We start from the raw sequence: 144,179 nt of genomic DNA on the forward strand, positions 1-144,179 counted from the left end.
CCGCCACGGGCTAGGTTTTTAATGTTAATTATGATAACTTCATCATAGCTCTTGTCAGATTCACAGGGTAATTTCTGGTATATGTTTTCCTCTGTAGATTATAAACTCTTTGAGGACAGGGACTGTATTTTTCCCTTTGGGCTTTCCCAGCCTAGAACAGTGTCTGACATTCAAACATTTGTGGTATAAAATTCAGAGGCCCCCAAACTGAAGAGTGGAAGTCCAGGAAGACTTGTAAGAGCCTTGAGAGAGATGAAGGAGTGGGGAGGGAAGAAAGAAGAAATGTAATCACCACCAGGGAGGGATGAACTGTGTACGCAGAGTAGTATCCCCAGGGGACTGGATGCCAGGCTCAGTAAATATAGACTGAATGAGGGGGAAATCGAGGGTATAAGATCAGGAGTGGAGCGCAAGAAATTTTTTTTTCCTTTTTAAACATCCAAATGTAAAAATTATAGAAGGGATATCATATGCCATTTATGGTATATATACTGCTCAAATTTAGAGAAAGCTCAAGCTTGCAAACCAAGATGTCCAAGCAATCTCTTCATGATGGAAACCAAATTTTCCCACTTAAAGATTGAGGAATATTAAGGTGTGTTATTTTATCTATCGGTCCTAAGAAATATTTCATTGTTAGTATATGCAGGTTTAAAGTGTGGGAAATTATTTGTTTTTATATGAAATGTAATTACATTAAGAAATTTTACTAAATTCCACTTTTCTTACCCTTTTACTCATGTATTCCATATCTGAGTCACACAGACACAGAGCATATTTGAAACAGGAGCTCAGAATGCCAAGTACTTACTCTGAAAATATTAGTTCCTAAAAAAGGATCAAAATCAAGCCCTGTCAATGTTTAGGATGCGAGGTTAGGATAATGTTATGAAAGAGGTTTGTGTTTTCCTTAAATGACTCCTAAGAAACTCAAATTTCTAAGGAAAAAAAATACATTTTCACATCTGTAAAACTTGTTCCCCATTTTATTTTTTGTTGTGATTCAGAAATACAAGATATGAAAATCAGGTTACAATTTTGCCACAAAAGCTTCTAAAGTAGCAAACACAAGTTCTAATATATATCAAAATAGCCATGTGCATTCTTACAGTTTAAAAATGTCTTTAGAGTTGTCCCATCAAACATGTAAAATATAATAGCTATTATCTCCTCTTCAAAATCTCAAATCTGCCGTCACCGCGCTGAACTAAACAAGACTGAGTCCAGAATATGGAAGGTTATGGTTAGGAGGTACTTTTTAAAGCTAAGTTACTAAGAACTAAGGACATGAGAAAGATACAAAGCATCGTATGTCAAAAACTATGAATATTTAAAAAGTGTCCTCATTGAGTGAGACATGTTTAAATTAGAACATGGGGTAATAGAATTAAATCTGTTGATGATATAACTCAGTAAAAATTATGGTATTGCCTTCTTCTAGAAAGACAAAGACATACAATTCTTTGAATTGAAGCAACTATTCCCAAAATGCTTTTGTCATCTAAATATTAGAAACGCTCTCCCAATGTTCACTTCCAAGAATCAATGATATATGGTTTAACCAACAGATTTATAACTGGACATGTATAAGTATTAATGCAGAGGCCAATATTAACAGCATTTTTCATTTTTTTCTTTTCAGCTGTGAAAATTAAATTTTAAAAAATAACAGAGAAGAACAATTCCCTTGATTTGGTTTTTGTAAAAAGAAATGGGGATTGTTTCTTATACCTTTTTCAATTATGAAGGGTCCTTGAACATATTCTGGAATTTCTATGGATGAACGACATTCAGCATTTTTTGAATAAATATATACTCACAAATACGCTATACTAAAACAGTAAAACCAAACCCAGCGGAGGCAAGCACTTCGGAACCGATACTCAATCAAGAAATTGTTGGTCACAAACAGAAAGCCAACATTTCAACAGAACTGTAATTAAACTCCTTCTGCCATAGGTAAGACATACCCACTTCTGGGTACAGTACAAAGTGTTGAATGAATGACCCCTTAAAAAAAAAAAAAAAAGCCAACAGTTTCCTGAACAATCTGACTCAGGGTTTTTTTGTGTTTTTTTTTTTTCCTTCCCCTGAGCAAAAAAAAAAAAAAAAAAAAAGGCAAAGTCAGTGTAAAAAATGTACAAAAACTGAGCCAAGAAAAGATAAAAAATAGAATTTGCCTTTGTATATTTTCATGTTTTGGATGAAGTTGGAGCTTTGTGTGGTGCTGCTGAATGTCTATGATCCCTTATCTAAACCATTCAGGCCAGACGTGTTTCAGAATTCTAATTTTTTAGATTTGGAAAAAAGTGATATGGGGCATGTACTGGATATTACAAAACATCGCCATAGAATCTGGGGCAATACCTATAATCAAACCCATTGGTGTTTCTTGGGGAAAAATTAATGAAGAGTCGATGAAATGGACAAATCAAAACTATAATACATCAGTTCAAGTCAGGTTTTGCTGTCAAATGAATAATGGCACCAAATTTAGGAAGAGAGGGGGGAAAAAAACACAACAACTTAGTTTTCAAAGCTTTTTGGATACGGAGCTTTGGCCCTTTAACATGTCTGACAAAGACGCCCATTCCCTAATGATATGATCTCCACAAAATCTGTCTCATGCCCGAGCTGCAACTGGGTTGGGGAAAGTATCTCCCACCACAGAACGGGGGCTCTTAAATTTGTTCAGGTAGCAGATTACCTGGGGGTAACAGTACAATCTATGAGGAAACCGTGAAAAATGTTGAAATAACTGGTGAAATAGTTAATTGGCCTAAACAAGACACCATCTTGGGCTAGACTCTTCATCTAGACCAGCAATTGGAGGTGCCAACATTCAAGGAACATTCATGAGAAAAAAATAAAAAATAAAAGTGAGAAACATCCAGATATTAATGTGTAACTGTCTTCTGCGAATTAGGGAAATAGAGCCATTACTCTATCTTAAGAGGCTGTGAGATGTGACCTAATGTAGTTTGCAAACGATGGCTATAGAAGATGGAGATATTCATGAAACTATTATGGCATCAACCCACCCCCATAAACTGCAATGAAGTCATTCCAAGCAACTTATATATTAAACAATTTCTTCTTTGTCAGTGTTAAAATATGCCATTCTCAGATCCTCATTAAAAGGACGCCAAAGATAAAAGCCATTAAATATCTTACTTCAAAAAAATTAAGTCATTTTAAAGTCAAGAGGTTCCAAAACTCAAGAGCAAAAAAAGGTTTGCTACAGTTTTCAGGTCTTTAATCTTTTGTAGGCATGGTATATGCATACTGTGTGTGCAAGAAGGAGGGGCATAGCATTACTATGACGGGGACTGTCCCTAAGTCGGGAGCACATATAGTGACAAAATGAAGCAGGGAACACTGGCCAAAACCCATCAGAGGCACTTAAATTGTGGAAATCCACTAACTGAGCCACAGAGCCTGTGATGTGAAAACAACATTCACGGGGCCAAGAGGCTTCGAGGGCTTGTTTTGTGGGAGTGATGACTGGGCTTCCTTAACATGTGGCACGGAGAGAAGGTTCACCGGTTAAGTGGGAGTCACAGAGAGAATGGGTGACCATTTTCTTTCAGAAATGAGTATCTTCAAAATCGGCCTTGTCCTATCTTCTTTTTCTTAATGAGGAAAATGTAAATATATGATCATCGGCCTTTCTTAAAAGCTACATATATGCTACCAGAAGAATGTTACACTTCTTAATTTTTTTTCACCTGTTTTAATTAATTCATGAGTTAGTTTAAAAAGTCAAGTCAAAAAATTTTAACTGGTCTTTTTTTTTGTAATATAAAAATATTATAGCAGTATCAGCAAAATAGGAGGGAGACATGAGAAGAATGACAAGACACTCATGGGGGGGTGAGCTCCGCGTCATCATGGCTGTTGAAGAAATTGTAAACTTTTCAGCTTCTAAGATTTTATTTCTCTTCAGAAAACATTTTAGGAGGCTGCCTCTCCTCAGGAATGAATAACAAAAAAGTGCTCTATGCATTCGAGTCTAAACAAGACAAGAAAGCATTATTTCTCCTACTGGAGAATCTCTCTCTCCTGCCCTTCCCCTGCACTGCTCTCTCTCATCCCCCTGTATTTTTATGGGATCAAAGAGAGAGAGAAGCTGCGAGGGTCCACCAGAAGCACAGTGAGTTATCATGCATTCAGACTCCAGCAATGTGTAAAACTCTTGAATAAAATACACCATGTTAAAAAGAAAAAAGAAAAAAAAAAAAAAGGCCCCAGAAACCCATACACTGCCTTTCGTGGAAGGTTAAAAAAAGTCCCCAAGGCTGCGTCTTATGTATCATAAGGTACATTTCTGGACTTAATAAAGAAGAAAAAAAAAAAAGAATAAATAGAAAAATGTAAATGATCATTCTGGAATGATGTTCTTTACTCTGCTCACATGCTATTTGTTCCCATAGGGTCCTCACCTCTCAGCCCCAGAGAATCAAAGGTCTCCTGTTCCGTATTTGCATAGTATTAATAACATCACCTGGAGGTGAACGTCTATCCCCTCGCCCTGCAGCCAGGTTTCTGAGGAGCACTGGTCCAATCTCACATAGTCAAAAGCAATACATACGTGTCTGTAGGCCAAAAACTGGGTCCCTTTTAGCAGCAAGCTGTTCAGATTATTCAGAAACAGTCTTTTCCCAAGGGGTAAGGATTAGGCAGTTTTGTCTGCAATTTCCGATTTTGCTCTCTGCATCATGCAGCGACGCACTATGCTGTCGAAACTTCCGAGGTAAAACAGCGCGATGGTGCGGAACAGGCCCATGGTGACCACCTGCGAGACACAGACAGACCCCTGAGCTCGTCCAACAGCACGACACCATAGCTCACTTCAAGGGCTTTTAAGATACTCTCTAATAAAGGGTTTCTAAGGCACATCTTCTAATCTGCTCCAAGGATAGACACGATGAAAAACTCCGTAAGCGGGGCCCTGGGTGGCTCAGTTGGTTAGGTGTCTGCCTTCAGCTCAGGTCATGATCCCGGGGTCCTGGGATCGAGTCCCATGTCCCCCGAGTCGGGCTCCCTGCTCAGTGGGGAGTCTGCTTCTCCCCCTCCCGCTGCCCCTCCTCCCTGCTCGTGCTCTCTTTCTTCTTTCTCTTTCAAATTAAATCTTTAAAATAAAATTTAAAAACTCCGTAAGCATCAGGAGAGCACCAAGGATAGAAGCTGTCCGCTCTGCACCCCTGGACGGCATGCGCCTGTCAGAGCCGCAACAGCAGAATATTTGCCCAATTAGTAAATTCAAATTATACAAAGGACAAAATAGGTATTCTTGGTAGTCCTCGGATTCTAATAGCTAGAGAAGATCCACTCCAGCATCCCAAATATCCAAACTCCCATCAAGGTTTTTTGGTTTAAGACTTATGTTCTGATCAGAAAAGTCGGACCCTATGCTAGATGCCAGCACCATGGTGAGAAAGACACAGTGCCTGCCCGCCACGAGCTTCTTTGATAATTAGAAAGACAACCAACCGGAGGAAGGCAATTACTGTGTCAGGTTGAGACAGTGGATGTCCATTAACTGTCAGGATTCCTGCCAACACGCTCTCAATGCAACACCTCTGAGTGGAATTGGTTTTTCACAGCACAGAACTACAAAGAAAAGCATTTTCAAATATACTATTTCTCAAATGTTGCCTCCCATGGGCCCTTTTTCAGAAGAGCACTAGAAGAAAGGCCACACTAAGAGGTCAACGAAGAAAGGCAATGTCATGTGACACAGGAGACAGGGGTCCCAAAGCAGATGAGAGGCAGAGGGGACCCGGACGTGGGACAATCAGTCCTGATGGGTGGCTCGGAAGGCTCCAGAAGGATTGCTTCCAGAAGGGGAAACTGATAGAGTGATATTTCTGAGAGGAAATGAAGACTGTCATTAATAATAATACAGAGAAAAAAGCCAATAACCGTTTCAGGGAAAACAAAAGGTTGTACAAGAAAGGAAAATTAATTATGTATAATACAGAGTTCAGCTGTGAAGAGCATTTACATAGCCCTAATAATGATGATCTCAAATACAGATCTAACCAAAATCACAATATAAGTAAAAAGGGAGGGCAGGACCGGAGGAGAGGTGGCCGTAAGCAGAAAGGGGAGGGTGTGAGGAAGAGCTAAATCCTCCTCTTTCTTGGTGGAAGCCCATGCCTGACCCCAAGCTGAGAAATCTGTGGAGGCAGCCACGTAAGTCTACACTCTGGATACACTCTAGATGGAGGTGTGGCAGTGCCCACATAAGTCTGCCTTCTGGATGCACTCTAGATAGAGGCGTGGAGGTGCCCACGTAAGTCTACACTCCGGACACACTCTAGATGGAGGCATGGAGGTGCCCACGTAAGTCTACACTGCGGACGCGCTCTAGATGGAGACGTGGAGGTGCCCACGGAAGTCTACACTCCGGACGCGCTCTGGATGGAGGCGTGGAGGTGCCCACGTAAGTCTACACTCCAGACACACTCTAGATGGAGGCGTGGAGGTGCCCACGTAAGTCTACACTCCAGACGCGCTCTAGATGGAGATGTGGAGGTGCCCACGTAAGTCTACACTCTGGATGCACTCTAGATGGAGGCGTGGAGGTGCCCACGTAAGTCTACACTCCGGACACGCTCTAGATGGAGGTGTGGAGGCCCAGCCCACAGAACGGTGCGGCCACATCTGAGAAGGGCGAAGGGGGGGGGCAAGTGGCATTGGGGCCGCTGTTGTTCCCACAGAGCCTTGAAAACACTGGTTCTCTGGGGGGCACGCAAGGATAACTTTGAAAAACGAAAGAACCAAAGGGAAGCTGGAATAAGGCAAAACGACAGGGACAGCGAAGAGATCAGTGGTTGCCAGGGGTGCGGGAGAAGGAGGGAGGGACAAGCAGAGGAGCACAGGTGGATGTTCGGGCTGGGGAATGACTCCGTGTGACAACGTCACAGTGGACATGTGTCAGCAGACATACATGTCAGCATACACTTGTCAAAACCCATGGGAAAGATGTGTGACACCAAGAGTCAACCCCAATGTAAACCATGGACTTCAGTTAATAATGGCGTCTGCATACTGGCTCACAACTGTGCCAACGTACCATGCTAATGCAAGATGCTGGTAACGGGGGAGTCTGGTGGGGACCAGAAGAGAGGGTGTAATGGGAACTCTGTAATTTCAACTCACATTTTCTATCAACATAAAACTGCCTTAAAAAATAAAGTCTATTATTTAAGAAAAAAAATCAAGAAAAAGCAATTAGAACACAGCCTACCAAAATGCTAAAATAGTTAGGTCTAAGCAATTTAACAGTCTTGGAGTTTTCTGGAAAAAGCAACACTTAAGGTGAGACCTGAAGGAAGACTGGAAGTTGGTCAGACAGAGGAAGGCTGGGGACGGAGGGACAGAGACAAAGTCATGGAAAGAGGATGAGGGGCAGGAAGGTGAGTGAGGTCGAAGGTCAGAGGGTTATATCACGTGATGAAGTGGAAGCCTTACCTCAGTGGTACTGGGGAGGCACTGAGGGTTGCCCTGAAAGGTGGACTTGCAGTTCAGAAAGCCCGCATGCAAATGTGATAGCAGTCTGCTGTACCCGGGCCTGGGGCAGGGTGCTGTGAGCCCCCTGGGATGGGGGGCCGTGGCCCATAGAACAGAGTGGCTGCCAGCTACCCCAGCTGATTACTGCCACTGAGAATGCAGACCCTGTACTGTCAGGTCTCTGATTTCCCACGCAAAGTCCGAAATCTGGACTTTTTGCAGAAAATCTAATTTTAAAACCATTTTATTTCAACACACACACTCATATACCAGATGAACCAAACAAAACATTTTATAGGCCCACGGGCCCCCAGGTGACCTCCTCTGACTCACAGAGCGTGAGACGCAGGCAGGGAGCTGACTGCAGTGTCCCAGGCCTGAATGGGGGGAGCAGCAGTGGGGCTGGGAAAGGAGGGGAGCCAGGACTGGATGGAGGAGAGATGAACCTGACCCCTCACATGAGGGGCAGGAGGGGGTCCAGGATGACACCCTCTTCCTCGTTGGGCTCTTGAGTGAACATGAACATGGATCCCGATCACGGAGACAATAGACTCGGTGATGGGGAGGTCGGAACGGGATGCTAAGCATTATTGCAGGCATGTGGAACTGGAGATGTGAGGTCACAGCCCCGGGAAAACACCTTAGAGAAATTTATACAGAACTGGAGTGGAGGAAATAGCTACGGGCTGAAGTTTTATGTCGGGTATCACTCATGTGGAAACGGGAGAAGGGACAAGATGGCCACACAGAATGCGTGGACTTAATGCATTTGCTCTACTCGGGCACCTGAGGTTCCCACTATGTGCCAGCTACTGGCTGTGAGGGGCCGTCCTCAGACAGCTTACATGGAATACAGCATCTACCTCTAAGAGAGCGTCAACAAAGTCATGGAAGAGAAGAGTGAAGAAAGTCCACACACAAGTCATTCGGGTTTTTAGTCAGGACACGGTCTACTGCACATCGCTTAGTACTTGGTTATAAACTACCCACTAGGGTAGACAGCCCCTTTTCAGGCAGCCTCCCAGCCCTCCCTCTACACTCCACCATCCAGCATCAGGTCTGTGCAGAGCCAGCCCTCTATTATAACTTGTTCCATTACACTGCATTAGTACCACCTCTCTGTCCATCTCTCCCACTAGACTGTGAGCCCCTGAGGAGCTGGAGAGGTTGCTCCCCCTCTGATTCTCCAGTAGCAAACACAGCACCCAGCGCATCAACCAGCAGTTAACTTCTGTGTGGCCTGGATGAACCAGAGCTCACCTAAGAGTAGGGTCTGCATTGAATCCTTGACTTGTACCTCCCTAAGCATAGTTGCCTGTGACCTGACTCACCTAGAAGAGGGGTTCTGGTCTGATGCCCGGTACCCTACATCACTCTACTGCAAATCCTCAGACCAGTGGCCCTCACATGAGAACCTGAGTGAACACCCCGAGAGCAGAGACAGCATTCCCCCTCTATATCCCCGGTGCCCAGAGCACAGAAGACTACTTCCCTTGCTGAACCCCTCAGGTGGTGTCTTTCACCTATGTCCTAGTTTCTTATCGCTGCCACAGCAAGAGAAACAAGTGATACTGCAGTAGAAATCCTTCACATCCCCAGATAAAGTTAACCAAGTCTTCTGTTAACCTTTTCTCATTGGGTTTTAATGAGAGGCACTGTCTGTCAGTCCGTCTGTCTGGTGGTGTAAGCATAGCTCACCTGCTGGAGCCCTTCAGTAATAGAAGTTACAGGAGCCATTCCACAGGTCAGGGATGACAGCATGTACCCGTCTGAGCCAATGGAACTGTTAAAATTCCCTTGCTAAAATAGGAGGAGAAAAGAGGCAACAGTAGTAACCAGAAAAGGAATCAACACATCAGAAACAATGAAGTGTGCGGGGCACCTGGGTGGCTCAGTCAGTTAAGTGTCCAACTTTTGACGTGAGATCAGGTCATGATCTCAGGGTCCTGAGATCGAGCCCCATGTGGGGCTACACAATGGGCGAGAAGCCTGCTTAAGGTTCTCTCTCACTTCCTCTCCCTCTGCCCCTCACCTGCTTGCTTGCACGCTCTCTCTCTCTAATAAAGAAATAAAGAAACAATGAAGTGCATCCACTTTAGGTGGCATACGAGCGTAACAGCTTATGTCGAAGCTGAGCCAACAAACGTGGCCTTGGGAGATGGGCCGGAATGGCTACACAGGAGGTTCTCACAATGTGGCTCCATGAACACTGGGGCTCCTGAGACCCTTTCAGAGGATCCAGGAGGACAAAATGATTGTCATAATAATACTAAGACCTTAACTGCCTTTTCACTGACATTTGCATTGATGGGCAAAACTGCTGGCTCATTAGCACAAATCACAGTAGCGATGTCTCGCCACGGCCATACATACTTGCAGCAATAAGTAAACGGAAATTTTAAAATCTTTCAAAGATTTTAAAAGGTCAGTTTTACTTTAAAATGCCCTTGATAAAGCTGTAAAATTAATCACTTTATTAAATCTCAACCCTTACAGGCAAGTCGTCTTAATACTCTAGGTGACAAAAAGAGAATATACACCCAGTGCCTTCTGCTGTGTTCTGTACCCAAGGGGGACAGCTGCCCTGCAGAAAGGCCCTCCTCCAACTGTTTAAGTCATGAAACTTAATCTATGTTATTCAGACTTGGGTATTTGGAAGACATTTTGTGGAAAATGAATAAAATGAGCCTGTCACTTCAAGGAGAATTGGCAGCTTTTATGGTCAATGTTAAAATCTGAGCTTTCAAGGAAAAGTTAAGATTTGTGAAAACCTATCTGCCATTGTGAGACTGTCAGCTTCCCAATATGTAGACTTTTATGATCAGACCAGCAGTGATATGAATGGATGTAATTTTTCTGATAACTCAGTGAACCCATATTTTCCAAATGACTAATGCATAATGTTACAAAATCACGAATGGGTACAAAACATGCGAAGTGCAAAGACCAACGGAATTTAATGTAACAGAGAACAAAAAGTTCATTAATGTAGTTTCCAACCCCATGCTGTAATTAACTTTTAAGAAACCACTATTCATCCAGTTTGGGTTTAATATCAAAAAAGAATGTCCACAATTATCTGAAAAGTCCATTAAATATTCCTCCCTTTCCTAACTACATTATCTAAGGGCAGATTTTCTTTATACCCTTCACTCCAAAAAACATATTACAGCAGAGTGAATATGGAAGCAGCCGTGAGAATCCAGCTGTCTTCTATCAACACCAACATTAAAGAGATTAGTGAAACATAAAACAAAGGCACTCTTCGCACTAATGTTTTATTTTGGAAAATTATTATGGTAGAAAGATTCCATCAAAATGTAATGGGTTTACTGTGGCTACTTTAAATGGATTAACAAATAAATATTTTTTAGATTATGCAGTTTTGGAGCACCTGGGAGGCTCAGCTGGTTGAACGTTTGCCCTCGGCTCAGGTCATGATCCCAGGGTCCTGGGATCGAGTCCCGCATGGGGCTCCCGGCTCAGCGCAGCGGGGAGCCTGCTTCTCCCTCTGCCTCTGCCGCTCCCCTGCTTGTGCTCCCTCTCTCTCTTTCTCAAATAAATAAATAAAATCTTTAAAAAAAAAAAAGATTATGCGATTTTAATTTCTAATATGGCAACTATGGATAAATACAAACATGTAAAGAAGTCTCTGGGACTGTCAACAGTTTCGTGTGCAAAGTGGTCAAGAAAGGAAGTTTGAAAACTACCAGACTAAATGAATCCTACCGAAACACAAAGAGCTATTTCGGATCATTGAAAACACCGAGTATGTTTGCTGTGATTTGAGGGGAGCAGGAAACACCATCCTAAGGACCATCTTTCTAGGCCTCCAAACACAGTCAGGGCACCGCTTCCAACGTCTGTGTGGATCTTCAGAGAGCTGGGTGATTGGGTGCTTCTTGTATTCTGCTGAGTCCGGGCTCGTGCTCACAGCGCATGCGGACCTCAGGGCGGCTGCATGGCTCGCTGACACCTCATTCCGAGGGTCCTCAAATTTCCTACATGCGGTGGAGGCCTAAAGCTTATTGACACCCCTCATTAGTGCATGTTGTTCTACGTGTGGGTCACAAGTCTATGGGGCACGTATGTGGGTTCTACAAAATGGCAGGCACATGGTTTCCACTTTTGACTCCAAATAAACTCAGTAGCCTGGACACACATTCTTATTAGTGAACATTTGGGAAAATGATATTGGGAAGCAAGAAGGTGAAAGAAAAAAATCCTTAATCAACGAGTCCGGCATTTAATAAAGTACCTAAACTCATCTACAATGGCAAGTACTGTGGGAAAGCAGCAAGAAGGGCAGCGGGCCGAGAGGATCTAGGACACACCATTTTACACACAACAGGGAAGTCTCGTGTTCTTCTGAAAGAACCAAAGTTCCCAGGCATCCTTACTCATCAGTCTGTTCCTAAGGTTAAGATATGTAATTAGTTTCCAGGAGCCTATGAATTAACATGGAATCAATAAAGTATCTCAGGGGAAAAGAACAGTCCAATATTAGATATGAATCTGACCAAAAAGACACAGTAAGTTATGTTTTGAAATAAGCCCTGGGACAAATATAGTATTTCTTTTCAGAATCTAGTACTAAAACTATTAAGAAAGAAAATAAGTATTGTACTTACTATGGCATCTTTAACAATTTGTTTGGCCACTTGCTCTGGTTTGCAAACAGATACGGTCTCTGAAATCAGACGAGTCTCCAAAGGCTAACGGTGGGAAAAAACAGACATATCAATACCATTATCAGCCACTAAATTCAAGAACAAATAATTCTCACAATCCTCTCTCCCCTACTTTATAAAGAATTCCAGCTTTCTACCTTTGAGCAGATTCCTACTTTTAGGAATCAGGTCTGTCCAGATTCTAAATCAGTTTCTCCCTGGTCACTGTATAAAATTCAATCCCGTGGCTACAGTGAGACAAGGAGGCCCCTGCTGCTCTCCGTGGGACAATATGTGACCACCAAAGCTAGAATGAGACCGCATCATGGGTCCAAGTCTGGGGGAATCCTCATTGCGGGCCACCTGACCAGCAGTGTCCATGCAGAGCCTGGACCATGCGCCCTGAGCAAGTTTGCCTTACGACCAGCATCTCCTTTCTGACCAAATATTCCCAGGCCAGCAAGGGACTGACACATGGACAGAGCTGAGGCCCTGGGCAGAGAGAGCCCCAGCCCAGCCCCTGTTCAACAACACGGCTGTTTCTTAGAAAACCCGCAGAGGAGGCAACAAGGAGGACAGAAAACACTGAGGGGCCCTGGGCATGACTGGGTGCTCATTATCGGGCTGGGGCATCAGAACCCCAAATCCGAGGTGGCTAAAGGTCCCTCTCAATGGCCACTTAGTTCAAAAAGCCTTTCCTGAATTCTCACCTAGCAGTACTTTCTCTTCTCATATCTGCATATTTCTGCCTTAACAGATATTATAGCTACGTGTGTATTTGCATTTTACCTCCTACGTTCCTTGTGGGCCGGGTCTTCTTTTTTTTTTTTTTTTTTAATCTTCTGTTTACAGTGACATGAACAAGTGCTCAGAAATTCTTTAAGAGGGGGGTGTTTCAATTAGAAGTTCTAAAACTAAAGCCTTAAACTGCATGAAACTGTAAATTTTATTTACCATGTAGGCTTGAGAATATTAAAATAAAAACACAGAATGTATTTTCTTAAATTAGAAAAGCATAGCACTTCATAAAAGTCAAATATTTTTTGATGAACCTGAATTAAGAGCAAGGCTCTTCTGAAGGGGCCGTTCCTTCTTCCAGACCACCAGGCAGGCACAACCCGGCCAGACACACATTAGATTTAAAAGCATCATGGCGCTCCCTAAAGAGCTTACACACCAACACAGAATTTGATTTATCCAAAGAAGTCGGGTCAACACTGTACTACTGGAGGGAAAAAACCCAACTTAACATCAAAATCAAATCTTCACAGGGAAATCACCACTCTTTGTCAGCTTTGGCTTCCAAGGAAAAGACTGTTACCAAATGTTGCAAATCTGCTTAGCAGACCCCTGCTTATTCTAAGGCAGGGCATTTGGCTTAAATTTACTTCTTTGCAATAGTGGTAATCTTAAGAGGCAGAGCCAAATAGAGATGAATGGGGGGAAAAAAAACTTCTAAATCATAACATCTTTTTGCAAATATACAGTCCATGGGCATAAGTGCCAATTTTTATGCTGCAGAGCCTCACACTTACTATAAAGGAGAAGAAAACCAATCAACACCCATTCAAGGTAGTAAGTTCTGATCGATTCCTTTCTTCTCCACTTGATTCATTTGCTCGCAGGGTGCCCCACTACACATCAAGGCAAAGAAGAAGCTCCTTGGAACAAAGTGCAAAGCTTGCATTCAGCTCAGCATGACTGTCATTGTATATAATGTAAATGTCCAGTGGTGATAAGCATTATAAAGAAAAATAAAGCCAGAGGAAAAGATGGTGAATATTCCAAGGGAGTGATGTATGAGATACAGAGGGTCAGGGAAGGCCTCTCAGGGTGAAGTCTGTCCAGAGACAAAGAAGCAAGGGGGGACGCCTGGGTGGCTCAGTCAGTTAAGCGTCTGCCTTCGGCTCAGGTCATGATCCCAGGGTCAAGGGATTGAGCCCTGCATTGGGCTCCTTGCTCAGCGGGGAGCCTGCTTCTCCCTCTGCCTGCCACTCCCCCTGCTTGTGCACTCTCTCTGACAAATAAATAAATAAATAAAATCTATAAAAAAAGAAAAAGAAGAAGAAGCAGCAAAGAATTAAGCCACTTGAACATCCAGAGAGAGAGGAAAGCAAGAGCAAAGCAAGACCAAAGGCTGGGCAAGCTCAAGGAACAGACGGGGCTCTGGTATGGCTGAGGCCGAGAAGGGGAGACAACGCTGTGGACCGGTGGCCAAGGTCCAGACAGTGCAGGACCCAATAAGCCTCAAGACCTCTGATTCTACTCTAGGCATGATGGGAACCAGCAGAGCCACACTCACCAATACATAACATATTCCAACATGTCCTTTGTAATGCTAATTTTAAATGAATCAAATTAAATAAAATTACATTAAAAATTCAGTTTTATGATGGGGAGTCCCACTAACCACATTTCAAGTGTTCAACAGCCACAAAGTGACTACCATATTGCAGAGTGCAGACACAGAACACTTCCATTCTAGAGAATTCTATTAGACTGTGCTGCACAGGAAGGGTCTTTTTGGGTTTGTTTTTGGCTTTTTTCTGCAGCAGAGGGATTTTGAACAGGGGAGTGACAAGACTGACTTATGCTTTAAAAGGACTACTGGCCCCTGTGTGAAGAACCAACGGGGATGGGGAGAAGGGGGCAGAAGCGAGCAGACCAGTTTGAAGACTATTAAGAGCAGTTCAGGCAAAAATACCAGCAGCTACTATTACTAGGATAATACTGATACTTGTGGTTTTTTGATTTTTTTTTTAAGATTTTATTTATTTATTTGACAGAGAGAGAGACAGCGAGAGAGGGAACACAAGCAGGGGGAGTGGGAGAGGGAGAAGCAGGCTTCCCGCCGAGCAGGGAGCCCGATGCGGGGCTCGATCCCAGGACCCCGGGATCACGACCTGAGCCGAAGGCAGACGCCCAAACGACTGAGCCACCCAGGCGCCCCTTTATTCAGGAAAAGTTCTGAGAGGAGAAACAGGAGGATGCGCAGTCAAGCGGATGCGTGGTGTGGGAGAAGACCTAAGGCTGGCTTCTCAGGTGCCGGCCTGAGCACTGGGTGGATGCTGGGCCTGCGGCAACGAGATGAAAAGTTAATGAGCAGGGAATGAGCGAATCCTAAGATCCATTTTTGAAATGGTAAGTCAGGATCAGCAACCAAGAGTGTAAGTTCAGAGGAGAGAATATTATTATTAAAGAGTATCATCTCATTAGTTAAAAATACAGGCCATATGCAACATCACAAAGAAAATACCTTATTAATTAAGTAAGCCTTTGAAGATTATTAGCAGAAATCATGGCCTTGGAAAACACAGGCTGCATTCTCTAAGACCCCACATGAAAGTTCCAGAAAGTCCAGAGGCCTCTACCTAGCACGTCAACTGAAAAGAACTCAATTTTCTGACTGATGAAAATGACTCCAGGCCGACGGGTGGAAAGTCAGAAAATTGGAAAAGGGGTTTACAATGTTAAAGGCTCAAAATAGACACAGGCCAACACTTACCTTGGTTTTGTTTTCTTCTGCAAACCCAGGGGTATCTGTGTCTGGTGGGTAGGCAACTGTGACGTAGACGTTGTATGGCTTCACCTGCATTTCAGAAACAACACGTGCCCCTTCAGTAAACAAGGTACAGTTCCGCTTCTTCCCTTATTTTCCTGCCTTGGCTGCCAGGCACACGCAGTGAATACTGTCTTAATTCTCTCAGAAGCTGGCAAGACCAACACGGTGATTCTGCAAGTGGAGAACCAGCCCTGATGGGGTCAGGAAACTCCTCTCCATGAAGATCATTTAGAAAGAAGGGCAAAAAGCCCACCCCAACAACTTCTACTTCAGAAGGCAGCTGGCCCTGAGGTACAGAGATTCACCTCCTTCTAAGTTTTGCCCACCCCCTGGCCAGGTGAGGCCCTGGGAGCAGTCCGCGAGGAAGGTGGGCAGCTAAAGGGAAGTCAACTTGTCCCCCCACCCCTACCCTGACACCACCTGGGCCCTGCATGCGAGCCGGTGGGACAGGTCCACTCCTCTGCCATCAGACTGCAAATCCGGCTTCCTCAATGGCTGCCTCTGAAATTCTTATTGATTTCATCTACAAAATACATGAAGATCATTCAAAACCCTTTCCCTAGGCCCTTCTTGGGCCACCCCAGACCCTGGCCTACAACCATATGGATCCCCTGAGAAGTCTGCCTGATCAAGATCTCCCCATGCAAACCAGCCTCTGCTCATTAGGGAGTCAAGAGTCACTCTGCCCTCCGCCACAGAACCAACCAACATGGCTGAGCCCCGGGTCAGACCAGCCGAGCACCTCCCTGAAGACAACCTCATCCTTACTTAGATACAGAAACTCCTTCCCAGCTTGACACGGGCTCTTAGGCTTGTTTACCTCACCACCAGGTCCCCACACTGAAATTTGCTACTCATAAACACAGCCCCAACAGATTCCAGAAGATTCTCCTGCTAGTCAGCCAGGACACACCCTTCCCAAAGACCCTGCTCCTCAGCGGCCCTGCTCCACACGCTCATCTGGCCCTGATTCTTAGTGGCTCTGAGGGCGATAGTTCATACCATCGAAACTGCTGCCCTATTTTATTTGCTACTGGCTCACTGTTTAGCCCCAGGACAGCACCTAGGGGAGTGAGAGTGGACAGGCAGCTGGTGGCAGAGAGGCCACCATGTATCTCAAGGAGGCTGACGAGTGACAAGACCGCTTCCCTCACGCAACAGCCTCTGAGAGCATCCCAGGGCCCCATCTTGTCACAGAGGCCTTTTCCTCCCTGGGTCCCTCCATGAGGCAGAGTTCTAAGCCTGTGGGGGGAGCTGCCAAGGGTTGGGAGAAGCACAGAGGCAGAAGATCCTGGCCAGCCACCCTGAAAAGTCCAAGAGCCGAGGGTGATGTCTTTGCTGGTCCAGCTCCAGCGCACTCAGGCCTGAGAGAGCCCATTCAGTCAGCACGAAGGTCAGCTATGCTCATAAATAGCTCTGCATTCAGGCCAGGCAGTGAGGTTGATGAGCAAGCAATTTTTCCTCCACTTGTTTTTGAGAGAGTGACTTTAAAAACTGTCTCCCACGGCCTTGCCCTCTGTGGTCCACAGACCAGACAAAAACACCACCGAAAACGCCGAGAAGCGGTAACTGGCCCACAGGAAGCCTGAAGCCGACTCTGCTCGGACATGGTCGTTTCTCTGCTGCTTCTGTGCCCCCCCTGCCTCCTGCGACACATCAGGGCTGTGGCCTCAGCTGATAGCAGACGTTCCGTCAAAGCCACGGTTCTCGTATTCAAGGTTATGGCTGAGCTGCCGAATGGCTGAAAGAACCTTTCAGAACAGCTCTCTCTTGGGTTGGGCACAGACCGTCAGGGCTGGGAGAAACCAGTCCCGCCCCCTTTCCAGGGGCTGGTGTCATCCCTACAGTCATGAATCCAAATGATTCTCTCCACCTAGGGCTGGAGACCTCCAGTGGCTAATCACCTAATCTTTTTATTTCTTCATCCAACACACACACCTATTGAGGGGCTACTGTGTGCTGATATTGGTCTATGAATGAAGATCTGATGTCAGCAATTCAGAGTCTCTGCCCTCGTGGAGCTTACAGTCTCCTGAAACTCTGGGTCAAATAATTGGTAAAATCGAAATACACCAAAGTATATCTTCACTCTCTTTTAATCAACTAATCCCATAACCCCAGCGGAAAAGGAAAGGCAGTTAACTTGGCTTCGTGCGTTCCTGCTAAGACAATGCTGACTCCCAGGGATCACCACTTTGTCTGAGAATTAACGGGCTGGGACTTCACTAGCGGATTCCCCCGCTGACCTTACCACTGTGTGTTTGCCCTCCTCCCTGCTGACAGACCGATCCCCGTCCTCCCACTCTGCCCACTACCCTCCTTCTGTCAGTCTCTTCCTTCTCCCTGGTCTCCATTTCAATCAGAAAGCCAACCCTCTGCTCGAGAACCAATTTGTCATCAAAATAATCCCACCCAAAATGTGTAGTTCCTAATTCCATCAAAACAAAGGTGGGGGGGGGGCGGTGCTGGAGAATGAAGCAGAGCTGTGGAGGGGAAGCTCCAGAAGGTAAGCTTTAGCTTCCTTTTCACCACCTTCGAGGGAGGGCACAAAGACTATTTTGCTTTTCCTTGGTCTCTGCTACCACATCTTTGGCTATAACCCATGTCAGAAGTCTGCTTTCCAGGGGCTCTGGGAGGCTCAGTCGGTTAAGCATCTGCCTTTGGCTCAGGTCATGATCTCAGCGTCCTGGGATCGAGCCCCGTGTGGGACTCCCTGCTCAGTGGAGAGTCTGCTTCTACCCCTCTCTCTCTCTCCCTCTCTCTCAAATAAATAAAATCTTAAAAAAGAAAAAGAAATCTGCTTTCCAAAAAAATTAACTTTTAGAATCTTTAAATCATATATTTATGCCTAAAAGACTGAGTTAAAGAAAAAAAAAGACCAAAAAATGCAACGAAGCATTCTTTCAAACGTATTCATTGTACACAAAACATTTCTAGGGTCCTACTTTAGTTTGTAGGGCAAAGGGCAGGGTGGACAGGAAGGCTTAAGAGTTAATTAAACCAAAAAGGATTATCAAAAAGTACTTAAGAGCCTGAGCAATTCTGTAAGATCTGTTTCATGCACGGAAAAAACCTTGGCAAAGCCAATGGAATTATCCAGGTTTCTAAACACAGCACCATACGTTTGTAGGGAAACAATGGTTTTGATGCAAGTCTGCTACGAACAAAGCTAGATTTTGATTAATGAATTTATTTCCTTCGTGGTACATGTTAATTTCATTTTGTGTTTACGAGGGGGACACTTTTCATGGGGTCTAAATATCGACCGAAGTCAGCAGACTTCAAGTCCAGACCAGCTACAAGTTGCGGGTGAATCATGCTTGTCACAAAGAGGCTTCGGGGACTCTGTCCGTACTAGCAACTCACTTCCTTTTTCCCTCTTCTTTAGTAATGTCTCTGTTCTACCTGAAGTGAAACCAGGCCACCCAGATTACGCACTTTGCCCTCAATTAGTGAATCCTGAAGTAGTTCTGCAAGACAAGACTTAGGAACAAAAAGCCCTAATAGGCAGATTTTTCACTTCCAAAATAGTCCTTCCCTTAGCAGGTGTCTGAGACCAAAGTGGAGGGCTGAGACAACTAGCCAGATGAATCTGGCAACTTCTGACCTGAATTATAGACACATCAGCTGCTGCTGAAGATAGGCAGAGGGAGCCAGGAGGCAAGGACTTTGTTACTATTTTTATTGCAAAATGACGATCTGGCTTTGAGCAGAATGAATTACTGAAAACTCAGCGTCCTATCTGTTAAGGTGGCATAACAACATCTGCCACAACATACCTCATAAAACTGTTATAAAAGTCAAGTGGTTATTCACAAAGGGGCTTTCAAAGTAAACACTGCAAAAGAAATACTGGTATTCTTGTTCTGAAATTTCACAGGCCATATGTGCCTCATTGGCTAAACGTATCATAATGACCCATTATTAAGAGTATTAAGCAAGTTGATAAAAAGGAAATTTGGGGCTGGTTCCTTTTTAATGAGCATGGCACAGTCGACCAGTCCCTAAGTGGCACATCAGGATTGTGTCACTGACCGGACAGGTCATCTGTACTGCAATGTTTGTCTAATAGCTGGGCGGTGAGGCACTCTGTCACACACCATCGACGGCTCTTCTGGGGATTTCTAAATCAGGGGTCAGCAAACTATGGCCTGTGGGACAAATCTGGCCCCTCCGACCTGTTTTTTATAAATAAAGTTTTACTGGAACACAGCCATACTCGTTCATTCACCTATCACTAACGGCTGCTTTCCTGATCTCAGGAGGCTGGAGGAGCTGCAACAGACACCATTCTCCCCCTCAAAGGCTAGAATACTTACAAGCTGGCCCTGACGCAAAAAAAAATTTGCTAACCCCTAATCTAAATCAGTAAACAGAATCCCAAATCACACTCTTACTAGGAGAAGGTGGGTCACAATGAATTCTCTTCTGGGCTTTTAACATCATGATGTGGCGTTATATTTCAGTCTATATCACTATAGGAAGAAATTTCACTTTGCCTTTTCGTGTGTGATTTGGGGATAGAAATGTGTGGTGCTCTCTAAGCATCCCCACTTGACAACAGTGCAGAAGTCTGCTTCACACAATTGAGGTTGTGTGAAGGTTGTCACATCATGACAAACACTTATTTTGATGCTAATCCTCCTTCACAACATGCTCTATTAACTGGGAAAATAAAAAGTGTTCGCTCTCATCAATATTTCTTTAAGATATTAAAATGTAAGTATCAGGAGAGCCAAATGATATTTTTAGTCCAACCGTCTTGTTTTTCAGAAAAGGAAACAGACCAAGTTAAATGATTTGTCTAAAAGCTGAGAGCTAGACAGTAGGTGATTTAAGCTTTTCCTCAAACACACGCTAAGTTTATTATCCAGTCATAAAGGACACATCTTCTTGTTATAGGAACACCTCTAGAGAATAAAATATCTGGTTAACCTGATACATACTCACATAGTATTAGGCCAAAAATACCATGTAAATATTAGTAGTACCTTGTGTATTAAATTAAGCAAAACAACCTCACACCCATTTTGGCTTCTATCCCAATCTTTATGCAACGAAAAATGTTAACTGCAAAATGCAAGGGTTGAGCCGATTCTCTTTCACTGACGTCAAGTTTACAAATGTCTAATTCACTGCAACAACATGTGTAAAGTGGCCACAAACTAAAGGTGAACACACATTGCTGAGTTAGAAGATATAAATATAAAATTGAACACAGCGTTTACCTCCATCTGCAAGGCTTCAGCCAATCCCCTGATGGCAAACTTGGATGAAGAGTAGGCCGTAAAAACCGAATAATCCCAACTGTCCTGCCTGGGAGGAGACAAAGACGATCCTGCCCACCCGGCGCTCCTTCATGGTGGTGATTACTGCTCGCTGGGGTACAACGCTGCCTAGGTAGTTGACGCTCATTAGTCTCTGCAGGAACAAAGAGCCACACAAGAGGTGAGCAAGATCAAAGCCTCGAGGCTGTGCTTCACAGGAGTTCTGTCTGCTCTCCAGATTTGAGTCCTCAGTGGAGCCCAAGTGACTGGGACCCCAGTGATGTGTTGAAGGAATGAATGATGAGATGAGCCTGTAAATGAGCCATGATGCTCAGGATCTCCCATCTGAAGCCTCTTTCTTTCAATCTAGTCTTGTATTCTCACCATGACCACAGTGATGTCTTTGCTGAAAACTGGCCAGGATTAGTTTTCTCCTTACCAAAAGTACACTGTGTCTTGCAGGTAATACTTCCAGACAGTTTTAGGAAAAAGCCCCCAAATATTTCTAACCCTACTAGTTCTAAGCTACAGAAAGATCATAAAGAGGCTAAGACAGTGGTTAATAGCATGGACTGTGGGTTGAAGCCTTGGCTTGACCATTTACTACCTACTTGATGATGAAGAAAGTCAGACACTCTTATTTCTGCAGCTGAACCCAGGGCTCATGCTGGTACTATCTCAGAGGGCTGTTGGAAGAACTGAAAGATGAAACACAAGTCAAGAGACAGCACAGCCTCTGACCCGCAGTAAGTGCCTGACCAACGTTGGCTCTTAGATTATAATGGGGTAAGAGCTTACATAGGTACCAAGAGTCTATTTTCTCTTCATCCTGGGAACTCTTAAAAACCTTACATTTTAACTTGGAAACCTAAAAGTACTTGCATCAAAATGACTCTATATTAAAAGTCTTGGAAAAATACTAGATCTATCAGCATGTGAAACCAAACACTTCATTGAGGAACTTTGAGTCAACCATGGAATGTTAACTCTACAGAATGTTATGTAGCTTTTAGAGATGGTGACCAGAAACACCAGGAGGATGGAGGAAACTGTTGTTCTGCAAGTTTAAAAAAGCAGAGGACATACAATACTATATTTACACTATGACTGTAACTAATTCAAATAGTAAATGAAAGTACGTGGGCACAGGTGCTAAACGTAGTATAGAAAACTGTAAGTGGTAGTGGGGCACCTGGGTGGTGCAGTCGGTTGAGAGTCTGACTCTTGATTTTGGCTCAGGTCGTGATCTCATGGGTCAGGAGTTCAAGGCCCATGACAGGCTCCATGCTCAGCAGGGAGTCAGCTGGAGATTCTCTCTCCCTTTCCATCTCCCTCCCCCCCTCCCACATGCTCTTCCCCCACCAACCAAATAAAAAAATAAATAAATTTGTAAGTGATGGTGTTAGGATGCTGGGATTCCCACTTTCCCCAAAATGTCTTTTAATATCACTACATTACTTTGATAACAAAAATGCTCTAAAAAAGTACTGAAAAAAGATAGCACGCTAAACCCAAGTGTTAAATTCAGCTCCCTTCAGAGACCCCACTAAAAACTCAGTAAAAAGATAATATTTTTTTAAAGGCCAACAGCCTACAGGAACATAGACAATAGGAAACAAAGTAACAGCAAGAACATTCTGGAAGCTGAAAAACAGAATGGTGACCGATAACGAACTTAGCAGAGAGCTGAATGCTAAGCAAGGAGCAGAGAAACTGAAAAGCAGGACTGCACCACAGAACCCCCAAAGGCTCAAACAGCACCAAAAGCACCTCCGGGGGCAGGAGGCTAAGCATGGGCCTAAAAGACAGGCGTATCAGCTAAGTCTGTCTATCTATCTATCTATCTATCTATCTATCTATCTATTTATTTATATTATTTCCTTTTTAGAGAGAGCATGCGGGTGTGCATGAGTGGAGCAGGGGAGGGGCAGAGGCAGAGGGAGAGAGAGAATTTCAAGCAGACTCCATACCCAGCGCAGAGCCCAACACAGGGCTCGATCTCAGAATCTTGACATCATGACCTGAGCTGACATCAAGAGTTGGATGCTTAACTGACTGAGCCACCCAGACGCTCCTAAAAGTCTGTTTAAAACCTAGTCAGACAGATCCACAACTATAATTCGAGATTTCAATACCCCTTTTTCAGTCACTGATTGAACAAGGGCACACAAAATCAGTCAGGACATAGAAGGCTTGAACAACATTTCAGCCAACTGGGCCTGACAGAACACTCTACCCAAAAGAGCAGAATACATGTTCTTTCCAGCACACATGGAACGGCCACAGGAGAGGCTGTATGTTGGGCCAAAAGCAAGTCTCAACAAATTTTAAAGGTTTCAAGTCATACAAAGTATGTCTGCTGGCCACAATGGAATTAAATCGGAAATCGATACAGAAATTATTTCTGAAAAATCTCCGAAATATTCAGAAACTAAGTAACACACTTTTAGATAATCCAAGAGTCAAAGCAGAAATGAAAAGAGCAATTATAAAATATCTCTAACGGAACTGAAGTGAAAACACAACATATCAGAATGGGTAGGCTGCTGCTTTCAGCATCACTTAGCTGGAAACTCATGGCACAACCATCTGCATTTGAAGAGGAAGACTCTCACATCGATGACCTCAGCTTCCAGCAAGAAAACTACAAAAAGAAGAGCAAGTTAAAACAAAAGTAGGCAGAAGAAAGGAAATAATAAAAATAAGAGACGAAATAAATGAAATAGAAAACAGAAAAACAACAGGAAATTAATAAAACCGAAAACTGGTTCCTGAGACGATCCGTAAAAGTGATAAATCTCTAGTCCCCCTGGTCAGGAAAGATAAAGGACACAAACTCTCAATATCAAGAATGAGAGAGGGGCTATCACTACAAACCCTACAGACATTAAAGGGATGACTAAGAGCCTATGATGAATAACTCCGTGCCAATCAGTTCAATGACTTAAACGAAATGGACAAATTTCTTGAAAGACACAAGCTACCAAAGGTCACTCAAAAAAGAAAGAGTAAGAAGATACAAATGTAGAGGTGCCTGGGTGGCTCAGTCTGTTAAGCGGCTGACTCTTGGTTTTGGCTCAGGTCCTGATCTCATGCATCATAAGATCAAGTCCCGCACTAGGCTCTGCGCTCAGTGGGAGTCTGCTTGGGTATTCTCTCTCTCTGCCCCTTCCCCCACCTCGTCCTCTCTCTCTCTACCTCTCTCTCTCTCTCTCTCAAATAAATAAATAAAATCTTTTAAAAAAAAGATACAAATGTAGCCCTACATCTACTGAAGACATTGAATTAAAGTTAGAAAGCTTCCCACAAAGATAAGCTCAGCCTTCACTGGTAAATTCTAGCAAACATTTAAGGAAGTATCAATTCTACACAAATCCTTCCACAAAAGTGAAGAGGAGGGAATACTCCCCTACTTATGCTAAAAGGCTAGCATTACCTTTACACAAAAATCAGAAAATAACATTACAAGAAAAAAAACTCCAACTAATGTCCCTCAAGAACACAGAAAGGATTAATAGCCAACTGGGGTCTAGCCCAGGAATGCAAGGCTGGTTTAACATTGGAAATTAATTAGTGTAATTCACCATATCAACTAAAAAAGAACTCTGTGATCATCCCAACAGATGCAGAAAAAGCACCTGACAAAATTCAACCTCCATTCCTTATAAAAACTCTCAGCAGGGGGGCCTGGGTGGCTTAGTTGGTTGAGTGTCCAATTCTTGATTTTGGCTCAGGTCATGATCTCAGGGTCGTGGGATCCAGCCTCCTGTTGGGCTCCACACTGGGCATGGAGCATACTTAAGATTCTCTCCCTCTCTCTCTGCCCCTCCCCACCCCCAACTTGTGCATGCTCTCTCTCAAAAAAGCCAAAAACAAACAAAAAACAAAAAATCTCTCAGCAAACTAGGAATAGAAGTTTCTCAACGTGATAAAGGGCATCCACCCAAACACAACAAAAGAGAACAGAACTACAGCAAACATCATACTTAATGGTTAAAAAAAAAAAAAAGTTTTCTCCCAAGATCAGGAACACTACAAGCATGTCTGCTCTCACCACTTCTATTCTGTACTAGATGTTCTCGCCAGTACAATAAAGGTACCCAGATGGGAACAGAAAAATGTAAAACTATTGCAGATGACATGATCTTGAAAATGTAGAAATTCCAGTGAGCACCAGAATTAATAATGGACTTTAGCAAGACGGCAAGATCAACACACAAAAATCAACTGAATTTCTCTACATTAGCAATGAACACTCAGAAACTGACATAAAAAATAGCATTTATACCAGCATCAAAAAATAGGAAATACAGAAAAATGAGGTGCAAGACCCATACACTGAAAACTACAAAACACTGCTGAGAGAAACGAAAGAAAATTTAAATAAATGGAGATATATCCCACATTCAAAGGTTAAAAGACTCGATATTGTCAAGATGTCAGCTCTCTGCATGTGGATCTATAGAGTCAATGTCACCCCAATCAAAAAGTGAAAATAATTATCACTACTAACTACAGGTAGATAAAGCTGGATACAGCTCCAAGAATCCAAAAGAAAAACCATTATACAGGAAAATTAAGAGAGGCGCACTGGCGTTCCCCAACACCACGTCCAGTTTCAGTGATTCCTGGGATGGCCCCACGGACTCTGCACCTTGTCGTACCCGTGACTCAGATTTATGGCAGTGAGAGGGTACAAAGCACAATCAGCAATGGCAAAAGGAACCTGGGGCAGAGCCCAGAGGAACCAGGAACGAGTTTCCAAGAGGCCTCTCCCCGGGGAGTCACGTGGCACGTGCTGAGGTTCCCCCAGCCATGAGCTGAAACCACACATTCAACCACCCTGTGCAGGGAAGCCTTGCGATGTGAACTCTGTGAGCCTCAGTGAAGTTCAAAGGAGACAAACAATCAAAACAAAACAAAACAATCAAATAAAAAAAAGAGAGAATTCACATTACATGGAAATGAACTCTTCTCTTCAGGAAACGCATCAAACCCGGCAGTGTGGGTTCCAGCAGGACTTCCGGACGATGAGCACATCCCAGGCCTTGACCAGAACACGGCAGGGGACCAAGACAGAGAAGGAGGAGAGCAGAGGGGCAAGTACTGGCTGGGAGGGGGACGCGCCCCTGGGTACAGTGGCCCGCTACCTGCGTGCAGGGCAGCCGGGAAGAGGCCCTGTCCCTGGGACAGAGACAACAGGCTTCGGGTTACCAGTCCTTTCTTTTCAGAAGTCTGGTTCTCGCTGGGGCGGGACCGCTTCCGGCAGCCGCTAACAGCCACTCAAGCTGTTCAGTGCTGTGCCCGTCTCCGTCCCCCGGCCCCTCACTCCGAGTTTACCCACAACTGCCCCCGCATCACCACCTCCTGCCCGACGCCCTCTGACACCTCCTACACAGCTCCCTGACACAGCAGGCAGGAAGACCCTCTGAACACCGAAACGCAGGTCACACTGCCGCCCGACTGCGCTCAAGCCCCTTCAGAGGTTTTGTACTAAAAGCCAAATTCCCCATGGTGGCCTTCGAGGCCCCAGGACTTCTGGCCCCTGCTCCGCTCCACATTGCTCCAGAAGCTGATCCCTTACCCCCCAGGCCTCCTAATCCTCCACCTGCCCTGCCCCATACAGGCCTCCTGGTCCATTCCTTGAGTTTGCCCTCCACATTCAGTCAGGGTGAGTCTGAGAAGTCCCCCTCTATTAGCCTCTCTCTCTCTCTCTCTCACATGCACACACACACATACACACACACACAGCACACACTCATTCACACACACACTCCCTCATGCTCACACCCTTCCACACACACTCATGTACACCTGACTCCGCAGGCCACCTCCGAAGTCTCACCTCACGGTGTCACGCCTAGACTGATACAACTATTTTCCCCACTGATCCTTAACTCAGCTGTTGAAATCATCTTCAACATCTCCCTCTGATAACTTACAGTCAAGTGTGCAGGCCAAGACAACCACCTTTTATGCCGAGTTGATAAAGGAGCCTTAAAACACCCGAGTCCCAGAGAAGGCGCCCCTCTGCTTACAGCTGCATCTGGATGCTCCCGACTGGACTTTAAATCAGAGTTTACAGCGCCCTCCCAGGCCGCCAGAAGCAAGGTGCCTTCACTACTCCTCTAGCACCCTCCTCCACAAAAGGGGGATGTAATCGACCTTCGCGGAGTAAAGCATGCAAAATCCACTATTACAACGAAGGCTAACGGAGCATGAAGGAAAAGAGAGTTGATGCCACGTCAACTAAAAAACGGTTTTGTACTTCAGAAGGATTGCAAATCTGATGTCCATTTATTTAGAGCTGACAGAAATTACTAAGAGACGCTCCCTGGCAAACCTGTTTAAAAATATAAAGCAAAATAGGATGCGTTACCTTTTTGTCTTGATTTCAGAACTCCAAAGAGTCTGCTCTTGAGCTTTTCTGGTTTACCACTGTTAAAAGCCCTGACAATTGAGATGAAAATCCAGCATCTCTTGGCTTACAGAGAGCTCTCTTGAAGAGAGGACCTCGGTGAATCGTCACCGTGATGCATGTCCCATTTTACAGCTGGGGAAACCAAGGTCCAGAGACTCGTCTAAGCTCTTAAGGTTGGATGGTCATGGTGCTGGAACCAAAACCTCGTCCAACCTTCCCCTAGCCTTATAAAGCTTCTATAAATCTGAATGTGTTTTATCTGTTTCATTAGCAAAGCCTTCCCCTGTGGCTTTGTTCTACGTGTAGTACATGAGTTGCCCAATGAGCAAAAAAGCAAATGGCTACTTACTTCGAAAGTACTAACTTCAAGATCTTCAAATTTTCCCGAAAGTGACATTCCTGCACAGTTCACAAGCATGTCTACTGGGCCCAGTTTCTCCTGTGCCTGGAAAAATTTATCAGAGCAGGCGTTAAGAAAAAGAAGAGAAGAATCAATTTTGTAGCAAATCAATGCCAATAAATAAAGTCTATACAACTATTAAGGCTACAGAGATGATTTATCAGTTCCAAGGCACACACCAAAATGGGAAGAGCCAACTGAAAGGCAAGCGAATTAATTCCAATTAGCCCAACCTCTTACTTGTTTTATGACATTCTCTACTTGGCTGTAGTCTTGAGATACGTCAACTGATATACAAAGCACCACCTGTTAGGAAGAGAAAAAAAAAAAATGATCAAAGCCACGCAGGTGTCTAAAAGTATTTTTTAAAGAATTTTTTTAATGTAAAGACAATTCTTGCCAAAAGCTAGGAAGTCTGTTTTTGTAGGCACAGACTGCATTGTTGGAAATCTGCTGACAGCGCAATTGTAGAGCCTAATTTTCTTGGCAGTTTTCACAGAAAACTCTCTTGTGCAAATGCAAAAACATGTCTTAAGAAATGTTGGTCAAAGTACACATTTTCAGGCATAAAATAAAAAAGTTCTGGGGGGGTCTCATGTACAGCATGGTGACTACCAATAGGAATACTATATTGCATACTTGAAATCCACTAAGGGAGTAGATCTTAACTGTTCTCAACACACACACACAAAATAACTGTGTGAGGTGATGGGTGTATTAATCAACTTGAGGTGGTGAGCATTTCACGATGGAAATGTGGATCAAATCATCACACTGTGCCCCTTAAACACATTACAATTTTTGTCAGTTATACCTCAGTAAAGCTGGAAATGGAAAGGAAAAGAAATGTAAAAAGCCCCTCTTGGAACGCCTCTAATCCATAGTGACCGAGAGCAGGTCTGAGATCCCGTGCGGCCAGATGTTGGGGGAGGCCTGGACCACAAGGAGGCACGTGGAACTCTAGGAGCAGGGACATGCTCTGTGTCTGGATTTCAGGGCTGCTTTTACACGTGTACGTATGTGTCAAAAGCCATCAAACTGTACTCTTTACATGGATGTGGTTTACCGGACATCAATTATAGCTCTGGGCGTTAAAAAGAATGCATAAATTACATAAGGAATAAATGAAGCATACATAAATTGTATCTCAAGTTGTTAACATCTTAGGTCGTTAAAAATAAAAACAATAAATCTAATAAATAAACTTAAAAAAATACTCCCCTTGGAGCAATCCTAGAGCTCTGACAGCCCTACCGGGACTCCGTAGTGTCAGGTGGAATAGAGAGATAAGCAAACAATACCTACTCACAAAAGCCACCTTAGCTTGAGTCCCTGCTCAGCGCCTGAGCCGGGTGGTCTTTCAAGGCCAAGGGTCGATCGGGGCCTGTGGGAGCTTGAGGTCCCCAACTCTGGACTGACCGGCCACTCACAGGGGTCAGCAAAGCAAGCCACAGAGCCCACCCGGCCCAAACCTGGCCACGCTCAGGGGTTCAGAGCACAGAGGTGGCAGGAAGAGCCCAGCCCGTGCTGGCCACGGGTAACAATTCCTTTCAGTCTTTGGAAAGGAAGAAGGAAGGAAGGGAAGAAGGAAGGAGGAGGGGGGGAAAAGCACATATTTCCGTGCTTACTTTGATAGAAATTTATAAAATAGCAGTTCAGAATACTAACGGGGACTAACAATGAGCTATTGTTTTAATTTCCTTTTTTGGATCATGTTTTCAAATCTAGAGCTTAGCCTCTGACATTGGAATGTTCTATGTGCCAAGGGCGGGGAGGGGTCGCAGAGAGAAGCAGAAAGGCATTTCTCGACTTCTCCATCTTTCCATGAGTTCTTCTGGGTGGAGACTGGCCGCCAAGCTAGGGGGCAGACAGAATGGGTGCGCACAGGAGGGCATGTCCACATCCACACACGCACCCGCGTGTGGCTGCAAGTCGAAGGGGGTGCGGTGTGGTGGAAGGAGTGGGCGCAGGCTTGGCAGGCCTGGCTTCCAACGCTGCCCCTTCATTCACTAGCTGGGCAGAACCCGCTCCAGGAAGGGTGTCAGAAGTGAGTGAGGACAAAGGTCCCTTCCAGCTCTGAGAAGATACGATGTGGGGAATAAAGCCACGCCGTGAGAGGTGATTGCCTTAGAATCTGATGCGGCAGGCAGGAAGTCTTATTTGAGGCAGGAAGGAACCCTATCCGAATGATCTAAATTCCCAAGAAAAGGAAATGGCCCCCTTCACAAATGTAACCTGGAATATTCCAGAGGAGCAGCCCTTGGGTTTTATTCCTGTGACAGGGATTTTTATATGAGTCTTTTTATACAGTATTAGATCATTTACTATAAATAAAAGCTATCCCATAGACAAGTAAAATTAAAAAAAAAAAAAAGGGTTCACAAATCACCAGGAAAAAAGTGTCCATGGGGCACTGCTTGTGCTAAGCTGTGCAGCAAACCCCTTCTGTGCCGGCAGAAGGAGCGAGCTCCGTCTCTGGCCCAGGCCAGGCCTGCCTATCTTCCATTCCCCGATGCAGATGACAGGAACTTGCCGCATGACCTACAGCCTTCTGACGGCAGAGGTGGGGGCAGAAGTCACAGTGAAGAAGTCCAGGGCACAGAGATGGTGCTGACAGCAGGCCTGGCCTTCAGCCAGGAGCATGCGAGCTCCGTGGTTTTACATGATACTTCTTTCTCTGTCAGAACTTACACGAATATGAAAAAAAAAAATGGGGAGATTTGCCAAGCTGGCAGCTTTCCAATGTTCACGGCTTCAGAGAAGGGGGCACAGAAGCCAGGGTACTGGAGAAAACCTCACATGTGTACACAAGGAGACATGGACGAGGACCTCTACCCGCGCACAGAGCGCCAAAGCAGAGGACCCGCCGACAGCCCACGCACGGGGAAAGGACTGCATACACTGTGGGCACCTGAGACTCTGCCACAGCAGTTACAAAAACTCAGGCCGATTTATTTTTCTTGACATGGAAAGATCTCTAACATATTTTGGAGGGGAAAAAGAGGCAATTAAAACTACAGTGAGGGGAACCTGGGTGGCTCAGTCGGTTAGGCGTCTGACTCTTGCTTTCAGCTCAGGATCTTGGGGTGGTGGGATGGAGCCCTGCACTGGGCTCCACGCTCGCTTGGCATGGAGTCTCCTTGAGATTCTTTCCCTTACCCTCCCCCACCACTCCTCCCCCCGTGCTCGGGCACTCTCTTTCTCAAATAAATAAATAAATAAAACCTTTTAAAAAAATAATTAGGGGTGCCTGGGTGGCTCAGTCGTTAAGAGTCTGCCTTCAGCTCGGGTCATGATCCCAGGGTCCTGGGATTGAGCCCCACATCGGGCTCCCTGCTCGGCGGGAAGCCTGCTTCTCCCTCTCCCCCTGCTTGTGTTCCTGCTGTCGCGATTTCTCTCTCTGTCAAATAAATAAATAAAATCTTTAAAAAAAAAAAGTTAAGTTGAAGAACTGAACTGCCTCGTTTAAAAAAAAATTAAAAAATTAAAAGAGAAATTACAGTGAAATATCATTTAAAACCCATCCGAAAAGCAAAAATTAGAAAGCCTGCCAATACCAAGTATTGGCAAGGATGTGGGGCAGTGAGAGGCACCGAGCACTACTGGTGGGCATGTACCCATTCTGGCGTAGCTGAAGATGCGTGTGTGCTGAAACTATACCTCCACACTTCCATTTTCAGACACGTGCGCGCAGAGACATGCGGAAAAACTTTAGTAACAGCAAAAAATAAAATTAACCAAAAAACTGGAAACAAAATTTCCACCAACAGTAGGACTGATGAACAAGAGGTCTTCTATATATATCCAGGAAAATGCTATCCAGCAGTAGAAAAATGAATAAACTATGACTTTACGCAGCAACACAGAGGAATCTCAAAAACAGCATCCAGTGAAGAGATCAAGTTGCACAAAAATACCTAAAGAATGATGTCCTACAAATCTAGAGAGACAGAAAGTAGATTAGTGATTGCCTGGGGCTGTGGGGGTTGGGAGGAAGTGGGGAGTGACAAGCTCCAGACTTTCTTTACAGGATGACGGAAAGGTTCTAAAACCGATTCTGGTGCTGGTTGAGCAACTCTGTGGCTAAGCCAAACGCCACTGAGCTGTACACTTCAAATCGGTGAGTTGAATGGTATGTGAAGTATGCCTCGAGAAGGCTGACAAAAAAAATAAGAATGATACCATAAAGTTCAAAGAGAAGCAGAAATAAACAGTATATTATTTAGGGTCATATGCACCATCTAGTCAAATTATAAAGAAAAGCAAAGGACGAATCAACATGAAAATCAGGTTGAGGGTTGCCTCTAGGAATGAGACCGGAGGATATGGGCAGCTGATATGGGCTCCCAGGGGGGCTTCAGGGGCCCTAGTAAATCTCATTTCTTAAGCTCAGTGATGAGTGTCATAGTAACTTGTTATTATGTTTTATACTGAAATATACATATATGTATACACACACCGTTTTATTCATCCAAAATGCCATAACCCCCCCAAAAAATGTAGTACCCCTTTCCCCTTAAGTGTTTGTATGAAGTTACCTTAAATAAATAACTGAAATAAAATCATCTTCTAGAAAAACATTATTTGATCATTGGTAGGTGGAAGTCAAAGTCTGTACATTTTTGGCAATAACCTGAACTCACAGACAATTTAAATGATTTCGCCTTTTTAAAAAAACAGTCTAATACGTATTTTAATCAGGAAAACCTACAGGTTTTACATGAACTATTCACAGTTGAAATAACCCTTTACTTCCCTTTACACAGCTGTGCTGATTAGTACAGAAAATGTATCATGAAGACTGATCATACCTGTTTATCATTAATAGAGTGTTTTTCAATTTCTTTCTTTGCCTGCAGCAGCTTGTCCTGAAAGCAACGGAGAACAATTAGTTCTGGTGATTGTCTTTTGTCTGCTTGCTTGTTTAAATGGGGGCAAGAAAGCAATTACTTGTGTAAGTATTTATTAAAGTCTAGAAAACACGCAAGACCGCACCTATATTGCATCATTATGGGCCACAGTCTATGAAAGAAAGAAGCTGTGAAGTTATGCTCAGCTATGATTAAGTGATAGCAAGGGTTTTCTGAAAGATAACGGAAAAATAAATGAACTGCAAAATCCCAATTAGCAGTACTCATTGCTGATGGGCACCATCTCACTGCTAATAAATGTTTTGATCTGACATTATTTAGTTGTGACATAAAACAAGAACCACCACATTGCCGTGCAATGCTTCCCAAACTTCAGGGTTCGTGTGATTCCACGTCAAGAGTGCTTTCCTAAGAGCTGTCCAATATTTTCCTCCTCTCCCATAAAAGCAAATATAGTAAAAATCACCTTTTAGATAGATTGAGAAAACCTAATCCTGGCTACTTTCGAGAATAATCTCGAGACAAGCAAAGCCACCCTGTAACTGAGAGATTCTTCCAAGGTCTCAATTTTGTTTGCTTGACTCATTTTTCAAGAAGAGAGATATATCAGTTTACAGTTCTTAATTTGTTCTAAAAGTTGTAATTTAAAAACATCAGGACAGCTAGGGAAGAACAAAAAAGGAAAGGAATCTTTCGGAAAGACACGTGGGTGTTCTGAACGTGGATGTGTCTATAATAAAATAATATTCTATTAATAAAGACACACACAACTTGCCTTTGTCAAAATTGGAATAAACAATTATATTAGAAAATAAAGAATTTCTGGAAGCCAGAAGGCTCGTCTGCTCATTCACGTCTAGCAATGCAAGGACCCACAGAAAGAGCTTCTGAGCACCTGAAACTTGGGACCACCCCTGGTTCCTTTTCATCTATCTTGTATCAAATATCAGCACTGTTTAAATTTCACATAATGCCATTTTATTAAAGTTATGTTTTCTGGATGCCTGGGTGGCTCAGTCACTTAAGTGTCTGCCTTTGGCTCAGGTCATGATCCCAAGGTCAGGGGATTGAGTCCCGTATCGGACTCCCTGCTCGGCAGGGAGTCTACTTCTCCCTCCGCCCCTCTGCCCCACTTGTGCTCTCTCCCGCACAAAAATAAATAAATAAAATCTTTAATCAAACAAAATAAAGTGACGTTTTCCTTCCCGTCAAGTGGCTTTGATGCCAAAGCGAATTCATTGTTAGAGATGTCAGGACACAAATGAGAGGAGGTAGCAATTCTGCCTTTCTTGATTTTAAGAAATCATGAACATCAAAGCCTAATTCTGTACCAATATTTAAACATTTCCCCCCAAGGCCCTCCCTGGCAGCTGTGCACCCCCACCTGAGTGGTTGGTCACGCCACTGTTGCCCTCCTTTGACACATGTGAATCCAAAGTCCCCAAGCAATGATGCCACGCTGGTGTCCGCATCCTTCCATCAACCCTCCCCTCGTGTCTTCATTCCACAACTCTTGTTGTGTTTTGAGCACCTGCTGGGAGTCAAGCATGATGCCAGGCATGGAACAGTGGCAGGCGGCCCATAACACAGGCATGGCGGCTTCCCCCCCCCCCACCACCCCACCTCCCTGGAGCCAGAGGACTCCATAACTGTTCGTGTGAATCCAGCGTCATTGCTTTGGCTGTGGAAACAACTTTGTCAAGAATAACAGACCCTGCAGGGGGAAAAAAAAAAAAAGAAAAACAGACCTTGTGTTGACTTGACACAGAAAAACACTGTTTTGCTATAGTGCTGGGGAGAAGCAAGATTCCCCTGTGGAGTCTGGGTTTCATTAGAGATGTACATCATCTCGATAATAAGCAAATTACAGAGAGACACCCGCACGTCTTTCAGGGCTCGGCTATCAGCTCGGCCATCAGCTCTGCCTTCTGCCGGCAGGTGGACGCCCTCCCTGGCTCCCTGCGGCCTCTCCCATCTCCACGGGCAGTGCCTCTGATGTTGCCTAACAGTTGTCGAAACTAAATAAATATTTGTGGAACTGGCCTGACTTCAACCAAGAAGTCTTTGCCCCGAATATGAGAAATAACCAGTGGTTCAAAAATCACACCTGGAACCTGAGATACGAGCCATTTCTCACACAGGTTCCTGAATCCCAGGACATGCGCACCGCCTCTCTGGCTAATCCAAAGCCGAGTAAGTACATAACAACACACCCAGAAGACTTACCTCATTTCGTGCCACCAGAGTTATAAACGCTCCTTGTTTATAGCACTCGATAGCAATACACTTTCCAATGCCACTGGAGCCTCCCGTAACCTAAAAGCAAAAATAAAATCTTCTTAGCTCTTGAAATTGCCCTGCGGCGGGAAGTTTATTTAAAACAACTACGATGAGCTCTAAAACCCAATCTACAAGAATCAGATTTTTAGCTCTTGTAGTTTCTTCGTCCCAGACTTAATGAAGGAAGTGCAGGCAGGAAAGATGTTACTGTCAGCGGGTCCTGCTGCCGATTGTTTTCGGTACTGAACTATATAAACTGCACACCTATATTTTTCTGCATTCACTGGAAGGAAAGTGCCCTATAAATTGAGCTAATAAATAATACATTAGTCTACCTCTGGTTCCAAATTCAAATGAACTTATTTCCTTACTGCCTATCTCTTACATGACTCTCTGCACAAGAGATGCAAAGAAGAGCTACCTGCATAGGTCTAATATTTTACATGACAGATCCAATATTTTACATGTATTATAAAAGAAATACATGATCACATGGAAATATTAAAAGGCGCAGTTTTCCTTCTTGTACTCTTCTGCCCCTCACAATCAAGCTCAGCCCTACTGGCTGTCTTTGAGGTCCACGCTCCCTCCAAACACAGGGACTTTGCACATTCTATTTCCCTGCCAGCAATGCTCTTCCCCGCTCTTTTCATCCAGCTGGCACCCATTCACCCATTAAATCTCAGCTCAGGGGCACCTGGGTGGCTAGGTCAGTTGAGCACCTGACTCGGTTTCAGCTTAGGTCATGATCTCATGGGTTGCGGGATCCAGCCCTGCTTTGCGAGGCTCCGTGCTCAGCGGGGAGTCTGCTTTGAGATTCTCTCCTTCTGCCTGTCCCCGCCCCCCAAATAAATAAATCTTAAAAAAATAAATAAATCTCAGCTCAAACATCACTTCCTCAGGAAAACCTTCACTGACTGCCCCTTCCCTAACCTCAACCCACTTTCAGCACCGCATCCTTTTTCCTTTACTTTATGGCACTCACATACTCAAACAGCCATGCATTTATTTGTGTGATTACTGGATTCACGACCATCTCTCCTATCACTGCCTCACACATGCCATAAAAATACCAACTCCATTTCTGCTCCCACAACATTCCCAACACTTAGCACAATGCCTGCATATAGGAAGGACTCAACAGATACTTAACTTCGTAAGGCAATATTATCTTTCCAGTCATTTTTCCTATGCAAATTATATAATATGGGGCAAGAGAGTGGGGGCCCAGGGTTAGCAGGTGAAGGAAGTGGGGAAATATCAGAGAGGCATCTGACCTTACACGGTATCATATCCTACTTTAAAAATATATATATCTGGACACCTGGGTGGCTCAGTTGGTTGGGTGTCTGCCTTCAGCTCAGGTCATGATCCCAGGGGCCTGGGATCAAGTCCCACATTGGGCTCCTTGCTCAGTGGGGAGCTTGCTTCTCCCTCTGCCTGCCACTCCCCCTGCTTGTGTGCTCTCTCTCTGACAAATAAATAAATAAAACCTTTAAAAAAAATAGAATAGAATAAAAAATACATATCAAAATATGTCAAAAAACTAAAAGGCTTCACTATATTACATTAAGGAGCTGTATTAAAACCTAGTTGACAATGTCCCTGTAACAGACATTAGGATTATTTCAACTATTTTACTGTTGGATAAATCATGCTGTAGTGAACATCCTTGACCCCATCTCAATGATTTTAAAATTATCATGAAGCCACTCCTATACAATGTACCAATCTCCATGGATGCTTAGGCTCCCCTACTTTTCTTTAGCCCCAAGTCCTCACCATTGAAGAGACTTCCTTGGCAGATAATTAACCAATTATCTCCAGAAGGTTACTGTAAAAATCTACCTGCTGCCCCAGCTAACAGATGCCTCTGAGGAGCTCTTTGCTGCTGAGATATTTCACGGGCGGCCTTGGCTTTTTAATTCTCACCAGACATTCCAATTCCATAGTAATTAACAGGCCCCTGGCCATGACATGATGGTGTTGCTACTGCCTCGATGTCCCTCCACCCAACATCCCCTGCATACCTACCTATCCAAATCCTATCTCGCCTGCAGAGGCCAGCTCGAACGTCCCCTCCTGCTCCAGGAAGCTTTCCTGACTCTGTTACTCACTCCTGTCCTTTGCCTATCACCTTCCACTCTGTGTACACGCCTTTGCTCCCTGACCAGACTGCAAGCTCCTGGAGGACGAGCACCAAGTCCAATTTATCTCCCCCACTCTGAGCACAGAACCTGGCATAAGCAGTTGCTAAGTAAGTACTCAGCCTACATTAATTTGCAGGAATGGTGCATGGTACCATTTCTCCGAAAAATACAATTCCAAAAAAAAAATTGGAAGTAAAGTCTCCCTATTTGTTATCCGATAAGTTAATGGAAGTTGAAGTTACGAGGTTACTGAGAAAATGTACAAGTATTATTGCTGTGATTGCTGTCCTTTTTCTAGACTGTGATAGGTCACCTAGCACAGCCAAGAGACTGCTCAACCTGATCATCACTTCTAAGTTTATTCCATAAGAGCAAGGGTAAGACTTCAATCTTTCGGTTCTAGCTCGTGAGAAACTAACCTTCTAAGGAAGCTAATGCTTAGAAGGTATCTAAGACTATACATCAGCCAAGTCTAGGCTGTGTTATTCTGAATGGTAGAACACCATGGAAGAGATGGCTGAGAAAGTGGGAAATGAGAATGGAGTCGCCTGACAATTGGTAAACTGGGCCCAGATGTGGGACACTAAAGATAACCTAATTTCCTTTCCTTATCACTGCGTCTTAATGATTCAATGCAAAATATTATTTAAATGTTACTATCTCTTTCATCACATCATACACCTCTTATTGAGGGCAAGAGACAGGGCAGTTTGTGGCAAGAACTGTTCCCAGCCATCTCCAAAAAGGAAGGACCTGATTTTCCAGTTCTCCCCAAGTCGACTAAACAGATTTTTAAAGCTAAGTACATATCCTGTAAAACTTGTGCTGCTTTATCACTGTCATTAGGGAGATAACACTAGTGTATGCGAACTGTTCTAAATAGAAAGCAATAAATAATTGTGACCTAAGTCTGTTCATGCTTTCACATAAGCAGACATTCTAAATGTTAGCTCCCTCTCCTACCACCACCTGGTCCGGTCCTAACAAATCTCAAGAAAAAGAATGGTGCTTTCCCTCGTCTTGTGACATTAAAAAAGAAGACAGATGGTGACATCATGTAAATTATTCATGTCATCCTCACATTACTTATAGTGGCATATTAAAATGGGATGGTGAAAATAAGAAATTTTCTTAGTTTACCCCAACAGACTTATTATCTTACTGGTGGCCTGCGGCACAATGAAGCTGGAAGGACTGGAGTCAAGGTTAAGTGAAACTCTCTTATAAAATACCCAATCGAAATGCTCATTCCTGCTTTTGGCTTTATGTTTCCTTCCAAGTTACGCTTTGCAAACGTAACTTCTGCAAGATTCCAACTTTTAAAGCCATGCTTCTGAGGCACAAGTTCTCTTGGAGACGTGACACTTTCAGAATTTGGCCTCATTGTAAAGTTTGGCTTCTCTCGCTCTCTTCTGAAATGAATTTACACTAACCTCATCTACCTTGCACATCAGGAATTGCAGGAGTTGGAGACATACTAATATTTTTACAAAGGGCAAGGTAAAGAAAAATACATTTTCTCATTGCAAATGCTTGTCCAGATTTAAAGCCCACTAAAATAAACGAGCAGCCCAGCCCAGACAGCTCGGTGGGGAGGCTCCATCTCAGCTGAGACACGCATATGTCACCTCTGGCAGGATTTGTGCTGCCAGCTTGGTAGCCAACTCTCCTTATTCAATAACCTCCCACCTCAGTGTGCCTCGGGGTTGTGAGATCCAAATAAGAAAACCGATGAGAAAGCCACAGCAAGTGGCGAAGTGCTGGGCGCAGGTGAGGAGGCATTCTCTCTCAGTGGAAGGAAGGTGCCGCCACCTGCAGAAAAGGGACACTGGCTTCCGGTAAGAAACGCACCAAACCCATCCGCACCTCCTTCATCCCTGATACACTAGCAGGTCGCTGAGTTCGTCCATCTGCCCCTGAAATGATGGCAGAGCTCGGCACTGAAACAGCAATCAGCCGACCCCGGGCTGAACTCCGACAGACCAGCAGCGTAGACCGGACAGAAGCGTCCCCGACACCGCTCAGCCCAGGACCGCCAGCCCCCTGGGTTCGGGGCGGTTCCCCCTCCCCGCCCACCGCCCACCGCCCACCGCCCACCGCCCCAGGTGAGTCACTTCCTGGATTCCTCTGGCAACTGCTTTCTGTCACTCGCACAGGCCGTCGTCCCTTTCCGAGCTGCCTCGGGGGGTCCCGGCGGCTGGGACCCCTTCTCTGCCGCTCGCCTCCCCGCGACCCGGCCGGAACCGTGCGCCTCGCCTTGCGCAGCCACCGACCGCGGTGTCCTTGGCAAACTTTCTCAGCCTCTCCGTTCCTCAGTTGACTCATCGGAAAACCGAGCGCAAAAATATCCACATCCCACGGATGCCCCGGGGATTAACGAGCGGCTCCCGAGGCACCGGGCACCCCGGGACCCCGCTCTCCGGCCCCGCGGAGGGCCAGCTGCGGCGGAGGGCGGGTCCCCGCAGCCCCCCGCAGGGACGGGGCCGGGCCGCGCGGCGGCAGGTGGCCCTCGACGGAGAAAGGGACGCCGGCGGCTGGGCCTCGGTCGCGGGCCGGCGCGCCAGGGGGCGGGCTCGGGGCGGCCGAGCGGGCCGGGCGGCGGCGGCAGCGGCACAGCAACAGGAGGCCACTCACCACCACATGCGCCCCGGGCAGGGCGAGGGGCTTGGGGCTGATGAGCGGTGACACCATGTAGAGCAGCAGCACGAACGCCACGAGGAAGGCGGCCGCCAGCAGCAGCATCGCTCGGCGGGGCCGGGCCGGGCCGGGCCGGGCCGGGCGGGCGGGCGCGCGGGGCTCGGCGGCGCGGCGATCACGCGCGGCCGCGCGCAGCAGGAGCCGCTGTTTGGGTTCGCGGCCGGCGCGGGGCGGGGCGGCGGCCGGAGGGGAAGAGGCGGAGCCGGCCGAGGGCGCGACCGCGGCGGGGCGGTGCTTCCCGGAGGCGGGGGCCTGGGGGCCTGGGGGCCGGGGGCTGGGAGCCGGGGGCCTGTGCCCGAGCTCCGGGACGCAACCCGCGACCTCCCGGGGGACGGGGTGTCCCCGAGCGCCCTCCCGAAGGGCCGGGGGACGCTCCGGGGTGGGGTCGGCGTGCCTCTTAGGCCCGCGGAGGCCGGTTTGCAGGCCTCCCAAAGCTGCGTCTGGGGGTGGGAGCCGCTGGGGCCCGGGTTCCGCCCTCGCGCCGGGCGGCCTCCGGAACCGGGGGGCGCGATCCCGGGCGCTCGGAGCCGCGGCGTGGGGCTCGGCAGCCCCTGTCGCACTGTGCGAGCCCTGAGATCAAGCCGACGTCCCGGCTCCATGTCGGGCCTTCTCGGCGTCCTCAGAACTTGGTCACAGCCCACTGTCGCGTTTCAGAGGACCGGGAAAGCCTTACCGTGGAGTTTAAAAAGCCACTCTGATCGAATTTCCTTGAGCTTAAGAGTTCATCTCCTTTCCCAAGGCTGCGTTCAAAGCAAAACAAAACAAAAACAGCTTTGTTGAGATCTAATTCACATTCCATACAATTCACCGATTTAAGGCGCATAATAAACGGTTTTTAGTATAGTCACAGACTCCGACCACCACCACCGCATTCAATTTTAGGACATTTAGTTACACACACACCCCTAAGATATCTCGCACCCATCAGGAGCCACTCCCCGATTCCTCCGAACACCCCTCCCCCGCCCCCCAGTCCTAGGCTATCACCCCTCTTTCTGTCTCTGTAGATTTGCCTAAGCCGGTTATTTCACATAAATGGAATTCTGCAATATGCAGCCCTTTCTGTCAGGCTTATTTCGTATTGTTTTCGAGGTTCACCCATGTTGTACAATACTACAGTACTTCATTCTTTGTATCACCAACTTGTATTCCCTTGTATGAATATATACCACATTTCATGTACCGACATATAGGCTGTTTTCCATTTGGGGACTATTAGGAATTCTGCTGTGAACATTCGTGTACAAGATTTTGTGTGGACATATGCTTTCCTTTTAGAAGCATTTAGAGTGGCTGGATCTACGGTAACTCTATGTTTAACCAGAGCTGCCAGATGTTTCCCAAAGCAGCCACATCATTTTCCAAACCCTCCCACAATGTATGAGGTTCCGGTTTCTCCACATCCGCACCAACACTTGTTATCATCTGTCTTTTTAATTATAGCCTTTCTAGGGGGTGTGACATTTCACTGTGGTTTTGATTTGCATAAGCTACATAGATTTTTTTTTTCTTAAAGATTTTATTTATTAATTTGACAGAGACAGAGAGAGCAGGAACACAAGCAGCGGGAGTGGGAGAGGGAGAGCAGGCTTCCCGCCGAGGAGGGAGCCCTATGTGGGACTCGATCCCAGGACCCTGGGATCATGACCTGAGCTGAAGGCAGACGCTTAACCACTGAGCCATCCAGGCTTACTTGCTTTTCCTTTCTGTTGTTGTTTTTAGAAATATGAAAGAACTCAGGGGCAAAGGAATTGATCTAATTTTTTCTTCTTTCTTAGTTTATTGCCCAGAGTTAGGCAAATGACAAGGTTTGACGGCACAGTCCCCAAGACTTCTGACACCAATTACAAATTTGGAGGTTCCCCCCAAAATGAAAAAAAAATTAAAAATTAAAAACAAATTTGGGGGATTCCCAAACTACCTTCACTTTTGATAATTCTCTGGGAGGCCTCACAGAACCCACAGAGAGCTGTTACTCTCATGGTTGTGGTTCACAACAAAGTCGGCTAAGGGAAGAAGTACAGAGGGCAAAGTATGGAGGCCTCCACATGCAAAGCTCCAGTTGCTGCCTCCCATGGAGGCAGGACGTGTGACCCTCCCAGCATGGGTGTGTGATAGTAGCATGGAGTATTGCAAACCAGGGAAGCTCATTTGGTGTCCAGAGTGTTTATTGGAGCTTCCATTATGTAGGCATGATTGACTGCACATTTGGCTGAACTCAGTCTTCAGGTCAACTGATGATGCATGATACAACTTTCCACCTAAATCACATGGTTGGTCTTTTTGGCATGATCAGCCCCACCTCAAAGAACTAGGCTGAACCTAGCGTTCCTTCCAGATTGGCCTGCCCTCATCTAAACAAAGGCACTTCTATCAGGTATGGCACAGATTACCTCCAAGAAGCCAAAGACAAAGGCTAGACCTTCTCTTCAGGCAAGCCCAAATTCTTGACTATACAGGCCATTCCCTGGCCTTTATCCAAAGCTCTCCTACAGCAAAACAAATATATGCCCTAACATTTGGAGGAGGCAGGGTAGAGTAGGAAGCTCTTAACTCAATTTCCCAATAGATGTGACCAACAATATCAGTAGTACAATCTTACTGATAAGACGGTGCCAGTGTTATACCACATCACAAGATGGGCAGTAGACATAACCTGAAAAATGAGTCAAAAGATAGTGGCATATCACTGGAATGTCACTCAGTCATCAACAACCGGTCCAGCTCATCATCACATCACATGTCTCCCAAAGCAATCCCACTCAGCTTTGCAGGTTTCCATTCAACTCTATCAGTTTCTAGAAACAGGAGTGCTCTCCATCCCCTAAGACATCTGGTATACCTGAGCTGTCATAGGAGACAATATCATCTCTTGCTCTGAGCCTCCTTCAAGGTGTTAATGTAACACTGGATTTTACTTGTTGCATAGCCCATTTATTTGTTCTTTTACCCTCAGCTACTATTTCTCCTTCTCTCTATTTGTGACTTATTTTTACTCAGACTTTCTCCCGTTGGAAGGAACGCTAGGTTCAGCCTAGTTCTATGCTGTTCCAGATTCCTAGCACTGCTACTAGTTGAGCAAAAGCCTCCCCCTTGGTCCATTCCCATTCACATAGGGTAAGGTGACACAAGTACACAACCTGTGGGCTTTCTCAACCGCCAGGCAACACAACTGCATTCGCTATCAATCCCAATTTCATCAGATGGAGTGAAAGCATAACCGTGCCCCACATCAATGTCTTGGAATTCTAGTATAAAGGTTTAAAAATATAGTTACAGTTTCTTGCTTGGGGATCATCCTTGATTCTAGCACCTGCATTTGAAGCCCCGATCCTTGGAATCACTGAGTCAGGGAGAAAAATAAGTTGAGTCAATGTGGAGAAAAAAAAGCCAAAGATATGGTCATCCCGTCTTCTCTCCATGGGAAGAACTGCACTGTCATACCAGCATTCTCCCTCACCCCTCTCCAGATTCCCCAGAAAGAGAAATCTATCGGAGTGAGCAACACACTCATGAAGACGTAGAAGTCAGCCCTTCATGCCTTTATCTCTCTCTCTCCCCCATTTTATTTTATTTTTTAAAACATTTATTTATTCATTCCAGAAAGAGAGAGAAAGAGCAGGGGTGGGGAGAGGGGCAGAGGAAGAGAGAAACTTAAAAAGATTTGCTCTGAGTGTGGAGCCTGCCGAGGGGCTCAACCTCATCAAACTGAGATCAGGCCCTGAGCTGAAACCAAGACTCAGACGCTTTACTGACTGCGCCACCCAGTCACCCCTCCCTCCCCCATTTCAGACAACAAATGTTTCAATTGCCTGTTCCAATTCTCTGTTAGACCTTTACTCAAGATGATATGCAACATGATTCATCCATCTGTTGTGATATCTCTTTGCCCATTGTTGGACACTGTGGGCTGTAAAGTGTGTTCCTTGGTCTGAAGAAATGGAATTAGTGGTCCAAATTAGTGCAATATCTTCTAGTCCAGTCCTTTTATAGTATTTTGAACATTTGCACCTACCTCTAGGCATGCAAAACCCAGTCCAGAGTGTGTCTCTTCCTGTCAAAACCCATTTGTAACCTTCCAGGGCTACCAGCATCTGTCCAAGCACCAGCTCTGTGTTGGGCCTCTGCCCCACAGCCATCTGCAGCCTCTGTCATTTTTGGTGGTCCATAAAAAGGTTCTTATTGGCACTTTGTGCTCCAGAGGGTACAAAAGGACAACGTTTAGATTCATCCCATCTCTGCATTGCTGCACCCCACCCCCCCATATCCATTCATGTCATGGACTCAGGTGGCCACCTCAAATCTGTACAACAGGATATCCACCTGCTGGTTCCAATCACCTCCCAGTCCTAAAAGGAGGTTCTTCTAATGAACAGTGACATACCCTACTTCAGTGTACCCCTTGAATGCCCATAGTGATTTCCATAGGGCAGTGCCCCCTACAGCATCCCTTTAATAGAGGCAAGTTTTCCATTGCTCTTCTACTTAACCACATGGCTAGGACATTAGCCATTGCCCATGAGTTGGTTCAAAACCCAAACATAAGGATCACACCATGTAATTCAGTGCACTGAACTGATTTGTTTTTGTCTTCTTCTATCAGAGTGGCAGACTCCAAACACCATGTGATCTAATCACCTTGAAACTGACATCTGTAGACCAAGCAGCTCTTTTTTGGTTCATAGAGAGCTGTTCCTAGGGCACTGCCCAGGTGGCTACAGGTCCAGCAATTTCTCTGGTCGTTCCAAAGTCAGCCCTAGGGGAAAAAATTCTACCTGTTTATGAACATGCGTGTACCTCCCTTGTCCCCTGGTACCATGTTCCGCAAAACCAGTTCCATTTTATCATGGAACTCTTCTAGGCATTGCTTTTTCCATGAGAGTGTTTCTTTGACATCACCTGAGACATTATGTTTATTTGAGGTTTCCAGATTATTTTATGTCCTTCAGTCATTGGGCGGTTTCAATTAATGTCCAGTGGCAAGCTAGTAATTGCCTGTGAAATGGAAATCCTCTGTCTAAAATCTCAGCAGTCATTGATAGGTGATGCTAACAGCCTTTTGCCATAAGCACCAGTCTGAGTAAGGATCCTAGGACTTCTTTCTAGTGGCATTAGTAGTAATATTTCCAGATGTGGAATATGCACCCCCAAAATCCAAATAAACCAACCAGACCCTGGTCTTACAGCATGTTTTATCTACCAGGTATCCCATACTGTTTAAAATAAACAACCGGGCCGCCTGGGTGGCTCAGTCGTTAAGCATGTGCCTTTGGCTCAGGTCATGATCCCAGGGTCCTGGGATCGAGCCCCACATCGGGCTCCCTGCTCCGCGGGAAGCCTGCTTCTCCCTCTCTCACTCCCCCTGCTTGTGTTTCCTCTCTTGCTGTGTCTCTCTGTCAAATAAATAAACAAAATCTTAAAATAAATAAAATAAATAAAATAAAATAAACCACCTGTGTGGGCTTGGGCAATGTTGCTGGTTCCCACTTAAGAGGGTCAATCAGTCTTGCCTGAAGGACAGATTTGCCTGCCTTCCATTTTACAAGACTAGGTAGAGGAAACTCTCCCCAGTCAGACACAAAATCCAGCCCCATAGGACATTCACATAAAGGAGATGCCAGCACTTCACATAGAGTCTGTTCAAACGTCCCACATTTCATCCAGACTTTCACCTAATCCCATCAACACCTGCAGCTCCGTATCCTCCCAGCCCAACTGCGGTTCCTGTTAGAACTTCACCAACAGGTTTTAGAACCATCTAAATGTCCATCAGTGGATGAATGAGTAAAGACAATGTGGTAAAAATATATACAATGAAATATTAGTTGGCCTTTAAAAACAAGGAAATCCCGCCATTTGTGATAACATGAATGAACCTGGGAACATTATGCTAAGTGACTATAGAAAGATTTCACAGAAATACAGACAAATATTGCATAATCTTACTTATATGTGGGATCGTTAAAAAAAAAGTGAAACTCACAGGAACAGGGAGCAAAATAGTGGTTACTGGAGACTGGGCATTGATGGGGAGGAGAGAAGAAAAGAAAAAGAAAAGAAAAGAGAAAAAAGAAAGAAAGAAAGAAAGAAAGAAAGAAAGAAAGAAAGAAAGAAAGAAAGAAAGAAAGAAAGAGAAAGAAAGAAAGAAAGAAAAGAGAGAGAGAGAAAGAAAGAAAGAAAGAAAGAGAAAGAAAGAAAGAAAGAAAGAAAGAAGAGAAAGAAAGAAAAAAGAAAGAAAGAAAGAAAGAAAAGAAAGGAAGGAAGGAAGGAAGGAAGGAAAGGAAGGAAGGAAGAAAGAAAAGAAAGAAAGAAAGAGAAAGAAAGAAAGGAAAAAGGAAAATAGAATATCAATTTCCAGAGGCTGGGAGGAAGGGTAGCATGGAGAGTTATTGTTTAATGGGTACAGAGATTCAGTTTTGCAAGATGAAAAGAATTCTGGAGGCCAAGGTCATGATGTTTGCACAACAATATGAGTATACTCAATGCTACTGAGCTGTTGACTTTAAAAAATGATTAAGATAGTAAATTTCATGTCATGTGTATTTTATTATAATTGACATTTCCCGCCACTGGATATACTGTTTAATATGCTTCTATCAAAAGCCCAGCAAGATTTTTTGTAGATATAGGCAAGAGTATTCTAAAATTTATATGTAAAGGTAAAGAAACAAGAATAGCTAAAACTTTTTTGTAAAAAGAATAGATGGGGCATCTGGGTGGCTCAGTCGGTTGACCATTCAACTCTTGACTTTGGCTCAGGTCCTGGACTCAGGGTCCTGGGATCGAGCCCTGTGTTGGGCTCTGCGCTCAGCAAGGAGTGTGCTTATCTCTCTACCTCTGCTCCCCTACCATCACACGTGATCATGCACTCTCTCTCTCTCTCTCTCTCTCTCAAATAAGTAAGTAAGTAAATAAATAAATAAAATCTTTTTAAAAAGAAGAATAGAGTTCAAGGAATCAGTCTACTTGATTTTCAAGACTTATTATATAGCTATAGTAATGAAGGCTGGGTGGAATTGGCAGAAGGACAGATACATAGATCGATGGGACCCAGAAGCAGACCCACACAAATATACCACACTGATTTTTTACAAAGGTGAAAAAGAATTTTTTTTTAAAGATTTTATTTATTTATTTGACAGAGAGAGACACAGCAAGAGAGGGAACACAAGCAGGGGGAGTGGGAGAGGGAGAAGCAGGCTTCCCGCCAAGCAGGGAGCCCGATGCGGGGCTCGATCCCAGGACCCCGGGATCCTGACCCGAGCCGAAGGCAGACGCCTAACGACTGAGCCACCCAGGCACCCCTGAAAAGAAATTTAATGGAGGGAAAGGTAGCCTTTTTAATAAATGGTGCTGGGACAATTGGGCATCTATAGACAAAAAGATGAACCTCAACCTGAACATTCCACCTTCCACAAAAATTAATTCAGATGGCATAATAGTTAATTTTATACATCAATATAACTAGACCATACTGTTTTGTCAAACAGTATTCTGCGTTTTTCTGCAAGAGTGTGTATAGTGAGATAAACATTTAAATCAGTAGACTGAATAAAGCAGATTGGCCTTCCCAGTGTGGGTGGGTCCCAACCAATCTGTTGAAGGCCTACCCAAGGCTGACCCTCCACCACGTAACAGAGAATTATTTCTGCCTGCTGGCCTTTGAACTGGAACATCGGCTTTTTTTCTTGCCTTTGGACTTGAGTTGAAATCTTGGCTCTTTTCCAGGCCTGCAGCTTGCCAACTCACCTGTAGATCTTGGAACTTGACAGCTTCCAGAATCATGTAAGCCAATTCCTTAAAATCAATCAGTCAACCAATCAATTTTCCATTGGTTCTGTTTCTGGAGAGCCCTGACTAATGCAGAAGGAATCATGGACATAAATGTAAAACTATAAAACCGTTAGAAAAAAAACACTGGATTTTCAAAGAATGACAACTTTGGTCAGTCAGGCAAAAAATTCAGGTCACTTATTTATAAAAGAGATCAGGCTAGTTTCAGATTTCTCCATGGTGACAGTCAACACATGAGAACAAAGATACATCTCTAAGATCCTCAAGGAAAGAATGTTGAGCCTAGGTTTTGTACCCAGCTAATCTGTATTTCACCCACTGAACATGTAATAAATAAGGAAATGTTTTTCCCATGAGTGTTTCTTGAGGAAAGTATTAAGGCTCCTAATCCATTTAGGCTGCTATAAAACAATATCACAGATTTGGTGGCTTATCAACAGCAGAGTTTATTTCTCGCGGTTCTGGAGGCTGGGAAGTCCAAAATCAAGGTGCTGGCAGACGCCGTGTTTGGTAAGGTCCCACTTCCTTGTTCATAGACAGTGTCTGTTCACTGTGTCCTCACACGGCAGAAGGGGGAAGGGAGTCTCTTTTAGAAGAGCGCTAATCCCATTCATGAGACCAAACTCACCTGTCAACGGCCCACCTCCACATGCCATCCTGTTGGGCATTGAGATTTCACATATGAATTTTGGGGAACACAAACATTTAGTATGTGGCCAGCTGAAAGATGACTGGAGGGGCACCTGGGTGGCTCAGTAGTTAAGCGTCTGATTTGGCTCAGGTCATGATCCCAGGGTCCTGGGATCGAGCCCCGCATCGGGCTCCCTGTTGGGCGGGAAGCCTGCTTCTCCCTCTCCCAGTCCCCCTGTTTGTGTTCCCTCTCTCGCTGTCTCTCTCTGTCAAATAAATAAATAAAATCTTTAAAAAAAAAAAAGTTGACTGGAAAAGTATGGCACTACCTTTTGAGAATTTCAGAAATGAATATACAGTAGAACAAGGACTAAAACAAATGTAGGGGCTAGGGAACAGAATACTATGTAATTGGTATATACCTTAACAATGGAAAAATAATAAAAGAAACGCATTTTAGGAGGGGAAGGAAGATGCAGAAGGGAGGAGTGACTTTATGAATGGTGTCATTTATAACTGAAATCCAAAGATACTATTTCAAGCTGACAAGTCAAGTCATAGAAGTATAAACATTTAACACCACAAAGGTAAACATGAAGAAGTATTGATTCAAATCAAGTGAGTTGGGAAGAAGAGGAAGTATGTACATTTTATTGTTGTTTATGGGAAAGGGGTAAGACATTATCAAAGGAAGCAGAGGGATATGGAGCCAAAAGAGGAATAATTACAGAGGCAAACAAAACAATACCAACTTTCCTAATGACAGACCTGAAGAAACGAAGAGGGAAGCTAACACTCCTGACTGATGAGGGGTCCACATTGTCTCCTGCTACTACAGCATGTGCTACATCCAGGTCACAAGTGTTCCGCATGCCGCAGGGCCAGTTGGCGCCCCTCAGGCAGCCCTGCCCTTGTCGCTCGGGGCTGAGATCAGGGCGTTCAGCAGTGCTCCTCAAACTGTGTTGAATGTCCAGTTTCCTTTTTTATCTCCTCTCTGTGGCAAACCAATCAGGAAAATAAAATGACACCTAACCAAAGCAAACACGTGCAAAATGCAAGCTTTAATGATTGGCTGTGAGAGTCCACAGACTTAAAAATAATAAATATAGTCATAATATAGAGAAAAAGAATGATGAAACTGTTAGGCTCTTTGTCAAAAGTATGCATAAAAGTGGTTCATCTAGAGAATTATTTTTGTAGTGAACTCTATTTTCCAAAGATGACTGCCACAACATCTCCAATCCCACACACTCTTTTATTTTATTTTTTTAAAAAGATTTTATTTATTTATTTATTTGACAGAGAGATAGCGTGCGCACAAGAAGGCAGAGTGGCAGGCAGAGGGCAGAGGGAGAAGCAGGCTCCCTGCTGAGCAGAGTGCCTGTCGAGGGACTCGATCCCAGGACCCTGGGATCATGACCTGAGCTGAAGGCAGACACTGAACCGATTGGACGACGCAGGCACCCCCATATGCTCTTTTATAATGTGACACTCATTCCATTGAGTGGTGGGATTTATGTCCCCTCCCCTTGAAACCGGGTTGGCCTTTGGCCTGCTTTGACCAATCGACTGTGGCAGAAATGACACTGCAGGACTTACAACAGTAGATTCCAAGAGGCCACATACCTTCTCCCTGGTTTTCTTGGAACATTAAGCCTGAGAACTCATCCATGATCCTCTGAATAAGCTCAAGCAGTCTCTGGAGATGTCCTTGTGAAGAACTGAGGCCTCCAGTGTGCAGCCCCAGTTGAGTTCCCAGCCAATCGTTAACACCAACTTGCCAGCTGAGTGAGTGAGCCATTTTGAAATGTCATTCTCCATCCCCTAGTGACACCTCACCAGCAGAGATGAACCATCCATGCTGAGCCCTACTCAAATTGTAGATTTTGACTTCTTTTTTGCCTAGTTCTACTTCCACCCCCTTCTGTTCATAGGGGATGATCTGTAGTAAACATCTTGCCCCTCAAACTCCTCTTGTTGGCTTCTGGAGAATCCAGCTTGTAACAACACATAACACCCAACCCTTATCTGGCAACTTTCCTTCTTAGGTATTAGAAAACGTAATGTGTACTTTCCTCAAATTCTAGCATTTGAATTATCCAAAAGGTTAAATAAACCTGGTTAGAATTTAGATCCAAGTACAAAAAAGCTTACATTCGGTGTAAGAGTTATTTAGGAAATTCCCCCAATGATACTCTTTGTTGCTACATAAAGTACTAAATGGTGCTTTTCTGCGCATGAGTAGGAACTCTTTTCTCAAAAGCTGTAGTGTAATATATGTGTGACTGTTCATTTGAAAGGTTTAGCAAAAAGAAGTCCTAGTCAACTAAATTTGACATTACTTCTGGTAACTTCAACCATACTTCCAGTCTACAAACATGGCAGGACAAGAGAAGGGGGAAGCAACTGATGCACTTGACTCAGGAACAAAGTTTGGTGGGATTTCAAAATAACCAGTCATCAACATAAACAATGTTTTAAGACAATTGTGAAAAAATTAATGCAAAAGATATCCATGGTGAAAAAATATCAAAACTGTTGTAAAGATCATCTTAACATGACTGACTGATGAGTAGCAGAGGTTTTTGATGGGGTTACATACCTGCAGTCATCATCCCAAATCACCTCATTCTTGGTCCTTAGAAATTGTTGATGACAACATTTTTTTTCTGATTTGAAAAATAACAAATACACTTCACATCCATTAGGATGACTATTAAAAAAAATCGAAACAAAACAAAAATGGACAATAACAAGTGTTGGTAAAGATGTGGCGAAACTGGAACCCTCATGCACTGGTGGTGGGAATGCAAAGTGGTGCCATCACTGTTGTGGTTTCTCAAAAAGTTAAACTTGGAATGACCACATGATGATTCACCATATGATGATTCTATATACCTAGCAATTCCACGCCTAGGTATATACCCAAAAGGGAGTCAAACAGATCCTTGAATACCCATGTCCTTAGCAGCATTACTCACGATAGCCAAAGGTGGAAACAACACAAATGTTCATTAGCAGATAAATGGATAAACAAAATGTGGCATATATGTACATACAATGGCATATTATTCAACTTGAACAAATGAAGTTCTGATAACATGCCACAACATGGATGGGCCTTGAAGGTACTGGGCCAGGTGAAATAAGCCACATACAAAAGAACACATGGTGTATGAGTCCATTTATATGACGTAGTTAAAATAGGCAAATTCATAGAGGAAGAAAGTAGAATAGTGGTCACCAGGGGCTGGGGGAGGTGGGGAAGTTATTATTTAATAGAGAGTTTCTGTTCAGGTTGATGAAAATTCTGGAAATCGGTGGTGATGATGGTCGCACAACAGTGTGAATGTACTTAATGCCACTGAATTGGACACTTAAAAATAGAAAATCTCTCACCTCACAAGGTCTTAGGGTTGGAGCCACCCACACACACCAGTGGCCAAACCTTAGACAGGATGCCACTGAGGCTTCCAGCCTTCTGCAAAGATTCTTCTATTGTGTCCCTGGCATGGAAGGGGATTGCTGAGGAACGTCTCTGGACGTAAGCAGTAAGAATGCCAGTAATAGATTTACTTGGTGCACTAGAGATTTATCTCCTGTCTGAGCACCAGAGAAGCCTCTTGGCCCTTCCTGCAATCCTTTGGGGAGGAGGCCTGATAGAGAATTAACAGCAGATTTAGATTTGATTGAATGATGATGTAGAAAGACGGTATTATATTTGCCTATTGGAATGTGTGAACTGAAATTTAGACTTGGCCTACGTGAGCGCCCGGATTTTCAACATCCCCTAAAGTAATAGAAAAATGTCAAAGGTTTTCCCTTACTTTGTAGTCAAACCTAGAGCAGAAGGAATCTGTGAGAACTAATGTTCTTAGAGGAAAGATGGCGCACACGTGTGCGAGCATGTGTGTATGTGTGTGTGTGTGTGTGTGTGTGTCTGTGTGTGTACTACCCCCTTGGAGAGAGCAGGGGCTGATAGCAGCCTGCTGTTCTGATTGGCCAGTGCTGGGCTCCATACTACACCTGTTAACCATTTTTACACCACCCTATCTACTGTCATGCGGTTGCTACCAATTTCTTCCATTTTCAGTTTTAATGTTTTCATTTAATAATCCAGAGCTCTGTTGCATGTTGATATTTTTTCATGTAATCCCTTTTTCTTTAATACAGAATTTTCAAAGGTTTCTCTAAAATTGCCAGTGGATTTTTAAAGGAATTCTTTATGGCCTAAGACCATCATATGTTGCAATTAAGAATACGGAAGCCTTTTACTATTGCACTGTGTGACGTCTTTGGCCATAAATAATTCTGCTAAGAATCCATTGACAATTTTTTTAGAAGTCTTTGGGAAAACAGGAGAGAAGTCTTGGAGTTCTGGCAACTTTCCAAGACACAACTCTTCCCATATCAAGGACTGCCTACATCCAAATGTCTTGCCATGATATGGCCGGAATAGTGTTCAGTTGTACATAACAAAGGCAGTTCCATGATCTTGTTCATAGACTACCTGTGGGTCTGTGTTAGTGCTTGGGAAATAGTCAGTGATGGATTCTACCGCTATGTGTCTTTCAAACTAGCCCCAAGCTTCACCTCCTTCAGAAATGATCTTTAATCCTTCAGTCTTATTTATTAGTCACATTTGCTCTACATGACTTCAAAGTAAGTTGTAGACTTCAGGGACTTTTCATCTCTCATCCTTATATGTGTATGTTTTGGGACGTGTCATCCAAAAATAATGGTGCAATACACACCAATATAACCACAGTACAATTATCCCACCCAATACAGTAACAATGCCATAATATCTGATATCTAGTTCATATTTGTATTTTTTCAGTTACCTTCTAGTTGGTTTTTACAGCTGTTTTCTCCCCCTGCCCCCAACAAAACCAGGTTCCAGTCAAGCTTCACATATTACATTGGGTTATTGGGTTATGTGTCTTCAGTTTCTTTTAATCTAGAAGAGTCCCCCAACCTTTTATTTTGTTTAATGGTATCCACTTGTTGGAGACCAGGCCAGTTTTCTAGTAGATACCCTATATTCTCTTTTGCCTGATTGGTTCTTCCTGATGTTATTTCTCTGTCCCTTGAATTTTCTGGAACCCAGCAGTTAGGTCTATGGCTTGATTAGATTCAGATGACACATTTTTGGTAGGAACACTTCATATGCCTATTTTGTATTGCATCCTGCCCAGCAGCTCATGTTAGTTTGTCCACTACAAGTGATGCTCAATTTAATTGGACTTCTTGGGTAAGGTGGTGACAAGCATACCTCTCCATTGTAAAGGTCACATTCCCCTCTGTAATCAGCAAGTCATCTGGGAGTAACACCATGAAATGCTGGCAGATTGTCACCAATAATTCCTCCCATTTCTGTTAGCATGCTCTGCTCCTCCCATCAAGAGGTAGAAATCTGGGGCACCTGGGTGGCTCAGTCGTTAGGCGTCTGCCTCCGGCTCAGGTCATGATCCCAGGGTCCTGGGATCGAGCCCCATGTCTGGCTTCCTGCTCAGCGGGGAGCCTGCTTCTCCCTCTTCCTCTGCCCTTCGCCCGGCTTGTGCTCTCTGTGTCAAATAAATAAATAAAATCTTAAAAAAAAAAAAGATAGAAATCTTTTTCATCCCTTGAATCTGGACTGGCCTCGTAAGTCAGTTTAACTAATTAGAGGGTGGTGGAAGTGGTTTATCCTTATTTTGGGGCCTAGGCCTTAAGAGGCCTTGTAGCTTCTCTTTTTGCCCTCTTGGGTTCAAGCTGCCAAGTAAAGAAACTCAGGCTGGACTACTGAACGATAAGAGACCACAAAGCGGAGAGAGGTCCCTCCAGCTCAGCTGGAGGCACTGGAGATAGGAGTGAAGCCATCTTGAATTCTTTAGCCCGGTCAAGCCACCCGAGCCAACACCACATGAAGCAGAGGCAAGCCCTCTCCATGGAGCTCTGCCTAATTTGCAGTCACGAGAAAAAAAATAAATGGTATTTTAAGCTGACATTGATTTTGAGTGGTTTGTCATTGAGGAAACATAGCAAACAAATCCCGTGTAAATATTCTGTGTTTCATGCGATAATTTTAGCATCCATTGATATTTGCCTGGGTCAATTATTTCATTGGGGTTGCCAATGAAAATTGGCTACATTTTGCTGTTCTCTCTACAGCAGAGAGAGAGGGAGGGAGGGAAGAAAGGGGAGACAGGAAGAGGGAGAGAGGAAAAGCACTAGCTTTCTGTCAACTTGGTATAAATTACTGTTCCTCCTAAGAATGAAGGGTGAATGAATGCTTAATCTTTCCCATTATTAGTTTCAGAATAAAAAGTTGAATATTCACCCCCCCAAGGACGGCAGATGAGGTTCTCTGCCCCTCTACTTCTAGCCTTCTTTCAATGCTGGTCCTCCGTATTTGCGTGGTCCCCACGCATGTCTGTCACTGAACTCAAAGCGCTGTGCTCTAATTGCTGATTCATTTGTCTGTTTAGCTGAACTATATGCTTCTTGAGGGCAAGCACATTAGAGGTGAAGCCAAGTATGTATAAATTCTAAGCGAAATGAGACTTCTGTCATACCCCTGCTTTTTTTCTTCATGCATATTATCTTACATGGTTTAGATAATATCTGATATGATTTTTTTAACCATGCAATTGCTTTGTCTTTTGGTGATTTTGATGTTTTTTCATTTCATTTTTTAATCAAAAGAGTAACTGCCCATGGTTATAAAAACAAACAGTAGCGTGGGCCGGTTATGTAAATCAGCAGTTCCTGACCCTCAAACCCTCGGCTCCACCAGGGGTAATTAGGTTTGGTTCTTTTTTTTTTTTTTTTTTGAAAAATGGCCACGATATCTTTCAACTCAAATGCCTTTTTCACTGTGTTCCCTTGTCTCCCGGTGACAGGTGGGATCTATATCCTCTCCCCTTGAAACTGGAGGGCTTTTGTGACTGTTTCAACCAGTAGAGTATGCCAGAGGTGACACACAGTAACTTCTGAGACCACCACTAAAGGGAATATAGTTTCTGCCTCTCTGGGATACTTGGATCTTGAAGCCTTCATCCTGACCGCCCCGGGGCGGCCATGCTGCATGGAAGCCCCCACTAGCCCATGCAGACACCGCTTGGAGAGGCCCTGAGACTTCATGGAGCTCTCCCGCTGTCCCCTGGCTGTGTCAGTGCTCTGCTCTTCCAGCCCCAGCCCCTCTCCGATCGCCACTGTGCACATGGCTCCTAGCTAGACCCCGCGAGCTAGAGATCCACAGATTCTGATCCACAGAAATCAAGGGAGAAAAACAGTGCTTTAAGCCATGATGGTCAAGCTTCTTGGAGGCCAGACTTGGGAGTTTTTTGGTTATACTAATGAAGTAGCATTTACTTCATTTACCTTGGTCCCGAGGACCCCAGCACCACTGAATTACTGCTTATGATCTGAGGCGAAGATCATTCTGTCATGCCAGCTCTATTACCTCATGTGCTGACCCAGTCCACTCGGCTTGTACTGGTTAATTGACATTACCTGGCTTCTGCAACCAAAGGATCTTTCCAGCTCCAATCTTTCAAAGAGCCAGTAAAATAACTGGGAGTGCATTTCTTTCACCTATCAAAGGCTCAGTTAAGGGACTGGGTTATAGATCTTCTCTGGGAACAGTGAAGCCTTGTGAAGGTTCTTACAAGGTGAATCCACGCCAGCATTTCTATTTCCTAAAGATATTGGGTTCTTCCTTTTACATTATATATTAATGGAGTTCCAAGTGGGTCGATTGTCAAATTATTTCTTCAACCAGCCAAACAATTAAAACCACTCGCAGCAGCTCAAACCAAAATACTAAATTCAGAGTCTCTGTTGACTGAACCCACATCAATAAGATTTGATCATTTCTGAAACTAGGTTCTCCTTTTCTTGACTGATCATCAAAATACTCCACTTCCACCCACAGTGCTCCAGGTTATGTCTTGAGACTCAGAATCCTTCAAATCCTCATAAATTTACACATCCCAGAACTATGCACCTTGCTCTTTGCCTCCCAAATTTCCTTACCTTCACAGCAAAAAAACAAAAAAAACCCCACAAAACTGAATCTGAATTCAACTGATTATCACTCGGTAACTGCACAATCAAGTATTGTTTCACTTGACTGTTCTAGTACTGTGAATGCAAGAAATGTTTATAGTCATAGAAGATCCCTGGGCTTCTCTCCCTGCCCTGACCTCAACTAGCAGTCCTTGAAGTTCTCATGCCTTCATTTTGTTCTACAGCAGCTACGAAGCAGTTCCCCAATGTCTTGTCCTCGCTGGGCACTTCATTCCATGGGATCACAGACCATAATGTAATTAGCTGTCTCGCCACAAGCTACCAGATTCCCATCGGGTCAGATGCTACTGATGCTGCTATGACCCTGTTTTTAATGTCCTGACATCCTTGTGGTGCTCAAGATAGAGGGACCTGGATGGCAGCACCTGATTAACCATGGCTAGTCAGGTGCCCCTGTGATGGCTGCCTCGTGCTGAAGAAAAACAGGATGTCCCTACTTTGGTTCTGTAGCAGGAGGCTAGGGGCATTCCCAAAATCAGGAAGGCAGTTTGGATGAATAGCACTCTTCCAAAGTCCATTTGTTTGAAGAATTATCTATGCTGTCTTATTTTTTCACTCTCTTCTTAAAAGCTGTTATTTTTATAGGGCTCCAGAGAGGGAAACAAATTCCTGTGATCAGCTCTCAGCCCAACTGTAATTCTTCCCTAAAAACTTTTGCTTATTTTGGGAAATTAAAATATTTAAAGATGAAAACAAAGGAAAAATTAACAAGCTTCCATACTGCTACCACCCAGATTTAGCCACTGTTAATTTCTTGATGTATTTGTTTTCATTCCTAATTTTCTTCTTTTTAAAGTAAAAGCGTGGGAGAGGGGCAAAAATAATATATGCTTATTGTAAAGTATTCAAACCGAGAAAAACATACAAAGATTCATTCACTCAATAAATATTTATTGAGCACCATCAGGCACCAGGCACTGTTCCAGATACTGAGATACAGCAGAAAGAGAGAGGAGAGAGAGAGAGAGAGAAAAAAAAAAACAAACCAGCAAAGAAAATCCCAGTTCTCACAGAACATACATGTTAGTAGGAAAAATTACAAATAAGAAAAATAGTAAACTATATAGCAGGTTACATGTAAGTGGTGCAGAAGAAAAGAAAGCAGGGATTGGGTATAAGAGCATCAGGAGGGATTGCAATTTTAAATAGGATGACCAGGGAATGTCTCACTGAAAAGGTGACATCTGAAAATATACCTGAAGATAAAAAGAGGTAGAGAAAATTAAAAATAAAAAAAAATCAACCAAAATCTCACTACCCACAAATAACAAAATGAACATAAGGTGAAAATAATTTGTTTCTATGTATATGTACAGGTATCTGGGTGAGTGATTATATAAATGGACAAAAAACATACAGCTAGGAGAAATATACTATTTTAAAAATGGATTCAAACTATAAAATATATTTTTTAATCAATAAATTAAGCATCTATTTTTGTTTTTGGAGATATAGAATACATACATAGATGTACAGAGTGACCTACGTATCACCCAGACCCAGATTCGAGATTACATTAAGTCTAGAATCAACTCAGAATGGATACTTTGCTAAGTCTTCTGACTCATGAACATCTACTTACTCAAGTTTTTCTTTGTAGTGTATCCTAGTTTTTTATGTGAAGGTCTGTGTATCTTTCAGACTTATTTTGAGGTATCTGATGCTTTCTGATACTATTATAATTGGTATTGTTTTCATACTTTCAATTCCTAATTGTTGCTCAGATAACCACCATGATTTTATTAACTTTGCGTCCTGTAATCTTAGTAAATTCAAATTCTAAGTTGTTTATATTAATTTGAATTTGCTACATATAAAATGTTATCTGAGAATAACAATTTTGTTTCTTCCTTTTTAATCCCTAAACTTAGAAATTCCTGTCCAAAGTTGAAAAGTGGTGATAGCCGGGGAGTAGTTTTCCATAATTCACAATTAAGTATGATGCTTGCTATAGTGCAGCTTTTCCTTTTTTTTTTTTTTTTTTGCAGATGCCCTATATTAAGAGGCTCCCTTCTTTTCCTAGTTTGTAAAGTTTTTTTAAAAAAATCATAAATAGGTACTGGATTTTATCAAATGCTTTTTATGACTCTAAAAATGTAACTTCTGTACTTTATTTCTGTAAATGCAATAAATATTAATTTTTCAATTACAAACAGACTTGGTTTTGTGTGGCACCATGCTAACTGCAATTTGATTTCCGTGGCACGACTCTCCCACCGCAGCAGATTTCAAGCTGCCAAAACAAGCTCACGGAACTCACAGGTAGGAAGAGATGGGCACTGGCTCTCCTAAGCCAAGAGGAGCCAGTCCTGGCCTACCTCTGATTTTACTCCCCAGTAACCAAGACGGAAATTGATCATTTCACTAGAGCAGCAAGAGCAAAGTCACTTCAAATGATCTATTTTATAAAAAGCCTCACAGATAATCTAGGAAGCCAAAGGTAGGGGGTAGTTTAGGAATTCTTCCTGGCAGAGATGATACAGGCCATGAGCTAGGTCTTCGTGGAAACAATGGGATTTGGACCAGCAGAGAAGGACATTGTAGTACAGTAACAGAAGGTGGTAAAGGAAGGTATGGAGGCAGGAAAGCACATGACATCTATGAGAGCTCACAAAGGGGAGGTAAAAGCAGTGTCCATGCTGGGCACTTGCTGTTGTTCCATTTGCAACAGCATCAAGCAACATCTACGGCTACGTTACAGAGGCGTGCCTCAATTTCTAACCCATGCCAGTGAAAAGTGGCTGAATGGTACTTCACGTTAATAATCAAATATATATACTCATTCTCTTTTTCTGCATGTTATCAGGAAACTCAAAAGTTAATTTTCTTTTGAAATTCTTTTTATTAAGACTCCTATCGTTTCCAGGCTGGAGGAAAAAAAGTGTTCTTCAACATCTAGGGTACAGCTCATAGAGGTACACCAAGTAGCCTCAGAAACCATCTACCCCAAATTTTGTAATAGTCCAAGCTCAGGCAGAGCCTGAACATTGTGAGTACTTATCTGTCCCTAAAGAACTCACGGGATATGGTCTATGTGCTACCATTTCAGAGTAAGTCTAAAATTGTTTGATTCCAGAAATAGGTTTAGAACCAGAAATGTAAAAAATGTAGATGTAATATAGAAAATGGAGCCATGGCTGGAAGTGACATGGGCACTGAGCTACCCTTCTCTAAGCGCACTCAAGAATGAAGTGTGAGAAAGTACCTATTGGGTCATGTATTTTGTCAAATTAAGTAAAATACCTCCTCAAAATAAATTCTGGATTTACAAAAAATTCTGAATTTCAACTATCATATAATTATGTGAAGTCTCCTAGTGATATAATTAATAGCAATACTATATAATTCTGAGGCTGATAAAGAATATAAATCATTTTATAAGGCAGCCACAAAGAACTGTTAGTCTGCCAACTTAACTCCCAACCCTCACGTTAAAGTTGAAGAACAGAATTTTCATGTGTCCATTCTCAATAATCTCTAATGATATCTTTGTATCTAATCAATTTAGATAATATTTTCTCCTTTACAGATCCCAAAATAAAGCAGCATACACAGAATATAGCCAATAGTAGGTTATATCAATTTACTTCACATAAGAACAGCGTATTTCAGGCCTATGATTTCCATTTAGTATCAACAAAAACAATCCGTACAGAAAATCCAAAGGCAACGACAGAGCATTATACATAAAATGTGCAAATATACTTTAAAATGCAAGTTATTCTATAGTATTTGCAAGGTAGAACTTTATAGTCATTAAGGAACCAACCTCATTCCAGCTAACTTAATCATCCTTTTGCATATATAACCAATGCAAACGCACAAGGCACAACTTAGTGTTGATGCTAAAGTGTGTAACATACACCTTCAGATTTATTTGGAGATATTAAAATAACATAATCATGTTTGTATTTTATTATTTAAGGAGACATTAGCTCATTTCTAAAGCTTCACAAGCGTTACACTTGATAACATATGTGTGGCAAGGACAAACTGTTCCCTGGACTTAAAAGGTAAAAGACAAGACCCTTGGTAGCCTATATTTAAAAAAAAAAAAAAAAAATTTATATATATATATATGTACACACACACCCCCACAAGAAACTTCCCATAATTCAAAGGGAGGCCATTCCTTTTAGCAAAAGTTCCCATTATAGTATTTCATGACAGAATTATTTAAAAAGTATGTATTTATTTGCCATCTGTTTTGGTCAATCTTCCTACAAAAAGATACTGAAATAGACAATTTTCTTCTTCAAGATGAAGACAATACCAATTTAGAAAGTCTTTCGAGACTGCACAGTGAAAGGTATTATTTAATTAAATATAGAAGTTTGTTGCTCTTAAAGAAAATTACTGATATCTACACAAAGAAAAATGTTAGTCTATCAAAAATCAATGAGACTTGGCTAGAACACAATTCAGAATCTTTCAAGCCCAATCACAGTGCTCTTTGCTGTTTTATTGCCCATCCCTGAGAATATTCTATTATTTAAAATTTTTTAATAAAGTAAATAAATTTTACATTGATGAGAATTATGCTTAAGAACTGTTTTTCAAAATATAAAGTAAGCCCTATTTCATTTTGGTAAAAAAGAAAAAAAAAGAAAAAGAAAAAAAGAAATGCTCTTTGCAAATACCACCAATTCTAAATATTGGTATCTCAATCAATGTTCATCCTCTTCCTAACTGGGTAATTCCTATTTTTTGCCATTCATGTAACACTCATTTCCTTATTATCCATTATTTTATAATTTTTGTTAACAGGAGCATTTAACTGGTAATGGAGCAAAAATACATATAAAATTAAAGGAACTCTGGAGTGAAATCTGTATTTCCCTGTGGTAAAAGAGTTTTACTGGAAATAATCTGAATGCCATCCAAGAAAGGCAAAAGGACCTACGAAATAAAGAACACACATGGTAAATGTCTTCCTCGTTGTCTTTGGTTTAGCCTTCTTGGCCAAAATCTTCTGTAAACTTCTTTAATTTCAACAAGTCATGTTCGTTGACTGTGGGTTTTGTGTTAGATAGTGACCGTAACATATCCGACTGTCAGGGAAAAAGAAGGGAGGAGTATTAGTAATAGATTTAATCAAATAAAAATCATTGTATTTATTATTAACTAACTTCCCACCTGAGGTTAAATCTAAGTATTTGCAGTGTAACTAAGTTACTAACAATAAACTCTCTTATTCTTTCCAAAGGATGTCTTTGATCCTGTTCTTCCTTTGCACAGTAACTTTAAGCTGCTTGCCTTGTCCTGACCACAACTTTCAATGGCTCCCATTAGCTATCAGGAGTATAATCCTTTTAGCTTGAAGATCAAGGCCTTCCAAAATATGTCCCTGATCTCTTTTCTGGTCTTATCTGTTTTTTTCTTAAAACAAGAGAGTTCACCAAGTGCACTCCAAAAGGAATTTAGTCATTCACTTATAGAAGTTATTCACTTATACTTATGTGAAACACAACACCATTTAATTAAAACCAACTATACTCAGAATTTTTTAAAAAGGATTTTATTTATTTGAGAGAGAAAGAGAGGGACAAGAGAGTACTGGTGGGAAGGAGGGGAGAGGGAGAGGGGGAAGCAGAGAGCCCAAGATCAGGCCCTGAGCCAAAGGCAGACATGTAACCGACCAAGACACCCAGGCGCCCCTGGAATTTTTAACTATTAATTAAAATTATGATCAAAATGGGAAGAAAATAGGCTAACATCAGGGATTCATTAAAAGATTAACTTCTGGGCTATGTCTCTTATAAAACAGTATGAAAAATGGTCAAAGAACAAAATCTTTATAAAAAATAACCCAAGTGGGGCACCTGAGTGGCTCAGTTGGTTGAGCGTCTGGCTCAGGCCATGATCTCAGGGATCCCCACCATGAAGGGTTCCACATTCAGCAGGGAGTCTGCTTGAGATTCTCTCTCTTTTCCCCCAACCCCCACCCGCACTCACTCTTCTCTTTAAAATAAAGAAGTAAATCTTAAAAAAAATAACATAGCAAGGACTGAAACAAAAAAGGGTTTCTGAATAACTTCTCAGAGAAGCATAATTAACACATAAATATCTATATACATACTATGTACTTATAGAGGTACGTGTATGTCTATAGATCTATGTGTACATATCACATAAATAAGTTTCTCCTCTGGAAGTTACTGTTAATTCCGGCATAAAGCTCTTTGAAAATCTGTAACTGAAGCAGAAGATTTAAAAAACTCAGCATGTACCAATGAGAAAACATAAAAATAATAAATGTAGCTTTTCACAGTAAGCTTCCTATACCTTACAAAATAAGTCTTAAGAATTATAAATCCCTCCAATATAAACTATAGAAATGGGATTTTTTTATCATAAAAATTTGGTTTCAGGACTTTTTCTTTCAAGCACTACATTAAACTTTCTACAAAGCTTGAAGAAGTAAAACAGAAAAACACCGATTATGATTACTATGACAGATGCATTAAGGTTTCTGGATATTTTACAAAATCTTAGATTCAGAAAAGAAATTTCACCAGTTCTACTTTTTTAGTTAAGTCTTGACAATAATTTATGCCATATAAATAAGTATTCTGTTGATAGTATCCCAGCCATAAGACCTATATAAACTTAGAAACCTGTTTTTTGAAAAAGAGCTTTTTCACTTAAAATTTTTCTTAAAGCCCAAGAAACTATTTCAAAGATAATTATTTTTTATATTTTTAAGTTCAATTAACTTTACAACTTTTTGAGTAGTATTACACAAACATGCTTGATCATACTGATATTTTCTAGCTAATCTTATGTAACTGAAAATGTTTATCTTTGTCTCACAAATGACAAACCGTTATGTTTTAAATTTTTTTAAATGTCAAACCATGCAAACAACTGGCTCCAAAAGTTTATCCCCAGGAACCTCCATCCATGTCATTTCAATGGCACCAGGGTCACCGGGAGAACAGGGTGTTAGCAGGTCATCTATTATTTTGTTGGGATCATCTCGTGAGGGTCCTCGCACCTGGAATAAAAAGTAATCTGAAATATTTACTTGAACAAATTAACTAAGTTAAGATTTAGGCAATTATCAAGACATGTGAAAATGTACTACTCTGTATTTTGTTAAAATGTTTACTTCTAAAAATAAATATGAATATACAACAAAATGTAGTTATCTTTGGGTGACAGGATAGATTTTGTTTGGTTTTGATTTTTTTCCTGTTGCTTTCCTGTATTTTGAAATTTCCTACATTACTTACATGATCAAAGGAGAAAAGGAATTAAAATTAAAAAAAAAAAGAAACATCTGTGGTTAAGAGTTCTCTTTTCTCTAATGCCTATTAAATGGTCTTAGAGTCCACAAAAAAGGCATCCTCAATAAGTCTCTTAAGTTTTCTCCATTTTCCAAAACCGAGAAAGTTCTGTGATATTTGGAAGATTTATAAGTGTGAAATCACTGAATCTTTCTTTCTCAACAAAAATTCCTTCTTTAAAAATAAGTACAAAATTAAATGCTAAGTGTAATTTCAGTGCTATTTTGAGATTCCTAACTGATTTAAAATAAAATTTTAATAACACCCAGAGACAAAACTTTGTGACTTAGAGTCACATGCAAGTATTTTTTTTTAACATTTCACCTTTTATTAAGGCAAGTTTGTGAAAATAATACAACCAGATCTCTTCATGAACTTTCAGCTTAAAATGTTTTTTACATAAGAAACATACAAAAAAATTGTTTTATAGAAAGCCACCTCAATACCAGAAAAAGAGTAATGAAGGATTTTGAACCCAGTTTACTTCTTAAAGGATTATCTTCCCTTGTCTTCAATTCCAAGTACCATTCATCATCTTTAGAGCCAGTTTTGCTTAAATGCTTCACCACATCAACCCAGTTCCATCCTCGAGGCAGTTCTCCTTTGTGATCTGTTTTATCGACTGGCTTACGTTTCTGGGTTTTTGAAAGCTGTTCTTTTTTTCTTTTTTTTTACTCCGTGGGGCTGTATTGGGATTTCAACGGAGATGATAACTGCTTATGGGTATTACAGAATTCACGGGCTGGTGATTCTCCATGAAGTGCTCCTTACTGTCCTTGGCATATTCAAACAACGTGTAGGTCATGGCGGTCCCTAGATCGATCTCCACTTCTTCCTGTAACTTGGCTAATATGCTCTGCTTTACAGCCGATGATACCGTGTTGTTAAAAAAAGCGTTCATAGATATAATTGGAGGTGTTTGGGGATATGCTTCTGTCCAGGAAATCTCTATTAAGAAGGCTTTGGGATCACCATTTTCACCTATCCTGTACTGAAATGACACTGGACCTAATTCCTGGAAGCTTTCATCTCCTTCATCAATAGAATGTAGAGCTTCCAGTTCCATCTCTTGGTCCTCGTTGGCACTCACTGCGTCGGTCGTGGGACGCCACCCCAGGAGGGCGTCTGCGACAATGAGAAAGCGAGGGCAGTGGCCCCGGGCGTCCCCCTTCCAAGCCCTGGGCTGCGGGAGGCACACCCCTCACACAGGGGGCGAGAGTCACGCGCGCCCCCAGCCTCCGGGCAGCATGAAGCCGCCTGCAGGGGTCTGTGGGCGGGCAGCCCCAGCACATGCAAGTATTTTATAGGTGGCAACAGATCTATGCTAAATTGGGGGCTGCTTTCACATTTAATATTTGACAATGATCAATCTTAAATATTACGTCAGGATTAGGGCAGATGCAGAAAAATAAACATTCTAGCTTTACTCATTATGTGTATTTTATTGTCTGTCTTTCCCCACAAAAATTTCAGCTGCAGGGATTTTTGTGTTTGATTGTAGTACTTTCTGACTTAACTCTACACTCAGAGTAGTACTTTAGACATTTGATAAATAAACAAACAGGCAATCTTGTTTTTGCTAATTGAAATAATCAGCCTTAAGAATGGGAGTAAAAGATGGAGCACTGAGATATCTACTAGATGGTGATGCAGGAAGCCAGATGTTAACATTCATTTGGCTGCCTCACCTTATCCTCCTAAGAAGGACCCAGCTTCAGGGACACAGAAGCTGTCCCTGGCAGTTACATGGAGAATAGAATGGAAAGTTCTGGGTAGGAAAGGACTGAGTTCCTAACAATCAATAGCTTCTAAATGCAAAGAGAATTTAAAAGAAAATACAATGGCTGGACATAAACTTGACCCTGAGCCTCCTATATTTCCCTCAGTAAAGAAGTGGCTGCAGAAGGAAAGGGCTATTCCCACCCCGCCCCGGGCTACTCAAGTGCTTTATGAGAACCACTTCATTTCTTTCTCACAGTTGTACTTTGAGGCAGTGCTATTGTCTCTACTGTAGAGATGATAAAAACAAGACTTAAATGGGTAATAAAATTTGCTCCAGGAGATATAACAAATTGTGGAGTCAGGCTTTAAATTCAGGTTTTAATTCAAGCTCATCATTTTTTTTAAAACTTATTTCAGTGTGGGACAAGACATATGTATGTAACTTAGTCATGATATATCAGTCTTGTCATATTGCTGGATTAAGTTTGCTAATCGTTTTTCAGGATTTTCACGTCGATGTTTATGGTAATATTGGGTATTGCTGTCCTTAGCAACAGGGTTGGTACAAATTACCTACTCCACCATTACTTAAATATCTTGGGACATCCCAGGACCACAGTCTTTTTACAAAATGCTATATGCTCAACCCATTCATGCAGACAAAACAGTGCATGGGAAGCGGGGACTCCGATTCTGAAGTACACGTGACCTAGAGAAAAATCACGTGTCTGTACCTCTCTGGTCGTACCTTGGCAAACCGTGTTAGCAGCCAAGTCCCAGTTTAATCCTGTTAACATCTGAGTCTGAGATTAATGATCAACAGGTGGCAACAGGCACCTCTTGTAGAATTTTTGTGAGGAACGAATGAAATAGTGAGATATAGAATAGAACACAGTGAATATTTAAATATTAGCTATTGGTATTTTTACTTTGTTAACGAGGTGTAAATGCACCAGATTCGGCTCGAGGATATTCTAGTTACATCAGCAGTAACTATACATTTAAAGTTTCTATACTTATATCAAAATAGTAAGTACTTCAAAAATCACTGCATAAAAAATTTTAAAATACATTAAGACTATTAATAATAGCTATTAATAAACTTTGTGGGAGAACTTATTTTCAAAGAAATGGCAACGTTTATTCTATAAACCCATTATTTATTATATAAAACAGAAACCTTCCTGAAATTCTTTGAAGACAAATCAACGATGGTCTCAAAACTTGACTTTAAAAGTATCTGAAAGGATGGAACAAAGCTCCTTACCTTTTTAAAATGAGTAGCTGACTGCACTTTTCTAACAGGCTGCATAAGCGCATCACGCACAATGACACTTATGTCTGCCCCCGAATAACCGTCTGTTTTCTTCCCAAGTTCTCGGAAGTCTGTTTCTGTGAGACTGTTCTGAGTGGTCCCCAAGTGCAGTTTAAACATCGCTGCTCGGGCATGGGCCTCAGGCAAAGGAATATAAATTCGTTTCTCAAATCTTAAAATGAAAGAAATTTACGTCAAAAATATTACTACATATATTTAATTTCAACTGAAAATTCAGATTCCTCAAGAAACGAGATGCTCAGATATTCTCATTTACATAAAGCTAAGCTGAATAAGTTAAATGGGCCCATTGTGTCAGAGTTAAACATATATATTTACATTAAATAATGGGAAAATATCCAGAACACATTAGCAACTAACAAGTAAAACCAAAATAGCCAGAGAACCAGTTTGGAGTAATTTAATCTTTCTCACATGATTTTTGGGTTATTTTGGCCATAGTGTTTATAATGTCTAGAATTCACAACATGATATGTCCCACAAGATTAGCTTCTCATAGAATCATACTCTGAACTCCTGATCCAGGGATTAATATGGTTAATCATATGAAATAAGAGAGGGCAAAATAATTCTCTAAATTCAAAACGGTAAAGCTACTCAAAATCTTATCTAATAAACCTATGTCTACACAAAATGTCCACTTTATTATAAAAGGTACATTCAGGATAAATAATTCTAGTAGTTCATAAGTAAACACTGTTTTATTAACAGTAACTTTGCTTGCCTTCTCAGAATTTCAGCATTTGGGTAGGGAGGAAGCAACGAGGGAAAATTTAAGTGGCTGTGAAGACTTTTAGTTCTTTAGGTAACTCTCTGTGGCTATGAGAATTTTAAATTTCCATTATTTCTAGAGATGGGTTTAGAATTAGGCCATTTTTCAAAAATAACCAGCAGATCTCCTTTCTTAATACTGGATGGTAACCTAGCATCCTGGCAAACCATCAAGTGAATGGGATAAAAGTGGCAAGAACTGGTGCTAATTTTTACCATGCAAAATTAAATGAATGAAATAGGGAACGGTGTGCATGAAAAGTAACGAGTCGGTATACCTTTCCTGGAGCTCAAGTTCAACATGTAATTTAAAAATTATAGACATAAAGTTTTAATGAAAATATATCTTGGTTGTCTAGCATACTTTAACTTATATGATTGTCATTTTGCTAAAATTTTATGTGAAAGTTTCCCATTGAAATACCAAGCTACATTTGTACATTTCTGAAGCATCAGTGCCTTACACTAAGCTTAATTAGAATTAAAAGCATTAGGTAATATATTTTCCAACGTGAAAGATTCTGTATACGAAAATCTCATATCTCCAATATAGCAAGCAAGTAAGCAAACAAATGCCTGCCTCTCTTCCCCCAACGCAGGGGGCAACAGGGTTAGAGTACATCAAAAAAATTCTGAAAAGTTGTCAGAATGCCTCTTCAATGAACAAAAAGGGAACTGTCACTGACTTATTACATCTGCAGTGAGAAATAAGATCTTCATTGTATCATCATACCTTCTTCTAATGGCAGAATCCAGAACCCAGGGTATATTTGTAGCTCCAGAACCAAAATTCCATCATTGTCTATACCAACGCCTGCATCAAAATACGTAATATTTTAAGTAATTTGTCATTTTAGTGTTCTTTGAACCTCATCTATATGTTAAGAATGTGGTGTTTTAATGTTAAAGTGCCTCATCTTGAGAGTCTCTCTCTGAAAAAACTGTCTTTAATCAAATATCACATTATTCAAATATGATGCAAATATTTCCAAGAATCAAATTTGCTAGACTATGGACAAATACTATTCATATTCTTCTCAAAAGATTTCATTTGAAGTCTACACATTCTTTCACTGATAGTGTTGCTGGTAGGTTATAAGTGAATATGCGCATCTCCTTATTGTTTATGCCAGAATCCCACAGATGATTACAACGGGGTGCAGACTTTGTGTGCATGTGTAGGACAATCAGAATGAAACATGGCACAGTGAGAACACTTAGTCTGCTAAAATGGAGAAATTCGGCTTGAATTTTTTCCATTATTATGATAATAGCAGTTATAAAATAAATAGAAACTATTTTAGAAGTCAGTACCCCTACCTTGCATTTGAACTAGGAACTCCGTCTTAATTCTACGGGCAGCCTCGCTTTCATTTTCACTCCTTGAGCCGCACAGAGAATCAATTTCATCAATGAAGATAATGGAAGGTTTATTCTCTCTAGCAAGTTGGAATAAGTTCTTAACTAGCCTAAAAATAAGTAAAAGCTTTCAGTTTTTTAAAAAAATAGTAAATGACACATGACTTAATAAAAAACACTAAAACAGAATATATACAGTATTATAAGAACTCTAAAGTCCAATCATGTTTTGGGTCCAGAAAATAAGAATCCTACAATTGGATGATTCAGTTTATGATTTACTAAACTATAGTATATGTAACTGTACATATGCTATCTTTTCCCTATGAAATGAATTTCAAACTAGGGACTGATCTGACACAGAAATGAATACTTATGTCACTTCTCTGAACACCTATGAATGATATAAGCCTATTAATTTATAGACTGATGTAACAATTACCAGGCAAAGAGAAACTAAAAAAAAAAAAAAAAATCAACTTACTACTTACTTTTCACTTTCACCTAGCCACTTTGAGACAAGGTCAGAGGAAGATATTGAGAAAAACGTGGAGTTGTTTGCTTCTGTTGCTACAGCTTTGGCTAAATAGGACTTTCCTGTTCCAGGCGGCCCAAATAACAGAATTCCTCTCCAAGGCGTTCTCTTGCCTAAAATTTGCATTAGAAAAATAACATGAGAATCTCAAGACGGTTAATTTGTTACCAGAGACATCATCCATACTGAAGAATACTGTGAAGAGGTTTTCACTCTACAGCTATCAGAAGAAAAAAAAAAACTTTTAAATAAATAAAACAGAAGTAGCTCATTTGCTTTTTCTTTTTTTTAAAAGACTTTATTTATTTGAGGAGAGAGAGAGAGAGAACGAGAGAACACAAGCAGGGGGAGTGGGAGAGGGAGAAGCAAGGAGCTTGATGTGGGACTCAATCCCAGGACCCTGGGATCGTGACCTGAGCCGAAGGCAGACACTTAACCAAATGAGTCACCCAGGCGCCCCTCTTATTTGCTTTTTCTGGAGAACACTTTGTCAAATATGTTTACATAGATACAATCCTTCTAACAGGAAGTTCATTTACTTCACTCATTCATTCAACCACTATGTACTAAAACCACAATGTATAGACCGAGAACCTTGAATACAAAAGGATCTCTGCCCTCCATGGGCTTATAGTCTAGTAAGGGCAGAATCGTTCAGTTAAAAGGTACTTCCTGATTGTCTGCTGTGTGCAATACTCAATATCAGAATACAGTAGGATAAACTAGATCCACAGGGCAAGGGCAGCTGGAAACATTTTCTTTTAAATATTTATATTTCTTATAAAATATTTTGATTCTTTAATATTAAGAATATTAGTCTTTTAAATATTTTGGAGGAATGAAACTAACACAGTCTGACTGATCCCTCACAAAGTTCTATTCAATTCCTGATCCACAAGGAAGAGCAGGTTACTATTACAGAGAGCATATTCAAGGTGGTTGGGTAATGATGAGGAGACTCCCTGAAATCCTAGTTTTGCCAAAATATAACAAGTGAACAAATTAACTCTTTGTATTTCCATTTTCCTAATAAGAAATCACAATACTGCCTGAAATAAAACAGATTGAGTTACATCTGGCAAAAAAATATCAAATATACATTTAAAAAATTCTAGGTTCAAACTATGGATGGGTACATGGTATCTACAGAAGAATGACATGTAGATTACTAATGGCAGAACTAATACTGTTGTATTTATTGTTATGAAACCCTCAACTTTGACTTGAGTTCTATCTTCCTATTTTAAATGTCTGCAGTTGTAAGTCAGTGTTCCCTTAAGTGCGGTATATATGACTGGTGGCATAGGAAGTGCTTTTCAGGTAGTATACAAATACTTTTTATTTAAATCATTCTTAAAATGTGTATTAGAAAAATACAAATTTTTCTATTTAGAGTAGAAACAAAGCAATCTTTTAAAATGGAGTTACTACAGAAAAACAAGAAAGATGATTTATAAGTTCAAATACAGGCAAAACCATCTATGGTGTTAGGGGGAGTCAAGAGAGTGATCACCTTCGCAGAGGAAAGATCTGGCAGAGGGACTTGTGGGTTTCTGGTATCATTTCTTGATCTTTGTGATGATGATTACGTAGATGCACTGACTTTCTGATAATTTGTGAAGCTGAACACTTTTAGGTTCCTGCTGGTCTCTGTATGTTTATGCTGTACTTTAATAAAAATATGCTCTAAAAGTGAGTGATTTAAAGAAAAATATTTAAAAATATTTACATATTTAAAATAATGGTACACGTATATGGAAACAATCATAAGGAAGATACATACATGACTTGTGTTTGGAAAACACTGGTGTAAGTAATAGAAAATGAGCTCACCCATACTTTTGTGCCTTTACAGGATCACGATATCAACTTTTACACTGTTATTTCATATTTCTGAAGTTAGGTTGTAAGTCATACCTTGCTTGGCGGACCCTGAGTGGCTCACAGGGTCTTTGCTCATCACTCCTCTATATGACATCACTTTCTGGACCTGTTCAGGTTGAGGCCAACACCACAGATTTGCTCTCTACATAAAGCAGCTTGTTTCTAAAAGGGACAGCCTGTTTCACGGTTACGCTGTGGGTATAGCCACACACCACAGAGGCAGGCTATCAGTTACAAAAAACAATGGAAGGAATGGTTCACACAGACAAATCGCTGCTGCTAGAGCTGGAACTTCAACTATACCCAGATGGTTGTGTTAGCAATAGTCTCCTCACGGTGAGAACGAGCTGTCCCTAGAGGACAGGTACTTCGTCTGAAAATGTTAAATAATTCTTGCTCCGCTTTGTAAGAAACGGGAAAAACTCTGATCAAACTCGTACGTGGCCACTGTAAAAACTTCGGATGAAAGTTCAAACCCATCATCTTATCTTCTAGGTATAACATTAGCATTTTTGTCAGTCTGTCTACATTTACTTCTCAGCACACACATTTTTTCACAAATGTAGAGTCATACTACACATGTTTATAGCTTGTGTTTTGATCTTTATATATATGTGGACATTCTTTCATGTCAATTATAACATAGATCTAAATTTCTTAATGTAGACGCACCCTCTAACTGAACGAGTGCACAGTATTCTGCTGCATGCTGGTGATTTACCCTTTGCCCTACTGGCTGACATTTAGGTTTTTGGCAATATGTGTATACTACAAATACGTGTATGAAATAAAGACTTTTGTGTAGAGGTATATCACTGCCTTATAACAGAATTTATTAAGGTGCTAACTTATAATATGGTGACAAAAATTCACAATGCTCTACCTCAGTCGTCAATGTTAAATTTAAAACAATCATCAGAAAACCTATGTAACAGTCATCTCACCTGTAAAAAGATGAGGGAATTTAATAGGCAATATCACAGCCTCTTTAAGTGCCTCTTTAGCTCCTTCGAGACCAGCAACATCACTCCATTTCACATTTGGTCGCTCTATAACAATAGCACCTACAAGAGAAGTACGTCATCTTTAAATTAAGTAAGATTATTCCATCACCCATAGAAGACACCATGAAATAATGACATTCAAGAAATACATTGTAAAACTGTCTGAAAAAGTTTTATCTATTTAAAACCTTCTTGAAACTGTGTGATTAGGAAGTAGCTGTTGGGGCGGAGTCAGCGGCTGTCAGAAAGCTGGGCTGGGTGACTGGCTAACCTAGGGTAGGTCACTTAACTTTCCGATTTCCGCTTCCTCACCATGAAATGAAAAGAATACTGTCTGCCCAAACTACTTAAGATGGGTCAGTGGAGGGATCAAATGACATAATGAATATTAGAGTGTTTGATAAAGCACCAAGCATTACATCAAGTGGTTACAATGTTTGAATGAACTGATTCTGAAGTATTAAAAGTACCTGTTCAATGGGGGCTGATCTACTTTTTTCTTAACAAAAATACCCAGTGATCTAATGCTCTCCTTAAGCACCAAAAGGAAAAGATACTTAAGAACTTAGACACACAGACAGACAGACGGATAGATAAATAGTAGAGAAAATGGGAGGGAGGGGATGATGGAGAGAGAGACAATGTGCTCCTGGAGATCTGCAATACTTTCCTGAGATTTGCCAAATTTTCTTTGGAGCCTATAAATAGACCTACTTACAATTTTTGCACATTAAAAAGTTATCTAAATGATTTAGTTTTTCAATACAATATATTCAGAAGCCCCAGCACTTGTTGCAGTGAGTCTATAAAAGGTTTCTTCTAATATAGCTTACTGGCAAAAGTTTTTTGAATCCTCTTTATCAAAAGCTTTTCCAAAAGCTGGTTCTAAGGTGATAAGGAATTGTTTTAAGTACAGCAAAACATCACCACTTACACAATTCACTGATTACCAATGAAGTTAGTTTTATATGGGTATTTCTTCTTGCTACAAAACATCATTTATTATTATAAGAGTAGTTATATTATACAACCTACTTATGAAAATCCTTAGCTACAGATTAAAATTAAATGAAACCAAAAATACTTCCTGCATTCTAAAAGTTCACATTAAGTATAAATTAAAGCCAATTCACTTCTTCTTTTCTATGTTCCATTCAGTTTAGTAACCCTATGTGAGGAGATATTTACATCATCTGATAGGTTAAAAAAAAGTGATAGTTAAAAAAAGAAAAGTAAATTTACTTTCTGCATCAGCAGCATCTAGTAAACTGAAGTTTTTTCTAAGTATGGATTTTCTAATTATGCCAAAACTTATCTTCACATATAACTAATACTTTTTGAAGTTTAAAGGTCACTTTGGAATGTTTAGTGACACAAGATTATTTACCATAAAAGTAATATTAATAAAAGTAGTAATTAAAAAGGGGAGAGGGATTATTGGGAATAAAAGCCAAATGATATGTCTCCAATTATATAAATTTATCCAGTCTTTGATTACACTCACGTTATTAAACCTCAAAAGTCACTGAGCATCAAAAGAGCTAACAAAAAACTCAAATCATAAATTCTTTAATTTTAATAATCAAATACTATACTTAAAGTCATAACTTAAAACAGAAGTAAAAGATTTAAAATATTCTTTCAGAAAAAAAGAGGAAAAATTCAAAAAACGGTATCATACAGTGAAATCCATGAGCAAACTATTAAATGAAAAGATAGAAAAAAGGACTCTGAGATATGAAAGGCTAGGACTCCTTCCATACTCCACTTCATCCTGAAATTCCAAATAAATTTCCTCATTTAAATATTTTCAGCATTTGTATTTTTATACATCTCTGGTTCTTATCATTACTGATTTAAAGAAAAATTCCCTATTAAAAAACGGGCTTGTATCTTTTCCAAGACTAAAGATACACTCCAGTTTTTACTTTCTGGGGGAGAGAGGGAAACAAAACCAAAAGGACAGGAAAAAAACATCTTTTGCCTTACAATCGAATTAAGGCCACCTGGCACAGACCGCTGGGTTTGTCCAGCAAAACGGACTACGAAGTGTGTGCCCACACTGTTCCAGGCGGTGGTGGTGTGGCAGCAGAAACTCAGCTTTTCCTTTTGGACGTCATCCACCTTTGAAGTTCTCATTTATAAATTAACCTCACTAACTGTAGTGCTTTCAAGATATTAACCTTATAGTATTCTCCTATATACCCCAGTGGGGCTGGTAAAACCAAAACTAGAATAAAAATGAAGAGACTAGTTGGTACAGCAAGGTTAAAGGACTGGCCAAGCTAGATATATTCACCATTCACTAACCCAGCTGTGCCTCTATAATGGAAATCCTTCCCAGTTATGCATTCTATTTGGCAAGATTCAAATGAGCAAAATACATAAAATTCAACTCAAAAAGTCATCAGCTAACATATCAAAAAACAATCAATCTCAGTAAAAGCCAGCAATTAAACAGGTGCAATTTTAGATACAGATAGCTACTAATGTTTACTGAGGCCCTAAAATTTGTCAGATATAACATTGGCAGTTTTTACACTGTCATAATCTTCTAACTGCCCAGAAACGAAGGTATTAGTAATTTCCATTTTAGAGCTGGGGTCTCTACTCTGAGAGGTTCGGAACCTGCCCAAGATCAGACCGCTTTTCCGCAGCGGGCCCTGGAGGGGACTCCAGATCTGAATGGAACCAAAATCCATACCTCTCATCATGTCACTATACTACACGCACAGGAGAAAGAAAGACTTCTAGAGTTCTGGAAGGTAAAAACAGAAAGCTGAAGAGATAAATGTAAATGGCGACACTGAAGAGATAAATGTAAATGAAATATTATAAAACATAGATGAGAAAGGTCTGGAAACATGAAATAAACCATCAATGAATCAGCTACAGCAATAGCAATAAAAGCCAAGTATGAGTCCCAATTTATTCTGTTCCTCTGACAATTTGGAAATTTTAATACTGTCAGATTTTATAATGTGGCTAGTAGTGTAAATGCTACCTTTTCTAAAAGGGGGCAAATAAGACAAAATGAAAAAGGGTAAGTTGACTGACAGGTTTTTTAAGGCACATATAAAACCAAACAATGTTTTTACTACATGGGAAAAACCAACTTAGTAGAGACCCTATACAGCAAATCCTATGAAAACTGACAAAGTCAGCATGTGACCACTGGGAACCAAAGCCAGTTCTTGAACCTCATTTGAATAGAGGGGGAAAAAATAATTCAAATAGACAATTCACTATGAGGTTTTTAAAAAATAAGATAGTAAATTAAAAATGAAATCTAAAGCAACCTTGAAGTTGATTCTGTAGTTTCTTTTTTTCAGGATCATCAGATTCTCCTTCCCCATCACTGTCATTCCTAATAAAAAGAATTTAATATATTCAAATGATCACTCATTGCTATCAAATAAGGCAAAAATGAAGGAAAAATTAATCTGAAATCTGTAACTTAAGTGGCAAAATAAGACATTCACATTAAAAGTTATGCTTATTTTATTACTTTTAAGAGTAAATTAAATAAAATAGTAAGCAGGCATATTACCCATCAATACGGAATCATGAACAGGAAAGGGGCAAAAAGACCAGAATGAAGTCAGGAACCAGCTCCAAATTCCCATGACATACCTATGTATGTACAAATTCATAAATGCATGCCCCCCACGCCTCATTCCACAAAAGACTTAAGATGAATTACAGGAGAGCTGTGAACAACATGGAAACACCAAACCAGGCAAACTATGTATCAGAATGAGAAGCCATATCCAGGAAAGAAAAACCGAGAATATTAATTATTTAAGGTATAAAGGTCTATAATCCTTAGTCTGGGAGATCCAGAGAATAGATGAAGCTATTGATGAAAACGAACTGAGACCAAAAGACAATAAATCAACCCAGATATTTCATATCTGAGAATTTATTGTGAAAAAATAATTTAAAAGGAGTTCAAATATTGACTACAAGGATAATCATGCTCACACTATTCCCAAAAGGGAAAAATTAGAAATAAAGTATGTTCAATTATGGGAGAGACTACGTTGCATATGATAGACTACGCTGCAATCTTTAAAAATGATGTAGAAACAGTTTACTGAGATGTTTATAATACAACGTGAATGAAAAAGTGATAAAGTAAAAAATATGGCATTGCATCATTTTTACATAGAACATATAAAGGGAGACTTAAAAGCTTGACAGATTTTCCCCCAAAATGGGATTGGCTTGTTCATCATAGGATAGTGGGCTTATGGGTTGGGCAGAGACTGCCAAGTGATCCACTTGACATTCACTCCAACCTTGTTCTACCAGGCTTTCTTCTACAATAAAGACTGTACTTACAAAAAGTTGCCCTTTCCGGCTTCCCTGCAGCTCGGGCCCCACATGAGACCTAAGTTCCTCCAAGAAGGTGGAGGCAGGAACTGAGGTGGCAGCTGCATGAGAGGAGACCATCCCTTCGAGTGAAAGCCCTGGCGTGCTGAGGGACCTGTGGCAGACGTCCTACTGGCCCCTTCCTGGCATCAGAAGGCCTTGACAGGGGTGTTGGCAGCAGTGGGATCCCTACCAGAACCACCCTGGTGGAGGTGGGCATTTCTCCTAACGATATGGAATCCAAGCTTGATTCCCGGCCCTCACCTCAAATCTGTAACGTCAATACTCTATAATAAGCCCCTTTTTGTTAAAAATTAGCCAAGGTGGCCCTGCTATTCAATACAGAATTGGCACCCACCCACCCTACCCCTCCCCCCCTTAGGTAGCCATCTCAGGAGGGGAGAACACAGGGTCTTCAAGCAAGACCAGAGAAGCCTCAACTCACAGGGAGGAGAGGACATTTCTGCTGGCAAGGGAGTCTCAGGAAGAGTAGGGTTCCAGGCACTTGAGGTTAATGAAATTTTTCAGAAGAGTTTCATTTTAATTTTGGAGACCCAGTCTTCCATTAAATGGCCCAACCTTCACATAAGAAACCCTAACGTTGACTCTATGTTGAAATTCAACAATCCGTAGGATTAGCTGGGGTCTGATTTTTGTAATGTCAATGCTGTAGGTGCAGAAGATAAAAATATTCTTAGGTGTCACAAGAACTCCCTGGTTTCCTGACCATGTCTTGAAGAGAGAATATAAAATCTTGTGCTTGTAATTCCCTTCAAACTCTCCCATGTGGTCAACTCTAGTTTTTTGTTTTTTTTTTTTTTTTAATTTTTTACTTCATTATGTTATGTTAATCACTGTATATTACATCATTAGTTTTTGGTGTAGTGTTCCATGATTCATTGTTTGTGCGTAACACCCAGTGCTCCATGCAGAACGTGCCCTCTTTAATACCCATCACCAGGCTAACCCATCCCCCCACCCACCTCCCCTCTAGAACCCTCAGTTTGTTTCTCAGAGTCCATCGTCTCTCATGGTTCGTCTCCCCCTCCGATATCCCCCCTTCATTTTTCCCTTCCTGCTATCTTCTTCTTCTTCTTTTTTTAAACACATAATGTATTATTTGTTTCAGAGGTACAGGTCTGTGATTCAACAGTCTTACACAATTCACAGCGCTCACCATAGCACATACCCTCCCCAATGTCCATCCCCCAGCCACCCCATCCCTCCCACCCCCCACCACTCCAGCAACCCTCAGTTTGTTTCCTGAGATTAAGAATTCCTCATATCAGTGAGATCATATGATACATGTCTTTCTCTGATTGACTTACTTCGCTCAGCATAACACCCTCCAGTTCCATCCCACATCATTGCAAATGGCAAGATTTCATTCCTTTTGATGGCTGCATAATATTCCATTGTATATATACACACCACATCTTTATCCATTCATCTGTCGATGGACATCTTGGCTCTTTCCATAGTTTGGCTATTGTGGACTCTAGTTCTTACATTCCTATGTCCTTCAAAATGGCCTTTGGTAATAGCCACAGAGGCCCTGAAGTACTGCCTTCAAAAGACACTCCATCCTAGTGACCACAGGAGGTTATCTAAGTACCTTGTGCCACTGCATCCCATGAACTATGAGTATCACATCCTCTAACATGAACCAGAACCTCCTGCCTCAAACTCAACCAGGGCAGATAACTCCATCCCAGAGTTTCATTTTTTAGACATCAGAGGCTATGTTCCAATAAAACTATTTACAAAAACAGGCAGCAGGTCAGATTTGGCCTATGAGTCATGGATTGCCAACACCTTGTTTAAACAAAAGAAACTGATTTCACAAATTAAGTGTCATTTTATCTTTTAATTAGATATAATAAAATCTAACACTCTAAAATACATACCCCTTCTCGTCAGCTGGACTTGGCTGTCCCTCTTTCACTGGCTTCTGTGGATTTTTCTCTTTCTTTTCAGGTACTCCTTTAGTTTTTCTGCTCTATCAAGATATTCTGTACACTTTGCCCTGATACTTTGCTTGGCTTTATCACCCTGCGCTTCATCTATTAAAGGGAAATGAGAGAGATTTTTCCATTAGTATTCTGGGTTTAAACAGACAGGTTTAAACCTAGACACAATTCTGAGACAAGGATAATCTATTTTGGGGGAGGGAGGAAGAGCATCCCTAGCTCATCATAACCAATGATCATCAACTCTTCTCTGCTGCCTCCAGCATGGTTGGAGGCCAAGAGTGGGTCTGAGTCAGAAAAAAGATCTGAGCAAGACACTAGAATATTTTAAGTTAATGTTAAATAATAAGAAACTGTTTAATATTCTTTGGGTTTTATATTCTTCCCATAACATTTTGTGCAGATAGTTGAAAGCTGCTTGTCTCATACAAAACCAATTACAAGACAAACAGAAGTAATATTAACCATTTCCATTAATGTCTACATAAACTTTATTTCATAGCAAAAAAAAATGACAGAATCCCATATATTATATGTACTACTAATATTGTAATTTTACTACATAAAGGTCTCTGTGAAAGCAATTTCAAAAGCAGACTTCAGCAGGACGTGCAGTGCATGGGACTAGCCCCACATATCTTATGTTATGATTCATTCTAGTTTCACTTTTATTTGACAGAAAAACCTCAAAATGAAATGGAGCTCAAAAGAAAATCCTGAGTTATTCAAATACTAAAACTGTTATTTAAAAATAACTTTAAGAGGGGCGCCTGGGTGGCTCAGTCATTAAGCGTCTGCCTTTGGTTCAGGTCATGATCTCAAGGCCCTAGGATCGAGCCCCGCATCGGGCTCCCTGCTCCGTGGGAAGCCTGCTTCTCCCTCCTCCTGCTCCTCCTGCTTGTGTTCCCCTCTTTTGCTGTGTCTCTCTGTCAAATAAATAAATAAAATCTTAAAAAAAAATAAAAATAACTTTAAGAAAGACAGTTTTCAAATGCTCAGCATTAGGTTTAAGATCAAGAAAGACAGTGTTTTTTACCCATTTTCCCCCTCACTGCTGTATCCCAGTGTCTACAACAATACCTGGCACATGGGAAACATGCAATACATATTTTGAAAATATACAAATAAAATGTTTCCCAACCTATTTTTTTTAATGTACTTAAAAAGAGTATTTTCAGAGATGCTTAGAAAATGTGAGGTTCATACATAATCTGAGTACATTACCAATAAAAAACTATTTCCACTGACTATGTGGTATTTTAATATGCTTAGGCATACAAAGTAATAATTAACTATGGTAACTGTGCACGTTTGTTTGCTGAATACTCAAAAATTACTAACAAGCTAGGGGGAGTTTTTTGCAAAGGATGGTTTAGAATTTTCTGGCATTGTACTTCAATTTTTATAAATGAAATAGAATAATCTTTTCCTTTAATGTTTTAAAATAAAAAGCAAACTATGACCTTACATTTAACTATATGAAGAAAATACTGAACAGCGTGTTGGTAGAGTTGAAGAGCTTCCTCATAGTTCCCAGCTTTGTCTTCCTGGGCTGCTTTGCCAGCAAGATCTATTGCTTTCTGTTTGAAGGGAGGCAAAATCATACCATCAAAATCACATAAGCATTACTCTGAAGTAAATGTTCATACTGAAAGTTTTTTTTTTAATAAAAGCAACCTTAAAACAAACCCATCTGTTTTCTCTAAATCTCAATTGCATGTTATTATAAATTGTAATGATTTATAAAATGTAAACTACATTTGTTATACGGGTAAATGCTATCTGATTTCTACTTTATCCAGTACTAATCACTAAGATTCTCATACAACTTTCATTCAACGGAAGTCAAGCTAAGAGCTAGTAAGGAATATCTGAATATTATGAAAATTCATGTTAAAATCATTCAGGGAAATTCTCAAAAATCCACTGCTGTTATAGATAAAGTACATAACAATAGTAAAATATAAATGGTATAAAACCCCCTCAGAAGCAATGGGGCAATGAAATATCAAGAATTTGAAAATACCCAAATCTTTTAATCCAGTAATTATCTACAAGGTTAACTGAACCAAGATAGTAACCAGAGGGGTCTTTAAAACAAAACAAAATAAAACCGGAAAGCTTGAATTTTAAGCAGCAAAAAGATGTTACACAATAAATTATTAGAGGACCATTCAAATAACCCTATTCCTATCTGAAACAGCAAGGACGAACAAAAATACCCCAGGAAAAGGACGGAAAGAAAATTTAAGAGAGGCTGTCTTTGATAAGACTCAACTTTTTCTTTTTCTGCTTTTTCACATCTTTTAAAGATGCCTATAATGAACATGGGCTTTTGTGTAGTATTAAAACAAAAACAAAAACAAAAACTCCTGAAATAGATCCATACAAATATGCAAAACCAAGTTAATGGTGGAAGAACCAGTGCTAGAGCAATTAGACATCTGTAAGAAAAAAAACCCGAAACACAGAGACTGAGCATCTTGTTTTTTTGTTTGTTTTTTAAAGCAGGCTCCATGCCCAGCATGGAGCCCAACATGGGGCTTGAACTCACAACCCTGAGATCAAGACCTGAGCTGAGATCAAGAGTCAGACCCTGGGCAGAAGACATGAACAGGTATTTCTGCAAAGAAGACATCCAAATGACCAAAAGACCCATGAAAAAGTGCTTCACATCCTCGGCATCAGGGAAATAGAAATCAAAACCTCAATGAGATACCACCTCACACCAGTCAGAGTGGCTAAAATTAACAAGTCAGGAAACGACAGATGTTGGTGGGGATCCGGAGAAAGGGGAACCCTCCTACACTGTTGGTGGGAATGCAAGCTGGTGCAACCCCTCTGGAAAACAGTATGGAGGTTCCTCAAACAGTTGAAAATAGAGCTACCCAAGACCCAGCAATTGCACTACTGGGTATTTACCCCAAAGATACAAATGTAGTGATCCGAAGGGGTACGTGCACCCCAATGTTTATAGCAGCAATGTCCACAGTAGCCAAACTATGGAAAGAGCCTAGCTGTCCATCAACAGATGAATGGATAAAGAAGATGTGGTATATATATATACAATGGAGTATTATGCAGCCATCAAAAAATGAAATCTTGCCACAATGTGGATGGAACTAGAGGGTATTATGCTAAGTGAAATAAATTAATCAAAGAAAGACAAGTATCATATCATCTCAGTGATATCAGGAATTTGAGAAACAAGACAAAGGATCATAGGGGAAGGGAGGGAAAAATGAAACAAGACGAAACCAGAGAAGGAGACAAACCATAAGAGACTCTTAATCTCGGGAAACAAACTGAGGGTTGCTGGAGGGGAGGGGAGTGGGAGGGATGGGGTGGCTGGGTGACACTGGGGAGGGTATGTGCTATGGTGAGTGCTGTGAATTGTGTAAGACTGATGAATCACAGACCTGTACCCCTGAAACAAATAATACACTATATACTTTATATGTTAAAAAAAAAAAAAAAGTCAGACCCTCACCTAACTGAGCCACCCAACAGGTGCCCAGAGACAGAGAATCTTGACCTAAACCACTCTGTACAAAAATTACCTCACTATATTGTTCACCCAAAACTAATTAACTAACTGGAATTTAAATAAAAACTTTCTAAAAATCACATATGCTCTTAAAAGCAGAGAATTTTCTCTGGTTCAAAGTAGGAGATAAGAGGCAGAAGGAAAGGTCAGAAAGAACAGAAGCAGGATGAAAATTCAACCAACCACACTGGATGGAAGAAGAAAGTGGCAACAAGTCAGAGTATGCAGGTGGCTTCTACAGGGGGGGAATCACCCTTAGCCGACAACCAAGAAAAAGAACCTCAGTCTGACAACCACATGAAACTGAAATCTGCCAACAACCTGAATGTGTTTAGAAGCAGATACATCCACCCCTAGAGCCTTCAAAAACAAACAAAAATGCAGCGCTGCAGACACCTTAATGTCAGCCTGGTAAAACTCCAAGCTAGAACCTACCTGAGATATGCTGTACCTGGACTTCTAGCCTATTTAATTTGAAAAAAAATTAACTCACAATGGATTATAGACTTAAATATAAAATGTGAAACTATAAAATCTTTAGGAAAAACACAGAGAATTTTTAGCATCCAGGGCTAGGCAAAGGGTTCTGGAACTACATACCAAAAAGCACAATATATAAAATGAGAATATGGTATTGGCATAAAAACAGACACATAGATCAATGGAACAGAACAGAAAGCCCAGAAATAAACCCACACACATATATGGTCAATTAATTTACCACACAGGAGCCAAGGATATCCAAAGAGAAAAGGACAGTCTCTTCAATAAGTGGTGAGGTGACAGGGTGGTGCAGTCGGTCGGGCATCCGACTCTTGCTTTTGGCTCGGCTCATGATCTCAGGGTCATGGGATTGGGCCCTGCGTTGTGCCCCACGCTCAGCGGAGAGTCTGCTTGGGATTCTCTCTCTCCCTCTGCCCCTCCTGCTCGTGCTCTCTCTTTCTAAAGTGAATAAGTAAATTTTAAAAATGAAATGGTGTTGGGAAAACTGGACAGCAACATGCAAAACAATGAAACTGTCCTACTGTATTACACCATCCATGAAAATTAACTCAAAATGGATTAAAGATTTGAACATAAGACCTGAAACCATAAAACTCCTTAAAGAAAATATAGGCAAGTAAGTTTGGACTCTGGTCTTGGTGATGATTTTTTGGATTTGATAACCAAAAGCAAAGGCAATAAAAGCAAAAATAAACAGGTGGGACCACATCAAACCAAAAAGCTTCTGCACAGCAAAGGAAACCATCAACAAAATGAAAAGGTGACCTACTGAACAGGAGAAAATATTCGCAAATCGTGTATCTGCTAGGGGGTTAATATCCAAAATATATAAAGAACTCATACAACTCAACAGCAAAAGAACCAAGCAATCCAATTAAAAAATGGGTAAAGGATCTGAACAGATGTTTTTCCAAAGATATAACAGATGCCTAAAAGGTATCTGAAACAGCATTCAACATGACTAATCATCAGGGAAATGCAAATCAAAACTATAATGAGCTATCACCTCACACCTGTAAGAAGGGCTGTTATCAATAAAACAAGAAGTAACAAGTTTGGTGAGGATGTGGAGAAAAGGGAACCCTTGTGCACTGTTGATGGGATTATAACTGGTGCGGTCACTATGGAAAACACTATGGAGGTTCCTCAAAAAACTACAAATAGAACTACCATATGATTCCGCAATTTCACTCCTGAGTATTTACCCAGAGAAAATGAAAACCTGAACTCAAAAAAATATATGCACCCCAATGTTTACTGCAGCATTATTTAAAATAGCCAAGATATGGAAACAACCTACTTGTACACAAACAGATGAATGGATAAAGAGAATGTGGTATACATATACAATGGAATATTATTCAGCCATAAGAAAGAGGAAATCTTGGCATTTGTGACAACACGAATAGATTGAGGGCATTTTGCTAAATGAAGTAAGTCAGAGAAAGACAAATACTGTATGATCTCACTTATGTGTGAAATCTAAACAACAAAAAATCCACAAACAAAAAACCCCAACCTCATAGATACAGAGAACAGACTGGTAGTTACAAGAAGTGGGGAAAGGTGAAACAGGCGAAGGGAGTCCAAAGATACAAAATTCTTATTACAAAATAAGTAAGTCATAAGAATGTAATATACAGTATGGTGACTACAGTTAATAATACTGCATTGCATGCTTGAAAGTTCCCAAGGGAGTAAGTCTTAAAAGTTCTCATCACAAGAAAACCATTTTTCTAACAATGAAAGGTGAGAGATATTACACAGACTTATTGTACTGATAACTCACAATATATACAAATAATGAATCATATTATACACCTGAAGCAAATGTGTTACATGTCAATTATACTTCAAAAAAAAGAAAGAAAGAAAAGAAAAATGTAAGTTGGACCTCATCAAATTAAAAAACTTTTGGTCTGTAAAAAATCCTGTTAAAAGGATGAAAAGACAAGCTACAGATTGGGAGAAATATTTGCAAACTACATATTTAGGAAAGGACTAGTATTTAGAATATAGGAAGAACTCCCCAAACTGAACAGTTTAAAAAGAATTCAAGTAGAAAGTCAGCTGAAGACAAGAACAGACATTTCACCAAAGAGGTAATACTGATGGCAAATTAGCACACAAAAAGATATTTAAAATCATTAGCCACTAGAGAAAGGCAAATTAAAACCACCATGAGATATCTTAAAACATCTATCAGCATGGCTAAAATAAAAAAATAATGACAATAATACCCAATGCTAGTAAGAATACAGAGAACTGATCACTTATACATTGCTGGTAGGATGAAAATGGTAGAGCCACTCTGGGAACTGGTTTGTTTTTTGACAAATGTAAACATGCAGCTACCGTAATTAACCAGCAACTGCACTCCTGGGTATTTATCCCAGAGAAATGAAGACTTGTGTTCACACAAAAATTTATACATGAATATTCCGGATGTCCTTTAACCTTACAGTGGTTAAACAAACTGTGATACACCCATAGCATGGAGTACTACTCAGTAATGAAAAGGAACTACCGTGATCCATAGGACATGAATGAATCTTGAGAGAATTATGCTAAGTGAAAAGAACCAATTCCAAAAGGTTGCATATTGTATGATTCTATTTTTATAACCTTCTCAAAATGACAAAACCAGAGATGGAGGGCATATTAGTACTGTCAGGAAACAAGGATGTGGGGCAGGGGAAGAGAAAGAGAGGTGATTATGGTTCTAAAAGGGCCAGAGGAGGGATCCCTGTGGATAGAACTCTTCTTCTTCTTCTTTTTTTTAATATTTTATTTATTTATTTGAGAGAGAGAGCGAGCATGAAAGGGGAGAGAGTCAGAGGGAGAAGCAGTCTCCCCACTGAGCAGAGAGCCCGATGCAGAACTCGATCCTGGGACTCCAGGATCATGACTTGAGCCTAAGGCAGTTGCTTAACCAACTGAGCCACCCAGGCGTCCCTGGATAGAACTATTCTGTATCATGACTGGGATGGAAGACACTTACCCATGTGACAGAACTCTGAACACACACACAAATTATACATGAGTAGAGGGGCGCCTGGGTGGTTAAGTCAGTTAAGTGGCCGCCTTCAGCTCAGGGTCCTGGGATAGAGCCCCGCATCAGGTCGGGCTCCCTGCTCAGCGGGGAGTCTGCTTCTCCCTCTCCCTCTGTTTGCCATTCCCCCTGCTTGTGCACACACGTTCTCTCAAATAAATAAAATCTTTAAAATATATATATATATATATATATATATATATACATGAGTACACGTAAAACTGGAAAATCTGAGTAAGACTGGTGGAATGTATCAATGTGAACATCCGGGTTACAATACTGTACTGTAGTTTTACAAGATGCTACCACTATGGGCAAAGGGTAAACAGGATCTCTCTCCATTATTTCTCACAACTGCATGTGAACCTGTGGTTATCACAAAATAAAACTTTCATTAAAAAACTATTTTTAATATTTAAAAATATACACATATATATAACAGCAAGCATAGTTTATTAAAACATTCCACCTGATTCATCCAGGTAGTAAAACTGTATCCACCAAGAATAAGAGCCAGCAGAAAAAAGGATCATGGTGATGCTATAGTAAAAATAAGCATATAATTAAGATAAGACAAAAAAAATCATTCAAACAATCCCAAACCAATCACATGAGAATAGTATATTTTGAAGCAGTTGGTATGGACTGCAGATAGGATGAAAACTGCAAATGGGAGGAATAGGTCTTCCATCTGTTGTAGCAGGAGGGGAAAAAAAAAGAAATGGTGTTTTAGCATTGATAAGATGTAGTAGTACGTATTTCACAGCTCAAATAGCCTGAACTTGAAGCTAAATTTTCAAAAGTTTGGTAAGCTAGGCAGGATATAAAGGGTGGAGTCACAGCACTCATACACATGGCCAACTGGTGGTTTGGTGCACCTGGTCATTTAAAAATGGATGCAGAAGACTCGTGGCTACGCCATGCAAAGGAAATAAGTTCTTTCTTATTCTAGCTACAGTTTTCTTCTACTATTTTGAATTGCTGTGCCACTCACCTCTCCAGCTACACACTCCCCTCACTGGCAGTTAGTCCTCTTTTTGGCACCATAATGATGGTTAAAGGAAAACTCTTACAGTCAGTATCTAATCATCTAGCGCCAAGTACGGTACTAATGACTTTAAACCAGCCGTTCTCTGATGGTCATGACTGTATTTGCACTGTCTAAAATGCAAGCCACTATCTATAATCGGCTTCTGAGCACCTGTGGCTAGCGTGACTGAGGACTTTTAAATCTTAAGTAAAATTCAAATTTCAACAGCTACTTGTAGCTACTGTACTAGACAGCGCATGTTAAACCTTTAATCAAACATCATGATTTGAGAATATGCATCTGTTTTTCCCTTGCTGAATATCCCACTTCACCCTTGTTTCTGTCAGCATTTTTCATCTGAAATGAAATTAACTATGTCTTGCATGGTTCTGGAGTGCCAACTATTCTTAGTCCTGACCACTTCCATCGCTACTATCCTAGCTCAATCCACTAATACATGTGTCAAAACTACCACTGTGCCTCCTAAGCGGTCAGCCTGCTTCCGCACTCAACACCCTGAAGTCCTTATGGCAACCAGTGAAGGGCCGGCCCCTTTGATGGATTTCCACTGCTGGGTCATGGTCATGGTCTACAAGGCCTTCAGTGACCCTGCCCTGGCTCCTTCTGGGTTGCATCTCAAACCCGTTAGTCCACCTTCACGCAGGCAGCCTGTGCACTGTTGGTCCCTCTGCCTAGAATGCTCTTCCCCCCCCCCCGCATAGGTGCATGACAGTCTCCTTTTCAGCCATAGAGCAAATGCCAAGTCCTCAGAGAGGCCCTGCCTAATCGATTTCAGAGGCTGTACTCCCTCCGTCGCTGCCTTCAGTTCTCTCACCCCCAGCCCATCATTGTGCTTATCGTTACATTTATCTGTAGACACTCACGCATTGCCTATCTCCTTATATATAAACGTGAGCTCCATGAGCACAGGGACTTCAACTGCAGCACTGCCCTATCCCCAGAGCCTGGAACAGTGCCTGGCACACACTGAGTACTTAATAAAATTGTTGAACAAATGAAAAAAATCCCCAATTGCTTTCTCAAAATCTTCCTTTTGGTTATTTTACCTCTATAATCTCTAACCATTTTTCCCCACTGGATATTTTCCTGTCAATGCTATGTCTTTTCCCTATGCTCTGGAGACCATCCCCACCTTCCTTCTCTGACATTCACCCTATCAATTATATGCCACTCTACTGCTCTCCCCAACCTAACCTTCCTCCTCCCCCCCTTTTTTGTTGGGGCCTTCCTCCGCATAAACATGTATGTAAAGTCCTACTTCAAACTCATATCTACAAAACACAAACTAAAACACACCGGCTCTCCCCAGTTCCTAGGTTCCTCTCTAGTAACTACCTTACTCATCTTTTCAGCTCCATAGCAAAATCCCAAAAAGAACTCCAAGTTTATCACGGTTCCTTGATTCTTCCACAGCAATGCTTCCTGCTGACTACCAGGTCTCACACTTACCTCTCCTCCACAGCATTTAATCCTCCTAACAGACAACTGGACATGGCCTCCTCCTCCGTTAGCCTCATGGCACCATTCTCTCCTGGTTTTACTCTGGATTATATTAATGATTCTTTTTCAGACTCCCTTTTCTCTCTCCTTAAACGCCACTATTCCAGAGTTTCTACCTGTTCCTTGTTTTTCCTCATTCTATGAACTCTCCAGGATGCCCACAACCTCTGCTACCATCTGTACACTATTAACTCTCAAACCCTCGTTTCCAGCCTGGCCCCCTCTCTCTAGTTCTGTGCATATGTATCCAACCACTCATTGAACATTTCCACTTGGTTTTCCCCACAACGCATTTCAAGCTCAAATGTTCCAGAACGCCTGCCCCCAAATATGCCCCTCTTCTTGTAATCCCAGAACCAGTTCCTCCCCATGCAACCCAGGGATCTGGGAGAAAAGCCAGACTCCTCCTGCGCTCTCCTTCTAAGTGCAGAGCCAGGCCTGACCGTTCTTCCTCTTCAATCTGTCTCTGATCAATCCTCTCTTCTTCTTTAACAGGTACTACACTACTTTGGCCCTCACCATCTCCCATCACACAGAACCCTGACTTCCCAACTGGTCTCCCTATTTCCAGGCCTGCTACCAATCAGGTTGTCCCCTGCACACAAATGATAGTCTCCTTCTACAATAAACACCCGGGCAGATTCCTTTCTGATTCTCCATCTACAGAGCAATCATCTCTGTGTGGCACACACCTCTCCATGGCCTAACTAGGCCGGTCCTCCCACCTTACACACTCAGTCCCAGTCCTACCAAACTAGGGACAACCCAGACAACTCAGACCTCAGGCCTTCGTTTACGGTGCACTCTCTACCTGGAATATACTACCTGACTATCTTCCAGTCAGACTCCAGCTTCTCTAAGCATCAGCATAGTCATGGTCTTCCTGCTGCAAAGCCCCCCCACCCCCACCCCAGGGGGCCTAGCCTATGCTCCCTCGAAATTTCCACTGCCGCTGGTGCACACTTCCAAAGATCACACAGTATCCCCATTCGGCCACTTTACATGTCTTCTCGCATCAGAATACAAGCCCTGGGAAATCAAGGGTGATATATTGCTTTTATGATTCCCTAAGACTTAGCAAAATGAATGGCATACTTAGGATAAGGAGTAAACTTGAGTTCTATGCATACTGCATTACTTGCAATTTCTCCCAACCCTCTCCAAGGTTTATTACACTTCTAGACTGAGGTATATATTCTTTGTCTTTACCTGAAACGCATCCCATTTTCTTGTCCAAAAAGGCCTAATTTCATAGTGAAAGAAAGCACAAACTTACAAGCAAATAAACCTGGATTCAAAACTAACTTCAAAACTAATTAAAATCACAACTTTAATATACTTTGGTTTCTTACACTGAGAAACTGGAGTAATATTGAAGAGTTGTTTTGAAGATTAAATAAGATCACACCAAATACCAGGTGGACAATTAGTGTCAGTACCTTTCACATTATCTAAGCTCACATCATCTCTGTGAAACATTTTTCATTTACCCTTGAAGAGTTAGATAAGTCCTTCCTTTCTGCCCTCCCGCACTCACCTCTACTTCTATTATAGCACTATTGTATTATCTTATAATTTTGATTTTTAATTATCTGCATTCCTCCATTAGATTATAAGCATCTGGTTACGGGGAGTCTTGCCTTGTTCGGTGGGAAAATTATTTGTTATTTGAATATTCTTCATCCAAATTTCCTAGGTTAGAAGGTTAAAAAGGTTGAATGAGAAAGGGCACCTATGACCCAACCACAATAAAATTATAACTCAACATCTCTCCCTGTTTAACACCAGCAACATGCTCTTAATATGTGTCAATCTGATTCATTGAGGAACACCTGCCCCAATTCAAATATGATGCAAACGGAGTACAGAATGAAAGTGCAGTTATTACAAAAGAAAAAAGGTATCAGTGAGTGGATGAAAATTATGTTGCGGAATGTCCAGATTACATGCAAGGTCTTGACAAATGAAAAGTTAGTGGGATAAAACGAGTTAACTGACCAACAAGGATGAAGACAGCACTTCAAAAGAAATTGCCTTTGATATTCAAAGGGACAATACTTTTTCCAAGAACATTTACCAAAAAGACCCTTTCTGAATGGGACTACAAAAAATAAACAAACAAACAAACAAACAATGTTAAGTGGAGATTATTATATCTTTATTATATCTTACTAAATGCAAGCCTGTTGGGAAAGATACAAAAATCGACATATGACCTATTCTTGATTCTAAGTCACAGTTGCAATGATGTTTTGAGATATATAAAACGTTCACTTTGATACAATCTTTTGGGTCCATTTTCAAGGTAAAAGTCCCAGGAAAGCTCCTCCCTCCCCCAACTTTTTTTTTTTTGGTGAATTTTTGAGCTCTATTTAAATGGATCTACTTTCAGCGGTCTTTCTTCAGGATCAATTACCCTGGTTTGCGCAGGTCTTCCATTATCCTTGAGCTTGCCCCAGGCACTCAATAAATGTCTCATCAACTACTGCAAGACCAAGACAAGGACTCAACACAGATATTTTATGCCGATCTTTCCCCAAAACTGACCTAGTGGACTGGGAGTCCTGGAGGTTAAGACACATCCTAAACCCCTCTGAAACCTCAGATCCATTCTAGGGATGGGAAGCACCATTTCAGAGATTTGTCTTCTCAAATGAATTCCATAGAGATCCAACAATTATGTCTAAAAGTTTAGAAGTCTGATTTATGTACAAAACACTGTACTCGCTGCGGTAGGGATGGGAAGGTGGAGCACAAAGGAGCTTAAAACTACTCCCTGATTTTGTATACATTTTGGGAGCACATGAATGCACAGCTCAATGAATTCACGGATCCCTCAAATTCTAAGACTGTCCTCATAGTTCTATACACCTGACAGCTAAAAGAGAAGGGCTTTGCTATACCAGCTTGAGAGACGGAGAACTAAGACCACCTTATCTTCAACTGGCTCAGGGCAGTGCTTTGCAACCTTATGTTCTTTTCTCTTACAGTGATTGGAGCGTCTGGGCCTCTCGTTCAAAGCCATGCCCAGTTCGGTTCAAAAGAGGAAAAAAAAAACCACCTCAAACAAAGTGAAGATTTCCACATAGCCGGTGGGCTCTGGAGACCCCGGAAGCTGGAGGAAAGAGCCCGACCCTCCCGCCTGCAGGTTGGGCACGAGCGCCGCCCTCCTCCGCCCCGCACTAGGGACGCGGCCGCTTCCTCCCTCCTCCTCGGCCCCCACTCCCAAACCCGCGCCGCCCCTAGGCTCCGGCTCTCCAGGGGGCGGGAGAACAGTGATACCTGGAGGTTGGAGGAGGTGGATGTCATGGCGGAGATCCGAGGCGATTCTCTGGGGAGGAACGAGGGCAGAGGAAGCCAACAGCGGCAACGTCGAATCGCGCCCGGTGTTGCCCCCAAACGTGTGCAGGCCGGTGGCTCTCGGACCCGAGCAGCAGGTTCCTCTCTGGAACTTCCAAAAACGAACGGCGCTCCAAGAGCCGCCCGACCCTTCTCACAAAACTTCCGCAAACCTAAGCCCCCTCCGGGCTCTCGCCCCGCCTCTGGCCCCAGCACTTCCGCTTTTGTCATCAGCACGCGCGCTACCCAGGCTCCAGCCGCCGGGTCTCGCTTTTGCCCTGGGATCTCGCGAGGCCTGTAGCGACATCTCTGAAGCTCTCCCTGGGTTTGTGGCGGTGAAGTTGAGCACAAGCGCACTGCGGCTCCGGCCTAGGGGCAGAGAGGACACCCGGGGTCGAGATCTGTTCCCTTCTTTTTCCAAATGTCTTATACTTGAGGTGAATTATTGGTTCTGACCCCTTCCACTCCACGCCATGGAGCGTGCTCTGTAGCTCGATGGCTTTTGAGTGAAAAAAGTCATCCCATTTCCAAGACCCATCAGTTGGGGACTTGGGCCCGTGCCTGTGCCAGATGGGAGGTAATTATAGTGCCTACCTCAGGATTGTGAAGAATGCTAGTGACGTGCCATAGCATAGTGTTAGGTGAACAGTAAGATCTCAGTAGGCTTCGGGGCTCATTACTCAGCACTTTACACTCCATTCAGCAAGCACTTTTCGAACGATTGTCATGGCTCTGTGAGGCCCTGAGCATGTTAATCAAAGGTATGTATAGCAGCTGCCCTCGAGGAGCTCACGTTTTTGCTGAGAAGCAGGCTCCTGAACACAAGTCTTGTGAAACTGGTAGACCAGATATCTTTTAATACCGTTTGTAAAGAAGGTTAATGACTTGAGAGGTTAAGTGTTTTATGTGAGATCACGTGTCAGGGATTAGTCGCAGAACTAAAATAAGACCTTTCCTCAGATTTTGCTGCCAAAATCCTCTCCTTCTTCTAACTTTCATGGTTAAACTTCCTAAAGGAAAGTGAAATAGATATTTAATCGTTCCTTTCATTTTATTTTGCACTCAGCCCCTAATTCTTTCCAATCATCTGGTGTCTCCTAAATGGTTAACATACCTCCCGCCCCCTTCTTACTAGGTATTGTCAACTACTCAGTTCTAATAGTATTATACTGATACAAATTTCTTAGCTTTGATAAATAGACAAGATAAGATGTTAACAGCAGGGAAAATCGGGTAAAGAGTATGTGGGAATTCTCTATATCTTTGCAACTCTTGTATCTATTATTTTAAAATGAAAGGTTTTTTGTTTTTTTTTTTAATCCTGCTCTTTGGGAGCTTACATTCTAGTGGGATAGAAACTTGTTACCTTTTACATGTTTAAAAATGTAAATCTAAAAATGTTACATGTGTGAAGATTTATAAAGTACTTCCACATATCTTATTTCCTTATTCTGTGAAGTCAATCTTAAGTATCCCATACGAGGAAAGCTAAGCCTCAGAGACATAGATGTTCCCCAATCCATGCAGCTTTTAAGTGGCAAAGTTGGAGTTTGATCCCAGGTCACCTGACTCCAGATTGAATGTTAGAAGATAAACAGTGACAAATGGTAGAACTGAGGCAGATTGCACCACAAGGCCACGGAGGAGAGACCCCTTAATTTGGAATGAGTGGCTAGGAATTTCATGGGGAAAGTGTCTGTTAAACTAAATCTTAAAATCTTAAACTGATTTTGACAGAATCTAGGCCATTTCAGCCAGAAGACAAAGCATGAATAAAGGCACAGGAGAGTAAATATCTGGCATGTGTGAGGGATGGCTAGAATGTAGGAAGCAGGAGGAGCTCTGGGGGAAGGAGTGGCAGGAGCAGAAGCTAAAAATGCGCCGATGGGCACTGCCAGGTCCTCAAAGCTTTGGATGATAAGGAGTTTGGACTTTCTTCTATGGGGATTAAGTATTCATTGAAAGTTTTCCCCCTCCCTTTATCCTGCCCTTCTTCCTCTCCCTCCTAACTTTCTTCCTTTTAAAAGAAAGTAGATTAAGTAGGGTCCTGATTTAATCCAATCTTGGTTTTATGAAAATGGATCTCACAGTTGTTTGTAGAATGCACCAGGAAGAGAGAGGAGGTGGGAAGATCAAGTAGGAGGCTATGGCAACAGTGTTAGGTTTTAGAAAACACAGTGTACTGAGCCAGATAGCATATGTCCCATTCCAGAAGCCCAGCACCTATTTGGGCTTTGATTAATACATCCTCGCTCCCACAATTGCTTTCACCAGTTCAACGTGGTTGAAATCATACCTATTCTTCAAGTGCTAGTTCCAAAGTTAGTTCCTCAAGATAGCTTCAAAACATTTCTGAACTCTTATAGCACTTTTGACCTTGAATTGTCCTTACATAATGCACGTTAAGTCCCTAATACAGTGCCTGGAGCACTGCAGAGACTCAAAAATTGTTAGCCTCATTCACACAGTGTCCATCCTTTCTAGACTGTAAAATCACCAAGGCCAAAGACTTCACCATATTCCTTTTTGTAACCCGCTGTGCCCTTACTCCCCGCATATACCTACAGAGTATGTGCTTAAATAGCCAAGGTTTGTTGAAGAGAATGAAGTCACCTTGCTCATGATCAAGGGTTTTGGAGATTAAGAAATTTAGTTGGCTGTTAAGTGACATTTGTGGTTTCAGGCTCAGCGAGTCGCTTGTCCAGCCCATTCAGGACCAAGTCCATTTCATTCAAACCATCTTAAAGGAAATGCCTAATCTGAAAGTCCTCACAGCATGCCCTGCACAGCCACTCAAGTCCACCCAGAAGCCTGGTCCCAGCTTGTTGAGTCACCAGCTCCCTCCCTGACCTGCAGTATAATTATAAAGAAGGCAAAGCACCAACAGTGCTGATCACGTGAAAGAAGTGACTTAGGCAGTTTCTGGGCAGGAAACCTGTTCTCCATATCAGGCAGCATACCTGTCGGCATGTGAGTGGGAACTCTGCAGACCCAGCCCTTCCTCAATAGCTGCTATTCGTTTTATTCATATGGAGTCACACAGTGTTTCTGGACTGATGATGTCAATGTCCATCAGCCTTGTGAGGGAGGGTATGTCCATCGAAGTAGCTCTTCACGGTTGTTGATTACCTATGGGCAGATACACTGTAAGGCTTTCGTGCAGAAGATGAGGTGCCTGTCCTCAAGAAGTTTACAGGCTAACACCACCATCCCCCAGACTGTGAATACTTGGAACACGGATAATGTCCTTAGAAAGAATTGATTTCTAGCTCCTTTCCCTACTCCTGTTCAACCCAAGTCTTCTCCTGTACAGCTTTGTCTAAGAATGCCTCCTGTGCTTTTTTTTTTTTTTTTTTTTTTTTTTTTTTGAGAGAGAGAGAGAGAATGAGCGGGGTGGAGGGGCAGAGGAAGAGGGAGAAGCAGACTCCTCACTGAGCAGGGAACCTGACGTGGGGCTCGGTCCCAGGACCCCGGGATCATGACCCGAGCTGAAGGCAGACGCTTAACCGACTGAGCCACCCAGGCGCCCCACCTCCTGTGCTCTTGCACTAGATTCAGTATTCAAGTGGTTGTGGCTGAAAGCTGAAAACAGTCAGAACTCCCTTTTTTCCCCTTCAGAGAGTATCAGGCGTGAGCTACATTTTTTCAGTTTTCTCCCTTTTTCAAGACCCTTGGCTCAATTAATACCAATTAATTGATCTTCAGGACACCTGGGTGGCTCAGTCAGTTAAGCATCTGGGATGGAGCCCCGAATCTGGTTCCTTGCTCTGCGGGGAGCCTGCTGCTCCCTCTGCCTGCCACTTCCCCTGCTTGTGCCCACACGTGCTCTCTCTGACAAATAAAATCCTTTTTAAAAAAATAATTGATCTTTGGCACTATAATAGGAAAAACAGCATTTTCTAATCGTATATGCTCTCTGATACATTTACAGATAAAATGACTTGCTTCATAATGATGTAGTGTAGGGATGGGTAGGTTGGAAGAGTGTGTGTGTGTGTGTATGTGTGTTTAACACACAAGAGTGGCCATGACTTACTGCCTTGATGACTGTTATAGCTGGGAATGGGTGCAGGGTGGGGGGATTGTCCAATGCACCAATCTCTCTGCTTTTCTATGTGTTTAAAATTCTCCACAATAAGAGTTTTTTTTTTAATGTATTTCCATATTTGTGTTGAACTGTGTTCAAATTCTTTGTCCAGTTTTCTGGTGTGGTGCTCACCTTTTCATCTTTCTTTTATTGATTTATTAAAGTCCTTTGTACACTAAGGAAGTTCTTTTGTTATATGTGTTGCAAATATTTTCCCACTTTGTTCTTTTCTATTACTTCTTTTGGCATGAAAATTTGTTTCAACACAGTTACATTTATCACTCTTTTCCTTTTTCTTTTTTGGTTATGTTTAGAAAGATCTTACTCACTACTAGATTATTTAAAACAATGACAATATACCTGTATCTTTGTACAATACTTTAGACATTTTATTGTTGCATTAAATCTTTGACCTCTCTGGAATTTATTTTGGTGTAACAGTTGAGGTCAAGATCTAGCTTTGTTGTTTTACTTTTATTTATTCCAAATTGATAATCAATATTGTCCCAATATTATTTAGCACCCATTTTTTTCCTCCACTCATCTGAAAGGCTACCTTTAGCATGTAACAATTTCTCACAAGGATTTGTCTGAAATCTTAATTATGTTTTTTTTTAACATTTATTTATTTATTTGAGAGAAAGAGAGAGAGTGCCAGGGGGAGGAGTAGTGGGAGATTGAGACAGAAAATCCCAAGCAGACTCCCTGCTGAGCAGGCAGCCAGATGCAGGGCTCATTCCCACTCACCAGAGATCATGACCCAAACGGAAATCAAGAGTTGGACGCTCAACTGACTGAGCCATCCAGGCGCCCCATGAAATCTTGATTATGTTTTAATGATCCCTTTTCACTATCTTTTCTTATGCCAGGAAAATGGTTTTTTATTATAGTAGCTTTGTAATACAATTCAGTATTTTGTGGAACTGCCTGATTCATTCTAAGCAGAATGGAAAACTAAGGGTTCAGGCTCTGATGTTGGAATGCTTGGTTCAAATCTTGGCTCGAATGCATATCAGATAATTATTTATCTTCTGTAGGATGCTGTTTTTGCTTCTGTAAAATGAGGGTGGCAACGCTACCTGTCAAATGGGGCTGTGTGAGAATTAAATGAGCCTAGCATATAGTAGAATTGGGCTTGGAATATGGTTAACACCCACCAAATGTTAGCTATCCATAATTTTCAGGATAGTTATGATTTTCTTATATTTATTCTTCCATGTCAACTTTGGTATCACTTTGTCAAGTTCCACCTAAAAAGCTTATTTATTTTGGAATTGAATTGGTAGATTAATTAGGGCAGGAGAACATTTTATGATATTGAATTTCCCTCAGATTTCAAAAACAGATTTTTATTCAAGTCTTCTTGTATGCTTCTCAGTAAGTTTCATTATTTTTCTTTATATAATTTCTAAGCATTTCTTCTAGGCTTATTTCTAGGTATTTTATTGTATCATTGCTATCATGTGTAGTATAATTTCTTCTCTTTACATTTTCTCCTGATTGTGGTTTGTATGTAGGAAACCATGAGTATGTGTAAGTTAATTTGGCACATATGTTGTTTCTAATAGATTAACAACATATCCTCTTGGGGTTTATAGATGAACAATGAAAACATCTGCAGGCAGTGATACCTTTGTCTCTTTCCTGTATAATGTTGAAAGTGTCAAGAGCACTCATCCTAACCTTCTTCCTAATTTAAAGGAAATGCTTATAGTGTTGTAAATAATTATTTTAAATGCTATTATATACATTTTTTTGTTGCTGCATAAAAAATTACCACAAAGTCAGCAGCTTAAAACAATACACTCTTAGCATCTCCCAGTTCCTGTGGGTCAGAGTTCTGGACTGGCCTTGCTGGGTTTTCTGCTCGAGGTCTCACAAGGCTGAAACTAAAATGCAGGCTGGCCTATGTGTTCTGGACACTCAACTAGGAAAGGATCTGCTTCTGAGCTCTCTGAGGTTGTTGGCAGAATTAATTTCCTTATGTCTGTAGAATTCATGATAGCTGGCTCCATCAAAACCAGGAATACCCATGCGTGCATGCCCACACACAGTCTCTGTTGCTTCAAGTCTCTGACCTCAGAGAAGGCTCAGACCCTCCTGTAATAGAACTTACTTGATTAGGTCATACCCACCCAGGATAATCTCCTTTTTGATTAACTCCAAGTTAGCTAATTAGGGACCTTATTCCATCTGTAAAATCCCAACACTTTTGCCATATTCTATTGGTTTGAAGGAAGTCACAGGTCTGTCTGCACTTAGGGAAGAGGATTATTCAAGGGCATGACTCACTGGGGATCCTTTGGAGTATGTCTACCACAGCAATATTTTACAAGACATCCCTATAAAGGAGATCGGAGAAATTAATACTGTTTTTAACATTAGAGCAATATGTAAGATTTCATATTACAAATACTACATTCACAGGCAACTATACAATTTTTATTGGTAATCTCTCTCTCTCTCTCTCTCTCTATATATATATTTATGATTTCTTATACAGCACTGTGGTAATTATTACATCCATTAGGGTAATAAAAATAGATAATAAAAATTGGAGTGACTAAAGATAGATGCTTATAAAGAAAATCTTCATGATAAATCACTGCCTTGGAAAATTGCATGGAGCAGAAGCATTTGGTTTAGAAAGAGGAATCACTTCTCTGTACCTTTGAAATATGCTGACCAATACATATTCTAGCACCAAATTGACTTGGACCTAGAAGCTCTTGTTGTTCATTGAGAGCTCCTTCTCCAGAATCTCTTCCTGTTGTCTTTTTTGAACAGGCAAAATTTCCCCAAGATGCTACCACTAAATCAACATGGACATCTGGGGGGAGAGTGTTGTGTGGAATCATTTTTAGTCCAAAAATCAGCCTCCATTTACATCTCATGGATTGGTTCCAGAAGAAGGGCTTGAGAGAATTTGGGTTCAATCTCAGAACAGCCCCCAGCACCAGATAGCAACAATGCCATCATCAAGCTAATGACTGTCTAGATTAGCAAAGAAAATTTGCATTTTGTTATCTAAATGAACATTTTCCCTGGAATTATAGTCTAAATCAGTTGTTCATTGTCCCATTTGATTGCTAAATTAAGTCAACTCAACAACAAGATTAAGCAAAAATAAAATGAATACACCATAAGAGTAGCCATTACGTGTTGTACCAGAGAGGGCTTGAACATGATATGTCTGTTTAGTGGTGTTTTTTTCTGCTTCTGAAAATAGTGTAATGCTCCCTTCACTCTTTCAGAAGCTCATTAGTATTGACTTCAAGCAAATCTGTCCAGACCTTAAGCTTTACTTCCATCTTCATTTTCTTTCTTTTTAGACTTAGATCTGCACACGTTTTCAAAAAGATAGCATTGTGTCAGGAAAAAAAGTTGGTTGTGGTTTTGTGTAGAACACATAGAGAAGCCTCACGATTTAATTACTAGCTAAACATTTAGTAAATGGTAGTACGGTACATTTCTGAGTAATAAGCGAGGATAATATTCTGAGTAGAGGAGAGTGTGGGGGGCAGGACTGGACCCCTAAGTAAAAGGTCAACCTGACCACCTCGAGATTGAAAATCAACTGGCAACATTCTTCTTTGCGGTTCATCAGTTTCCCCGTTTAGTATTTAAAAACAAATTTGAAACTGATAAATGTCAATGGCGAGATGACGAACCAAAAATTGCCAAGCCTAAAAAATGTTTTATTGGAAGCCGCTGTTTCAACGCACCTTAAGGTTTGTACTTTAAAAAAACCACGAGACATTTAATCTCCCAATCTCACTGTGTTGGACTTTGGATCCAAGCATGTGACATGGAATTCTTATTAAACGTGTAAATAGATATAAACCCAGAGACTCTAAGAAGAGACAATTGAATTAGTAACATGCCTATGCTTGAACCAACAATATTTTTCTTAAAAAATTTTTTTATTTGGGCCTAGTCGACACACAATGTTACATTGGTTTCAGGTGTGCACCATAGCGATCCAACTACTCTGTACCTTATGCTGTGCTCACCACAGGGTCCCTACCACCTGTCATCACACACTGTTACAGTATCATTGACTATGTTCCCTATGCCTTGAACCAACAATATTTTTTAATCACTCAACCAACTGGTGCTGATAGAGCTTCAATTAGGTATGTAGCACCCGAATCTGATATTTAAATGAATCTACATGACAAGTCAAACTTAGCCCCTTCTACCAAGAACCGCTAGCATGGAAAAATAAAGCAGTTGCAAACAGAAAGCAGTCTTCATATGTCAAAATGCATGATAAATACATACCAATATGCCTGATGAGTTAAAAGCAGGTAGGGAGAAATGTGGGCTGCAGTGATCATAGAAACAGTTGGACTTGAACTGTGCGTAGAGAACAAATTTAGATACAATGAAGGAATTTACATTTATTCCTATAAAGACACTCTGTGCTCCTGAGGAGAGTTGTCCTTTCATATTATTCAAATTATAATTACAAAATCGGAGTCTTGAAAGCTTAAGTGTTTATTCATCATCTTGGCCAAAGTCCACCCTAGAAGAGTAAGGATAGGTTAAAAACCACAGCCAATTCAATTATTTAATTTCACTGTATTAAAGCTCAAGGTTGCCAAATGATCTCATTACCAAATTATATCCTAAGGTCATGCATGCTGGGAAAATAAGCGATTCTATGCCAGGCAAACTACTCCCAAGGGCAATTCCTGGCTAGTGATATTGTGAAGTTGCAAAATGGCTGTTTTTCATTGGAAAATTCCATCCTCCACCCCCAGTGCTCTAGGAGTTCCTCGACTTACCTAACCTAGTGTAACAGAGCACTGGGCCAGACAGTTAAGTAAAAAGACACCCAGGTACATGCCAATGACAACTGGTGGCAGTCTGAAGAGCAATTTTATGATAGACTTTATAAAGAGGCAACTTGGGTCTATAAAAATCATAGGAGAAAAGCAGCACAGTGCAGCGTTAATGACAGGTGCTTTCCATATGTTGTTATGATCAGGTATTCACAGGTTGTTAAAATACTATAGTAAGAGATGTCATGCCCGGGGAGGTGATAAATAAAGTGTGAAAAGACGGAAATGTTCAGCTTTGATGGTTCATGTTTTTGGGCCTGTTTTTGAAACGGTTTGACTTTGTAGAACCAAAAGGCTCAAGTTCTTTCTTAAAAGAGAAAGTATACTACCCCTATTGAGGCAAGGAATACCCCCAAATAAAGTGGTTTTATTGTACCAGTGGGAAATTCCAGAAAAGGGGGTATTATAAGAGCCTCCAAGGGGCAGATTTAGGTCAGGGGAAATATACACCTTGGAGAGCGATGGAGACATTAACTCATTTAGGAGTCGACTCTCTTCAAAGACCCCAGAGTGTAAAGTATCATGTAATTGATCCAAGGGGACAATATGTCAATCAACAAATCTAAATCGAGTTGACTATTATGTGAAGGGCATCTAACCCTCCAAGCTCCTTCTAAGTTTCTCGAATGAATAAGGCCAGCATTGTGCATTGACTGTCTAACTAATGGGTATTACAAGACAAATATATTTTAGAAGTGCCAACAGTGATGTTGTAATTTTATAGTGTGGTGCAAAGAGCTCTCTCTGGGCTTAGAGTCCTGATGTCCCGTGTGTTAATCCTGACTCTCCCAGTCAACAGCTTTGTGGCCTTTCTTAGAGAGTTAAATGAAGAGGGGTTTTGCTGGAACGTGGTGTGATTTTAATCTTGCTTTTAGACCTTAGATAGGTCATTAGCTTCTCTTGTTTTTAGTTTGTTTGCGAAGAGGTTGAGCTAGATCATCTCTAAAATCCCTTGCTGCTTTAAAACAATCCCTCAAAGCACAGCATAATTATATTACTTGAAATTACTGTGGAAGCTTCGACTTGCATCTTGGCTCACAGGCCAGATTGTCGAGGCACTGTGGTATATCAGAAACTATTAGAGATTCTGAAGTGAGACCCAAGGTCAGGCACTTAGCTGCTCTGCAACTTAGTTCTCTTACCTTTAAAACTGGACTAATAATTCCTCCTTACAGGGTTCCCGCAAAGATGGGAGATAATGACCTATGATATCTAGCATGTAGTGACCATTCAGTAAATGGTGATGCTTTTAATTTTTCCCTCTATGAATGACTTGATGCCAAGGTGTAGCATTATTCCTGTGGGAAAATAAAACGGACTGTATCACCATCCATGATTTCTAGGGCATCACTGGGGCTGACACGGTAGAATGCTATCTTTTGTAATGCCGATGGTGATCAGGTAGGGACTTGTAGAAAAACCTACTAATGGACTCCAGTAGGAGTCTATTACTTTGCAAAGGTATTGGATGTTAACTTTGTAATGTCTTTTACTCAGATCTTACTGTTAATTCTGACACTTAATGCCCATGGTTTCCACAGCAAGGCCAGCCCCGGCAGGCCCCAAGTTCATGGGCAGCTATAATACGGACCAGATGAAGTTCCTTCTCAGCATGGCGTTTTCTTCCATTATTCTTTTCAGGGTTCTTTCCAGCGCCTTCCCTGGCACGTGGGGTCCCCACTGCTCTGTGCTTCTGCATCTTGGCCACATCTGGATACTGTTGGACACTTCCTCTTTCTCTCCGGCAAACAGAACAACACACAGGTTTCTGCCAACACTGACCCCTTCCCTTCATCTGATTTGCACCAACAGTGGTCATTCTAAGGTGCAAAATTAGAAACCCTTTAGGTTTGGCACAATCATGTCTGATTCTGGAACCTGCTTTGAATTAATTAACTTATCCCATTTTGGAGCACCTGTCACTCACCATTCTTGGACCTTGAACTTCTTGCTGGCACTTCTGAGTGAGCACTGATGGTAGTGTTTCAAGCTTTGACGGTTTCACTGGCAACTCCCTGTAGGAGGCCCCATCCCTGTTCTCAGAGGGCTTATGATCCCATCCCGCCTGGAGGGATCAGCAACAGACAGTCCTGAGAGATAAGCGCGAGCTGAATGTTATAAGCAGCAGAAGCTGCAGGAAGGAGAGGAGATTGCTGTGGGCTGGACCAAGCTGGCTATGAAGGGGATCAGAACTCTGGAGCTGGTTCCCAGTGGTGAGAGAGGAGAGGCCCCGGGCAGGTGTGGGGGCGGGATGGGCTGAACATGTGGTTTGTGCAGAATTTTCCCCAGAGAGGTCTCATAGGAGATTCTTACTTCCCAATCAGTTCATAAGCTCATCTTTGCTGTGGATATTCTTTTTAGCCTAGCACAGAGCAGAAAAGTGGGTGTCATGTACTGTGTGTGTGAGCCTGGCTAGACCATGTGTCTAATTCCAATTTTTCAACAGGTACAGCTGGCCTCGAGGGCTAATGTGACAATTAAGATGGAACCCATTTTCCTGGGAGGGAGGAGGCCCTTGGTAAATGTGAGATGTCACCTCTTCCTCTGCTCCACATAAGTATATCTGTGACAGGTGGAACTGGGTCGTATTTATCTCTCTAGTTTATTCATTTTATATTAGAATTGATTCACAAATTAATGAACATATTTAGGTGAATAAACCCAAATGTAGTAGATCTATTCATTTCCTAGCTCTTTGTTATTTCTGGAATAGTTCTGTGATGGATTGAAAAAAGATTAAAAAATAGTTTTAAGGCAATCTTGCCAAATGCGTAAGCACAAAAAGCAGAAGACTGTGTCTGCGGTTTTTGGTGACCCAGCTGCCAAATGGCCTTTTCTTGTTTAGGGGACCCCTGGTGTTTGAGCCTTCTAGGGCCGCTGTAACAAAGGACTACCAACTTGCTGGCTTCAAGCAACAGATGTTTATTCTCTCACCGTTCTGGGGGCAGGAAGTCCAAATCCAAGTGTTGGCAGAGCCTTGCTCCCTCTGAAGGCTCACCTCTCCTGCATTCTAGTGGTGGCCTGTAATCCTTGGTGTTCCTTGGTTTGCCGACAAATCACTCTAATCTCTGCCTCGGACGTCACGTCGTGTCTGAGCCTCTGTGCCCAGATTTCTCTTTTCTCACAAGGGCACCAGCCATCTTGGATTCAGGGCTCACCATATTCAGTGTGACCTCACCTTGATTTGATGACTTCTGCTTCTCATGTGGAGGCTGGTGTAGAGAGGGTGGACGGGGGCAGCCTCCCTGCTGGGTAGGGTGTGAACTCACAACCTCAGCTTGGGTGCTCTTGTCTGAGCTTTTGAATCCCGTGCAAGTGGCCCAAAGCCACAGGGGCAGTGAGCTCTGACTACATAACCCAGCAGTGAATGGGTGGCCCCGTGCCCCACAGCGGCCAGGGACAGTGGCTCACGGGCCGGTGAGCGGGGAGGTTTCTGGTCTCCTTTAGTTCCTGCTTAATGCCTGAGCTTGATTTCTCTGGCTTTCCCTTCAGTTCTACAATCGTCCTGATCTCCTCTCAACAAATTCCCTCTCCTTTATTTAAATTAGACAAAGTCAGCTTTTCTTTTTTGCAGGCAAGGACTCGGAGTAACAGCAATATCAACAAACTAATTTATTATCCGAATGTTACCAGACGGTCCCAAGGAGAAGCAGAACCCAGAGACAATTAGCTTCAAAAGAGTGACTGCCATTAAGAGCATTAGTTATGACAGGACATTAAATATTGATCGACTACCAAGTCACCTTTTGTTGTAAATATTTTATACAAATGACAAAGGATAGAGCTCTTTTATAAATAAAATGGTTACATCAGGAAATTTTGGAATTTTCCTCTTCAATGTCTGGAGATCTGAAAAATGGAATTAAAATTATTTTAAACGTTGTAATTCAAAAGGGTTTAGGAAAAAAGCTAAAAGAGAAAGAGTGGAAATATTGCTTCTTTTAATTATTGTTGGGCTCCTGGAACAGTTCCCTAATATCAGATCCATCTGAGAATTTTAAAGAACTTCTTCGACTCAATATTAATGAATAAATTTCCTTAGTTCCATCAGTCTCTCTGTTAATAATCCGGAGTTGGTTAAAAAGAATTTCTATTTCAGACGGTACACACTGTTTTTCCGTCCTCAGCGTGGTAAGGGGCCCCTCTACTGGCTACTTGTGGAAACTACAGTTCTCTAACTACGGCACCTGACACGGATTTAAAAGTAAGTCGTTTCCCTTTTCTTGCATCCCCTGCTTGAAAATCGGCATGGGTAGCAGCCTCAGGGCAAGAACAAGAAAAGTCAGGGCAAGAACAAGAAAAGACACTGTTTAGGAAACCAGCTGTTAGGTAAATCTTGGCCACAGCTCTCTGGGTTGAAATGAAAAATGCCTCTCTATAATGTTGTCCAATAAAAAAGTAATTCAAGACACAAACGTGAGCCCCATATATAATTTTAGGTTTCCTAGTGGCCACATTAAAAAAAATAAAATGAAACAAGAAAATTAATTTTAATTATGCATTTTTACTTAGCCTAATATATCTAAAATATTATCACCTCAGCATGTTGTCAATATAAAAAATTAATGAGTTTTTTTTTATGCTCTTCTTGCACTCGACCCTTGAAATCTGGGGTGTACTTTGCACTTGAAGCACGTCCCAGTTTGGACTAGCCACATTTCAGATGTTCAGTAGCCCCATGGGGCTAGTGGTTAATTAGCACAGGACTAGAGAAACTCCAAAACAAGAACGGGAACACGAGGGATATGGCATTAGCAATTTCATAATTTACAATTCATAGCTCACACCTCACAATTTGCCCAAAATCTGTTTAGAAAAGGACCATCAAGTATAGATAAATTGACTTGCAGGATCCTAGAGCCTAGAGGTCCATGTTTCTGTCCCGTGTATCATTGCCAGCAGAGCCTACATTGTATAAGGATGCTGGAAAGTGGTTTGATGTTATGCATCCAGAGTTTTCCAAACATTAGACCCTCTGGGCCAACAATGGTTGCACTTGTGAGAGTGGGGCTTGGGGGCCACGCTCCTGGCAGACAGTAGGTAGGTCTTTGAGTCTCCTCCAGCAACTCTTGGGCTGGCTGTAATCCTCAGCTGTAGAGCTCTACCCAAGCGCCGTGTCTGGGCCCAGGAACCCAGACAACCTGGAGACTGCTGGTCACACGCTTGACTTGCTTTCCCTCCCCTTCCCGTGGCCTCTGAGGCTGGGTGGGCTAGTTAAACATAAGATGCATATGTAAAATTAAACGAATGAATCAACATATGTAATTTAACTAATTAAAATAAGTCTATAATTAAACTGAGTAAATTTACTATTGATCGTGAAGGTCTTTGTCCTCAAGAGCATTTTTGTTGGGTCTAATCAGAAGGAGCCATGGGTTATGGTGGAAGGGCATGGCTTTTCTAACAAAGTATGCCTCTGAATGGGAATCTACCGCAGGGAGGTAATCGAAGAGGCAGACCAAGAGATCTATGGGTGAGACTGTTCAACATGACCTTATTTTATGAGGGAAAAACAGAAGCCGCTTAAACATTCAACATTAGGTGATTGCTTAGATGTATCCCCATATGATAGGAATTACACAGCTTTCAAAGTAAGGCTTCAGTGAATGTTTTTCCTCTTTATTTTTGGTTTTTGGTTTTGTCAGTGATACCCAAGAGTTCTGAATGGTTTGTTATGGAAAGCGTCAGCCCCCCTGCTTCCATCTTTCCTCTTCCTAGAGGCCCCCTCTTTTACCTCTTCTGAACTGGCCATTTTATTTTATTTTTGTTTATTTATTTATTTATTTTAAAGATTTTTATTTTATTTATTTGACACAGAGAGAGACACAGCGAGAGAGGGTACACAAGCAGGGGGAGTGGGAGAGGGAGAAGCAGGCTTCCCACTAAGCAGGGAGCCCGACGCGGGGCTCGATCCCAGGACCCTGGGATCATGACCTGAGCCGAAGGCAGATGCTTAACGACTGAGCCACCCAGGCGCCCCTGAACTGGCCATTTTAAAGAGTTCTTTATTTATTTGAGAGAGAGAGAGAGAGAGAGAGAGAGAGAAGAGGGAAGTGTGGAGGGGCAGAGGGAGAGGGAGAGAGAAACTTAGCAAACTCTGTGCTCAGCATGGAACCCACACTGGCTCTATCTCACGACCCTGGGATCATGACCTGAGCTGAAACCATGAGTCTGAGACTTAACTGACTGTGCCCCCCAGGCGCCCCTGAACTAGCCATTTTAGAATTTACTTCTAGTTCTCCAAAGAGCGGGCATGTATTTCTACTTCCGCTTTTCTCAGCTTTAGTTATGATCTTTCGGGTTTCCACCCTGGTAGGTGAGGATTCAGCCCTTTCCCTTCCCGTCCCCACCACACATGCTTACCTCTCCCGTTTCCTAGTCCTTCTTCCTCTCTGAGTTTCCTCCCCAGGCTCGGGCTGGGTTGCTACTCTCAGTTTACCCCATGCGCTGCTCTGTCTTATCTCCTGCCCCACATTAGATTACAACCATTCACTATGTTCATTGCTCCACCGGGAGTCTCTGAGGATAAGGTCTTTCTATTCTGTGTCTCAGGTGTTTAAGACATCCCAGCCAACGCTGGAGGAATACAGAAATTAAACAAGGCACGTGGCAGTCTGTGGGCTGCTGCTGCAAGAAGAGTATGAAACATCAGTTGCAATTAAAGACTTCCCCACAAGGAATTTATTAGGCAAGGGGCATCCATCTCTCCACACCTGTTACCATGTTTTAACTGGCATCCCTCTCCCCCGACCATCCTCCCCCGCCTTGGCTTTCACATTGAGGTTCCTCTTATTTCCCCATCCTTATGTTGGTCAGCTTTGTCTCCGAGTCTGTCTACGACTGGGAGAACTAAAAGTGAATCATTAAGGTCATTTAAATTGAGTGTTCTCATTGAACGATCCCAAGTGGAACTGTGTTTTCTCCTGAAAAAAGAGAAACAGTTAGGACGGTTCTACATTAGGACCGTTTAAAGATTCAGGACAATACCCAAAGATGGAGATGGGGCTTTTTTTTCTTGCAGAAATGTGTCCCAAGTAGAAACTGTGACTGAGCAGCACGGGTTGTGTTCCAGGAAAAGCCACCCATTTACTTTCGCTATAAATTAACTCTACTTATGTTGGATGTTCCACCATAATTTTGTTGGTGATTAGACTTGATGCACTCTTGCCTTCCAGAGGAGCTTGTACATATTTGTGGAGGTTTGTGTGTTGTAAGTGTGTGAGTAGAGTATCTACCAGATTCTGTTGAATACCTAGCATAAGACAGGCACCATGCTGGGCCTTGGGGATAGATGCAGTCAAAAAGACATGGATCTTACAGTCCAGTTGATGAGATAATCACAATAATAAATAAGTAGTAAAACAGATGATCACAGACAATTATAAGTACAATAAATGCTATGAGGAGGATGGTGGGGGGGAGGGGAGTCATGGAAGGTGTCCCTTGAGAGAACTGGATGGAACTCACCTTCCATTGGCAAAGATTGTAGGGATGTGGTGTAGTGGTTAAAAGTCAAATTCCAAGTGCTTTAAGGAATGGAGATAGAGCAGCTATACAAGGAAATGTTTAAAGATACAAGGCAAATTGTGAATTAATGTGATGAACTTTCAAAAACCAGACATAAAAATGTAAGTCTCTGGATAATTGAATTTAATTCTAATATAGAGAAAAGAAAACAGTCTGGCTACTTATAAGTCAATGCAGCTCCATTCAGTCATTCGGAGGGGGGCATTACCGATTTAAAATTTTGCCACTCTCGGAACAAACTCAGTGACATTCAATCTTACCATTCTGGGCACTATTCCCTTCCCCAGGGTGGATATTAGGATGTGATGGGTTTGCATCCCAGCCCCCTGGAAGAGGGGTGGCCACGGCCTGCCCACATGCCCTCCGGTGCCTACACACACACTCTCGGAATGTCATTTCCCCGGGAGGGCCGCCCCACCTGGTAACCCCAGACAGAACCCCTTCGCGCAGCCTGCTGTCCTGTCTCTGGCAGGATTTGAAGCCCCGGGTCTTGTCAATTGTTCTTGGGTTCTGAAACTTCAATGAGGCCTTAGTCGTGTGCTCTTTCTTCTCCTTCCACCCCCAACCCCACTTGCCAAGGGATAGGCGGATTGTGTGGCTCCCACAGTGAAAATGACCTTCTGGCTGCCTTTTCAAAACTTCCTCCTCCTTCTTCTCAGATGAGAGGGTCTTCTATTTTATTGGAGTGGGAATGGGGACTGGGGAGCCCAGCTCTATTATTCCTCCTTTCTCATCTTTTCTGCCTTACTTCTTTCAACACTGTTCGTATTATAATTCCTGCCAAGCCAGGGCCGCGGGGCAAGCTTGAGAGGTAAACGAGATTCGGATGGAGGGTGGAGCCACCTGCAATCATAGCCCACGAGCGCCCCCTCTGTTCACAAGGGAACGGGGATTCCAAAGTGGCCCTGCCTGGGGAGGGCGGTGGGTGGGGGTGAGTGATGTGGGCCTGGGGAGAGCTGCAGCTGATTGGGACAGAGCAGGGAGCTTGGGAGGAAACAGAGTCAGAGGTCTGCGCCTGGAACCGGCGACGTTAGGTACTGGGACTCAGGGGAGCTGAGTCAAGATCAGTGTTGTGCTAGCCGACGTGGAGGCGTTCCAAGTAAACAGAACTTAACCTATATTCTAGTTTATGCCTTGGTTCTAAAAATTTTATTTATTACTTTTTTTTCATTGTTTCAATTTAAGTGTTGAAACAGGATTGCTTACTTTATTTCTCGGGCATGAACACTTTCTTTTATCCTTGAGTAAACGCGGAGACATTTGAAAGCGCAATAAATTAAAAGCATGTGGTAGCTTATAAAAATATGACTCGCCCCTCCCAAGGCCAGTATGTCTGAGTGGGTCAAGCTGAGCGTCTCCTTCAAATGTGCTGAGTGGGCCAGAGGTGATGTCAGTCGTTGGCAGTGAACCCAGGAAGGCTATCATTGAGGCTGACAGGACATTAGGAAAAAAACGATTCCCCAGGGAAACCCGTTGCTCTGCCTCTCCTTCCTTGAGATGTAAATCGTCTCTGGAAATGCATACATATATGCGTTACTTCTCACCACATAAATATTTATCCCTAAGGTAGAATGAATGTCATGGATCACAGTGTGGTCAGCATTCATTCCTCAAAGGTACAGTTCAAGAGCCCCATTCCTGGGGTGACCAGGATCCAAAATAGGATCCTTTTAAAAATTGTCTCCTAAAATTCCCTCCTTGCCCTTCCTCAGTGTGTGAGTTCACTGTGTTGAGCCAAGATTCGGTGAGAACAACGGGGCTTGCCCGTGCCCTCATGGAACGTTCTTTTCAAGTGTGTAACAGAGATACACTCGTTCATCCCCGCGTACAACCTGGTGGGTTTTTTTTTTGTTTGTTTGTTTTCTTTTGTTTTGTTTTGCAGGGGCCTGTTTGGGCAATTCCTCTGCTGGAGCAAATCCCATGGGAGCTGTGCCCAGATCCTGGGCAGAGAACCTGCCCACGCACATCTGCATCCAAGAGGCAGATGTCTTACGAGGAAAGGAGCGAGTTCTCCTGGACGGTTTATGATCACAGTGGGGGAGAGGGGTGGATCTGATGGAAGTAAGAGACGGCAGGTAACTTCAGTTTGTCCCACTCCTGCTGACGTTAACTTTAACCCCTTGATTAGCCCTCTTGTAATATGGTATATATATATATATATATATATATATATATATATATATATATATATATATATATATTTTTTTTTTTTTTAGAGCGGTGTTAGTTTCATAGCAATGATGAGAGGAAGGTGCAGAGACTTCCCACACACCCCTTGTCCCCACACATGCGCAGACTCCTCCATTGTTAACGTCCCTCACTGGAGTGGTACCTTTGTTCCGACTGGCCAATCTACAGGGACACGTCCTAATCACCCAGAGTCCAGAGTCTGTGGTTATCCATTCTACGGGTTTGGATAAATGTACAATGACGTGTATCGATCATTATGGTAAGAGTATTTTCACTGACCTAAGTATCTTCTGTGCTTTGCTTCTTCATCCCTCCCCTCCCCACCCTCCGGCAATTGTTGGTCTTCTTACTCTCCCCACAATTTTGCCTTTTCCAGAATTCCGTATGGTTGGAATCATGGTATGTGACCTTTTCGGATTAGCTTTTTTCACTCAGTAATATGCACTTACGTGTCTCCCATGTCTTCTCATGGCTGGATAGCTTTCTTTTTAGTGCTGGATTAGTATTCCATGACCAGGATGGATCACAATTTATTTATCCATTCACCTACCAAAGACATTTTGGTTGCTTCCAAGTTTGGGCAAATATGAGTAAAGCTGCTATAAACATCCATGTGCAGGTTTTTGTGTGAACATACATTTTCAGCTCCTTTGGATAAATATCAAGCAATGTGATTGCTGGATTGTACAGCAAGAGTATGTTCGGTTTTGTCAGAGAAGGCTCTGTAGTTTTCTTGTCATGTCTTTGTCTGATTTGGGTATTAAGGTAATGATGGCCTCATAGAACTAGTCGGAAAGTATCCCTTCTGCTTCTATCTTCCAGAAGAGATTAAAAAAAATTTTTTTCCTTAAATATTTGGTAGAATTAATCAGTGAACCTATTTGGTGCATTCTGTTTTGGAAGGTCATTTATTATTGATTCAATCTCTTTATTAGATATCAGCCGACTCAGTCTATTTCTTCTTGTCTGAGTTTTGGCAGATTATGTCTTTCAAGGAATGGGTCTGTTTCATCTCGGTTATCAGATTTACGGGTAGCGTCTCTTGGCCTCAGTATACCCATCTGTAAAACAGGGAGGCTACTTGCCACCTGCTTTCTTCATGAAGAAGCAGGATTGTGGATTAATAGCATGGCCTTCTGACAACAGAGGCACTATATACATAAAGGCTTCATTCTCATTAGTAGTAACAATCTCATTGTGTTTTCTGTTCTTTCATTGACTTAACATAAAGACTAAAATTTGTTTCTCTCTTGCCTCAAAGAGTTATGAGGCCTAAGAGGGCTTATAGGTGCTTTCTTGTCCCCGCTTGAAAGGTGCTATGCAAATGGTAAATTGAAAATACTAGCAAGCAGCAAGGTCAGATTCTAGGCTTCCTTGCCCACTGCCTGGCTGGGCCAATTGAGGCAGTTTTTAATCTATTTGGCTCTCAGTTCCCTCAACTGTAAAAGAAAGAAAATAGGATTTTGTCTATGTGAAGGCAGTGACTGGTCCAGTCCATTTCTTTTTTCCTTTCTATCTATATTCAGTTAATTCAATTACTGATACACATACTTAAAATCATGTGATACAAAACAATACATTCATTTTGAAATATGACATTTCCTCACATTCACATTTCTGAAGGAATTTTATTCAAATTCTTTTGTATATCTTTGCATCAATGTCTTGTTTACCGCCAGAGCCACTTCCTGAGTCAAACTTTTCTAGAGCACATGACGGCTTTCATCTGGATTGTCTGAAATGCCGGCTCTGTCTGATCGCACTCTGAAATTGCAGCTGGCCCCCCAGCCTCACAGGTTTTTCATCCATTTTATAGGCATTGTAGCTGTGACCTCTGCTATGTTACCGTGGATCTTATTGCTTACTTTTGAATTTTAATTTTGAATTTTCATTTTTATCAAAATCATAGGTACGCATAGTTTAGAAAGTCAGTGTTTCAGCATGCTCACCAAAGGAAATCTTTACTACCCAGAAGCTACTACACTCAATTCCTTTGCCTCCATCATCACAAAGCCCTTGTCCAAGTAGGTCTTTCTGTCTTCTTTGTGTCCAATTTTCCCTTGTCTTATAAGGACACCAGTCCTACTGGCTTAGGACCCATCTTAACCCGATCACATCTGCAAAGACCCAATTTCCCAATAAGGGCACATTTAGTTATTGGGGGGTAGGATTTCAGAATATCTTTTGGGGGTACAATTCAACCCACAATACCTAATGACTTCCTTTGATGGTGGATGAGAATTTTATATCTCTTACACCTTCACCTCTTTTTCTTCCTCACATCCTCCCAATATAGTTACATCACAATTCTTGGTTAAATCTGCACGCTGTTTTCATTCTTATAATGATGTGAGTGATCAAAATTACCTAATGAATTCCACGGACCATTGTTTGAAATCTTTCTGGCTCTTGGCTCTGTGGTTCTAGCAATTCGTTAGGTCTACTCTCAGTATTTTGGGAGATGTGGCAGACAGTATTTCATTAACTCAAAGCACAGCTTGTAAATGTCTAGTTTACCCCAGAGGGTAACTGGTAGGATGGAGCCAGCATCTCCTGGAGATAACACAGAGACTGTTGACCATCCTGAGAACAATCGCTTTTGTGTCATCCTAGGCTGAACACCTGCTTTGGTTGCACCTGAGGGAGAAATAACTTGTTTCTGGGGGGGAGACAGAAGGGAAGAAGGCTGTTGGGATGGTAGTTGTGGGAAGAAGACTTCTCATTTGAGCTAGACATTAAAGGTGAGTACATGCTCACGAGTGGAGGGAGGGGAAACAGAATGTTCCAGATGCACTGATGGAAATGGCACAAAGCAGAAAATGGTTTATTCAGGGAACAGGGCATTCCGCTTGACTAGAATAGGGGCTCTAGACCGACTTGCTAAAAGTCAAGTCAACTCAATCATTGAAGGATCCATTCACTGAAGGAATAGTCTCAAATAAATTCAATGAATATATGTGTGTGTGTATGTGTGCATTTTTATGTGTGTGCATATATATTCGTGTATGTATATATGTGTATATATGTATATATCCACGAATACTTAGTTCTAATGGATATGTTGGTGAATCTATTCTTCTTGAATAAATATATTAAGGTTTGGCCTTTTCTCTTCTTGAAGCTGGAGAGGTGGAAGAAGTTCAAAAAGGAGAGGGAACGTGGGGATTCCCAACAGTTGAACTTACATTCCTTCCCAAATGAATAGGTGGCTGGGTTTCCCGCCATCTTCTTTCATGTTAAAATTGAGAGTTAAATTGGTTTAAGAGTATCCTCATCTTAAATACAGATTCTAGATCATGTATCATAGAATTGGTCCTTTGTATCTGAGTGATAGAAGTGGTAGAAATCTAGATGAGTGATTCCCAAACCTCAAAAACACATGAAGAGATATAAAAACAAGATAATCTTTTCTGGGGGTAGGGCTCAGAGAAATGTCTTTTCAACCAGATTTAGGAAACATTGGCCACACCAACCTCATGCCCCCCACACCTCTTTCCTAGTCTTGAATTTTAGTACATTCTAATTAGCTGGAGAAGCTGTTAAAGATGGAGATTTGGAGCCTCTTCCCAGAAATTCTGACTCAGTATGTGTAGGGTGGAATCCTCATTTTACAACCAAACCTGGTGATTCTGTTGAATCACAGTTTGAGAACACTCCTTCCTTCCTATCCAGTGATTCTCAACCCTGGCTGCTATTTAGAATTGCCTAGGAGCTTTTGGCTGGTATTGATGCCTGGGCCCCGCCTCCCTCCCCCCAGATCAATTACACAAGCGTTCTGGGGGCGGGGCTTGAGACCTGTATTTGTTAACCGCCCTCTGGTTAATTACAACATGCAGGTTGGGCAAGGAGGATCCTAGCTAGACAACAGAATCCTAGTGTGAAGTTGGCATTTGATTGCATACATGGAAAAAATGGTGCTTACTTACAATTTAATGCATTTATTTAAATCTCACAACACTCTATGAGTTTGGTGTGATTATCCCCATTTTATAGACAAAAAAAATCTGAGGCTCAGAAAAGTTGTGTAATTAATCTGAAGGTGTGTATCTTATGAGTATTGAAACCAGCATTGGATCCTGGGGCCAAAGATCTCTTCTAATAACTTTTGCTGCCTTCTTCCACCAAGAGATGCTATGAAAGAATGAAAAAGAATTTGATTCACTTTTGAAATTCAAATGAACCGATGATCAAAATGTCTCAATGGAAAGTTGCCCCCCTTAAAACCTATTTTTAAACATTGTTTTATAACCTAGGTAGGTCTCATGCATGTACTGTGATGAACGATCAACCAACCAGTTGGACACAAGTTTGTTAATGGATAAAGACAGTGTTGCTGATTTATCAAGAGTGTTGGAAAGGAGGGGGACGTCTAGTCTCCCAACCCCCCCACCACATACCAGTGACTTGCACTCACTGTGGTCAGAATCCCCTCCGGATAAGTCAGTCAGCTCCTACGAAGCCAGGGCTGCCCAGAACAATTACCTCTTGTTTCTCTCCATTTAATAATTGTTTTGAGTCTCAGTGAACATGAATTCATGTATAATAATGGAAAAGAAAATACTTAATCACTTATGTCCTCATTTGCAGTGTTTCACACCTGACTTGGCACAGCTTCTATGGAGAGGTGTGACCCCAGCAGTCATCTGGCTTCCTCCTGGCCTGTGACATCATTGGCTGCCAGACTAATGGGGCTTGGCCTCGACTTTGGGCAGATTCATGCTTACTCACGGAGAGCTCCCAGTGGCCTGGGGCTGTTTGGACACCCCATTAACTGCCCCACCCATTGCCCCATTAACTCCTGATTTAAGCGAGGGGCTCTCTCCATAGTGCTCCTTTTAATTAAATATAGGAATGTTGTGTATTTTGGGCATTCACATAAGGATTGCATTTTTCTGAGTGATGGCAACACGAGAACTTTGATTTTGAAGGCAGTCTTTGCGTTTGAAAGAGGGTCTAATATTCTAGGTTGTAGATTTTTCAGTAGTGCTCTGGAATGATATTTAGAATGCTACTAAGAAGTGTTGCTCCTGTATGATGTTGCAAAACAAGCCACTTACCAGCAGGTCTGTGAGCAGTGTGACTTTCTCGTTCCTCCTCTAGGTGGTCCGCAGGGACACCTTCAAAGCAAGGGGTGGAGGGCTGCCCCCGACGTGCTCCCTCTGCCTACTCTGTCTTCCACTGACAATCTCTGGTTCATCTTGCCTGGTTTCTTATCTTTCCAGAGCCTCTAAAACAGCCCCTGATTCTTTAAAGGGGTAACTGGTTCGCTAGTAGCCTTTATGGGTTACTCTGACTTTATGGAATTCTTTTTTAAATAACTGCTTTACTGAGATATAATTCACATTAAAATTCACTCTCTTGAAGTGCACAATGTTTTGTTTTGTTTTTTAGCATATTCACAGAGTTGTGCACCCATCACCACTACCTGATTTTAGACATTTTTATTAGCCCTAAAAACACCCGGCACCCATGCATGGTTACTCCCCAGTTCACTCCAACTTCCACTCTCCTAGTCCTAGTCAACCACTAATCTACTTTCTGCTGCCACTGCCGCTTCTTCTTCTTAAAGATTTATTTATTTATTTATTTTAGAGAGAGTGAGAGAGCAGGGGAGGAGCAGAGGGAGAGAATTTCAAGCAGACTCCCTGCTCAGTGCAGAGCCCGACATGGGGCTGCATCGCACCACCCCGAGATCATGACCTGAGCTGAAATCATGAGTCAGACATTCAACCCACTGAGCCAGCCAGGCATCCCCTCTACTTTCTGCTTCTATAGATGTGCTAATGCTAGGCATTTCATATGGACAAAATCGTACAATATATGGTCCTTTGTGATTGACTTATTTCACTTAGCATAATGTTTTCAAGCTTTGCCCACGCTGTAGCATGAATCAATACTTCCTTTTTTTATGGCTGAATGATATTCCATTGTATGACTAGACCAGATTTTATTCATGCACTCAGTAGCTGGTGTATATTTGGGTTTTTATTTTGGTTATGAATAATGCCGCTGTGGACATTTATGTTCAAGTTTTTGTGCACATATGTTTTCATTTGGGGGGTATCTATCAAAGGGTGACATTGCTGGATCATGTGCCAGATTGCTTTCCAAAGCAGCTATACCATTTACATTCTAACCAGAAATGTCTGAGTGTTCCAATTTCTCTTTAATATTTATTTTCTGTCTTTTTAATTATAGCTATTTTAGTGGGTGTGAAATAGTATCTCATGATTTTTATTTGCATTTTCCAAATCATTAATGAGATTGAGCATCTTTTCCTATACTTGCTGACCATTAGTATACCTTTTTTTGGAGAAATACCTATTCAAATCCTTGGCCCACTTTAAAAAAGTTTGGTTGTTTGCCTTTTTATTGAGAGATGGGAATTCTTTATATATTCTGGATTCAAATCCCTTACCTGATTTGCAAATGTTTACTCCCATTCTGTGGAGTAATTTCTTTTTTTTTTGTCTTTTCATTTTCTTGGTGGTGTCCTTTGCAGCACAGAAGTTTTGATTATAATGAAGTCCAATTTACCTATTTTTTTCTTCTGTTACTTGTGCCTTCGATGTCATATTTAAGAAACCACTGCTTAATCCCAAGGCCACAAAGATTTCCTCCTATGATTTCTTCTAAAAGTTTTACAGCATTTGACCTAATATTTAGGTCAATGAGCCATCTTGAGTTAACTTTTGTATATGGTATGAGGTAGGGGACCAACTTTATTCTGTTGCATGTAGATATCCAGCTCTCCCAGCACCATTATTTGAAAGGACTATTCTTTCCCCCATTTAATTGTCTTAGTACCTGCGTTCGTCAGCTTGGGCTGCCATAACAAAATACCCTAGAATGAGTGATATAAACAACAGAAATGTATATTTCACAGTTGAGGAGTCCGGGAAGTCCAAGATCAAGGTGCTGGTTGATTCGGTGTCTGATGAGAGTGCTCTTTCTGGCTTGCAGACAGACACCTTCCTGCTGTGTCCTCATATGATGGAGAGAGAGAAAGATCGATCTCTGTTTCCTCCTCCCCTTATAAGGCCACTAATGTCCTTGTAAGGAATCCATCCACATGAACCAATTTCCTCCCATCCCCAAATACCATCATATTCAGGGTTAGAGCTTCAACATATGAATTTTGGGGCATCACAAACATTTAGTCTATAACATTATTCCCCTGGCTCCCTCAAATTCATGTTTTTGTGTACAAAATGCATTCATTCCATCCATAGCTCCAAGAATCTTAACTCATTCTAGCATCAACTCTAAAGTATAATGCCCAAAGTTTCATCTAAGTATCATCTAAATCAGATATGGGTGAGATTTGAGGTATGACTCATCCTGAGGCAAAATTCCTCTCAGCTGTGTATCTGTGAAACAAGACAAGTTATATATAATGGTGGGACAGGCGTAGGATAGATGTTCCCATTCCAAAAGGGAGAAACGGGAAACAAGAAAGGGTGATGGGTCTCAAGCAAGTCCAAAACCTGGCAAGGGGAATTCCATCAGACTTTAAGGCTTATAAACAATAGAAACGTCCTTCTCACGGTTCTAAAGGCTAGAAGTCTAAGATCAAGGTGCCTGCAAATTCAGGGTCTGATGAGAGGGCCCGCTTTCTGGGTCACAGACAGCTGTTTTTTCACTGTGTCCTCCCACGGTGGAGGGGGCTAGGGAGCTCTGTGGGTTGTTGTTGTTGTTGTTGTTGTTGTTTTATAAGAATACTAACCCATTTATAAATACTAAACCCATTTGTAAGAATACTAATTTCATAAGAATACTAATCTCCACACTCATGACATAAGCACCTCCCAAAGGCTGCACCTCCTAATACCATCATATTGGGCCTTAGGTTTCAACATATGAATTTGGGGTGAGGAGCATAATATTCAGCCCATAGCAACTGGATAACTCAAGTGCTTCTCTCTTTGACAAAAAGTTCTAATATATATATATTTTTCTTCATCATTCTAGAATTTTCTTTCACACTTGAATGTTTTTCTAATACTAAGAATTGCTATATATTTTGACTATAGGTAAGTTTATCCAAAAGCACCACACACCGTAGGTGAAAAAAACCACAGCTTATACAAATCGGATTTTAGGTGTTAACAAACATGTTCTAGATCAAAAGAGATACCTGAGAATCCATGAGTAATCACAGTGGCTCCCTACTCCTTTCCTTACACAATGCTTACAATTCCATTGATCTATGACATGCATAGCTCTTTCATAACTGTTAAACATTCTAATTATAGCATTATAAAAGATGAGACCTAGATTTTGTTTCTCTTATGTGTTCAACCCGATATATAATCATTTGTGTTTTTCTCAAAGAATTCTGAGAAAACTCATTTTCGTATGGATAAAGGATTCCTGCAGGTTTGCGTTCTAGTTTTACATAATTTTTAAATTTTTATAACACATCTAGGTATTATTTTGATCAAAGTCATAATTAGTATATGTAAGTTTTTATCTGGAATATCTTCTTGAAAAGCAAAAGTATTGGTTTCTGTTCTTGTCAGTAGTGCTGTGGAGTCTTAATTATAAAAGCTATGTGTGTTAATTGAAATATATTTGAAAATATAAGAAAATGAAATGAAACACAGAAGCATTTTATAAAGAGTGGGTACTTTTGACCTATCGCAAATTACATTGCTTTGGTTACTATCATCCATTCCAGCCAGGTTCCAGAACTTTGTCTTGATGCTTCTATGGGGTAAGGAGAACAGGGATGGGAGATGGGAAGTTGGAGAAGGGAGCTTGATTTCCTCAGAACTAGACTTTGGATGGAAATGACTGCCCCTTGAGTTTGCCACACCCTACTCTTGTTTTTATTTTGGTTCTTCAGACCCTGACCAGTGGACCACCCTGGTTTCTTCCTGCCTAGGTGGGACTCCCTAATTCTTTGCTCTGGAGTTCTGCTTATTTGAATATTCTATCTCAGGTTCAAAACATTTGATTTGATGTTCCCAATTCATTTGTATTACTGTATAAAGTGAAATAAAGTCACAAGTAAAGTTTTAGTTATAAAATTCCACTTACTCTAAGGTTGCTCAGATTGATTTTTTTTAAACTTTTCAGACTTATGGAAAAATTATAATAATAATACAAGGAATTCCCTTATATTCTTCACCTAAGTTCTCCAAATATTATTTTACCTGATTGCTTTATTGTTCCCTCTCTGCCTCTACCACTTGAGAATAATTGCAGACATGTAGCCCTATTACCTCTAAATATTTCAACGTGTGTTTCCCCAAAATAAGGACACTTTCTTCCATATCATAGTAAAAGTATCATAATTAGGGAATAACCATTGGCATAATACTGTTATCTTCCCCCCCAATTTTATTTAAATCCTAGTTAGTTAACATATAATGTAATACTAGTTTCAGGAGTAGAATTTAGTGATTCATCACTTACATATAACACCCAGTGATTATCATAACAGGCACCCTCCTAAATACCCATCACCTGTTTAGCCCATTCCCCACTCATCTCCCTCCATCAACCCTCAGTTTCTCTATTGTTTAGACTCTTTTGTGGTTTGCTTCCCTCTCTTTCTCTCTCTCTTTTTTTTTTGTTCGCTTTCCATATGTTCCTCTGTTTTCTTACTTAAATTTCACATGTGAGTGAAATCATATAGTTTTTGGCTTTCTCTGACTGATTTATTTCAGTAAACATAATACACCCTGGCTCCATCCACGGTGTGGCAAATGACAAGATTTCATTCTTTTTGTTGGCTGAGTAATATTCCTGTGTGTGTGTGTGTGTGTGTGTGTGTGTGTGTGTGTGTGTGTACCATATCTTCTTTATCCACATAATACTGTTATATAATGCACAGATCTCATCCAAATTTTTCCAGTTGTCCCAATGTTTCAATAATGTCAGCAGGGAGTCTGCTTACCCCACTCCCTCTTCCCTCCCCCAACTTGTGCTCTCTTTCTCTCAAATGAATAAATAAAATCTTTAAAAAAGAAAGAAATACACAATGTCCAATTGTGTCTTCTTTTGTGATGGTATCAACCATTGATGATCATGGCCTACATGTACTAGTTCGCTTGTGGTTATAAGATGGTGCTCTAATCCTATAACTTCTTTATTCATTAGCTGGAATACATCTATAAAGCAAAAACTCTTTATCAACCGCCTGGTTATCTGAGATTTGCATAGAAAAGGCAAAAAAATGTTGGGTTCTTTCCCTTTGGATCCATTCTCAAAACAGTAAATTGGTTAGGAGATTGTATTCTTTAAGACAGTGGAAGAATGTAACTATAGACGGTGTTTGCTTATTTGCCAAGAATTACCCATACAAACTCTTTATGACAGTCTCATCTTTGGTTTTCCTGAAGAACATGCCAATGCAAATGGAAAATTCGGCATCTTTTGTCAGACAGTGAGCACCAAGAGTAATGTGGCCCTTTTCATCTTCAAAGCATTTCAGGGCTAATTATTTCTCTCATCTCCCCAACAGGTAGGTGTTATTAACCTAATTTTAAAGATAAGAAAAGTGAATCTTGAAGAAGATACGAGAGCAAACTGCCCCAAGCTAACAGGGCATCATGAAAGATGAGAATATAATTTGTGTATGGCTTAATTTAGAATTTCATGCTGGGAAAAAGATACAGGGAGAGCCAGAGAAAAAGGGAGTAGAGACCACTGAGTCAGTTCTGACACCATGAATTGTGTAGGGTGCAGGAATTTGAGGACTTGCTGTGCCATGGGGATTATCAGGGAAGCATTTGATATTGTAATGCCTGACGGATGGCAGGTGCTGAGCAAATGTTTGTCAGATGACTAAAAATAAATATCTTGCCACATGTTGCCACTGTGAATATCCTTGTAGTGTGACGAGGACCAGAAACTCTTCACTAGATTCAGACCCTTCAACTATTGTACACCTGGCATTTGGAAGCGATGATGTTTTTCTCTAAGTTAGAATTGTTTTGCCTGCACTGATTAATTCTTGTGTAAAGGAAAGATAGTATTTGTGTGAAACTTTGAACATCGTTCCTGCTGATAGATCACATGTAATCGTGAGCCTAGATCCAACAAGAGATGATATAATTCTTGGGAATTGGTCTTCTCAACATCAGGGTTTGCACTCAGATTTTTCACTGTAGAGATGGTGAAGTTAAAATAATCCCAATATGTTGGAGCTGGAACATACAAAATTTGTGTTCTCCACCCAGGCTAATTGCCTCAACAGACTATAATTGCTTAGACCTTGGGCAAGCTTGCCTCATCAGCATAAACATTTCTGCTACTGATACAGGAGCAAGGTGAAAAGCAAGGCAACAGAAGGAGTTTTTCAAATGGAAGAAACCCAGAAGCCTCCTTCTGACATTAGGTTTGTCTTATTAGTCACCTAACCATACCTCCTAAACTAAAACCCAGGTGGTGAGCTTAATGATAACCTGGGAGTTTATCTCCTCCTTGACAAGCACTGCTAATACATTCCAGGTACTATAGACTTTTAGTTCGGGAGTCAAATTCTACGGTAAGACTTTCCAGGTGAGAAATCTCAATTTAATTTGCACTTCTTGTTTCTTCTCTCTTTTTAATTCTCAATTCATCTGCCAATAAACCTATTTATTGACTTAATATTTTTTCTTTTTTCTTTTTTTTAAGGAACTGCATTCCTTCTTAGCTTTTCTCCTTCCCTAACCTAAAGCTAGCTTTGATGGTATGGCTGCTCAGCTGTTTAAAGGCATCCTTGTAATTTTTTGGACAGGTAAAGAGGAAGGAGGAGGGATCCTGCCCATCTAACACAGCCTCCTCCTACTCCAAATCTACTCAAAGCCTTGCTCCACTTTCCTTAGGCTCCTCCTTCTCTGGCTAATGATACCTTCCTGTGAAGTCATGACTGCTAACAGTATGCTAACATTAGTTTGCTCATTGAATCTGGGAATACTAGAAGCTTGAAGAAAGTAGGTTGAAAACTAATATGAAGGACACATTGTCTTACACAAAGAGAGTGAATACATCATCTTTTTAATACTATTTTTAGTATATGTGCTGCCGAGGCGAGCACACATCATCTTTTTAATACTAATAGGTGGTGGAACTGGCAATATAATTCAGCTTAGGAGTGTGCAAGAATCATGGCTCTACCACAGAGGGATGTGTGGGAGACGCCCATTATGGAGGGCAGCCATGACTCCCACCAATGAATGGCACTTCACACAAGGGGTGGAAGGGAGCTTGATTCTAACCAAATGAGTCAGGATGGTGGTTTGGCTTTGTGGTGAGTCTTTGGGCTTCCTCTTCAAAACTGCTTTTGAAAAGAACACTGATAATAAATGTCAAGGGATTCAACTTTGATTCATTTATTTTCTTCCATTCTTGAGCTATAATAAGGACTCCATACTTATTTGTTAACTTTTTTTTTTTTTTTTTTTTAAGCAGTGGAGGTGGTGTGGTATTTGTACAAGCTCAGCCTTTGGAGTCTGAATTCTGGGTGTGAGCTTAACTCCATTGCTCACTAGTAATTACTTAAATTTCTAATATCACTTTTCTCATTTGTAAAATTGGACTCATGATACGTAAATGACTTGAAAGAGATAATATACACAAAATTGCTTTGGGGAAAAGGCTGGGTGTACAGTAAGAACTTATAAGTTGCAAAGTATTGTAGGTGGTCATAAGGATAGTAATAATAAATATCTATGATTTAATATGAAATTTAATATGAAATATTAAATATATACTCCCCTCTTCAAAGTCTTAATCCTTCTCTCTTACTACTAGTGAATTCCACTTTTATTTTTGTTTTTCATATTTTTCTTTTGCTGTTGCTCTTTGCTATTTATAAAAAACCCAGACCTAAATGTAGAAAGGGAAAACCTCATCTAAATTGGGTGTGTATGTTCATGGATATATGTGTGTGTGAGTGTGGATGTCTGTGCATGCGTGTGGTACAGCCAGTGATTCTTAGTTCCTCTCAAGCTTTATAGACTTAAATTTTCTTCCATTAAAGAAATCTACACTTTTTTTCTCTATATCCACTATCTAGGTAACATTAATCTTTCTGAGGTTTGTAACCTCATGGCAAGTTTTACAGAGTAAAAATCATGATGGTTAACATTTATTGGAACTTTATTGGTGGCAGGCACTCTTTGAAGCACTTGATATGTGTTCTCTCATTCGTCCTCATTATATGAAGAGTTGCTAATGTCACCCCATATTACAGATGAGGAGACTGGGGCAAAGTGAGTTTAGTAATTGTCCAAGGCCACGGAGTCAGTAAATGGCAGAGCTGGGAATCAGCCGGTCTCGCCACTAACCATTGGATGGCCTGTGTCAGTGAGTCCCCTGACAGAAGCCTGTGATTTTGAAGGGATGATTTGTGAACAACCAGTCCCGAACCACTTAAAGGAATTCAGATTCCAGAGCCTGGACCTATTGAATCACAGTGCCTGGAGATCTGGGTCTGGGAATCCGAAATTTAACTGTACTTCCTTTCCTGTCCCCCTTCCCTCAGCCCCCACCACCCCCACCCACCACCCCATCCCCCCACCAAGACTCTGATGCATGATGGTGTCAAAGAACCAGTGGCATAGGTATTTTGATCTAATTAGATAGAAAAAGAAAACTTTTATTTATTTACTATAATTTTTAATTCTTTATGTTTGAAAATACTAAAACAACAACTCTCTTTCTTGGCATTGGACACCAGTTGCTTTCATGATAGTCATTGTCTGCACCCGCCACTGCTACAGATAACTTATTGCTTTCCTATACTACAGATTTCTGCTCACGTGTTGGTTTTACAAATTTAAGATACGCTTATTTAATGTTAGTGTGCAAAGCACTGTGTGAATTCTAGGAAGGAGGAGTAGGAATGTAGAGATAAATAAAATATGGTCCTGCTCTATGTAGCTTGGGGTCTAGGGAGGAATAAAACTCAAATACACATGATATATAGGTGTGGATGAAGGGGTATACGTACAGAATGGGGCTCAGGGAAGAAAGGCCAAGTCTCAAGTTTCACGTTGGGAGGATGTGGAGATCCAGCAAGCAAATCCCAGAGTCCTCCAGGTGTGGGGCAAATGAGGACCCTGGATAGAAAGTTTCCATCTTAGGAGGTAGAGCCTAGAACTAGAGTTCTCATGTGAAGAGCCTGGCATGGTGCCTTATATGCATAATGTAGGTTGATTCATACATTTCTCCTCCTCCCCTCAAATTCCTTGGAAGCCTCCTTGAAAATTTCCTCCTTTTCCAAGTGAAGCCAGTTGACTTCATGTTTCTGAGACATATAAATTCTTACACTCAGGGCGCCTGCGTGGCTCAGTTGGTTAAGCGACTGCCTTCGGCTCAGGTCATGATCCTGGAGTTCTGGGATCGAGTCCCACATTGGGGCTCCCTGCTCAGCGGGGAGTCTGCTTCTCCCTCTGACCCTCTTCCCTCTCGTGCTATCTCTCATTCTCTCTCTCAGATAAATAAATAAAATCTTAAAAAAATAAATTCTTACATTGACTCTCTCATTTTGTTGATTCTGTCATCACAGAACCAATGCTCATTAGAGGAAGGGGTACTTCATATATTTTACATAATATATTCTGTAGTCCACATGAAATGGGTACATTAAAATTCAGCGTAAGCCAAACTCTTGTGCTTCATACAAGAGTAAAGTGTACTTGTTAAGGGCACCACCTGGATTTCAGCTGGAATCTGGTTGCACCATTTACTAATGCTGTGACCTGGGGGAAGTTATTCAACAGCCCTATCCCTCTATTTTTTTTCTTTTTCATTCATAAAATGGAATAAAAGTAGAACTTACCTAAAATAGGTTATTACAAGGCATGTAGTAAAAAAATCTTACATCACTTTTAAAAATGGGCACACAAGACAGTGTGGGCTTAAGTTTCACCATTTGGAAACAAGGGATTTGGACTTGGTGATGGCCAAGTTTCTCTTAAGAGCTGTGTGTCGGCTTCTCCTTGACATGCTTTAGTTGCATCATGTAGCAAGGCAGAGAGCAAGGCCCTCAACTGAGTCAGCATGGCAGCTAAGCCTGCGGGGGAGGAGCTGGGAAGAGGGAGAAAGAGGGTTAGGCCTGTTCCCACTTGTACTCCCCTTCTGGGGTGGGGATCCTCCTGGAGGTAGGTGTTCCTGGGCCCCGGGGCGTTAGGCTCCTGTCCTCCTTGGCTTTGCTCATCTAGGGAGGGTTTGGGTCTGGTTGCCAAGCTCAGGTGTGACACCAGTTTCGGCTGGGCTGCTGAGCAGTCCTGGACCTCATCGAAGGAAAACTCTGGAATTTCTGCTTCTTAAAAAACACCATTTTGCTTTTGAGTTGCGTAGCCTTTATTGCACGGCATGGGTAATCATTGACTACAACTAGAGATTTATTATGCAAACGCCCAGTTGTGACAGATAGTTTTTTTGAAAGTAACTTGTCAAGAAACATAACTTTCAATAGTAAGAAATAGATGATAATTCTAGAAAATTTGGCAGATACAGGGACGTATAAAAAGAAACTAAAAATCACTTTCAATTTCATCAGCTGGAAATGATTACTGTTAAATTATTTGATGCACTGTCTTTAAGTCTTCTGAGTGTACACACACAAGTCATTTGTCAACCTTAAGTGCATTACAGCAAGAACCAGAGTCTCTAAATCTGTATATATATATATATATATATATATATATATATATATATATTTCTTAGCCTACTGTTATGCAGCTTAATCTTGTAGGCACTACTCTTCAAAAACATATATTTAGTTATTTTCCTTGTGATGGATATTCAGCTGGTTTCTAGCTTTTCTGTTATAAATAATGTTACTCTGGATATTTCTGTACATTAATCATTGACTTTATCTATAATTATTTCCTTAAGAAAGATTTCTAAAAGATGTATTATTGGGTCAAAGGAGATGAATAATAAAAAGGTCACATATTGCAAAGTTGATATTATTATTTCCCAGAAGAGTTGACTAATTTACATTAGTCAATTAATGTAAATCAATTCTTATTTCTACTGGACATTTTGGAAAGATTGTGTTTTCATTCTTATATTTGTTCCTTTTGTCTTATAAGAATTACATATAAAAGGAAAATTTTAAAATAGCTTATATATACAAATATTTGAAAAGCTGAATGAGAAGTCACCAGATCACATAACTCGATTACCTAATGAATTAAAACCCAGTCTTTAATGAACTAATATATTGAATTTTCATTTCATTTTTATGTCACATTCAAGGCATTCCATACTATTCATTTTCTAGAGTCATTGAGCTCTTTTTTAGTTAGATAAAGGCAAGTTTCACTCTCTGACCTTTACATCTACAGGGAACATTAGAACCATGGGTCCAACCCCTCTCTCCTTTTTATGTTGCAGGAGTCTGAGGCCCGGAGAAGCTAAGTTTCTTGCTGATGATTAATACTTACTGGACCACGGAGTGTGACTCAGAATTGACTCCAGGATGAATTAAATCCTCTTTCCCACCCTGTCACCTTCTTTTCCTCTATATCCATCAACCAAATATAAGTGATTTGATATTGAATTTTCTGCCTGGATATAACCTGACACTCAGTATGAAGAATTGTATCACTCATGCTATCTGCTTGTGGTTTAATTCTGGAATCTTTTTTTACCCTTTATTTATTTTTTCAGTGTTAGTTCCCCCCGCCGCCCCGTAAGTTTGCATCTTAGTAGAAATTTCATGTGAGTCATTTTCCATTACAGGTTACCATTTAATATAAAATTTCTTCTAGACAGAATTTTAGGCTTCTCAAACACTAGATGTTGATAAGTCACAAAGCATGAAAGTGTGTTAAGCTGTTGGATTCTTGAAATGGACATAGTTTAGGCAAAGGATTATAAATCTGGGGTTTTGAAGACTTTTTTTTTTCTGTCTCTATCAGAAACTCTAAGGTAAAGTTGTCTTAACTTTTCTATTTCAGTTTCTCTACATGTGAAAAGGAGGTGACTGTTCTCAGGGACTGGGTGTGGGCTTTATTGTGTCATTTCTGTGAATAGTTGGAAATGTGCACGGTTCTCATTATTCCTCCGTTGTATGGGAGAACTGTTATATGCATTGGTGGGAATCATACCTATCAGTGGTAAAAAAAAAACGCTTGATGATTTGTAGGTATCTGGGGAGAGTACTCAGGAATTCTTGGCTGAAATTTATCTTCTTGGACGAGAAGACAGAGAGAGAGAGAGAGAGAATTCTAAGCAGGCTATAACAAAGTTCCTTTGAATGGTTCCTGGGAGTGGCTGGGTGTAGTAAGCCATCCCTCAGCCAAAATGCTGAGTAATCAAGTTAATAACGTTTGCAGTGTTTCAGACTACAGGTAAGAAAAAGCACCAACAAAACAGTCTCCTAGGTTATTAAATATTTGGGCTGATGATTGCTTTTGTTGAACTGGAGAAAATTATGTCTGATAAAATTGATGACTGAATGGATAATTCATTCTTTAAGTTATATTTCTTCTCTCCAAAAAAAAAAAATCTACTCCTTAATGCATAGTCAACCACATGGTTTTTGTGGCAAATGAAAGAGAAGAAAATTAGAGGTCATTTGGGGAATCGTAGAGCAAATGGTACTTCCTACAAACAGCTGGATCCCTTTCCATTAAGTATTTTTTTTAAAGATTTTATTTATTTATTTATTTGAGAGAGAGAGAGAGAGAGATAGAAACAGCATGAGAGGGGAGAGGGTCAGAGGGAGAAGCAGGCACCCTGCTGAGCCGGGAGCCCGATGTGGGACTCTATCCCAGGACCCCGGGACCATGACCTGAGCCGAAGGCAGTTGCTTAACCAACTGAGCCACCCAGGCACCCTCCATTAAGTATTTTTAAAGAAATACTTATTTCCAACAGTCAGAATTATGTTCGGGTTTCCTTGGGCATTGCCACATTCCTGTCACCAGAAGCATTTCTGCCCAGGTTTGACAAGCACTGAGCAGGAGTGTTGCAGAGGGAATTCAAACATCAATAGGGAGAAAGGACAAAGCTCTCTGATTTAAGCACAAGTCTCTTAAAAATCTTTGGGTCACAGTGGCAAGTGTGCAGCAGCTGTTCAATAAATTATTGCGGTGAATTAGGTGTGAATCCTCTGAACCAGCCTTTGGGCCATTATGAGTCTTCCCTGAGCCTGTGCCTGCCTGAGGAAACGGCAAAGCGGTCAAATAGAAACGGCCATCAGCAGGGAGCACACACCATGTGCCAGACGAATCCCATGTATTGTGTCTTCATGCGTATGTGTATTTCATTTTACAGATGAGGACACTGAGGCTGGAGCGGTTTAGTGCTTTGTTTGGGATAGCTCAAGCAAGGAGAGGTACTATGAGTTTCCCAATGTATGACTCTGCCCCTAAACCCACATGTCCCCACTAGAACTGGAGAGAGTAATTTTCGAGAGGCATCCTGCCCACATCACCATCTGATGACCTTTTTACCTCCACTTGCCCCACTGATGCCTAAGAGTCTACTTTCAGAGTTCAGCTCATTTAGTTTATGACTTTGATCCTGGTTAATAATAACTAGGCATCTGGGGAAGGGAAGCTATCAGTCAATCTTAGTTTGGCAGAACGAGGTGCTCTCATTCATTTAGACAACAAGCATTTATTGACTGCATACTGTCTATCAAGTCCACACCAAGGGTTGGCGTTACAAAAATGAATGAGGCTTGGTCTTTATCGTTAAGATTCATAGCTGGATAGAAAAGACTGTGCAATAAACAGCTGATTGTGAAAGTGTGTGATAAACGAACAATAGAGGACCTTAGGTGAGCACAGCAGAGAACCAGTTGGCTTAGTTGCAGGTACTTTCCTGAGAAGAGATTTGCTAGGAAGGGTGTAGGTTTTACTAAATGAAGGAGCTGAAGGGAGGCAGGAAATTCGGACTCTGCAAAGAGGAGGCTCCACAAAGAGCAGAGCTGTGTAATCTTAGTCACTGGGAACTTCATCCAGCACTTTGTCCTATCAACGGTATTACATATTTTGCTAAGCAGAAATTTATTTAATTTATAGACCCTCTTCTTTTGTGATCGCCACTGTTTAATTGGTAGTACCTCTTTGGCATTCTAGGCAGGATGAGCTATCCCAGTTGACCTGGAAAGGTAGAGGTTAGGGAGATTTTTGGGGCACCACCCTATTTGAGAAGTATGAATCATTACGACCATCACATATTCCTTCTATTTCATATCATATTTCATCTTCCGGTCCCATGTGGCCTCCCAGGGTTGCCTTTACGTACCTACGGATCTATGTATTTAGCCCAAGGCAGGATCCACCGACAGCCCTTCCTGCCTGAGCGTGTCAGAGGCGTTTGGAAGCTGTGCAGACAACAGCAGCTTCAGCCTGAATCATTTTTTTCCCTCATGGACCAGCTGCCAAGAGGCATGAGTAAGAGCCGGGAGTGCAGGGGTGGGAGGCGGCGGGAGTGCAGGCTGGGAGTGGTCACAGAGGGCGTGGTGCCGGTTCAGGTGAGCAAGCCTTGCCTCTGCCCCATAGAGGGTTTGCTCCTACATCAAGGTCCTTCCGCAGCCCTCACTTTCCTTTTCCCTTGCCGTGCATTTTCCAGGATAGCTGTGACTCCAGGTAAGCAAAGCGTGGTGGTAGGGCTGGTGATTCCCCTTTTCAGGAAGATTCTTAAAATCAAATAATGATTTGAGCTGCTTTGAGGTGGTGAAGGAAGTTGACATAATGGTTGTCAAGGACAGGCTGTAGGCTGTTGTGCTGCTGCCTGCCCACCCCCACATGGGCAGCACTTGGAGCTCTTGGTCCTTTGGGAACCAGGAATGCTGTGTAGGGAGCGAAATCACTTAGCCAGGAGAGGTGCGAGTATGAAGAGATAACACGGCTAGGAGGTTTGGGTGGTGGTGGTGGTGGTGGTGGGGCTGTGCGACAGTGATTTCTGGAGGGGTAGGTTTTTCTGAGGACCTTTTCAGCCCTATCTGGGAATTCAAAATGAATTTTGTAATGCTAGTTTCAGAAAGGGCGTGGTGCTGGAAACCTGGAGAGACTCAGAAGGCATTTGAATGTCTGGCTCACCTTCCTGGTTGGGTGAGAGTCTGATTTTGGAACCACTCTTCTTTTTGGCATTTTTAAGCACCCAGTCAGTGTTCGCTTACTAGGGACCACATTCTTCCAGGCAGGGAATATTTTCTCTCCCTATTTCTGGGTTTCAGGACACTTGAAACATGTTACATATTTCACGTGTGTGTTCTTGGGCAACATTTCAAATAGGCTGGTTCATAGTTTCTTCCTCATAGACACTGTGGTTTTTATGGCTTCATTGAGGCGTATCATACTAAAGATCGATTTTAACAGGACAGGCTGTTCTGTTGGCTTGTAATCAGATTAGGGACAGATTCACAGAGCTGAGGGGTTAGCCACACTCTGGCTCAGCCCTCTACGTTGTGGTTAAGGAGTGGAGGTTCACAGAGGTGAAGTGGTGTCCACAGTCACACAGCTTATAAGTGCGGAGATGAAGTAGAATCCAGGCCTTCAAACCCACAGCTTGTGGACTCTTCCATGAACCCCCAGGTACTCTTAACGACTTCTTTACTTCTACATCACCAAAGAGGTTTTGAATAGAATCAGGTGGGTCTCAAACCTCAGTCCCCACCAGTGTGTGCAAGTGTTTGATGGGTACCTTGATGGGTGGAGAGATGGATGCCTGCCTGAAGAAAGGATTCTCCATATGACTCAGTGGGTTTATTTCTTTGCTTCCTAACGCTTTGAATTCTGCTACTTCAATCCCTATGCTTGACTTTGAAGGTACGCAGTCTGAGCAATTTTGGTCATTCTGGTACGGCAAGCCCGATTCTAGTTTACCGTTGGGCAGCAATGGGAAGGCTCAGTGGTCAAGATCAGGCTTCTAAACAGAGTATCTGAGCACAGGAGAGGCTCCCCCACCATTGGCAATTAAGCAATTGACCTTATTATTAATAGCTGCGTTGTTCTCTCCTGCTAACAAAGCACTTTTCACGCACATCTACTCATTTAAAAACTTCACTTAATCCTCATGAGATTCTTTCACACTGCAGAAGCTGCAAGGTCTCCCATTTTCTTAATCTGGCTCTGACTTTTTCTTCTTGTGAGTGCAGACAGCAGAGACTGTGTTTTTAGGCATTCCATTATAGTTATTACAATAGGCAAGGTTTCTCGAGATCTTGCCTAGGGACTGGCTAGACCAAATACTGATTTTTTTCACCACATTTTTCTTCATCTGTAAAGTGAGGCTGGCTAGGCTAAATGATATCCACAATAATGTGACACAGTGAAAAATAGTTTTTAAGGAAAGAAAAACCCATGCACATAGCTCTGTGTGTGTGTGTGTGTGTGTGTATGTGCAAATGTGTGTAGAAGAATGGATCTATACATAGAGTGAAATTATCTTGTTCAAATAAAACATGTTTGAGAGCAAAAGGGGCACTCTTGCTAATTTCAGGACAACACAGATAAACCAGGACTCTCCCAGGCAAAGTGGGACATATGGTCAACCTACCCACAAGGTCTTTATCTCATCCAAATGGTCTACAGATGAAAAGCTTGAGGACCATTGGCTTAGATGCATTAAAAACATTAAGAATTTTTATGCAGGGGCCAGTGATCAGCTATAGGGCTAGAGAAGTGAGCACACTGACCCTGCGCACATCCTAGTGTGTATGGCTCCACTCATTTGGGACCACCTGCAGTCTCTGAATTGGGTCCATTTTCTCTGGCACACAGTTTTGCATGGCTAACTCCTACTTCTCCTTCAGGACTTGCTTTCGTGTGACTTACTTGGAACTGTCTCCGAGGAGACCTCACTGAGATTGTACTGTGAGTGAGCTGTCTCCCCTGAGGGCTCCCACCAGAAACTGGTGCCCCTATCCAAATGCTAATGACACCATCACACGTGACACGCCACGTGACACGCTCCACAGAGGCAGGAACCGTGTGTGTTCACTTGTGACTTCCTAATGTCTAGCTCAGTGCCTGACACACAGGAGGTCCCCAGTTAACACTTATTAAATGAAAACAATATCGAATTCATAGTTTGCAATGTAAAGAACAGGAAGAGAACAAGAGCTTCTTGGAAAATGGGAAAAAAAGTTTTGTGTATATTAAAAAAAAACATGCAAAGTCTCTCGGTATCTCTGAAAGGGTAATTGAAGACATGTAGGATTTTTGGAACTCTGAAGCCTTCTGAGAGAACACACGCCAGTGAAGACACAATTACTGAGAGGGAGGGTGATGAGCTGTGGTGGGGAGCACGTGGCCGGCAGCTGGTGGAAATGAAGGTCTGGTTTTGCCACTTTCACTCCCTGTGTGGGTGGCCTGGGACAATCACTTCATCTCTGCCCGCCTTACTTTCCTCATCTGTAACATGAAGGGGAGGAGCCAGACTAGATCCATTCCAAGATCTTGTCCCACTTGAAAGATTTATGATTTTAGGATTCAATGCAAACAACAGGCAACTTTGCAATAAATTCTGACAATTTTTTGTTTGTTGCATTTGCATTTCTTACTTAAATTTTCATCTCACTTTTCTCTGGTTAACATAAAAGTGCCTCTTAAACATTTAAGTGACTAAAAGATGTAGTGTTTTCTATGTTGGGGCTGTAATGGAAATTCTCTTTATTTGTTATAATTGTCAGAAGGTTTTCATGAAAATGAAAGAAGTTCTCTCTGTAACAAAGTGAAAAGTGAAACCAAAAAAGTTGCAGCGATTTCAGCGCTCTGAACACGTGTCATTAGACATGTACATTTATTATGTAGGACTTGCTAATCCGTACTCTTTTCTTTTCTAATTTCTACTCTTGTATGCATAATTTTTATAGCATTCACTACTCAAAATGGTCCGTGTAGGACCTGATGCATTTTCCTGGGCTCGTATTGCTAACATTGCCAAGATTTGTTGGCATGCTTTGTCTTGCAGCACAGCGACGTGGTAATTGGCTGTGGCCAAAGTCATCCCTTGGAACTACTTTAGACCAAATTGGCCTTAAGTATTTATAGGTCAGTTGGTAATAATCACCAAGCAAGGGATCAGATTTACCATGCAATGTCTGATTGATTACTTGCTTGGTGACTGTTTGCCCCTACAACAATTTCCACGTGCTGTCATTTTCTGCTTCCTTTGTCAAGCATCAAACAATGTTATTGTCTTTGGGACCTCAGATATGAAGGGGCTGCATGACCTTCCCCAACTCGAAGGAGACTTTTTCTGGGAAAGGAGCTTGTCGGCACACAGATAAGAAGGCACACCTCATGCACTGAGGACTCTTCATGCAAAGGAACAGACTCTTGAAAGGGAGGGTCTGCTCCTGTCGGGGAAGCCGCAGCTGATAGACATGTACTGATTTGTATTTTCCAACAGAGGCCTGACTCTGAGACTTGAATTGCAACACAGTGTTAATTATATTGTGTAATCAACTATACTAAAAACCACCACGATCTTGTACTCACATAGAACCATTTAGACTACGTTTATCTTCAAATGCTATAAAGCATGAAAGAAGAGTGCTTCACTTGAACAAAATGACCATTTCCTTACCCTTCGATCCGCTTCCAGGAGTTTGCTGTCAAAATTCCCTTAGCGGATTACTCCAAGGCCTTACACACAAGAAGGAAATCAAACTTTAAAAGTAAAGTTTGTTATCGATTATGCAAAATTATTCTAATTTCTCTTTGGGACGGTGGGAAATACATGCTGGGAAGGACTGCTGATGTTTGTTCAAGCAGAGTTGGTATGTTTTCATATTAGTATTAATGTGATTAGGCCTCAAGTTGTAAAAGCTTTGAGAAGTTCCCAGTGACCTGGGTTTAGGCTCTTCTCTTTGGTGAAGAAATAGCTCATGTAGGCATCTCTCTTTGATGGAGAAATAGCTCATGTTGAATTTTAAATGTAGATGAAGTCCACACCGTCAATGTTAAATTTGCTGTTGGAGAAAGCCAGACTTCTTGTCCTGAAAGTCCGTTACATGGATTCCCCAAACCTTTTGTGAAGTTTTTTTTAAATTTCCCTGCAGTGGTCCTACTGGTCCAAACACTCCATATGCTTCTGTCTCTATCTCATTGCCTTCTGCACACCTGATACTGGGCTCCTTTGCGTGGGAATGGGCTGTCATCCTGCGCAGACCCCAACCCTGAGGAGAGAGGGGAAGGTTGTGGGCCCCGAAGAAATGTAAGATTGAAGGTTACCTTGTAGTAGGTTTTCAGTGACAACATGGACCTAACTCACTTAGCTGTTCTTATCAGGGACATAAAATGAAAGAGGAAGAAGTCATTGGAGATGACCAGTGAGCATGAACGGGTCAACAAAACATTTTCTTTTTCTTTCTTTCTTTTTTTGCTAATGAATTTCCTTTTACAGACTCTGAGATATATTATAGTCTTTTTGAATCCATCCTACACACAAGCCACATGTTCCATAAAAGACAGAATTCTGAAAACATATTTGTAGACCAGGGGCCCATTCCTTGATCTTATTTTTGCATCTTTGAATTTTGAATTTCTGTTAAGGTATAACGTACACAATTGAGATCCTGTTCATGCATTGACTCTAACAGCTCTTTAGGTCCTGTTGGCAGGAAGCCCTCTGTCCTGAGTGCTGATACTTTGACCCCAGGGAGCATGTCCTACCATGTTCGCCCTTTGTGTCTGTGTGTGTGACTACACAGTGCCCGACGGCTTTGGGGGAATGCTTCAAGCCTTGGCCTGTGCCCTAGTCAGCCAGGGGTAGTAATATCATTCTATGGCCCTCAGGCACATTCTATCCTGGACTCAGGCTGAGCCTGAAGAGTCCATGTAGCTCCGCTCTGTTCTAGAAAGGGTTATGCCTGACTGCTTGAGTTACCCAGGTGCCTTCCGGCTTGATTATTAACTACTGCATTGGACAGATAGGTGGACCTTTCAATAGAACAACAGTGCTCAAACTTTTAAATTTCAAGAGCACTTTACACTCTTAAAAAATTACTGAGGATCCCAAAGAGCTGTTTTTCTTTTCTTTTTCTTTTTTTTTTTTTGATGTCAGATACGTCTATCAGTATTTTCCAATTAGAAATTAAAACTGGAGAAATTTTGAAATATTTACTAATTTATTAAAATGACAATAATATAACCATGACATATTAACATGAATAACATATTTTTATGAAAAACAACTCTTTTCTAAAGGAAAAAATTGCAGAAGGCTGAGTAACATTTTTTATTGTCTTCAAATCTCTTTAATATTTGGTTTAAGGGAAGACACATCAAACAGCCTCTGGAAAACTGCTGCATATTTGTGAGACTTTGAGAATGAAAAGACAAACAACGTCTGAAAGTTATTATGAAAATTTAAAAAAAATTATTTAATCTATGCCCAACAAGGGGCTTGAACTCATGACCCGGGGATCAAGAGTCGCATGCTCTGCTGACTGAGCCAGCCAGGCGCCCCTGAAAATGGACCCACTGAAAGGGTCTTAGGGACTGCCAGGGGTCTCTGGACACCACTTAGCGAACCTGCATCAGAATAAGAGTCCTCAGACAAGACTAGGTGCCTACTCACTTCCCCAGGCTCCATAGTTTTAGCTGAACCCACCTTCCTTCTTTTCTTTAACTCCTCTGTGACTTGTTGCACTGCTCACATGGCATAGGCAGCCCTGCATTCTACTTATTTGTCTCTCCCAGAGGGATTGCAGACTCAGAGAAGGAGGGACTCAGTTGATACTTCTAATCCTTTGTGTGGTGTGTCTTCCACATTGTAGGTATGTACTCACAACAAAAACAGTAACAGCTGTGTTTATTCAATATTGCTATGTGCTAGATGCCCTCCTAAGGCATTACTGGCTGCATTAGATTCCTAGGACCGCTGTAACGAAGTACCACAGATTGCGTGGCTTGAAACAATAGAAATGTATTCTCCCACAATTCTGGAGACCAGAAGCCCGGAATCAAGGTGTTGGCAGGGCCCTGCTCTCCCTGGGAGCTATAGGGGAGAATCTGCCCCATGCTTTTCTCTTAGCTTCTGGTGTTGCCCATGATCTTGGGGGTTCCTCGAAGCACCACTTCGATCTCCTCTGCTCTCTGTGGCCTTCTCCCTGTGTGTCCTCACATCATCTTCCCTTTGCTCATGTCTGTCTCCGTGTCTTTTCTCCTGTTCTTACAAGGACCTCGGTCACCCTCATAACCCTAACTTGATTAAATCTGCAAAGATCTTATTTCCAAATGAGATCCCACTCACGGGTACCCAGGAGTGGGACTTCAACATGTCTTTTTGGGGGACACGATTCAACACATTACACTTACTAAATATTAAATTGAACCACACAGAACTGCTGTGATTTGACTGTTTCTCATCTGCAAAAATGTTAATTTTGTATGGTTTAGCCTAAATCCTAATTGAAACAAAATTGGTAAACAAAACCAACTGATTTTGATCGGTGTTGTCAACTGTCAACTGAAATAACCTCATCCTTGTACTTTGCTCCAGACCCACAATGGATGCTCTACGACTGGCAAATTCGGCCTTTGCAGTTGACCTGTTCAAACAACTGTGTGAAAAGGAGCCAGCAGACAATGTCCTCTTCTCTCCAATCTGTCTCTCCACCTCTCTGTCCCTTGCTCAAGTAGGCGCCAAAGGGGACACAGCAAATGAAATTGGACAGGTAAGCTCCCTACCTTGTTTCTGCTTTGAGTGCAAACAGGCTTATTAGAACACATAGGCAGTGCCTAAGGAAAATGAATGGGGGCTCTTGGAGAAAATTGCTCAGGATTGAGAACTGTGCTATTTCTAGCACACTCTTAATCAGTCTTTAAATGTGAAACTTCATTAATCTGTCCTGCAACCCACATTTACAAGTACCCATGTTGTGATGGAGAACCCGGGACCTGCTAGGCAATCACAATCTTTATACCAATGGGTGGCCTTCGGCAAGTCTACCTGTTACATTATAAGAATCAATCAAGATGGTGTTTGTTAAATGTGCCGCTGCAGACAACTCCTGTCTTATGCACAAAATTTATTGACAGCATCATGCTTTATTTTAAGATGTAGACTCCACTGCATTCTACTCTATAATATATTCTTTTTTTTAAAGATTTATTTATTTATTTGAGAGAGAGAATGAGATAGAGAGAGAGAACATGAGAGGGGGGAGGGTCAGAGGGAGAAGCAGACTCCCCGCCGAGCAGGGAGCCCGATGTGGGACTCGATCCCGGGACTCCAGGATCATGACCTGAGCCGAAGGCAGTCGCTTAACCGACTGAGCCACCCAGGCGCCCTCTATAATATATTCTACCCTATAATATAGTAATATCTGTATTAGATAAATATATCTGCACTTACGTTGGTACAGAAATAACATTTTAAATTTTCTACCTTCAAGTAACAGGGATGAATAAGAAGACGGATTGTGCTTTCTTATGTTTCAGAATACTCCCTAGGGCTTGAGTATCCCATGTGAGAAGAATGGACTAAATGATGTCATCCCTCCCGCATATATGTTTATAGTTATATGCAGATGCGAGTGTATGTGTGTGTGCGTGTGTATTTTTTTTAGAGTTACCTTTTTAGAGTTACTATGTTTGACGATCTAGCTTTGTAAAATTCTTAGACCTTCAAGTGAGGTTATCTTCCAGACTGTTACATTTTAAGTACTCATTTACCTTTATTTCAGTTTATCATTATTTTTAATTGTGATATAGTTGACATATAACGTATTAGTTTTAGGTGTACAATATAGTGATTTGATATCTGCATATATTGTGAAATGATCACCGCAGTAAGTCGAGTTAACATCTGTCACCTTGCACTGTTACACTTTTTTTTTCTTGTATGAGAACTTTTGAGACCTACTCTCTTAGCAACTTTCAAATGTACAGTACAGTAATTGTTAACTATAATCACCCTGCTGTACATTACATTCCCATGAATTACTTATTTTATGCCTGGAAATTTTGTCCCCTTTACCCATCTCCCCCTCTTAGATAGTAGGTAGATGTGCTTCTACTTCCATTCCAGTATTATTTTTATGTTGATCTTTTTAGGTTCAACAGAATCTTTTTTTCCATCAACTCACAAGCATTTAAAAAAGGAACGTCTTCTTATATCCACAAATCCCCAGAAAGTATGACCCACAAAATATCATTTGGGTCAGGATGAAGAATTTATACTCGAAACTGAGTGGGGCTTGAAAAAGAAACTTCAGTTGTGAGCAGAACACCTGTCTCTTCTCATCCGTCCTTCCCTCCTGACTCCCCCACCCCTCCATCCCTACCCAATTTCTCCTTCCTCCTTCCTCATCTCCCATTAGAGAAGGGATAGTAAAGAGAACTTCCTGGTAGTGGGTCTGTTCTCAATATTAATAATAAAGCTCTTTTCAGTACCTGCAATTGTTTTCCTGGTAGTGGTTACCTGGGTTCCTTAATTTTCTGGTCTTTCTACCTGTCATTAAGCATGAGAGTGCTGCACTACCTTGGACCAGGCAATTTGACCCTGCTGTACTGAGGTTTTTGAGTCATCGGCACGGTGTGCCCATTTAGTGGCAGTACCTGAGGTGTGGCAACCAGGGCGGTTATTAATGACTTAAGAGTGAGGAGAGGATCACCTTATGCTGACATCACGTTTTGGGGCACCATGAAGCAGAGGAGCTGCTGGGCTATTGGTTGGAACAAAAGAAAAGTTAGGAACAAATGGAAGGAATCAAGCCTTCCAGAAGACAGCATCCTAGTTTTAAGTGACTTCCAGTATTACTATAAGAATAATTATTAACGTTTCTGAATCCATATGATGTTTTAGGTGTTTTACATGCAATGTCTGTAGTGGTCACACCAACTCAGAAAAGTAGGTATTCTTAGTCCCTTTTCCAGAGGGGAACGTGAATCTCTGAAGAGCTGGGCAAGATTACATGTCTAGTGGGTACAGGCTGGGATTCCAAGGCAGGGCTATGTGACTGTAGCCCACCAAGTGCAGCCAACCATGGATGGTGGCCACCTCCCAACAGCGATGCATCAGCACACTTGGTTAGAGCAACTGAAGGGGCTAGATAGACCCTGGCTAGAGACACCTCTATCCCCGAATCTGATACGTGCCTGATGATTGTCTTTCTTGGTATTCATCTCTCTCTTCTTGTGTCTCAACTGGATAGACATTATAACCCAGCTTTATTCTTTACCAGGTTCAGAAAGCCTTCTGTATGAGCATTAGAGGCATCACTTTGAAGAATGGGCAAAATTTCCCCATAGTTGAATAAAGAGAAGACTATCTTTATGGCAGTGTTTCTCAACTGGGGACAGTTCTGCCTCCCCCACCCCATCCCAGGGACATTTGGAGATGCCTGGAGACATTTTTGGTTGTCACAAATGGAGGAAGGAGTGCTATGGGCACCTAGTTAGCCAGGGATGCTGCTAAGCATTCTGCGATATCCAGGACAGCACCCCAAGAAGAATTATCCAGCCCCAAATGTCAATAATACTCAAGTTGAAAAGCCTCCCTTTATGGGGACAATTGAGCAGGGAGATACTGACATCCCCCCCCACTCCAGCGGCAGACAATTGCCCTGTAGCCACTGCAGGGGGAAGAGGCAATGCTTCATGGGTAATGCATTTTTTTCTCTTCACAGGTCCTCCATTTTGAGAATATCAAAGACGTACCCTTTGGATTTCAAACAGTAACATCGGATGTGAACAAACTTAGTTCCTTTTATTCACTGAAACTAATCAAACGGCTCTATGTAGACAAATCTCTGAATCCTTCTACAGTAAGTGGGTTAAAGCAAGTAGCACGATTCAGCTTTTTACCAGGAGTGACATTTTCACATGGTTACACCCACAACTTTGTTGTCAGTGAAATTCACTTCTAGGTTGCTCGTTTATGATTTCAGGCTTATCAAAAATAAATCAGCCCTAATGGAGAATGTGGGGGGTTTCCCAATCAGATAGGGGGGCCACCAAATGTGGGGCAACCCAGTCGGGTGGAAGCTGGCAGCTTGGGTGGTGAAAGTATTCACACAAGGTGGAACAAAGGAGATAGAAGTTTATTGAATACACCGCAAGGGAGTGGCGGGCAGAACAGCAAGGAAGAGACTGTCTGCCATGAGGCAGTGGTTGGGGGCTGTAGTTAAGGGGCAGGTGGGGAGGTATGGAATGTATGGAATTTTCCTGTTGTGGGTACCTGAGTCTGGGTGTAAGTAACCCATGGGTTAGCTAGGGCTTGTGGGTATTTTGAGGGGGGGGTCGCCTAATGGGGCTGTTTTTATTCAGCCAGGGATTAGGGGGTCCCAGCGTGCCCTTCTACCTTTCTCAGGCTTCCATTGCTCAAGTTGACTGTCTAAAAGCGGCCTCTACAGAGAGGCTGCAAATAGCGGGAATCATATCTAGCTAGAATTGCATTGCAGTCACTTTATGGCTCAAAATATAGAGAAGCTTGTGGGTTTCCCTTTTTCCTCTCAAACACATCTTCACCTCACCCTTCCTCCTAGATTCCTCACTGAGAGGGATAGAGAATGGGGGTATTAACTCTTTAGTAAATGTATCTCCATAGATGCAAGACAGCTCATGATTTAAACCTCTTTCTCCTTAAATAGCAGGGCCTGTGGCCTGGGTCAACGTTTTAAATTCTCCACCTCATTTGTTCATGCACACAATGTTCTCTTGATGTTTCTCAAAATCAATAAGAAAAATAGCAACCGCATGAACCAGTCACAAATTGATTTTGTTTGCTTTCCTAGGCTGGTCATGTGGGCATCTATCCAAGGTAGCTCTAGGTACTTAATTTCAGCTGTTTCTTGAAGGAATCATATAAAGGACACTGTCATATCCTTACATTTGACCCCAGAGTATATCATAATTTTTAAAAAATCTGTATTTGAAAAACAAAGCCAGCATATTTGACGGCTACATAGAGGTTCTTTCTCTACTTTAGTAGTATAGAGTTGATTCCATTTGTGTTTGCATGATCAGAATTTCAAGCTTTCCACATCTAAAAGGTAGACTGCCAGTTAAATATTTTACCATAGTTTTACTACTTTCTGCTGTACTGTTTGTTTTTCTAGTCGAGATCTTTTTTTTTTAAAGATTTTTATTTATTTATTTGAAGAGAGACAGAGAGAGCGACAGAGAGAGTAAGAGAGGGGAGCAGAGGGAGAAGCAGACTCCCCGCTGAGCAGGGAGCCCGATGCGGGACTCGATCCCAGGACCCTGGGATCATGACCTGAGCCGAAGGCAGACACTTAACTGACTGAGCCACCCAGGCACCCCCTGGTCCTGAATCACTAGATATTGTTGTGACTTTATTCGTATTGTGTGAAGACATATATACACAGCCTTCTTTTCTGCCGACAATCACCCAGGGAGTTAAGAAAAAATACTGAGATGTGAGTTGGGGTCTGAGCATGGAAAAATTTTAAAAGTTCCCTAGGTGGTCCTGAAGGGGATGCTTAGTACATTTTGTAGCTAGCAGTGAGGAGTGGGGAGGTCCTTTATCTTGTTGAGGCTCCGATGTTCTCGGGTGGCCCCAGCTCTCTCAGTCAATGGCAACACTCAGTCCCAAGCTTGCGTTGGCGTTAACAAAAGCAAACTGGCTGAGGCTATAGCTGCTCTGAAGAAATTCAAGGAACCCCCTGTGCTTAGGACATTTAATCAGATATGTTTCGTTTGGTTGAACTTCCATTCCACGTTTTGAGTTATTTCAACCAAACTTGGAGTTGAAGGAATTTTTTTAAAGGTTACTTATTAATTAAAAAATTTATATATTTACTTTTAGAAAAAGAGAGAGAGAGAAGAGGGAGGAGCAGAGAGAAAGGGACAAGGAGACTCTGTGCTAAGTGTGGAGTCTTACGTGGGGCTTGACCTCATGACCCCGAGGTCATGACCTGAACAGAAATCAAGAGGATGTTTAAGGGACTGATTCACCCAGGTGCCCCAAAAGACATTTTTTTAAAGACTGCTTTCCATTCCTCCTGCTGAGTGTATATCATTTGCAAATTTACTGGTAATAGAACAAACAAGTGTGGCAGAAGGGGGACCACCTGCTTCAGAACTACCTGGATGTTTGTTAAAAGTGCACATTCCTGGCCTCAGATCACCTGAATCAAGATCAATAGGGATGGGATTTGGGGTTTTGCATTTTTAGCAGGTATGTGATAGAATCCCTGCTGTGTTCTCTCTAGAGTCTGTATTTCAGTGAGGATAGGAGTTTTCTGCTCAACGAGTTCTTTTTTCTTTTTTAATATAAATTGAGGTTATATTCCTCTTGGAGTATTTTATATTGTTTTTTAAATTTTTAAAAAGATTTTATTTGTTTATTTGAGAGAGAGCGAGCGCACAAGTAGGCAGAGCCGTAGGTAGAGAGAGAGGGAGAAGCAGGCTCCCCGCTGAGCAGGGAGCCCGATGTGGGGCTCCATCCCAGGACCCTCAGATCACGACCAGAGCCGAAGGCAGACGCTTAACTGACCGAGCCACCCAGGTGCCCCCATTTCTTCTATTCTAGGATATATAGACATATATATATATATATAATGCACATTTTAATGCTTCTAAGTTGGAATTCATTTTATAATTATTGCATATATTTAATGTGGTGTTTCTTTTTTTCCCCCAAAGCTGCTACTACGTTGATGGAGGCATTTAATAATTGATATGCCTTAGAATTGAAGAAATGAAACACTTCAGACAAAGAACATTCATTGATTTCCCCAGAAAGTTTCCATTTGTACAGTTTTACTGATTTTGAAAGGGTATTCACCAACCTGGACACTTACAAATCCTTTAGTTAGAATCATGGAAGGCTGCAATGGCCTGACTATGGACTTTAGGTACTTTGTGATTTTAAGAACTGGATGTTTTTCAGGAGTTCATCAGCTCTACGAAGAGACCCTACGCAAAGGAAATGGAAACCGTTGACTTCAAAGATAAACTGGAAGAAACAAAAGGTCAGATCAACCAGTCAATCAAGGATCTCACGGATGGCAAGTATCCTTTCCTTACTTGGACCCTGTCTTCTCATGAATCTTTCTGCTAAGCAGAAACGGGAACATCCGGAGGCTTCCTCAGATGTTTTCGGTAGACAGGCTAAATTCTTGCCCCTTCCAGCCATTTCAAAATGCGGATGGATTCCTGGGCATGTCCAGCATCATCTTACACTTGGCAGGAATTCCTGGTGCTTCAGTTTCTTTTTTCTTTTTTAAATTTTTAAAATGTGTTTTTATTTCTTTATTTTTGGTGCTTCCATTTCCATCCACCTTGCTGTGCTCCCCAGCGAGCTGTCAGCCTCCACATGCCTGCTCCCAGCTATGTCTCTAACAGAGGGTGGCTTCGGGCAAGTCACTGGCCGCTTTCTCAATCTGGAAACGAAGGGTTTGGGCTTTACCTTGGTCTCTGAGGCCACCTTCAGTTCCACTGCTGCGGTCTGGGGAGGGACACACTTCTCAGGCAAGGGAGACTCGCTTCCCGTGGGAGTGGCCAGAGGGATCCTGTCGTGGTGCTGACTCAGGAATGCCAGAGTCCTCCTGGCAACTGCAGAGTGAGACCCTGGAGAGGACTTGGTCTTGGAGTCCTTCAAAACCTGGATTCCAATGCAGACGCTGCCACTTTGAACTGAGTTCCTCGGGTAGGGAACCTCAGTTTACTGACCTGTAAAATGTGGCATATGTTACCTGATTAATTTTTACATGGTGGTTGTGAGGATCAAGTTCAATCTATAAGGTAACAATGTATGATCACCAAGATAACATGGTAGTCACAGATACGCGTGCACACACACAGAGGTATACGTACGTATATATCTGTGATTGAAATGATGCTTCTTTGCCTTCATATGTAAAGAAAAAACTGGTAAAACTAACACCAGGCTAAGCACAGTTTAAAGATTTATAAGCAAAGAGCAGTTGCTGTTTAAACTGCTGTGTAACAGTTTTACTTGTAGAATTGCCAGATGACTGTATTTTCTCTATATGGGCCTTTAAAAAAATCTTCATGAACTTAAGATTTTACCAGAGAAGGTGGGTTATTGAAAAGTCCTCCGAATTTAGAGTC

At 41.7% G+C, this 144,179-nt stretch overlaps 3 protein-coding genes and 1 pseudogene across 3 annotated transcripts in view; 1 reads left to right on the forward strand and 3 right to left on the reverse strand.

Annotated features, from left to right (window-relative positions):
• Nucleotides 1–968: 968 nt before the first annotated feature.
• Nucleotides 969–39,932, reverse strand: KDSR (3-ketodihydrosphingosine reductase). Its single transcript, XM_027576023.2, is given in 11 exon segments — nt 969–4,795; nt 9,217–9,318; nt 12,150–12,233; nt 15,694–15,777; nt 20,979–21,041; nt 21,043–21,171; nt 27,788–27,883; nt 28,079–28,144; nt 32,650–32,706; nt 34,936–35,025; nt 39,774–39,932. Coding segments are annotated over 11 exon segments (999 nt in total). The 5' UTR covers nt 39,882–39,932; the 3' UTR covers nt 969–4,675.
• Nucleotides 39,933–59,187: 19,255 nt separating this feature from the next.
• On the reverse strand, nt 59,188–91,718 carry VPS4B (vacuolar protein sorting 4 homolog B). The gene is given in 14 exon segments (XM_027576527.2): nt 59,188–61,384; nt 63,190–63,330; nt 66,612–66,831; nt 68,185–68,233; nt 68,236–68,265; nt 68,772–68,920; nt 69,302–69,458; nt 72,174–72,293; nt 75,533–75,600; nt 78,515–78,578; nt 78,581–78,670; nt 80,046–80,157; nt 82,846–83,066; nt 91,514–91,718. Coding segments are annotated over 13 exon segments (1,416 nt in total). The 5' UTR covers nt 82,960–83,066; nt 91,514–91,718; the 3' UTR covers nt 59,188–61,282.
• LOC113912802 lies at nt 63,342–66,598 on the reverse strand (annotated as a pseudogene).
• A 37,945-nt stretch (nt 91,719–129,663) lies between the features above and the next one.
• SERPINB5 (serpin family B member 5) overlaps nt 129,664–144,179 on the forward strand; it is a 21,462-nt gene continuing 6,946 nt past the window's right edge. The window contains exons 1-4 of the mRNA XM_027576594.2: nt 129,664–129,773; nt 136,639–136,813; nt 139,769–139,906; nt 142,996–143,113. Coding sequence (XP_027432395.2) covers nt 136,646–136,813; nt 139,769–139,906; nt 142,996–143,113 — 424 coding nt within the window. The 5' untranslated portion in view covers nt 129,664–129,773; nt 136,639–136,645. The remainder of the gene's footprint in view (nt 129,774–136,638; nt 136,814–139,768; nt 139,907–142,995; nt 143,114–144,179) is intronic.

This window comes from Zalophus californianus, chromosome 14, assembly GCF_009762305.2.
Source record: "Zalophus californianus isolate mZalCal1 chromosome 14, mZalCal1.pri.v2, whole genome shotgun sequence".
NCBI lineage: Eukaryota > Metazoa > Chordata > Mammalia > Carnivora > Otariidae > Zalophus > Zalophus californianus.